Source organism: Coenobita brevimanus, chromosome 43, assembly GCF_032717465.1.
Source record: "Coenobita brevimanus isolate Jiangsu-jjx chromosome 43, ASM3271746v2, whole genome shotgun sequence".
In the NCBI taxonomy this organism is placed as follows: Eukaryota; Metazoa; Arthropoda; class Malacostraca; order Decapoda; family Coenobitidae; genus Coenobita; species Coenobita brevimanus.
The window spans coordinates 11,481,340-11,625,518 of NC_136996.1; the positions used below are offsets into that span (position 1 = coordinate 11,481,340).

At 44.7% G+C, this 144,179-nt stretch overlaps 1 pseudogene; it reads left to right on the plus strand.

Moving 5' to 3' along the window:
• The first annotated feature begins 49,436 nt into the window (after positions 1-49,436).
• Positions 49,437-53,007, plus strand: LOC145397804 (uncharacterized; annotated as a pseudogene).
• The last annotated feature ends 91,172 nt before the right edge of the window (positions 53,008-144,179 follow it).

Below are 144,179 nucleotides of genomic sequence, written 5' to 3' on the forward strand. Positions count from 1 at the left end.
AGTACCTAGCGGGTACTACCTGGGGTGCCGACAGAAAATCTTTATTAATGGTGTATAAGTCCCTTATTCGATCGAAGCTAGACTATGGCGCACAGGTGTATGGCTCGGCATCCGATGCCACTCTGAAAGGATTGGATGTGTTACAGAATAAATGTTTGCGAATGTGTCTTGGAGCCGTCCGGTGTACCCGTGTGACTCGTATGGAAGTGGAGGCGAATGTGCCTCCCCTCCGTATTCGCCGTGACCACCTGGCCTTGTCCTATGGCATAAGGACGTTAAGGAAAAGTAATATCGGCAATGTGGCCTGTACCCCCCTGCGTCAATACCACCACCTTCTGCGGGGGGTGCGTCGGCCACTTGCCGCTCACCTCCACTTACTGACTCAGGAGCTTGATGTGGACCCCAGTGACTGTGACAAGTTGGTGTTAAAAAAATAGCGCCTTGGGAGCCACCCGGCTTTACAGTCGATGTCACATGACTCCCAGCACCAAAGGCCAAGGCGCCGGAGGCGGAGGTCCACCACTTGTTTCGTAACATCATTGTTCGTCACTTGGGGTCCCATCAATTGTACACCGACGGCTCCAAGTCGAGTCAATGTGTGGGTGCAAGTGTGTGGTCGACTGAATGTGCCCTCAGGTATCGGTTGCCGACTCATACATCTGTGTTTACCTCAGAACTTTTTGCTATTGACAAAGCCATAGACTATGCTCTCAATTCTAGGCATGACTCATTTGTCATATTTTCAGATTCAAAATCAGCCCTTCAGGCAATTGCATCTTGCACTACGGACTCTCATGAGATCCAGGGCCGCATCGTTAATAAGTTGCATTCATGCAACAAGTCATTCACGCTGATCTGGGTGCCTGGTCATTGTCGTATCTACGGCATTGAGCAGGCTGACTTACTTGCAAAGTCGGCTGTGGAGCTCGAGGAGACTTGGGACGTTCCTCGTGATCTACGGTCGAGTCTATCTCTCGGAAAGAAATCAATAAATCTTCTGTGGCAAGGTCAGTGGACCAGACTAAATATTCCAACTTGTAAGCCGTACCTGGGCGACTGGGACACTGCCAACCGTCCCAGTCGCCTAGAAGAAAAAGTGTTGGCACGGCTGCGGCTTAATGCCACCATTTTAACCCACATAAAACCATATATGGAAAGACGCTTCCCACCGCACTGTGACATCTGTAATGCGGTGTTATCTATCAGTCATATCATCCTGCGCTGTCGGCGATTTATTCGTGAACGCGCTTCACTTATAAATTACTGCAGCGCAGCAGACGTCCCCTTCACCCTTTCCACTATCCTGGGTGATGGGGACATTGTTATGACTGATAAATTGATGGCTTTCTTGAGAGAGACCGGACTGATCAGAGTGATGTGACTTTTTTACTGTGTGGTTATGGTTTTTATGAACAGTAAATATGTATATATTGTAATATTAATTAGGGTTGACAGTTGACATATTTTAAATAGTTCCTCCTCCCACCGATCTATTTCTAATATAGATGTCCCCTACATTAAGCCAAGTTCCTCGCCTGACAGTCACCAGCTGATGAGTGCAAGTGTGCAATATAGGAAGGTATTGGGCACTTGCAGTCGATGGTAGTCTGCTGGGCGAGGTTCTTCAATTTTTGTACAAATTATGTAAATACATTATATTATCTGGCTTAAGTTATTCTAATTAGGGCCGACAGCTGATGTATATGGAAATGTTCCTGACTCGTCTGGTTCCCTTTCATATATTGATGTCCCCTATATTAGGTTGTGCCTCGACTGACAGTCATCAGGTGATGAGTGCAGGTATGTAATGTAGAAAGGCATTACATATCTGCAGTCGATGGTGTTCTCTTGGTCGAGGCTTTTTGAATATTAGTGTAGGCCTAGTTATTTGTCTCTTAGGATTTAGTATAGGTTAGCGATTTGTCTGTTAGGTGGTTAGTTTTAGGGTCTTTAAATTAGGTATTTTTGTTTATAAGTAATATAAGGTAAAAATATAAAAAATAAATAAAAATAATAAAAATAAAACTACAAAAAAATAATAAAATAAAAATTATTATATATATATATATATATGTACGTGTGCATGAAAGTGTGTATGTTCATATGCATGGATGTGTGTATGTATGTATGTATGTATATATATATGTTTGTATATATGTGTCAATATATATACATAAATATATTTGCCTTAATGACCAGAGGCTCCGGCCTCAATGGTCGATAGGCAAAAAAAAAAAAAAAAAAAAAAATCCTGAGTTAGTTAACGGCTTGAGCTAGACCGGTGTGTTGGACTGCTCTGTTCTGGGGATATTATTATAATATAGTAGTTTATCTGCCACACGTAAGTTAGTTTATTGTCAGCACATGATAGATTTAATAGGTTCTTTTGATATTGCTATTATTTATAAGAATTATTGATTTAGAATCACTGTTATTGCCCTAGCTAATGTCACATGTTATATTAGTGTTAAGTCTTTATTTTGATGCCAGGTCTGTATTGCAAGTCCCCAGAGGTTTTACAACCCAAGGGCTAGTTTATGTTCTGGTTTATCTTTATTATTAACATTCGGAACTTTAGGATAATTTCTGCAAGAGCTAGTTTGGCAATCCTGTTTGAACCTGTTTGTTTTTGTTCTTGTAGCTTTAAGTTAGTGTTAAGTAAACTAATTTAAGTATTTTTAATTGCCTATTTCATTCCTCCTTTTGGTCATTGGTATGTTTTACACTTTATCACCATTTTCCCCTATTTAAGCTTACGACTTGGTGTGGCTAACTGCCACTTGGTATTCTAAAATTTCCGTTGCGCACTTTACAGGCTATCAGATAGTCCTTTAGCCCCTCCATGTCGTAACAGTGTCAAATCGTGAAGAGGCTTGGCAATCTGCGCGAATCCCTTCACGAAGCAATGGTAATAGGACATGAGTCCCAGGAAGGCGCGGACGCCGTGGACATCCTGCGGCGGCGGTATGTCCGCTATGGCACGGAGCTTGTCGGGATCTGGGGAAATTCCTGCTTGGGAAATAGTATGTCCCAGGAACGAGACGATTTTAGCGGCTAGGACACATTTAGAAGGATGTAGCTTGAGGCCTGCCTGGCGAATTCTGGTGAAAACTCGACGGAGGCACTGCAAGTGGTCGGCCCAGTTATGGCTAAAAACAATGACGTCGTCAAGATAAGCTAAACATATTTCCCAAGTGAGGCCGCTGAAGACAGATTCCATGAGTCTGGAGAAAGTGGCAGGGGCGTTGCAGAGGCCGAATGGCAGAACATTAAATTCGTAATGTTTGCCATTACTGGTGGAAAAGGCTGTCTTGCCTCGATGGTCCGGATGGACGGAGACCTGCCAGTATCCAGACTGGAGGTCGAGTGTAGAAAACCAAGACGCCCGGTAGAGGGAGTCTAGGGAATCATCAATGTGGGGGAGGGGGATGGCATCTTTAATGGTGACGTCGTTCACACGGCGGTAGTCGATGCAAAATCGCATCGTGCCGTCTTTCTTTTTTACTAGAATGACGGGGGAGGATCATGGGCTGGTGAAGGGGGAAATAACACCTGCCTCTACCATAACACGCACCTGGCGGTCCTCCTCTTCTCTCTGTCGGGGGTTCTTACGTCGGGATGGTTGTCGTATAGGTGGACCTGTCGTATGAATTTCGTGCGACAGGTACGTAGTATGCTCTATATCTGCTGGTCCTGTCGCAAACAAAGCCTGGAAATCCAGGAGGAGGCGGCGTAGGGTGTCTGACTGCTGGTTGGAGAGATGGTCGGGGATGGGGGGTAGAGGGGTGGGGAGGTGGGAGGAGGATGGGGCACAGGGCTCGGCTTCCTCCATCTCTCCGATGATAAGCCCCTTGCGGAGGGTGAGAGGGGACGGGGTGAGATTGGCGATGCGGATGGCAGCGTGGTGGGGTGGGAGGAAGGTGAGGGACACAAGGCAGGCAGAAAGGGGTCCGGAGGGGAGGAGGGGGGAGAACAAAACAGATGGACCTGAGGGCCTGTTAAGGGGCACCCAAGCCTCATGGTAGAAGGGGATGGTAACAGCGGCGGAGACGGTGGCGGGGAAAGAGGGAGCAGGAATGGGGTGGAAAGGCATGGGAGGGGGAGGAGAGGGGGGCAGGGAAAGGGGGGGAAGGGGGGCGCTGGGGGGAGGAAGGGGGCGAATCCTCTGGCCGGGGCCGCGGCGTGCATGTGCAAATGGCTGGGGTGGAACGGGGTGGGGGGCGGAACTGAAGTTGTCAGTGGCGACAGTCGATCATGGCTCCGAGTTTTTGGAGCAAGTCCAGCCCTAAATACCCGTCATAACTCTGGCAGGAGGAATAAAAAATGATGAATGGGTGTTGGGTGGACACCAGCTGGTGGGTGTCGACCCGTAGGGCCCGAGTTTCCCCATGGATGGGCAGGGGGCCATCCCCCACGTCCACAAGGTGAGTGGTAGTAGGGCGGAGTGGGCCAAACCGTGATTTGTAGCGGGAGAAATAGTGGCTGTAAAGGCAGGACCTGGCCGCTCCCGTATCGACTAGCAGTCTGGCCTTCACGCCGTTTATTTTCATCTTGTGGTATACTGGGGGGCGATACTTAGGGGTAATGGCCCCTGCCACCATGGGTTGGTGCGGGGGCGGACCTAAAAATCCAGCTGGCTAGGGCTTTCATTCTCCTGTTCCTGCTCCAGTTCTCCTGAATGGGGCTCGTCCACGGGCGTCAGCTCGTCCCCTGGGGCCTCGCCTTCTAAGGCGGACACTTTACGCGAACCTGGGGCTGTGATTCTGCGGCAAGCAGCTTTAAGCTGGTCCCGTATGTCATGAAGGGGGCAGCGAGAGTTGCAGGCTGTGAATTCCCATGGGTTGATAAGAATTAGGTTTGGGTTTTCTCGCGGGGCGGGGCGCCGACGGGAGGGGTGTGCCCTGGGTGGGCTAGGAGCCGGGGTTGGGCTGGTGTGAGGCAGAGGTGGACGTGGTGTGGCTGGGGGAGCCGGGGGTCGGGTGGGGAATTTCTTAACAACATTGATTTGCTGTGGAGAAGGGCAGGCGGTCAGGAGGCGCCGTATCAGCTGTATATCTCTATCCATGTCTCCTGTTGGGTCAAGGATAGTGAAGTGTTGCTTAACAACACTTGGGAGCACTCTGAGCAGAGTGTTAAATGTATGCTGATCCCGGGTTTCTTCATCTGCCTCCGGGTAGGCAGCAGTAACCAGGCGTCTTGCCTGTATCAGGGTATTATCTAAATCCCCGTCGAATGAAAAACTATCCAATTGGGATAGAGCCACTACTTTCCCTAATGATGGGGTGATGGCTTGTACAGTGAACTTTGTAAAGTTCTGCCAGGTGAGTTCTGGGACGATTTTCAGTGCTATGTTCACCGCCGCTTTACCCAACAGTGGTAGTGTGACTGCAATTTTCTGTTGGTCATTTTCAAAGCCAATATCCAGTAAGGGTTTAATTATTGCCAGATATGTGTGTATATCATACTGGTCGGGGTCAAATTTGGGTAACTGAACGTGCGGTTTAGTTGCCATTTTGCCAAATATTCCTGATTACCTCTCTTTTACGCCTGGGTCTAGAACCACCGCTGACCACCAGTGTAATGCTAGGTGAAAATAGGCTCGACTTCTCATTCCTACTACACCTAACGTGGAGTGGGGTCCTCTTTCGAGACCGGAGCTTAGTGCAATAAAGAGAGGCAAGACACAAAAACTCTAGGCAATAACCTTTACACGTATATTACCACAATCAGACACAGGACAAATCAGCAGATATTACAACATAATACATAGCAATATAAAACCTTATCTAGGACATGGGTATCTCGCAGGATACTTGCTTATCTGACATTAATGCCAACACAATCAATCCTAGTGTATTCAGGGTACAGTGAATATAGGCGCGCGCGGGAGGCGCGGGGGGGGGGGGTGAGTCTCACAAGGGGGAAAAAGGGGGGAGAGGGGTGCGAGGAGTGACTCGTGATGGCTAGGAGGGAGTTATGGTAATTCTGGAGAGAGGCAAATATTAACAATGAGGACTACACGTTTTCCACTAGCAAAGGGATTTTGGTAATTGATTTTATTCTTGGTTTACACTTACTTTAGATACTGGGACGAGAGAGTGTCATACAAGATTTACGGGCAGTGTGAGTGGGAGAATATCACTAATACTCTCTCGTAATATTTCTTTAGGGCTCACAGTAGTAGGGGTATGTCACTACGGAGGAATCTCCAGGCGGCACAGGCTTACAAATTGGATATAAGGGACGTCACTCATAAAAATAGTTCATCAGATCTTGTTCCACACACTCGTCATTTATTCTTTCACTGTGATCTTACTTGCCTCAATACTCACTATATTAAGTCACTGCACAATTCTATACTAGGGGAAATCACACTTAACCTAAATCACTTGCACTGTAACATCACACATTCATCGTGGGGATAGGTGGGAACATGCCGTCGGCAATCCTGCCGGGCTAAGGGCACCGCCAAAGGGAGGCATACCAAGAGGGCACGGGACAACTCGTAAGGGCGTCCTCTCGCGTCCTGGGCTACCCTTGGCTCCCGGACTGGGCTCAGGAGTATGGCCCTCGGGACTTGGCCCGAATAGCTACAGGAACCTCTGTTGTAAGTCTCGGCCGAAAGTGGGAGCCTTACGTCGTCGTAGGGGCGTATGGAGATCGCACCCAGGTGTCCTGGGGAGAATCGGGAGAGACTGCAGACTGTGGTCTCCAGCGTCTAGGGGCGCCAACAGGGGAGGGCTGCTGCATCGACTTACACTGGGGCCCGTCAGGTGCATCTGCTCTAGAGCCAGACATAGGAAGCGGAGGCCAGAGGAGGCTGTGAGGCCTGTCTGGGCCACTCTGGGATGGGAGGCCTGGGCTCTTGTCTCCTGCCGGGGTGACGTCTCGCTCCTTGCCTCCTTCTGTGCACCTTCGGAGCGACAGTGGGTCATCTCTCGAGGGCGGGAGCGACAATAGGCCATCTCTACCAGGGCACCCTCGGAGCGACAATAGGCCCGTCTCACAAGGGGGGGGAGCGACAATAGGCCGTCTCTACCAGGGCACCTTCGGAGCGACAATAGGTCGTCTCACGAGGAGGGGAGTGACAATAGGCCGTCCCTACCAGCACACTTTCGGAGCGACAATAGGCCGTCTCACAAGGAGGGGAGCGACAATAGGCCGTCTCTACCAGAACACTTTCGGAGCGACAATAGGCCGTCTCACGAGAGCAGAAGTGACAATAGGTCGTCTCTACCGGGACACTTTCAGAGCGACAATAGGCCGTCTCACGAGGAGGGGAGCGACAATAGGCCGTCTCTACCAAAACACTTTCGGAGCGACAATAGGCCGTCTCACGAGGGCGGGAGCGACAATAGGCCGTCTCACGAGGGCGGGAGCGACAATAGGCTGTCTCACGAGGAGGGGAGCGACAATAGGCCGTCTCACGAGGAGGGGAGCGACAATAGGCCGTCTCACGGGGGCGGGAGCGAAAATAGGCCGTCTCTACCGGAGCACTTTCGGAGCGACAATAGGCCGACTCACGAGCAGGGGCGCCGTCTGGAGTGTCTATAACAACTCCACCCCTAGCTGGCTCAACAATCCCACTCCGTGAATGTAGTGTCCTTCTCCTACGACGGCGATGGCGTGGTGGCTGCGAGACATAGGGGCGCACGGCCCGGGCTGACATATGTCGCTGTTGCCAGGAGTTGTTCCGACTGGTGGCGGCTACCCCGTGGGGTCCGTGTGGGGTTGTCGGCACATTCCCGGGCATACTGGGCTGTATCTTGCTTGCCCCGTTGTCGGGGGCACTATGGTATATTTCGGGGGCACTGTTCTGTAAGTCACGCATTTTAGTCTTGTTATTGTATGTCACATAGTTTTGATCACAGATTGTGTGTGTAGTTGTCTATTGTTAATATATGTGTGCCTTTGACTAGTTGTGTTTGGACTTTCCTTCCTTGCCTGTGACTGTGTGACTGACCCGGTCGAGAACAAAGAACCCAAGGTCGCACAGTACCTGAGCTCAAGAAGTCGGGACTCAGAATACGCTGCATAACAGAAATATCCTGTATTCTGATATTAGTTGGTTGGATTCGTGTCCGAAGGGTTACGAAATCAAGGCTCTTGCTGGTCACCAGGATTTGTTGGATGGACTCCGCTTTTATTCCTAGTCCGTATCCTTTCCCTCGCCCCAGTCTGACGACTCTCGCTGGCGTTAGCGCAGCCAGGTTGGGCTTTGACTTTCCGAGGAAGCTGTTCAGCCTTAGTCAGTTGTTAAAAAATAATAATAATATTTAATAAATCAACAAATGACCTCTTCTCCCCCTCCCTAACACTTCTTCTCCAAGTGTTTTCAAAGGGCGTCGCCACTCGGACGAAAGCCTCGCTATGTAGCCAACCTATGGTCCGTGGCCCGCATGCAATCCTACCTTCCTAGTAGGCTGGCGGAACAGTGTTCTCATAATATTGTGTATAATCCCTGATTCAGCTAGAGAGTGATAAAGGGAGAAAATAATCCCCCCTCACAATAATAGTTATACATATTAGACTTCCTGTATCAAAACTTTGACTTGACTTATCCCTGTAGGCGACAAGGTATTAATTATTGCAGTATCAGCGAAACTTAATGAATATAGTGTTAGACACTGGCATGGTATGTTTGGTATAAGTGTCGTTTTTTATTAGGCATATGATCGTTACGTTACAATGTTTTGGGTAGTCTAACATACGATTCTACCGTCGCCGGGTGATGTGTTGTTAAAGTTAATTTTACTCTTCTTGCGTAACGAAGTCAGGAACCGTACCCAGCATTTCATTACATTTATAATTTATAATTTATAATAATTAATGTGGCCAATACTAAAGTTAGTGTTAAGAACAACACTTACGTTTTAATCATATAAACAGTATATATATATATATATATATATATATATATATATATATATATATATATATATATGAAAAAAATAACAAGTCAACATGAATCACTAATCTGTTTGCCTGTCTGTATACCTTACTTACAAGACGGATGTAATCGTCTGTCTTTAGCACGCATAAAAAAATAGCACACATCCTGAATCTCAAATGGCGTGTGTCTGTCTGTGTGATTCCTTTTCCTTGTGGAAATAGTTTATACTCGTATTCATCTTGGCTTACTAAGTGAGTCTGTTGACATTGAGAATCAATTAACAACAATGCTGATTCTCTCCAAGGCATATGCCTGTCTTTCCTTCAGTTTTTCTGCCTCCCTGTCTATTTCTCTGAAGATGACATTTGTCCAGCAACATAGTTCTCTGCCAGACAGAATTCCAAGCGGACCTGAATGTTAAGAAAAATATTAAAATAACTTACATTTGAAGCCAGTATAACGCACCAATGAGGAGTAGACTGTAGCACCAGTCAAGCAGGGCAGTACTCCCAACATGGATGGAAAGTTGATGACAGGGAAAGCTGGAGCTCCCGTTTCATCAGCCCTCGGGACTAGTTCCTGACCATCCTTTGCTGAACTTTTTCAGTGTTTCAGTAACACAGAGAGTAGGCCAGCATGCTCTCCAAGACAAGTTTCTCTGTCAACATGAATCTAAATGCACAGTACACACTACACTACCTTTTCAAAAAAAAAAAAAAAATGGCGCACTATAACCATGTCTCGGAGTCCCCAGGGGGGGGGACCATAAATGCCCCCACCATCCGCCCCTCTCCCGGTGACGACTCGAGATGCCTGGAACCATTGTCTGACTCACATCTTCATTTCTGCAACATCTGCAGCCTTAACTCTAACTTTTTTGCTCAACACCTTTTCTCCTCTAAACCTCACCTTCTTTTCTTAACCAAGACTCAGCTGTCTGAGGCAACTGACAGCAAACCTTTTTCTGTATCCTCCACTTTCTCTATACTCATTTCAAAGCCAAAGGCAACTGTTGTGTATATGTACGCAACGGCCTATTTTGTTCTCGTGTTCCTGAACTCGATTCTTCTGAATTCTCTACTCTCTGGCTTCAGCTCTCCTGTCAGTCTCTGACTAAATATATCTGCGCTGTTTACTTATCCACTAATTCTTCTGACCATCACAAATTCTTCGACTATTTTACTTCTGCAATGGAACACATTCTATCCATTTCTCCTTTCTCTGAAATCACCATCCTAGGAGATTTCAATGATCACAACCACCTTTGGCTCTCCTCTCCTTTCACAGATCCACCTGGTGAACATGCCTACATCTTTTCTATCCTTTATGACCTAGAGCAGCTTGTACATCACCCTACCCGTATCCCTGACCGCCTTGGAGAGAGCTCCAACATACTTGACCTCTTCCTTACAACTAATCCTTCTGCTTACACTGGTAATCTTTTGTCTCCGTTGAGCTCCTCCGATCATAACTTTATTACGATAACCTATCCTATCGCTCCGGTATGGCCTGTGGATCCTCCAAAGAAACGTTGTATGGCACTTTGGAGCTACGGATTGAAAGGCCCTCAGGCAGTACTTATTTGATTTTTCCCTGGAATGATCATTGTTTCCATGGCCAGGAGCCATCTAAGTGTGCCTTGCACATTACAGAGGTTATTCTCTCGGGCATGGAACCATACATTCCTTTCTCATATCCTTTGACTAATGCAAGAAAGCCTTTGTTTAATCATACTTGTTCTAATGCTGTCCGCAACAAGAAGAGGACCTATAAAAGGTACTGGAGCTAACCCACCCCTGAATCACATTTTTGTTACGTTTCTGCCCAGAATCATGTTAAGTCTGTTCTTCGCTCTGCTAAACATAATTTCAGCTGTACTAAATGTTTTGAACTCTCCAACTCGAATTCTTCCCGCTCCTTCTGGCACCTTGCCAAAAACCTTTCTAACAACTTTACCTCATCATCCTTCCCTCTTCTTTTCTATGATGGTTCTGTTGCTATTTCTTCCACTGATAAAGCAGATCTCTTTGCCCAGACTTTCTCCTCCATTTCCAGTGCTGTTCCTCCATCACTTCCCCCTTTTAACTTCTCATGGCTGACATTAACATTTCTTCAGCTGATGCATTTTCTGCCATCACTGGCCTCAGTACTAGCAAGGCATAATGGGCCTGATGGAGTCCGTCCTGTTGTCCTCAAGAACTGTGCTACTGTGCTTAGACCCTGCCTAGGTAAACTCTTTCGCCTTTGTCTTTCAACTTGTACCTTTCCTTCTTGTTGGAAGGTTGCTCTCATTCAGCCAGTCCCAAAGAAGGGTGACCATTCCCAACCCTCTATCGCCAAATTGCTTTAACACCCTGTGTTTCAAAAGTTTTCGAGTTTATTCTTAACAGAAAAATTTTGAAGTATTTTTCCTATCACCACCTTCTCTCAGATCGTTAGTATGGGTTCCGTCAGGGACGCTCCACTGGCGATCTTCTCACTTACCTTTCAGACCCTGGTCATTCTCCTTTCGGGACTTTGGCGAAAGCTTTGCCATTGCACCTCACATCTCAAAGGCTTTCGATCGAGTCTTGCATAAATCTTTAATTTCCAAACTGCCCTCTTACGGTTTCTATCATTCTATCTGTGCCTTCATGTATAGCTTCCTTTCTGGTCGTTCTATAGCTGCTGTTGTAGACGGCCATCGTTCTTCTCCTAGGTCTATCAACAGTGGTGTTTCACTGGGCCCTGTCCTATCATCAACTCTCTTCCTTTTATTCTTCAATGATCTAAGCTGTACATCTAACCGTATCCACTCATATGCTGATGATTCCACCCCTCACCTTTCCATTCGGTTTCCGCAACATCCATTTTAGCAGTTACTTCAACAAACAAGGGATGAGGCTATGGCACACCTAATGTGTGACTTTGCTCGTACTTCTGACTGGGGTAAAAATAATCTTGTTGTTTTTAGTGCATCAAAGACTCAGTTTTTACGCCTATCAACTCATCAAAATCTTCCACAGGAGTACCGAGTAATGTTTAATGATAACCAGCTCAATCCTGCATCATCCTTGAACATGCTTGGGGTTTCATTCACTAGGGACTTATCTTGGAAAGATCATATTGCACCTCTTGTAAAGAGATTAGGTGTGCTAAGCCGACTCCATGCCTTCTTTACCCCTGCACAGTTGTTGACTTTATGCACGGGTTTTATTCGCCCCTGTTTAGAGTACAACTCTGATGTGTGGAGAGGCTCCCCACATACAGCTCTTCTCAATAGGGTGGAGTCAAAGGCTTTTCATCTCATCAATTCTCCTCTTACTGGTTCCCGTCAACCTCTGTCTCTTCGCCGTACTGTTGCCTCTTATCTCTTTTCTATCGCAACTTCAATAGTCACAGCTCCTCTGAACTGTCTGCTTGCATCCCTCCACCTGTACGAAGGGTACGTAGCACCCGTCGTACAGGTGGAGTTCTGTCCAACTCTCTAATGCAAGAGTTAACTGTTTCTCCCAGTCCTTCATTTATGCAACAAGTCAGCTCTGGAACTGTTTCCATCTCTCTGTATTTCCTGCTTCATATGATCTCCAGTCTTTGAAACGCAAGGTGTCCAGGCATCTCGAAATGAACGGATCTTGAATTTGGCTCTCTTTTGTATTGTTTTTGTTTTTTCTTGGAAGGAACTGTTTTGCAGGCTCTGCCTTCGGTTCCCTTTTCCTCACATTAAAAAAAAAAAAAATCAGTTTTGCATTACGGTCGTTTATTATTTTATTGTGATGCCGGAAGTTTTTCACACGTATTGTACTCACGAGCACTAATTTCTGTTCAGGGGTGCCCTCTCTCTACCCCTGCAAACAGAAGGAAGAGGAGAGGGAGGGACGAAACGAGCTCCACCCGCCTCTTCCCCCAGCTCCAACCCTCCGCCATACCCGTACCCAACGCAACCCCGACCCGTCATTCGTAACTGGCAGTTACATCTCAAGCTGATATCATATTTAACACTCATGGTCACACTACTGATACACAAAAACAAAGCATTAGGGTATGTATAAGTATATAATACTTATCTATTAACACTCTGCAGCTAGAAATCAGCCTCATAACGTTTACAGTATACCAAAAACCTTAGCAACGGCCAACCCAGGCCTCGTGCGTTGAGAGCATTGCTTTGAAACACACACACACACACACACCGCGAGAGGTAGAGAACGTCTGTCACCTCGCTCTGCGCTGGCCACCCTTGGCCACAATTAAATAGTAACTTTATATGAGTCAAGGTCTGTACTAGGTTAAATTATGTGAAGTTCAAAAATATTAGAGCAAGTATAAACAAAAGTGTTGTCCAAACATCAGAATACATCCAATTAGTGCAAAAATCCGCTGATACAATGCATCATCGTATGTAGGGGGACTGCTGGGCCTTGATAGCAGGCTGTGAAGCCTATGCCCAGAGTCCGACACATTAAAAAAAAAAAAAAAAAAAAAAAAAAATCATCGAATCATCAGCCGGGTGTCGTTTGTCACCAGGCAGGTAGCTGGTAGATGCAAACTTGTAAGTAGAAGTGATCTTTCTAAGTGAGAATTATCGCAAGACGAGCACCATCTTTAGTTAAGTGAATATGGGAGGAGTTAAGAAAAGCAATAAAGGTAGAAAACAGGATGATGATTTCTACCCAGAACTGGTTGAAGTGGAAACAAGTAATAATTTCGTAGAGAAAGTGAATAATCTGGAAGAAACTTTTCAAAGTGAAGTAGATGAAATTAAGAAGAAATTACGCATGCAGAAGGAAGAAAATGAAAAATTAGTAAAGGAATTAAGCATAAAAGACACAACAATTGATGAGCTGTCAGTGGAGGTAGCTTCACTTAGAAGGATGATTAGTGAAATGGCAAGTACAATTGTCAACCATGAGAGTATTATAAAGGAGTTCAGAAATGATACAGAGACAGTTAGGCAAGCAAGCAGTCTGACAGACCAAAGCAGTGATGCTGAAGAAAAGATAACCCAGGTGAGCGAAATGATGAGAAACTGAAAAGATGATGTAGAAACTACGTGTGCTGAAATGGTAAATGTAAGGAAAGACTCAGAAACAAAAGTCAAAGAAAAAAGCATTAGAATGAAAGTGAAAGAAATCATTAATAACAACCCAAAACTTGTCAAAGATTCAGCAGATATCAAAAATCTAAAGTAATCACTGATATTGATGAAGAAGAAATAAGAAACAAAATCTCAAGAGACAAAAAGGAGATAGTAAATATAATGAACATATTGAAGGAAATATCAGAGGAAATCTGTGATAAAGACATAAAGGAACACAAAGGCTAAGGAAAGATGAGAGAAATAAGTCAAGGCCTTTGTAAGTAACTTTCCGGAGTGTGAACACTGTGGAGGAAATACTAAAAAAATTCAAATAAACTCATGGAAAAAGAGGAAAATATTAAAGTATGGATAAAAAATGCCCAACTAAAGAGGACTTGTGAATACTAAAGGCGAAGAGAGAGGAAGCAAAAACAAAGAACGAGGAAAGATGAGAGGAAGAGTAAATTTTATTACAAAGTAACTGGATTGCAGGTACGAAAGTGGTACATAACAACAGGGAATAAAAAGAAGGAAGGTAGTAGACTCAAGTTATGGCAAATGTGTAAACAAGATCATTAAGCTGTAGATGGAATGGTGTCTAAATTATTAGAGATGAACGACTATACCAAAGAAAAGGAACCACATATTTTTTGCCTAACTGAAAGATAAGTAACCCCAAAGATATCAAACGATACCCTAAACTTAGAGGAATACAATATTATGTAGAAGAGACATAAATTTAAGAAAACGAGGAGGAATTATAATCTTCACAGAAAAATCTACAAGTCAAAGTAATAAAAATGGATATTCCCTCACATGCAGAACTGATTGCAGTAGATATTAACATACCCAAAGGGAAAGTATCTGTGGCAAATTTATACACTCCACCCAAAACAAACACTTGGGAAAGAGGCAAATATGAAGACCTGGCAGAAAGTACTATTCAGAGTTTAATAACATTACTACATACAGTAGAATGGAAGAGGAATCTAAGAGAATTATATTAACTGGAGATTTCAATACAAATATAAATTGGAATACTCTAGATATAAAAAGCCATGAAAGCTGTTGGGACCAAAAGCTCCTGGATCTTGTGCAGGAGTTTTTCCTAACACAATATGTAAAGGAAAACACCAGAAAAAGAGGACTTGATGATCCATCAGTACTAGATCTTATATTTACTTAGCAAGAAAATGATACTGAATGTATAATGTATCATCCTCCATTTGGCAAAAGCGACCATGAAGTATTAAATTGCAAATTCAGGATTTTATGTGACATAGTTAACATTAATGTAAGTTACAAAAAGAGCCTAAACTACAAAGTTGGGCAACTACCATAACCTGAAGAAGTACTTCTCAGAAATAGATTGGGAAAAGGAGCATAAGGACAAGATGTAAATGTTATACATAGAAAATTCTGTGAATTTTATGAAATAGGAGTCCAAAATTACATCCCTCAGCACAAAGAAGCGGAAATGAAAAAAAAGAAATGGTTTTATACAGAATGTATAAAATCGAAAGAAAAAAAGAAATTTGCTGTGGAACAGATACAGTAGACACAATAGTGAGAGGGTATAGAAAAACTATAAACAGGCGGGAAATTATTATACAAAGATACAGAGAGAAGCTCAAAGACAGTTTGAGGAAGACATTATACAAAAAAAGGAATGATCAACCGAAGCTATTTTACAGCTACATCCTAAGCAAAACCAAAGTTAAAGATAAAATTAATACAGTCCATCTTGGATGAGGGGGTGATCTATACAAGAGATGAAGATATTAGTGAAGAACTAAAGAAATAAAATCAGTTTTTCAGAAAATAATTTTGAAAGATATAATATGGAACATGCATGCCAACACTTATTACCAGATATACAAATATCAGAAAAAGAGTACAGGAAAAGTTAAGTAAATTAGACAACGGAAAAGCACATGGTCCTGACGAAATTTCAGGTTTAGTGCTACATGAATGTGCAGAAGAGTTTTGCAGACCATAATATTTAATATTCAAGGAATCCTTAGGTCCAGGTAAACTACCTGATATTTGGAAGAAAGCAAACATTGTTCCCCTATTCAAGAAAGGGAATAGACAGAATCCACTCAACTACTGACCAGTATCACTGACCAGTGTTGGAAGATACTAGAAAAGCTGATTAGAAAAGTCTGGGTAAACATTTAGAAGAACACAGTATGATAACGGAAAGGCACTTCAGTTTTAGAAAAGGAAAATCATGTGTTACTAATCTATTAAGCCACTAAGATAGAGTTACAGAAACATTACCAAAAGAGAAGGATGGGTGGACAGTATCTATTTAGATATTAAGAAAGCATTTGGCAGAGTACTGCACCAAAGACTTTTATGGAAACTGTACCATCAACAAGGAATCCAAGGCAACCTGTACTGTTGGATGCAGGATTTTCTCAGAAAAAGGGAAATGAGAACAGTACTATGGGGAAGTTACTCATCACGACTAGCAGACTTCCACAGGGCTCAGTGTTGGCACCAATTATATATTTAGTATATATAAACGAGATAGACAGTAACGCTGGAAATTGGAACTATCTAAATGTGTTTGCTGATGATGCAAAAATACAAAGGAGAATTACTAACACAGATTCTTGCAGAGTGGTACAAGAAGAATTAAATAAACTTCATGAATGGAGCAAAAATAGTGAATGAAATTAATTGTGGAGAAGTGTCATGTAATTAAGTTTGGTAAAAGTGAAAAAAGACCAGACTGGGATTACAAGTTAGGAAGTTCAACCCTACACATATCAGAAAGGGAGAAGGACCTACTATGGGTTTCAGAGGCCGTGTCCCACTGTTTTTCGGGAATAACTTATCAACAAACAGTTGAATCAGAATGAAATTCTGGCAGAGCTTGTTGCACACCATGCCCTAATTTTTGGTGATATAGTGCGTTACCAAATGTGGAGAAATAAGGCACTTGTCCCTGACAAGTGATGCTAAAGTCCCACCTTCAAGACGAGGAAACGGACGAGTGTTCCGTGACGTTGGTCAGTAGGCTCCAGCCCACCCTTCCATTTTCTCTCTCTCTCTCTCTCTCTCTCTCTCTCTCTCTCTCTCTCTCAAATCGACACTACGGCCAATATCATTTGCCTTATATATTGAGGCATGCATTATGCATTATTATATTTGTAAATCTTTAAGAGTGACAATTGACCTGACGTAAAGGCAAGAGTAGGGTAGGGTGGTGGGTGATAACGATCAAGATTGATGGGTTTGCAATGGTGTGAAGGTTTTCAGGTGCTGTGTGTGTGTGTGTGTGTGTGTGTGTTCTTACCTAATTGTTACCTAATTGTATCTTTACAGGAATGAGTCAAGCTTGTACTGTCCCGTGTCTTAAACCATATTTATCGTACATATCCTTAAATTTGTGATTGTTTTGACATACACTATTTCATTCGGTAATTCCAATGATCAATTGCTCTGTTTGGGAAGCTGAATTTCCTTACGTCTTTATCACCTCTCTTCTTATGCAGTTTTTTGCAGAGTCCTCTTGCTGATGCTTCCCCATATGTTAAGTAATCATTTATGTCTATTTTCTCCTTCCCTGATATGCACTTATATAGCATTATCATGTCACCTCTTTTCCTTCTCTCCTGTAGTGTTGGTAGATTCAGTTTATTAGTCTTTCTTCGTAGCTTAGATCCCTTAAGCTTGGTATCCATCTTGTAGCGGCCCTTTGAACTTTTTCAATCTTGTCTACGTGTTTTTTGACATGAGGACTCCAGACTACTGATGCATACTCCAGGGTTGGCCTGATGAATGATGTTATTATCCTTCTTAGCATGTCTTCATTTATGTATGTGAATGCTATTCTCATATTTGCAAGCAGTGTATACATGTTCCGTACCTTCTCACTGATGTGGTCAGCCGGAGATAGTCTGTTATTGATAATCACACCTAGGTCCTTCTCTCTTTCTGATGTGTGTAGGGTTTTATTTCCTAACGTATAATCCCAATCAGGTCTTTTTCCACTTTTACCAAACTTGATTACATGACACTTGTCCACATTGAATTCCATTTGCCATGTATTACTTCATTCATGAAGTTTATTTTATTCTTCTTGTAGCTCTTTACAAGCGTCTGTTAGTAATTCTCCTTTGTATTTTTGCATCATCTGCAAACATATTTAGGTAGCTTTCATTTCCAGTGTTACTCTCTGCATCATTTATATACACTAAAAACATGATTGGTGCCAGCACTGAACCCTGTGGTACTCCACTAGTCACTTCTTTCCATGATGAGTAGTCTCCCCTTAGTACTGTTCTCATTTCCCTTTTTATGAGAAAATCTTGCATCCAACAAAACAGGATGCCTCGAATTCCTCCTTGATGGTACAGTTTCCATAAAAGTCATTGGTGTGGTACTGTGTCAAATGCTTTCTTGAAATCTAAATAGATACTGTCCACCCATCCTTCTCTTTCCTGTATTGTGTTTGTTACTCTGTCGTAGTAGCTCAACAGATTAGTAACACATGATTTTCCTTTTCTGAAACCAAACTGTCTTTCTGTTATCATATTGTGTTCTTCTAGATGATTTACCCAAGCTTTTCTTATAAGCTTATCTAATACCTTGCTTACAACACTGGTCAGTGATACTGGTCGGTAGTTGAGTGGATTTTGTCTATTCCCTTTCTTGAATAAGGGGACAATATTTGCTTTCTTCAAAATATCAGGTAGTTTACCTTGACTCAAGGATTTCTTGAAAATTAAAAATAATGGTTTACTTAACTCCTTTGCACATTCTCGTAGTACCCAACATGAAATTTCATCAGGACCACTTGCTTTTCCTCGGTCTGATTTACTTAACTCCTCCTGTATTACTTTTTCTGATATTTGTATAACCGGTAGTATGTGTGGGCATGCATGTTCCACATAGTCCCTCTCAATTTTTTTTCTTCTGTAAAAACTGATTGGAAATTCTTATTTAGTGCTTCACAAATATCTTTCTCTTGTGTAGAGGTGATTCCCTCGTCCGTAATGGATTGAATTTTATCTTTTTCTTTGGTTTTGCTTCTAATGTAGCTGTAAAATAGCTTCGGTCGATCACTACTTTTATTTATGATAGCCTCCTCAGACTGTTTTTGGGCTTCCCTCCTTATTCTTGTATAACCGTTTCTTGCCTGTTTGTAATTATTATATGCCCTTTCACTATTGTGTCTTCTGTATCTATTCCACAACAAATCTCTTCTTTCTTTTGATTTTTTACATTCTGTATTGAACCATTTCTGTATTTTCTTATCTGCTTCTTTGTGCTGTGGGATGTATTTCTGGAATCCTATTTCATAAAATTCACAGAATTTTTTATATAAAGCATTTAAATCTTGTCCTCTAAGCTCATTTTCCCAATCAACTTCTAAGAAATAATTCTTTAGGTCATGATAATTTCCCTTTTTATAGTTTACTCTTTTTGTAACTTTCATTGCTGTTAACTATGTCATAAGCTATCCTGAAGTTGCAATTTAGTACTGCATGGTCGCTTTTGCCGAATGGTGGGTGATATATTGTCAATATCATTTTCTTGCCTATGTGTGTGTGTGTGTGTGTGTGTGTGTGTGTTTCCCTTGTGAAGAGGGCTTACGGCAGTACACCTCACCACAGGTTCGAACCAACCAGAGTAAGGCCTATGGCAGTGAATCTGTAATATATAATGCAAACGCATGTCTGGTAACTGTGTGTGAGAAAGAGGGGTGATGTGGGAGCGGGACTGGTTGGGTAGGGGGATGGGAAGGGGGGTGCAGGGTTAAGGGGCCATACACTGTATGCCTTAGGACGATTAGAATAATCCGTGTGTTTGCGATATGACTGCTACTCGGATGCATGGTGATTGGCTATTGATGTAGCATTGGTAAATATCTTGACCATCCTTCCCTCCCTCCGTCCCTCCCTTCCTCCCTCCCTCAGATTCACAATTACCGGACAAGCATGTGCTTTAATACAGATTCACTAACACAGGTCTCATTCACCGAGGTTCAAACATGTGGCGTGGTGTAGTGTTCAGAACTTTCCCCAGTTTACATGACTTTGGCTCTAGCGGTGCCAATAATGGCGTGTATGTTGCGGTATTGTCCACGAGGCTGTAGGAATGCATTTGTCTTCCAACTTTACTCCTTATACAGCAAGGAGAAAGCCGCCAATCGGCTTAGGATCAGCTTGAATAGGTAAGTTGGTTATTTTGCTCATCTTACGTAGTAACACATAATAAAGGTGTTTTCCTGCAACCCATTCATTGGCTGCACTGGAGTGGTGAGCCCGATAGCAACAACTAAAATAATTATAGCCATCCATACAACGAGAAAGGTATTTATACCAAGATCCCATGCTTACACTGCCATAAAGAGCATTTATTTAGTTTTTCATGTGCCACATCAGACATACATATTGGCCTTTCCCCACACAGGCCTTATGATCGGGTTGCAGAAGCCATGGGCATGACGGTGGGGGCAGTCCGGAAGATGGTCCAGTGCTCAACCAGGTCTCGGCCTGGGACACCAACAGCACCCACAACACCGCCTGTCTTTGGCAGTTTCACCATTGGAGCCATTCACCGTAACGTCCATGCCAAGTTTGCTCCCAAGCAGAGCTTCACGGTTGGTTCCCTGACAGAGGACCCGAAGATGGCGAGCATCATCCCGGAAGCAACCTCAGAAACATCAGTGTGGCTACTCATCCATGACCTGGAATTCTGCTACAAGACCTCACAGCGGAAGATGTATGTGAGGAAGGAGTCCCTGGACATCGTTTGCCATCGGATTTGAGCTCTCCGGGCACTCCAACGACACCAGGAGGAGGGCAGGCAGGTGGTTTACCTGTACGAGACGTGGTTCACCACCAGGATGAACCACAGCATGGAGTGAGTGGACAGCACTCAGCCTGCCACTAGCATCATGTACAGTCATCAGGTGCCGCCCAGAGAAGGGGAACGCTTTCGTGGTGGTGGCGGCTGGCACAGCAAACGGTTTCATTGAAAATACATTCCTCTGCTTCTTCACCAAGAACACCAGCGGCGAGATTAGCGGCGAGATTAACGGCGAGCTGTTCCTGCACTGGCTGACGTCGCAGCTCCTGCCATCCCTGGCTGAGCTGTCGGTACTGGTGATGGATAATGTGCCGTATCACAGCCAGCTGACGGAGGAGAGTCGTCCCACCACTGCTACCAAGAAAGCGGATCTCATAAAATGGCTGGAGAACTGCAGGCTACCCTTCCCACCACACACCCCACGACCTGAGCTGCTGGTCATCTGCAAGCAAAACCGACCAGAGCCACAGTACACAGCTGATAACATCATTTGCACGTGGGGCCACGAGGTCATCTGAATGCCACCTGCTCATCCTGAGCTCAGCGCCATCGAGCAGGTGTGGGGGTGCATGAAACTGCACATGTGCTCCTCGCTACACCGATTCACCTAAGTGGACCTGCAAACCAGGCTGGAGGAAGCCAGGCTTTGAGCCACTGGAGAGATGTGGGTAGGTGCTGTCCGATGATCCAGAGCCTTTGTGGACGAGTACTGGTCCATGGACAACATCCATGAAGGCGTGGATCCGGTTATCATCAGCTTCGACAGTGATGAAGAGGACTACTTATTTCTTGATAGTAACAAGGATTAAATAAAATATGTGCAGAGTATTTTGTTTGCATCACTTTATCCTCCCAACATGTCTCCTCGTCCTTCCATCTTCTACAATGACGTGTTAACAGAACCTGCCCACAACCACCCCTCTGCATTCCTATGCACACTGTATAAATGTCCCATTGTCCCCCAGGCTCCTCCGTTTTTTTTTTTTATTGTGTGTTTTATTTTCGCCAACATCTCCTTCAACGTACTTAACCTACACTACCCATCCTCCCCGGCCATATTTCCACCCTTTTCCGTTTCCCGACCCATACCCAACCTGTAACAAATGACCAGGCCTCAATTGTCCCATTCCACTTGACTGCAAACACAGACTGACGAGACAAGAACCATCCTGCAATAGATGCTGTATTGGAACAAAAAAATCCACTACAAAATCACACAAAACCTGACGACCCTCACACCATTGCACTCCTATCAATCATGGTCGTTATCACCCACCACCCTACCCTACTCTTGCCTTACATCAGGTCATCTGTCACTCTTAAATATTTACAAATATAATAATACATAATGCATGCCTCATTACTATATGTATAAGGCAAATGCTAATGGCTGTAGTGTCGATTTTAGAGAGATAAATAGATAGACAGAGAGAGAGAGAGAGAATGGGGGGGTGGGGGCGGGAGAGAGCTGGAAGGGTGGGTGGAGCCTACTGACCAACGTCACGGAACCCTTGTCCGTTTCATCGTCATGAAGGTGGGACTTTAGCATCACTTGTCAGGGACAAGTGCCTTATTTCTCCACATTTGGTAATGCACTGTATCACCGAAAGTTAGGGCATGGTGTGCAACAAGCTCTGCCAGAAATTCATACTGATCCAACTGTTTGTCGATAAGTTATTCCCGAAAAACAGTGGGACACGGCCTCTGAAACCCATAGTAGGAGTCATTATCAAAAACATACTATCTCCGGTTGACCACATCAGTGAGAAGGTGCGTGACATGTATACACTGCTTGCTAATATGAAAACAGCATTCACATATATAAATGAAAACATGCTGAGAAGGATAATAACATCATTCATCAGACCAACCCTGCAGTATGCATAAGTAGTCTGGAATTCTCATCTAAAAAACATAGATAAGACTGAAAAAGTAGAAATTGCAGCAACAAGATTGGTACCAAGCTTAAGGGATCTAAGCTACGAAGAAAAACTAGAAAAACTGAATCTACCAACATTACAGGAAAGAAGGAAAAGAGGAGACATGATTATGTTATGTAAATGCATCTCAGGGAAAGAGACAATGGACATAAATGAACATATAACCTATGGGGAAGCATCAGCAAGAGGACACTGCAAAAAACTACATACAAAGAGGGGCGATAAAGACGTAAGGAAATTCAGTTTCCCAAATAGGGCAATGGATCAGTGGAATGCTCTACCTAATGAAATAGTATGTCAAAACTATTCATAAATTTAAGGATATGTATAATAAAAATGGTTTAATACATGGGACAGTACAAGCTTCACTCACTCCTCTAAAGATACAGTTAGGTCTGAACAATTAGGTAAGGTAAGAACAGACACACACACACACACACACACACACACACACACGAGTGCATGTGCACGGATGTGTGCATGAGTGTATGCTTGTCCGCGTGTGCGTGTGCATGCATGCGTGTGTGCATGTGTCTGTGTGTTTGGATGTGTGTGCGTGTGTGTGTGTCGGCCTGAGATGGCCGTAATAAGTGTTTTTGTTTTACTGTCAACGTTATAAGCCTTCATTTCTTGTTGGAGCATGTTAATAATTTATTATTATATACGTTTTACATACCCTAGTGTATTATGTTTCTGTGTTTGTAGTGTGACCATGAGTGTTAAATGTTGTAATGATAGGTGTTTTAGGGTCGGCTACCCTTCCCTCTAACGCCTAATGTGTAGCTGGGTTCCCTTTCTAGACCGGAGCTTAGTCAAATAAGAGAGGGGCAGGACACAAAAACTCAAGGCAACAACCTTACACGTGTATTGTCAAATTCTACAAGTGGAATGGGCAGATGTCACAAGAGTAATTATTCTAGGTAATTATAAACCTTATGTCTAGATTGTGGGTAGTAGTATCACGCAGGATACTATTCGGGACAAGATCGGGCACAAAGTGAATAGCACGTTAGCTAATCCCAGGAGTCTCAGGGCAGAGAAGTCAATCACTGTCACTCGTGGGAAGTCTAGACTTTATCCGTTTAGGTGGAGTTCACTTTAACTAGGGCCGAGGCACTGTTATCACTGTTGGGTTGTCTGCCTTAGTTCACTGTTACACCGTTAATTATTACCTCGGCTCTGGGAGCTCCGATTGATCTAAGCGCGAGACTACATTACTGTGATGGAATTATGTTCACTCGGACAGATACTCTATTCACTGCTCGGCTGTGTTCACTGTCTTACTGTTACTTTACTTTTTGCACCTTTATTTTACAATAACACTGACAGGTTTTATTTCTAACTTCCCGTGATTCATTTAACTCACTGCTCAGCCCTCGCATCACTGTATCACTGTTACTGTACTTCCACTGTCACTTACTATCGGGACTGGGCGTGGTAGCGGCCAGGGAAAGGGCGGCGGGGAACGGCTCAGCCCGGCTACTGACGGGTCTGAGTTCCGCCAGGGGCCTCCGTATTCAGGGACCACGGAATAACTCGTAGGGTCGTCCTCTCTCATCCGGGGCTGTGTGGCGAAGGGCCCCGTGCTGTCGGGGCTCGGGGCTGAAGTCTGACCCTCTGGACTGGGGATGAAGAGCAGCCTAAATCGTTCACTCAGGCACCTTCGGTGGACAAGGGTCTCCAGCACCGGGGTGTGGGGATATCCCGCCCAGGGGTCCTTGGGGGGTCTCAAGGTCACACAGGCTGCGGTCTCAGGTGGTCGGTGACACTGTCAGGAGCTGGGTGCAGCATCGGCCTCCACTGGGGTCTGTCAGGTGAGGCCCCTCAGGGACCAGCTATAGGGAGAAAAGCCCGGTGGGGGCCACAGGGCCTTTCCAGCAGTCCTCAAGGCTGGGACCTCCCTCTGGGTAGTAGTCTCGTGGTGTGGCAGCAACAGACGAAGGAGCAGCTACCGGCCATCTCCTCTTGTAGGGCCCGGTTACTGGCCGTGGCCTTCTGAGGGCGTGGCTACCAACCATCGCAAGGGCTTGGCTACTGGCCGTGGCCTGTGTGGGGAAGCGGCTGCAGGCCGACTTGAGGGCACCTTCAGAGTGGCTGCCGGCCATCTCCTGACGAAGGCAGGAGCAGCTACCGGCCGTCTCCTGATTATCTCCAGAGCAGCTACCGGCCATCTCCTGATTATCTCCAGAGCAGCTACCGGCCATCTCCTGTAGGAGGGTCGAGTGGCTACCGGCCGACTCTAGGGCACCTTCAAAGCAACTAACAGCCATCTCCTGATTACCTCCAGAGCAGCTACCGGCCGTCTTCTGCAGGAGGGTCGAGTGGCTACTGGCCGTCTCTAGGGCACCTTCGGAACAACTACCGGCCATCTCCTGATGATGGCGGGAGCAGCTACCGGCCGTCTCCTATTTACCTCCGGAGCGGCTACCGGCTCTCTCCTGTAGGAGGGTTGAGCGGGTACTGGCTAGACTCTCTAGGGCACCTTCAGAGCGGCTTCTGGCCGTCTCCTGATAAAGGCAGGAGCGGCTACTGGCCGTCTCCTGTAGAAGGGTTGAGTGGCTACTGGCCGTCTCTGGGGTGCTGCCTGGAGCTAGAATAATAGCCCCACCCCGATCCTGTTGGGGGTCAGCTCGCCCGGAGGGCAGTCTCTTTTTCCTGCTATAGTGGCGGCGGGCGAGTTCCGGGTCATAGGGGCGCGCGGCCAGGGCGGACTTATGTCCCTGTCGCCCGGAGTCAGGTCGCGCTCCGTTTGCCCCTCCATAGGCTCCTTCTGAGGGTGTTGAGAGGCCCTCAGCGAAAATATTCGACATTTTAAGTATGATGTCAGCCTAAGATGTAACTGCCAGTTAAGAATGACAAATGATGGAGGTTTGGGAGTGTAAGTAGACGTAGCCGAGGGGTGTAATTATACAGAGAAGGTTATCTGGCCACCAGTCTCGATAGCGTAGTTTTAGGTATTTGTAGTGAGATAGGACACTTGATTATGGATCGTTAAGCTCAGCCAGAATTAAGTAGTGAGGGATAAGAAGGTGGCATCACTGAGAAGAAATTAGTGTTCGTTACTGCAATACGCATGAAAAAATTCCAACTGCACGGTAACATAATAAAAGACCGTAATACAAAACGGAATGAGCGTTATGTTGACGTCAAATGTAAATTATTGTAATATTTTCCTTAACATTCAGGTCCGCTTGGAATTCTTTCTGGCAGAGAACCATGTTGCTGGACAGAAGTCATCTTCAGAGAGACAGACAGGGAGAGAGAAAAACTAACGGAAAGACAGGCATATGCCTTGGAAAGAATCGACATGGTTGTCATTTTATTCTCAATATCAACACTTTCATTTAATATGCCAAGATGATTACCAGTGTAAACTGTTCCCGCAAAGAAAGGGAATCACACAGACAGACACACGCCATTTGAGATTCAGAATGTGGGCTATTTTATTCTTGCTAAAGACTGACGATTTTGTCCATCTCCGAAAGGAAATTGTCTCTTAAGATAAACAGACAGATAAAACAGACAGAGACAGACTCTGGATTACTGATTTATGTTGACTTATTTTATTATTAACCTCACCAGATGACATGATTCAGATTAAGTGCTAACAGACCCTTCTCGTAGTGGAAGATGTGATAGACACTAGGATAGACAGAGGGAAAGACAGACAGTTTCTCCGTCATCATTTCACATTGATTGCACTTTCACTTCTGCTAAAGGCAGACGACTTTATTCAGCATAAGTAAGAATAAACTCTTTCTGTAGATGAAGACGTGAAAGACAGAGAAGACTCCGCAATATTATTTTCACATTACCTGGAATTATTAGTTCATATTAACTGGTAATGCATTATTGTAACTGCCACATGAGCTTATTTAGCTTAATGAAAATACGATTCTCCCAATTAGGATGACGTAAAACATATGCAGACATACTGAATATTACAGTCCCCAAACACCGTAGTTCATTCGTGAAGTAAACCTCTAATTTATTCCTGCTACTGGCTGACAGTTCTAGTTAGCTTAGAGCAGCACACGCCTCACCCGTGACACATATTTACCGTATACAAACTGAATTACATTTAGTCCATTGATGCACTAGAAGACAAAGCGGGTGTTATTTTTATTTAATTTTTTTTTTAGCAGAATGAGTCAAGCTGGTAATTATCAGTCTTCTTTCCCGATTTTATCATACATTTCTCCCCCCCCCCTCTCTCTCTCTCTCTCTCCATGTGCGCGTGCGTACATGTGTGTGTGTTATTACCTAATTGTATCTTTACAGGAATGAGTCAAGCTCGTACTGGCCCGTGTCTTACACCATATTTATCGTACATATCCTTAAATTTGTGAATTGTTTTGGCACACACTATTTCATTCGGTAGTGCATTCCATTGATCAATTGCTCTGTTTGGGAAACTGAATTTCCTTACGTCTTTATCACCTCTCTTCTTATGCAGTTTTTTGCAGTGTCCTCTTGCTGATGCTTCTCCATATGTTAAGTAATCATTTATGTCTACTTTCTCCTTTCCTGATATGCACTTATATAGCATTATCATGTCACCTCTTTTCCTTCTCTCCTGTAGTGTTGGTAGATTCAGTTTACTTAGTCTTTCTTCGTAGCTTAGGTCCCTTAAGCTTGGTATCCATCTTGTAGCGGCCCTTTGAACTTTTTCAATCTTGTCTATATGCTTTTTGAGATGAGGGCTCCAGACTATTGATGCATATTCCAGGGTTGGTCTAATGAATGATGTTATTATCTTTCTTAGCATGTCTTCATTTATGTATGTGAATGCTATTCTCATATTTGCAAGCAGTGTATACATGTTCCGTACCTTCTCGCTGATGTGGTCAGCCGGAGATAGTCTGTTATTGATAATCACACCTAGGTCTTTCTCTCTTTCTGATGTGTATAGGGTTTTATTTCCTAACTTATAATCCCAATCAGGTCTTTTTCCACTTTTACCAAACTTGATTACATGACACTTGTCCACATTGAATTCCATTTCCCATGTACTACTCCATTCATGAAGTTTATTTAATTCTTCTTGTAGCTCCCTACAAGAGTCTGTGCTAGTAAATCTCCTTTGTATTTTTGCATCATCTGCAAACATATTCAGATAGCTCTCATTTCCAGTGTTACTGTTTATATCATTTATGTACACTAAAAACATGATTGGTGCCAGCACCGAACCCTGTGGTACTCCACTAGTCACTTCTTTCCATGATGAGTAGTTTCCTCTTAGTACTGTCCTCATTTCTCTTTTTATGAGAAAGTCTTGCATCCAACAAAACAGTTTGCCTCGAATTCCTCCTTGATGGTACAGCTTCCATAAAAGTCTTTGGTGTGGTACTGTGTCAAAAGCTTTCTTGAAATCTAAATAGATACTGTCCACCCATCCTTCCCTTTCCTGTATTGTGTTTGTTACTCTGTTATAGTAGCTCAACAGATTAGTAACACATGATTTTCCTTTTCTGAAACCAAACTGTCTTTCTGTTATCATACTGTGTTCTTCTAGATGATTTACCCAAGCTTTTCTTATAAGTTTTTCTAATACCTTGCTTACAACACTGGTCAGTGATACTGGTCGGTAGTTGAGAGGATTTTGTCTATTTCCTTTCTTGAATAAGGGGACTATATTTGCTTTTTTCCAAATATCAGGTAGTTTCCCTTGACTCAAGGATTTCTTGAAAATTAAAAATAATAGTTTACTTAACTCCTTTGCACATTCTCGTAATACCCAACATGAAATTTCATCAGGACCACTTGCTTTTCCTCTGTCTAATCTGCTTAACTCCTCCTGTCTTACTTTTTCTGCTATTTGTATATCTGGTAGTATGTGTGGACATGCGTGTTCCACATAGTCCCTCTCAAAATTTTTTTCTTCTGTAAAAACTGATTGGAAATTCTTATTTAGTGCTTCACAAATATCTTTCTCTTGTGTACAGTATAAGTGATTCCCTCGTCCGTAATGGATTGTATTATATCTTTTACTTTGGTTTTGCTTCTGATATAGCTGTAAAACAGCTTTGGTTGATCACTACTTTTATTTATTATATCCTCCTCAAACTGTTTTTGGGTTTCCCTCCTTATTCTTGTGTAGTCGTTTCTTGCCTGTTTGTAATTATTATACGCCCTTTCACTATTGTGTCTTCTGTATCTATTCCACAACAAATCTCTTCTTTCTTTTGATTTTTTACATTCTGTATTAAACCATTTCTGTATTTTCTTATCTGCTTCTTTGTGCTGTGGGATGTACTTCTGGACTCCTATTTCATAAAATTCACAAAAATTTTTATATACAGCATTTAAATCTTGTCCTCTAAGCTCATTTTCCGAATCAACTTCTAAGAAATACTTCTTTAGGTCTTGATAATTTCCCTTTTTATAGTTTAGTCTCTTTTTGTAACTGTTTACTATGTCATATGCTATCCTGAAGTTATAATTTTGTACTGCATGATCGCTTTTGCCGAGTGGAGGGTGATATATTAAACTGTCAATGTCATTTTCTTGCCTAGTAAATATTAGATCTAGCACTGAAGGTACATCAAGTCCTCTTTTACTAGTGGTTTCCCTCACATGTTGGGTTAAGAAAAACTCTTGTACGAGATCCAGGAGCTTTTGGTCCCAACAGCTTTCTTGGCTATTTACTGTATATCTAGAGTATTCCAATTTATATTTGTATTGAAGTCCCCAGTTAGTATAATTCTTTCCGATTTCTCTTCCATTTTATGTAGCAAGGATCTTATACTTTGAATTGTACTCTCTGCCAGGTCCTCATATTCGTCTCTTTCCCATGTGTTTGATCTGGGTGGCATATACAAATTGGCTACAATTACTTTACCTTCAGATGTGTCGTTCTCTACTGCAATCAGTTCTACTTGTGATGGTATATCTAGGTTTATTTCCTTGACTTTTAGATTTTTCTTAGTTAATATAATTCCTCCTCCTTTTTTTAAATTTCTGTCTCTTCTCCCTATATTGTATTCTTCTAAGTTTAGTATGTCATTGGATATCCTTGGTGTTAATTTTGTCTCAGTTAGGCATATTATTTGTGGTTCATTTTCTCTGACATAATCATTCATCTCTAGTAATTTAGATACCATTCCATCCACATTTGAGTACATCAACTTTATCATCTTGTTTATATACTTGTCATGACATGGTTCTACTAACTTCCTCCTTTTTCTTCCATCCTGTTTGTGTACCACTTTCGTACCTGCAATCCTATTACTTTGTAAAAAAATTACTTCTTGTCCTCTTCTGATCTTCCCTCATTATTTGTTTTTGCTTCCTCCCTTTTCTCTTTCAGTAATTCCAGTTCCTCTTGTGTTAGGCATCTTTTTATCCATACATTTTTGAACTCCTCTTTTTCCTTAAGATTCTTTGCATTTTTTAGCATCTCTTCCACAGTGTTTACACTCTGGAAAGTCACCTTTAGAGGTCTTGTCTTGCTTTTCTCGTATTTCCCTAACCTTTTGTGTTCCTCTATGTCTTTACTACAGATTTCCTCTGATACTTCTTTCAGTAAGCTCATTACATTTGCCATCTCCTTTTTGTCTCTAGTGATCTTGTTTTTAATTTCTTCCTCTTCTATACCAGTGATTACTATTGATTTATTTATTTCTACTGAATCTCTGACTAACTTTGGATTGTTTTAGATTATTCTTTTCACTTCCTTTTTAATGCTTTTTTCCTCCACCCTTGTTTCTAAGTCTTTCTTTACTTTCACCATTTCAGCATACGTGGTTTCTACATCATTTTTGTAGCTTTGCACAGCTTCATTCACCTGTGTTATCTTCTCCTCAATATCACTGCTCTGGTCCATAAGACTGCTTGCTTGTCTAATTGTCTCTGTGTCATTTTTTAACTCTTCCATAACACTCTCGTGATTAACTACTGTACTTCCCATTTCACTCACTTTCTTCCTAAGCGTATTCAATTCCACTGTTAGTTCACTGATGGTTGTGTCTTTCTTATTGGCCTCCCTTCCTAGTTTTTCTATCTCTTCCTTTTGCAAGTGCATTTGCTTCTTTATTTCATCAATTTCATTTTTGAAAGCCATTTCTAGTTTGTGTACACGTTCAACCAGTCTATTGTGAGTCTCCACTTCAACCAGTTCTTGGTAGAAATCATCATTTTGCTTTTTACTTTTATCTCTTTTCTTTTCCAAATTTGTTTTACTGAAGTATGTATCCATTTTGTAATACTACGGTAAATGAACAGAGTATGTACTTACAGAGTGTCCACGCTTTCCCCGTGTTGCTGTAGTATAAACAAACCCAGCTGACTCAACGCATCGTGGTTCTTTGTTGTTTGAACCAGTCCTTTTTAAACTTATTATTTCTTTACCTTTTAATAATGAAAAATCATTTAGTCTAACCTGGTACAGAGCTTGACTCATTCAAAGATACTAATTTAGGTAATTGCCACTGTTTTGGTACGGAGCGCCGATGTCCGACGTCTGCATCTGATGACTCCCTGACTGTGTGTGTGTGTGTGTGTGTTCTTACCTTACCTAATTCTTACCTAATTCTTTACAGGAATGAGTCAAGCTCGTACTGTCCCGTGTCTTAAACCATATTTATCGTACATATCCTTAAATTTGTGAATTGTTTTGGCACACACTATTTCATTCGGTAGTGCATTCCATTGATCAATTGCTCTGTTTGGGAAACTGAATTTCCTTACGTCTTTATCACCTCTCTTCTTATGCAGTTTTTTGCAGTGTCCTCTTGCTGATGCTTCCCCATATGTTAAGTAATCATTTATGTCTATTTTCTCCTTTCCTGATATGCATTTATATAGCATTATCATGTCACCTCTTTTCCTTCTCTCCTGTAGTATTGGTAGATTCAGTTTATTTAGTCTTTCTTCGTAGCTTAGGTCCCTTAAGCTTGGTATCCATCTTGTAGCGGCCCTTTGAACTTTTTCAATCTTGTCTATGTGCTTTTTGAGATGAGGACTCCAGACTACTGATGCATATTCCAGGGTTGGTCTAATGAATGATGTTATTATCCTTCTTAGCATGTCTTCATTTATGTATGTGAATGCTATTCTCATATTTGCAAGCAGTGTATACAGTACATGTTCCGTACCTTCTCGCTGATGTGGTCAGCCGGAAATAGTCTGTTATTGATAATCACACCTAGGTCTTTCTCTCTTTCTGATGTGTATAGGGTTTTATTTCCTAACTTATAATCCCAATCAGGTCTTTTTCCACTTTTACCAAACTTGATTACATGACACTTGTCCACATTGAATTCCATTTGCCATGTACTACTCCATTCATGAAGTTTATTTAATTCTTCTTGTAGCTCTTTACAAGAGTCTGTGTTAGTAATTCTCCTTTGTATTTTTGCATCCTCTGCAAACATATTCAGATAGCTCTCATTTCCAGTATTACTGTTTATATCATTTATATACACTAAAAACATGATTGGTGCCAGCACTGAACCCTGTGGTACTCCACTAGTCACTTCTTTCCATGATGAGTAGTTTCCTCTTAGTACTGTCCTCATTTCTCTTTTTATGAGAAAGTCTTGCATCCAACAAAACAGTTTGCCTCGAATTCCTCCTTGATGGTACAGTTTCCATAAAAGTCTTTGGTGTGGTACTGTGTCAAAAGCTTTCTTGAAATCTAAATAGATACTGTCCACCCATCCTTCCCTTTCCTGTATTGTGTTTGTTACTCTGTCATAGTAGCTCAACAGATTAGTAACACATGATTTTCCTTTTCTGAAACCAAACTGTCTTTCTGTTATCATACTGTGTTATTCTAGATGATTTACCCAAGCTTTTCTTATAAGTTTTTCTAATACCTTGCTTACAACACTGGTCAGTGATACTGGTCGGTAGTTGAGTGGATTTTGTCTATTTCCTTTCTTGAATAAGGGGGCAATATTTGCTTTTTTCCAAATATCAGGTAGTTTACCTTGACTCAAGGATTTCTTGAAAATTACAAATAATGTTTACATAACTCCTTTGCACATTCTCGTAATACCCAACATGAAATTTCATCAGGACCACTTGCTTTTCTTCTGTCTAATCTACTTAACTCCTCCTGTATTACTTTTTCTGCTATTTGTATATCTGGTAGTATGTGTGGACATGCGTGTTCCACATAGTCCCTCTCAAAATTTTTTTCTTCTGTAAAAATTAATTGGAAATTCTTATTTAGTGCTTCACAAATATCTTTCTCATGTGTATAAGTGATTCCCTTGTCCGTAATGGATTGTATTATATCTTTTACTTTGGTTTTCCTTCTGATATAGCTGTAAAACAGCTTTGGTTGATCACTACTTTTATTTATTATATCCTCCTCAAAATGTTTTTGGGCTTCCCTCCTTATTCTTGTATAGTCGTTTCTTGCCTGTTTGTAATTATTATACGCCCTTTCACTATTGTGTCTTCTGTATCTATTCCACAACAAATCTCTTCTTTCTTTTGATTTTTTACATTCTGTATTAAACCATTTCTGTATTTTCTTATCTGCTTCTTTGTGCTGCGGGATGTACTTCTTGACTCCTATTTCATAAAATTCATATTTTTTTATATACAGCATTTAAATCTTGTCCTCTAAGCTCATTTTCCCAATCAACTTCTAAGAAATACTTCTTTAGGTCGTGATAATTTCCCTTTTTATAGTTTAGGCTCTTTTTGTAACTATCATTGCTGTTTACTATGTCATATGCTATCCTGAAATTATAATTTAGTATTGCATGATCGCTTTTGTCGAGTGGAGGGTGATATATTAAACTGTCAATATCATTTTCTTGCCTTGTAAATATTAGATCTAGCACTGAAGGTACATCAAGTACTCTTTTTCTGGTGGTTTCCCTCACATGTTGCATTAAGAAAAACTCTTGTACGAGATCCAGGAGCTTTTGATCCCAACAGCTTTCTTGGCTATTTATATCTAGAGTATTCCAATTTATATTTGTATTAAAGGCCCCAGTTAGTATAATTCTTTCCGATTTCTCTTCCATTTTATGTAGCAATGATCTTACACTCTGAATTGTACTCTCTGCCAGGTCCTCATATTGGTCTCTTTCCCATGTGTTTGATCTGGGTGGCATGTACAAATTGGCTACAATTACTTTACCTTCAGATGTGTCGATCTCTACTGCAATCAGTTCTACTTGTGATGGTATATCTAGTTTTATTTCCTTGACTTTTAGATTTTTCATAGTTAATATTATAATTCCTCCTCCTTTTTTTAAATATCTGTCTCTTCTCCATATGTTGTATTCCTCTAAGTTTCGTATGTCATTTGATATCCTTGGTATTAATTTTGTTTCAGTTAGGCATATTATTTGTGGTTCATTTTCTCTGACATAATCATTCATCTCTAGTAATTTAGATACCATTCCATCCACATTTTTGTACATCAACTTTATCATCTTGTTTATATACTTGTCATGACATGGTTCTACTACCTTCCTCCTTTTTCTTCCATCCTGTTTGTGTACCACTTTCGTACCTGCAATCCTATTACTTTGTAAAAAAATTTTCTTCTTCTCTTCTGATCTTCCCTCATTTTTTGTTTTTGCTTCCTCCCTTTTCTCTTTCAGTAATTCCAGTTCCTCTTGTGTTAGGCATCTTTTTATCCATACATTTTTGAACTCCTCTTTTTCCTTAAGATTCTTTGCATTTTTTAGTATCTCTTCCACAGTGTTTACACTCTGGAAAGTCACCTTTAGAGGTCTTGTCTTGCTTTTCTCGTATTTCCCTAACCTTTTGTGTTCCTCCATGTCTTTACTACAGATTTCCTCTGATACTTCTTTCAGTAAGCTCATTACATTTGCCATCTCCTTTTTGTCTCTTGTGATCTTGTTTTTAACTTCATCCTCTTCTATACCAGTGATTACTATTGATTTGTTTATCTCTACTGAATCTCTGACTAACTTTGGATTGTTTTGGATTATTCTTTTCACTTCCTTTTTAATGCTTTTTTCCTCCACCCTTGTTTCTAAGTCTTTCTTTACTTTCACCATTTCAGCATACGTGGTTTCTACATCATTTTTGTAGCTTTGTACAGCTTCATTTACCTGTGTTATCTTCTCCTCAATATCACTGCTCTGGTCAATAAGACTGCTAACTTGCCTAATTGTCTCTGTGTCATTTTTGAACTCTTCCATAACACTTTCGTGATTGACTACTGTACTTGCCATTTCACTTATTTTCTTCCTAAGTGTACTCAATTCCACGGTTAGTTCACTGATGGTTGTGTCTTTCTTATTGGCCACCCTTCCTAGTTTTTCTATTTCTTCCTTTTGCAAGTGCATCTGCTTCTTTATTTCATCAATTTCATTTTTGAAAGCCATTTCTAGTTTGTTTACACGTTCAACCAGTCTATTGTGGGTCTCTACTTCAACCAGTTCTTGGTAGAAATCATCATTTTGCTTTTTACCTTTATCCCTTTTCTTTTCCAAATTTGTTTTACTGAAGTATGTATCCATTTTGCAATACTTAAAGTGCAAAGCATATACTTACAATCTCCGTCTTGTTGTAGTCTAAACAAACCTCATAGATGACTCAGCGTATTCTTTCGTCTTGGTTCTATTTCCTGTTTTTACAAGTCTTGTTGAAACTTATTATTTTTTTCCTTTTTATAATGAACAATCATTTAGTCTAACCTGGTACTGAGCTTGACTCATACAAAGATACTATTTAGGTAAGGCCACTGGCCGTGATGATTTGGTACGGAGCACCGGTGTCACACGTCCGCCTAGATTGAACCCCTCTGAACCCCTCTGTGTGTAATTCACCGGGTCGGGTCGGTCAGGATCACTTGATGGTCGTGATCGTCAGCTTTTACCCTCCCGGAAGGGAGCCGAGAGCTCATATAGTCCGATCTAAGGGCAAGGCTGCGACCTTCACACACGCACACACCCGTCCCCTTGCTCAAGGGGGACAGTAACCACCCACTTCGTCAGTGAAACTCTTCGCAACCTGAGCGAGGCGCGAACTCCCGTCCACCAGTTGGCAAGCGAGAACGTTACCACTGCACCAGCGAGCGGTGTGTGTGTGTGTGTGTGTGTGTGTGTGTGTGTGTGTGTGCTTCAAACCGCGAAGCAAAGAAGTGAGCTACCTCTCGATCAAGAGAAGTAGTGGTAGTTGATAATGAAAGGAGGGAGGAGGAGAGGATGGTGTTTGAAACTGTCTGAACACTAGACGATTCCTGGTTTCCTGGCCACGGCATCGAGAAGTCCAGGACACTTTATTTTGATCGCACCTGTACCTTATCGCTTGTAAGAGTCTGGCTCCTGTTATGGACAGGTGACAGTCGCTGGGCTGAGTCAAGGATCTCATATTCAGCACATCTCTGTGTCATCTCAAGAGGTGGTGATTGGGCCCTTTTTTTTTCTTTTTCTTTTTTTTTTCAATCTGACGAGACATTATTAGGAAAACAAGTGCCGGTAAGTGAACTGTACATGTATGTTTTACGTGTGATTGCAGAAGCATTTTACACATGTTTAGGTATTACATATGCACTGTACATAGTTCTATGTGCTTACCATTCTTATTTTTCATCTTTATGCTTTAATGTCCGACATTCTTTTGTGGAAGTGGGTCACTTTTGTCATTTTGTGCATTATTGCTGGGTCAGTGATAGACAACTAAATTATGACTGTATGTAGAATTTGAAATAAAGTGTAAAGAGAAAATAATTAGCTAACAAAATGTTTTATTTTATGTATACAATGCATTACGGATTAACTTAATTATTTCAATGTCTGTGTCATTAACGTTAATAATAAACATTATTGATAAGCAATATTACTGTTATGCTGGGTGTTTTTAGTCCGACCTCTCGTCCTAAAAACACCAGCGACTGAGTGGGGTCCTCTTTCTAGACCGGAAGTAGAACACTCACAAAGGAACAGGGCATAAAAACTCGGCAGTATACCTTAACACATCTGTTGTCTTAATCTAAACTCCTTGCAATACATAAACAAAGATACACTGAATATGGAAGGGACAAAGTGACAGAGATGTTACTATTGGTACAATGTGTCCATAAGCACATAATTGATGTCGGGGTCAGTATACAACCTTCTTCAATACACATAGATATGACAGGTCACTAGGGCACAATATAGGTTTTAGAGGTAATGCACAATTGCTGTTTAATACACTCGTCAGGGTACGCTACATATGGATGAAGTGAAGCGCCAGGTTAATCAATACTACCATACATATCACATAGGCGCAATGTCTGTATCAGAGTCACGGTGCGCGGGAATGTCACTTAGCTGCGGCGACACTGTTTGCACGTTCTGTCTTTACGGACTGTTCTTAGTTAGTCTCGGGCCGCCACTGATACATTCCCCTGGTTTCGTAGGGCTTAGGTATAGACACAGTACCTTGGGTCAGTTAGGGTAGGAATCTTGGCATATTACTTTTGTCTCACTGTTCACATTCACTGACCATTACCTTCTGGTGTATAGTTTCTGTCTCACTTCATATTCACTGTCTTATTGTTCACATTCACCAACTGTCACGTTCACTTAGTCTTTGATACGACTCGAGAGGTGGAAGGTGTCGTCACTGGACTGCTTGTGCCTGGGGTTAGTGGAGGTGGCGCCCGGGAGTGGGAGGGGGGCCCTCGGGAGAGCTTTCCTGTAGGAGGCATGGCACAGCTCACGGGGGCATCACCGCCCGGGCGCATGTCCGGGCTGGAGTGCAGGGAGGCCCATCAGTCTGGGGGCCTCGACCTGGTAAGTGGCCCTCAGGACTGGGGCCAAACAGCATCAGGAGTTGAGCCTGCCGCTTCTTACTGCGGGTGGAGGGCTGACGTAGAGTAAGGCCTGGTCCCGCCCTGGGGTCCGCAGGCTGGCCCTGGGAGGCCTGGTGCTGCGGTCGCCGTCAGGGGCTGCCTACAGCACCTCTCCTGCAGGGCGTCCGTCAAGGGCCGGCATCGTCCAGGGACAGGCTGTAAAGCAGGGACAGGACCTCGCCACCACTCCTGGAATGGTAGCACTTCCGGGGAACCACACCTGGAGGGAGAGAGAGAACGGCATCCCACGCAGCTGAGAGGTAGTGAGCTGGCTGCACAAGGGGCCTTCCCCTCCGGGAGAACCTTTGAGACTGCAGACAAAGGGCGTACAGTGGCCGTCCCTTCCCAAACACGTACGGTGGCCGTTGTTGCGGTTCCACAGTCTCTAAGGGCAGCAGCAGAAGGACGTACAGTGGCCGTTCCTCTCCCGGTATGTACGGTGGCCGTTACCGCGGAACTACTCCCGAAGGAGGAGGAGGCAGATGAGGAACGTACAGTGGCCGTTCCCTCCCCGGCAGGTACGGTGGCTGTTGCCATGGGTCTGCCTGCCCAACGGGAAGTAGCTGAGGGACGTACAGTGGCCGTTCCCTACTCGGTACATACGGCGGCCGTTACTGCAGGGCTACTCCCGTAGGAGGAGGAGGAGGAGGTGGATGAGGGACGTACAGTGGCCATTCCCTCCCCGACGCATATGGTGGCCATCGTCGTGGTTCCTCTTCTCCTGCCTTTGCCTGTCAGTGTGTGCTAAATAGCTAGCACACCGAGGCAGTCTCCAGATGTGGCTTTAGCTGAGGGACATACAGTGGCCGTTCCCTCCCCGGTATATACGGTGGCCGTTACTGCGGGGCTACAGGGGGAAGCAACTGAGGGACGTACAGTGGCTGTTTCCTCCCTGGTATGAACGTTGACCGTTGCCGCGGTGTTGCCTGGGACTGTATCTGGAGCAGTCCCACCCCAATCCTGGTGAGGGCTGCTCCATCCGTGAAGTAGTGTCGCATTCCAGCGACGTTGCAGTTGGGTAGGTTGAGGGGAAGTGGGACTTAAGGTAGGGGCCCTGGCGCCCGTCTTGCTCTAGGCCAGTCCTGCACTCACCTGGCCCACCGTGGTGTCCTCCTGGGGTGGGGGTAGGGTTGTGACTCCATAGCGGGGTGGGGGGTCCGGCGGTGGAGGCGTGTATTTTACCATCATCCATGGTAAAGAAGTCACGGTCCCGTGACTGGAGGTGGTAGGTGCTGGTAGTGGATGTCTGGTGGGCAGGTGTGATGTGTTGGAGGAAGGTGGTCCAGTGGTGTGTTACGTGGTTGAGTTCTTGGTGTGGGTTGAGTGTGAGGTGGAGTGTGGAAGAGTGTGCGGTGTGGCGGAGGTTGTGGAGGAGCTGGTGGGTCCCTCATGCTCTCAGGCTGGGACCGTGTGGGGGATGTCAAACTATCCTCTGGATCCTCATCTCTGGTGGGGGTGCTCAGTTCAGGGTCAATGACTGTATGCTGGCTAGAGGTGAGGTCCTGGGCTTTTTTGGAGGGAGGTTAGGGTAGGAGCGTCGCCTCCCCCTAGGGAATTGGGCAGGGGGAAATTTCCACCGTGCCTGGTGTATGGTGAGCATGATGGGGGTGGTGTTGGGGGTATGTGTGGTGTGTGGGGGGTGATGGTGGGGAAGTAGGGGAGGCAGGAGTGGGTGTAGGAGTGTATCTGGTCAGTAGGCGTGAGAGGCGTCTGGATCTGGTGGTAGTGGTAATAAGGGTAGGTGTGAGGGGTGAAGCTATGGAGGCACATGGTGGTGTGGGCATCCTGTTGTGGCTGTGGGCGGTTGTGGGTGGCGGTATGAGTGGCGTGTGTAGTGGGCATGGTCAGTAGGTAAAGGCCGGGCTGGGGTGGAGGAATGAGTGGCGTGGGTGCTAGGTGGAGTTCATGCACGTGGTGAGTTAGCTAGTGAGGTGGTGCGTGGGGAGGTGATGGGGGGGTGCGGGTGGGGTATGGGGGGTGTCGTGGTGGTACGGTGTGTGTGGTTGTTTCCATGGTGGTCAAGGCGGGAGTTGTCGCGGAGTGGCTTGGTGTGGGTTTGGTGGTGGGGGTAGAGGGTGGTGATTGAAAGTGGTGAGTTGGAGGAGGGGAGGGGAGTGTTTGAGAAGTGGGTGGAGGTGGGGTTGGTGAGGGATCAGAATCAGAGGAAGGTGATGATGGGTCAGGTGAGAATGTCGTAGGAGGGGGTGGGATGGTGGGGGAGTTGGAAGGGGGGGGTGAGAAGGAGTAGGCGTATGAATCAGTGGGGTGATTCTCGGAAGGAGTTGAGATGGGTGGTGCGTGGTGGGATGTGTGTGGCACACGGTTGGGTGGAGGGTTATTGTTGGTGGGTTGGAAGGGGCGCACGTGTCAGTTGCGGTACATGCATGTGTGTCCATGCTGTTGGATAATGACTTGGTAAGGGTTGGGGACTTTGATGATGGTGAAGGGGCCTTTGAACCGGGGAGAGGTTTTGCTGGGGGTGGGTAGGCATGCCATGATGACAGAATCTCCCGGTTTGTAGGGGTTGGGGGTCATTGTGTCAGGCTGTAGGTCTTGTTGCGATTGAAGGTGGTGTAGGCGCCTTTTGAGGTGGTGTAGGGGGTTGGTGGTGGAGGGTGCAGGAGGGGGTTGGAGGTGTTGGTGGAGGGGCAGCAGGAGTGGGGCTTCCCCAATGACTCGCTTGTGGGAGATTATTCCATCATCCCTGGGGCAGGTGTTGAGGCCCCACTGCACAGTTTTGACATGAGCTGCCCAGTCGTCATTGCCTGTTTGAACAATTCGGGTTCGTTCCTGGTTAAAGAATGATCAATGACTTCTCTTGCAGACACTATTTCCCTGCGGCCAGTATGGGGAGGAGTGTGAGATATGGTAACCGAATAGTGTTGCGAGTTCTTCCCAGACCTTGCCCGTGAATTCAGGGATGTTATCAGAATGCAGGGCCTGGGGGATCCCAAAGTAGGGGAAGATGTGACAGACCAATGCATCTGCGACTGTCACGGCGTTACGGTCTTTGGCGGGGCAGGTGATGATGAATTTGGAATATACATCAACGAAGGTGATGATGTATTTATAACCTGCTTTGAGTGCAAGGGGTCCAACCACATCAACCGAAAGTAGTTACCACGGTTTTTGTGCAGAGATCTTCCCAGCCGGTCCAGGTGTGCACGTGATGTCTTTACCGGAGGAACAGGCTCGGCACGTTTGGATGACGTTTTTGGCAATGGTGGATGGGTTTGGCATCCATTATATGTCATTGAAGACTTGTAGTAACTTCTTTGTGCCGAGGTGAATGCCACTGACAGTGTGGAGGTGGAGCATGGCATCATGTGCAGTGTTGGGATCAAGGACAATGTGGCCATCATGGTTAAATAAATGGTTGCCATGTTGTTGTAGTTTGGCAAAGGTGCGTGGCAGGATCCAGGTGGGGCATTGTTTGTCGTGCCACATTCGGAGGAGGTCTGGTTTGGTGCGAATCGAGTTGATGGGGAGACGGAAAAGGGCATCGGCGATTGTGTGTAATTTCCCGGGTTGATAAGATATTTCGAAATCGAATTCTTCCAGTGCCTCTCGTCATCGAATCAGTTGGGCACTGGTGGCGTTGGACTATCGTAGCCACTGGACCGATTGATGGTCCGTAATGATGACTACATGGGTGCCTGAAATGTAGGAGTTGAAGTAATCCAATGCCCAGATAATTCCCAGGCACTCGCACTTGGTTGCAGCGTAATTCATTTCTGCTTGATTGAGGGTGCGGCTGTCGCAGGCGATAATATGTTCCCGTCCGTCCTGCATCTGGGCCAGCACAGCCCCTATAGCAATGAGGGAAACGTCGGTGTATAGACGAAAAGGAAGGTTGTAGTCCGGGAAAGCTACAATGGGGGCTGAGATGAGTTTGTTTTTGAGAGTGTTGAATGCCGTGATTCTGGTATCTGTCCACACAAAAGGTTCGCCTTTCTTTGTCAGATCGTGTAATGGTTTGGCAATGTCGGCGAAGCCTTTGACAAAGTGCCGGTAGTAAGAGGTAAGTCCAAGGAAGGCGCGCGTTTCGTGGATGTCCTTAGGTAGGGGGAGGTCGGCGATGGTGCGCAATTTGTTGGGATCGGGGGAGATGCTCTCGGCTCTGATCACATGTCCTAGGAAGGAGACGGATCTTTTTGCTAGGACACACTTTAAGGGTTTTAGTTTAAGTCCGGCCTGGCATATTCATATGAAGATTTGTTTGAGGCGGTGGAGATGGTCAGCCCAGGTGCAGCTGAATACGATGACATCATCTTGATACGCCAGGCAGATCTCCCAGGTTAGGGTGCTCAGAACCGACTCCATGAGGCAGGAGAATGTGGCTGGGGCATTGCATAGTCCGAAGGGGAGGACGTTAAATTCATAATGCTTGCCATTGCTGGTGGAGAAGGCTGTTTTTTGTTTGTCCTCTGGATGGACAGGGACTTGCCAGTAGCCCAATTGCAGGTCAAGGGTGGAAAACCATGACGAGCAGTGTAGTGAGTCGAGGGAATCGTCAATTCTGGGTAGGGGTGTGGCATCCTTGGTGGTGACATCATTTAGTTTACGGTAGTCAACACAGAACCGCATGGTGCCATCCTTTTTTCTAACAAGTACGATGGGGGAGGACCAGGGGCTGGTGGAGTTGGAAATAACACTGGCATTGAGCATGTCCTGGACCTGCCGGTCTTCCTCTGCCCGTTGTTTAGGGTTCTTGCGTCGTGAGGGTTGGCGGATGGGTGGTCCTGTGGTGTGAATTTCGTGGTTGAGGTAGGTGGTGTGCCCCATGTCTGCTGGGCCAGATGAGAAGAGGTCTTGGAAGTCCAGAAGCAGTTGTTGGAGGCAGTTAGTTTGGGCGGTGGAGAGGTGAGAAAGTAGAGTAGGCAGAGTGGGGTGGGAGGGTGGTGGCATTTCACAAGGCTCGGCCTCCTCCATGTCGCCTATTATAAACCCTCACGGAAGAGTAAGTGGTGTGGCGGCGAGGTTGGCGATTTGCACCGCTCGGACATGGGGAGGAAGAAACGTGAGAGAAACTAAACATGACAAAAAGGGGCCCAGGTGGTAGGGTGGGAGAGAAGAGTACGGAGGTACCGGAGGGTCTGTTTAGTTGAAACCAAACCTCATGGTGAGGTGGAATGGTAATAGCGGAAGCGATGGTGGTGGGAAAAGTTGGAGAGGGAGGTGAAATAGGGGAGGCAGAGGAGAAGGAGTGGGGATGAGAAGGTGAAGTGTTGGGTGATGGGAGGGGTGTGGTTGGCGGTGTGATGCATGTGCAGAGAGGTTGGGGGTGGTGAGGGGCAGGTGGTGTATGAGGTGAAGGTGTGCACGCGCTGCGTGAATGGTTAGGCGGGGTTGGGGGGGGGTGCTGGACGGAAGTGAAGGTGGCACTTGTAGCAGTCGATGTTTGCGTGCAGCTTTTGCAGGAGGTCCAGCCCCAGGTAGCCGTCATATGCACAGCAGGTGGAATCGAAGATGATGAAGGGATGTCTTGTGGTGACTTGCTGGTGGGTTTCAGTCCGCAGGTCCCGGGTTTCTCCACGGATAGGCAGGGGGCCATCCCCCGCGTCTACGAGGTTGTCTGAGGTGGAGAGGAGGGGGCTGAAGGTGGAGCTGTGGCAGGAGTAAAAATGCGAGTAGAGGCAGGATCTGGCAGCTCCAGTGTCCACCAGTAGCCTTGCCTTGACCCCGTTCAGCCTTATTTTATCATAGACTGGGGTCTGTACTTATGTTAAGTGGCCCCCGCCACCGTGGGAAGGTGCGGGGGCAGACCTAAAAATCCATTTGCTGTACGGTGCTCTCCTCGTCGAGTTCTTCCTCCCCTTGGTCAGAGTACATTATGGGTAGAGCATCATCTTGTGGAGCGTCGTCTTCCAGAGATGACACCTTGCAATGCCCTTGTGTGGCTGTCCTGCATTGATTGGCTTTCAGCTGCTCGCAGATGTCATGTAGCGGGCAGCTGCAACTGCAGGTGGTAAATTCCCAGGGGTTAATGGAAATTAAATTGGAGTTTTCCCTGGGGTTAGGGCGTTTCTTCTGGGGGCGAGCCCTGGGTACGGCAGGTGACGGCTCCGTAGTGGGTTGTGAGGGGGACGCTTGTTGCTTGGGTGGCGCTACCTTGGTTGTGGGGAATTTACTGACAGTGTGGATAGGCTGGGTTGTGGGGCAGGCGGCGAGGAGGCGTCGCACTAGTTGCAGGTCATGGTCCATGTCTCCTGATGGATCATAATAAGATGTTCCCTGACTGTGCTCGGGAGGATTCTCAGCAGGCTGTTGAAGGTATGTTGGTCCCGAATGGCTGTGGTTGCTTCAGGATAGGCGGCGGTGATGAGTCGCCGTGCCTGGACGAAAGTGTAGTCCAGGCTGCCGTCATATGTTAGGGCGTCGAGTTGTGAAAGGGCGACAACTCTGCCCAACGAGAGCGTAACAGCTTGTTTCACAATACGTGTGAACTGGTCCCCTGTCAAATTGGGGATGATTTTTGAGGGTATAGTGGCCACAATTTTGCCCAGGTTAGGTAGTGTGATGGCGATTTTCTCTGTTGCTATCAAACACTATGTCTAATAAGGGTTTAACCGTATCCAAGTCGACATCAATGTCGTATTGTTCAGGGTTGAACTTTGGCAGTTGGATGTGAGGTTTGGCTGCCATTGTGCAATATTACCCTTTTTGTTCCTCAGTGTTCTAATCGGATCCAGACCCACCACTTGCCACCAGTGTTATGCTGGGTGTTTTTAGTCCGACCTCTCGTCCTAAAAACACCAGTGACTGAGCGGGATCCTCTGTCTAGACCGAAAGTAGAACACTCACAAAGGAACAGGGCATAAAAACTCGGCAGTATACCATAACACATCTATTGTCTTAATCCAAACTCCTTACAATACATAAACAAAGATACACTGAATATGGAAGGGACAAAGTGACAGAGATGTTACTATTGGTACAATGTGTCCATAAGCACAGTATTGATGTTGGGGTCAGTATACAACCTTCTTCAATACACATAGGTATGACAGGTCACTAGGGCAAAATATAGGTGTTAGAGGTAATGCACAATTGCTGTTTAATACACTCGTCAGGGTACGCTGCATATGGATGAAGTGAAGTGCTAGATTAATCAATACTACCATACATATCACATAGGCGCAATGTCTGTACCTGAGTTACGGTGCGCGGGAATGTCACTTAGCTGCGGCGACATTGTTTGCACGTTCTGTCTTTATGGACTGTTCTTAGTTAGTCTTGGGCCGCCACTGATACATTCTCCTGATTCTGTAGGGTTTAGGTATAGACACAGTACCTTGGGTCAGTTAGGATAGGAATCTTGGTATATTACTTTTGTCTCACTGTTCACATTCACTGACCATTACCTTCTGGTGTACAGTTTCTGTCTCACTGTTCATATTCACTGACCATCACTTTCTAGTATATTGTTTCTGTCTTATTGTTCACATTCACCAACTGTCACGTTCACTAAGTCTTTGACACGACCCGGGAGGTGGAAGGTGTCGTCACTGGACTGCTTGTGCTTGGGGTTAATGGAGGTGGCGCCCGGGAGTGGGAGGGGGGCCCTCGGGAGAGCTTTCCTGTAGGAGGCACAGCACAGCTCTCTGGGACGTCACCGCCCGGGTGCGTGTCCAGCCTGGGGTGCAGAGAGGCCCTTCTGTCCGGGGGCCTCGACCTCGTAAGTGGCCCTCGGGACTGGGGCCGAACAGTGTCAGGAGTCGGGCTTGCCGCTTCTCACTCCAGGCAGAGGGCCGACGGAGAGTGGGGCCTGAGCGGTCCCACCTTGGGGTCCGCAGGCTGGCCCTGGGAGGCCTGGTGCTGCGGTCGCCTACAGGGTGGGGCGCCATCAGGGGCTGGCTGCGGCACCTCTCCTGCAGGGCGTCCATCAGGGGCCAGCATTGTCCAGGGACAGGCCGTAGGGCAGGAACTCGGCCTTCTGGGACAGGACCTCGCCACCACTCCTGGAACAGCAGCACCTCCGGGGAACCACACCTGGAGGGAGAGAGAACTGCTCCTGAAGGAGGAAGAGGCATATGAGGGACGTACAGTGGCCATTCCCTCCCCAGCACATATGCTGGCTGTTGCCGCGGGTCTGCCTGCCCAAAAGGAAGTAGTGAGGGACGTACAGTGACCGCTCCTTCCCCGGTACGTACGGTGGCCGTTAACGTGGGGCTACTTCCGTAGGAGGAGGAGGAGGTGGATGAGGGACGTACAGTGGCCGTTCCCTCCCCGACACGTACGGTGGCCATTGTTGCGGTTCCACTCCTGCCTTTGCCTGTCAGTGTGTGCTCAATAGCTAGCACAGCGAGGCAGTCTCCAGATGTGGCTATAGCTGAGGGATGTACAGTGGCTGTTCCCTCCCTGGTACATACGGTGGCTGTTACCGCGGTGTTGCCTGGGACTGTATCTGAAGCAGTCCCACCCCGATTCTGGTGAGGGCTGCTCCGTCCATGAAGTAGTGTCGCATTCCTGTGACGTCACAGTTGGGTGGGTTGAGGGGAAGAGGGACTTAAGGTAGGGGCGCCCCAGCGCCCGTCTTGCTCTGGGCCAGTCCCGCACTCACCTGGCCCGCCGTGGTGTCCTCCTGGGGTGGGGGTAAGGCTTCGGCTCCGTAGCAGGGTGGGGGGTCCGGCGGCAGAGACGCATATTTTAATTACAGTAAAATTATCTCGTTGGGTCAGTAAAATTGTCATGGCAGGTCGCATGAGTGCATACTACTGGTATCCTAATAATTTTATGCCTTTATCATTTATCTAAGTCTGTTTGTTTGACATTTATTTTTTATTTCCTAAGGTCTGTGTTGGCTGTCTATGTACCTAGGAAGCAGAAAGACAGTGATGAATACATTAACTTAGGATTTACATCAATCCTCGTTTATTACATCGAAAGACCTTAGTCAGGGTCACGGGGAACAATTTTATGAGGCCTAGCAAGCTAAATCACCATCTGACCATCCACCTCCACTATGCGCACAGTCCCTGACTTCAAGCGTTTGAGAAAGCGCCTCAGTGTTTGAGAAACAGAAACTCGAGAGTGACACTTTTCAGCAACAGAACTTTAGTATAGTAGAAGCTTCATATGACGTTTCTCTTGAAACAGTATGAAAAAATATTCCACATGACTGGTGAAATGTAAACCATGTGCTTTAAAAATGGTCATACGGGTTCTTCTAGAGACAAGTGAATGTAAGATTCATTAGATTTCTTTGTCAGACAACACTGTGAAACGAATTAGTGAAAAGTCGGATGACATCATGGAATTAGTGATACAAGAGGTTAATCATGTCAACTGGTATGTTCGCAGATCAGAGTGAGGAATCAACAAATGTGAATTCTTGTGCATAGCTATTCAGGTGTGTTAGGTAATGTACCTTATGTATACCTGCCAGATATCAAGGATGAATACCTGTTTTGTATTCAGCTTAATACTACAGTAATCCCTAGATTATCCAGTGTAACAAAGCCAAAGGTATGTCCGGGTAATGGCTCCATCTGGATAATGGAGTTCTCCCCTGACCCCCATTTTTACATAATCGAACCTTGAAAGCCAGCGTAAAAGGCCACTGCAGTACATCGTACAACACTTGCTCCAGTTGTTTAACACTACTCTGTCTGGTCAAGCAGACCTATAAACCACAGCCAAGCAATTACAGTACCATGGTCAAACAGACCCATCAACCACAGATAATCAATCATCATTGCAGTGCCATACCCTGCAGTGACATTAAAAAAAAAAAAAATGAGAAAACCAGCTACACAAGAAGAATGCAATGGACACACAAACATAATGGTAAAATAGAATAAAATCATGGTTTAACAGAATAAAATCATGGTACAGTAAAGTAAGTTAGAATAAAATCAACGTCAACTCTCATGATTCCTCACTGGGTGGTGTGCTGAATAACCTGCTAGCTCCTTGATTCTGTTGTACTGTAGCTGGCGAAGCTGTTGCACTGCACAGTACATCCCATGTAGTCTAGTGGTGTACACTGAAGGGCTAAGTTAGAGTCAGAGTCAAGAAGGATCTCCGGCAGTGGGCCCATGGATGCAGCTATGGGACGTGGTGATGGATTGCCTACTTCAGGTGACTCTGAAGATAGTCATAAACTCATGTCCAGAGGAGATACAATGGCTGACGACATGCTGGATTGAGGTTCCGTCGTTGAAGGCGTGGTTTGACACTTTGATGGTGGCAGAGAAGAGGTGGACTGTGCGGGAGTCAGTGGCCTGAAAAAGGTGTCGATCTTGGACTGGTGATAGGAGCAACAATTCAAGCATCGGATGACACTCTGCTGCACAGAATGCAGATCCTCCACAAGGTGAAGAGGCACCATCTCTGTCACAATCTGGGTGCTCGGGATACTCAAACACCTGGTTGAGGTGTGCGCAGAATGTGCTCAGGAGGGGGATGGCTGGAGTAAAGCAGTCCTCAGGGTCATCCTCGTTGTCTTCGTCACTCTCTTCTGGCCGGGCAGCAGGAACAGAAGTGGCAATCTCGATGTCAGACATAACCTGAAAACTGAGATCACCCCTATCATCATCTAACCACTCCTGGACATCATCGACATCCACATCCTTGCCTGCATTACAAAGGCGAATGTGGAAGCCATGTCAAAGTCCAGAAAGTCGTGTCTGCTCTCGTGTCCCTGAAGGAGACGAGACCAACCACTTTCAAGAGTTTTCACGGAGACCTCCTTTAATACACTCCCCCAGTTGTACACAGCAGATATGAGGTTGCAGCACAGAAGGTTTTTCAGTGTCATCTGCCCTCACATGTGCAGCCCCTGACTCTGCTCGTCCTCATCCTCAAGAACAACCATCACCTCGTCGAGGAACATACAGCCTCTTCGCGGCCACGATCACACCCTGGTCCACTGTTTGAATCAGAGCAGTGGTATTAGGTGGCAAAAACGTGCACCTAAAGCATCCATCATCTGCAGTCATTTCCTTCTTGAAGAGATGCCCAGGGACACTGTCCAGGAGAAGAAGAGCCTTTACCTGGTCACGAGGGATTCCAGGTTCATCCTAACGGATGACTCCCTTGATGAAATCCCTGGAAAACCAAACTGTGAAGATCTTGGAGGTAAACCAAGCCTTCACAGAATGGTACCACACAATAGGATGGACATCGGACATCCATTAGCCCACAAAGGCAACTTGGCACCTGGCAGAGCATCCAATGTGTCATCAGTCCTTGGCAAGGGATATGAATTCCTCACTGTCACTTCATTCAGAGCTAGATAATCCACGCAGCACCTTACCGAGTCATCCTTCTTCCATACCAGAACCACTGCTGATGCCCAAGGACTGCTGGACTTTTCTTTCACTTCTTGACTTTGAAGATTCTCCATCACCTTCTCCATTTCTTGCCACTGAGCTGGCGCCATCCTCCTAGCTGGCTGTTTAATCGGACAGTGATCCCTGGTGTCGATACACTGCTCCACCAAATCAGTGCACACAAGGGCTAGGTTTCCAGTAGAAAAGACATCAGCAAACTTCGTCAGTACCTACCTCAAAACTTCAGCACTTGTGAGCCATCCAGGCACTGGCAACTCCTTGAAAATAGGTGTTTGTAATGTGTAATGTACAATGTATAATTTATGATGTATGAGTAATGTATAATACTTATTATTTAAGAGTCTCACGAGTCAGTATTTTGGCTTTAGCACTGCCTGTTAGGGAGTTAAACAGGTGGGGGCGGGGCCATGGTTTTGGGAAACAGAACAGCAGGTGGCGGTAGTAGAGGCAGACGAAGGTTAGCTGGCATGAGGGTGGTGAGAGAGTGAGTCAGTGGTGAGAAGGCCACCAAGCTAGTTAGACTGCAGGGACTCTGAGCCTACACTATATTTTGTGTTACCCCAGTTTGTTTTCTCTGCCGTCAATTAAAGGAAAAAGAGCAACGCTTCGTTTTATTACTTCCACAAGCTATCTAGGCAGTATGGAAGCAAAGGTTCCTGAGGGTTACTTCGACCTGAAGTTGATTCCGGAGTATGACGGCAGTGGTACACAGTCTGTGGTGGAGTGGCTGGAAAAACTGGAACTCGTGTCTAAACTACGAGGTGTCACGGATGTGGCAAGCGTGATCCCTCTCCGCCTTTGCAATGTACTTGCAGCTGTCAGAGACAGACAAGAGGACAACCGAGAAGGTGAAGAAGGCGTTAGTGGCTGCATTTGCCATGGATCCATACGAGGCTTGTGAACAGTTCATCAGCAGGAAGTTACGGGGTGGTGAGTCGCCAGATGTGTTCTTGGCAGAATTGCGGCGCCTGGCATCCCAGTTTGGCATATGGAAAATCTCAACCTGGAACAAATTCTTGCGAGGGCAAGGGCAGTCATCAGGGATGACAGCCCCCTTGAAACATCAGAAATGTGCCTCAGCACATCAGCAAGGACTGGTGATGAGTCTTGTGCGGCTGCTACCACTAGAAGGTGTTATGTGTGCAGCAGTACAAATCATCTTGCTAGGGACTGTTTAGCTTGCCACCAAGGTAACACAGGGAGTGGAGGGGCAACGAGGGGTGTTGGAGGTCGCTCTCGGCAGCATGTGCGATGCTACCAATGTGATGGTTTCGGCCACATCGCTTCCAAGTGTCCGGGAAACGACCGTGGAGAGGGGGCGTCAGCGCCAGCCTCCTCTCAAAAAGGCCAGTGAGTGAGGTGCTGCCAAGTGCTGTATTAAGAGTGGACGAAGTTCAGCATTGGGTGCTGGTGGACACTGGTTGTTCACGGAGCATTGCCCACGTCTCGTGTTGCAAGGCATGGAGGAAGGGGGCTGTCAATTTGGTCACTGTGAGTGGGGAGGAGTGGTGGTGTAAAGGAACAGGCATCGCTCATCTCCAGCTTGGCAATGGAACTTCAACCGACATCGGTGTGAATGTGACTACTGTAATGCCCCTTGGTTTCATGTTTATTCTTGGAATGGATGGCATCAGAGCGCTTGGAGGGGTTACAGTTGATGCAGAGGGTGGTGTGAGCTTTGGGTTGGAAGAGTTGTCAGTATGTGCAGCTGCCAACATTGTGGTGGGAGTCAACGAGCATGATTTCAGCACAACTTACGACCCTGAGACTAACTCTGGGACAGCAGTTTGGAAGTGGACGGGGGGCAAGGAGCCAGGTGCTCTGTGGAATCATAGTCCCACGTGAAGTGAGAGGTTTGTGTGAAGACGAGTTAACACAATGGATCAGAGATGGCTGGCTGCTTCCATATGATGAAGAATAATATGGACCTCCCAAGGGACTGATTCCATTGATGGCAGTGGTGCAGCAGAATAAAAGGAAAGTACGGCCCGTTATGGACTTTAGAGAGCTAAACTCGCACATCGATGCATTCAGAGCAAACTCAGACGTATGTGCGGACAGACTGCAGGAGTGGCGCAGACAAGGGATAAATGTGTCGGTGATAGACTTGACAAAGGTATACTTGCAAGTCAGGCTCCACGAATCTCTGTGGCCGTACCAGACTGTGATTATTGAGGGTCGGAGTTATTGCTTGACTCGTTTAGGTTTTGGCTTAAACATTGCACCATTGGTAATTAAAGCAATTTTGAACTGTGTACTTTCGCAAGATCCAAACATGAAAAGGGGGACGTCAGCTTACACTGACGATATCTTTGTGAATGAGGATGTTATCAAGGCCAGTCACGTGGAAGAACATCTAAGGAACTTCAGGCTGTTGAGTAAGCCACACGAACGAGTTGCTGATGGAGCACGGGTGCTGGGCCTGAGAGTCTGTGGGGAACGGGAACATCTTGTTTGGACAAGGGATAATGAGGTGGGCGGTGTGCCGAGTGTGCTGATGCGGCGGTCAGTATTCTCTTACTGTGGCAAGCTGGTGGGCCACTACCCTGTGTGCAGATGGCTGCGAGTAGCAACGTCCTTCATTAAGAGGAGAACGAATCACGCTACAGAGAGCTGGGATGAAGATATCACTGGTGGAGAGATAAGAGGTTTACTGGAAGAAACTGTGGAGGAAGTCAGAAGGAATGACCCCGTGCGAGGACGATGGGACGTCAAAGGTGATGAGGCCAGGGTTTGGGTAGACACAAGCTCTTTGGCACTCGGTGTTGCAGTTGAGATTGATGGATGCCTTATTGAGGACGCCAGCTGGCTGTGCAAGGATGTTGCATGTCACATCAACATGGCTGAACTGGATGCCGTCATAAAAGATCTGAACCTTGTCTTGGCTTGGAGTATCAGGAAAATGGAACTATTGACTGATTCCTCAACAGTTCATAGCTGGATTTCAGATGGTCTGTCGGGAAGAAACAGGCTCAAGACCAAGGCAGCCAGTGAGATGCTAATCCAGAGGAGAGTAGGGATAGTGCTGTCGTTGATAAAAGAGTGCAGTCTCCAGCTGACAGTCACTCTTGTTCCTTCCACTAGCAATAAAGCTGATAGCCTGACACATGTGCCGCAGCATTGGCTGAAGGTTTCCACTGCCTGTCCTGCAGCTGTATGACCTGTGTGTGCAGCTGGCATTGGCCTAACTGGTGATGAGATTGCAAAGATACATCATTCTGCAGGTCACCCAGGAGTGAGACGAACACTTTATTTTGTAAAGCGAGCAAACCCAGCAGTCACCAGGCAGCAGGTGCCAACTGTTGTCACCAACTGTGAAGTATGCCAGTCCATTGACCCAGCACCTGTGAAGTGGGAAAATGGAAGCCTGGGCGTTGAGAGAGTTTGGCAGAGAGTCTGCATGGATATTACTCACTACGGTGGCCGGTCGTACCTGACTCTTATTGACTGTGGACCGTCATGGTTTGCTATTTGGCGTCGGCTGAGGCTTCAGACCAGTGCAAGCATTATTGAGCAGTTGGAGGCAGTGTTCTGTGAGCGTGGGGTGCCAGAAGAACTGTTAACAGACAATGATACAGCCTTTCAAAGCAGGTTGTTTGCAGACTTCGCAGTGCGGTGGTGTGTGTGCCTCCACTTTAGATGTGCATATGTTCCTTCTGGAAATGGTATAGTCGAAAGGTGCTATCGTACTATAAAGGTCATTGCTGCAAGGAAGAGCTGTTCCACAGCAGAAGCAGTGTAATTGTACAATCTGATGCCTCAGGATGACTGCAAATCATCAACTGCTCCGGCCAACATGCTGTACAGGTACTCAGTCAGAGTTCGCGAAGTGGACCTCCACGGGGAGGATGAACCAGAAGTGGACGGCCTCTACCAGGTTGGGGAAGAAGTCTGGGTAAAGCCGCCTATTGCTCGGTGTGAGGAGAGACACAAAAGGGGTACAGTTACGAGAGTAGTGTCTGACCAAGCTGTCGAAGTAGATGGGGGTACCTTGCCACTTCAGAGATCTCCATTGCTGCAGCTCACAGGGGACTCGAGCCGACTCTTCTGCCGAGGACACTGACGACGAGGCACTTCTTAGTCAGTTTCCTGCCAGAGTTGATGAGGTGGTGGAAGCTGATAAAGGTGAAACTGTTAATGAGCCTGAACGTGAGCTGCCGAGGCGTTCTTCGAGGATTAGAAGACCTCGATTATGTGACCTGTGTGGTTAGGAGGCTTTAGGGAAATGTAATATATAATGTGTAATGTATGTGATTAGTTTATCAGGTAATGTATATACCATAATGTATTATGTATAATATTCAGTGTGTGATTTGAAAATCAGGGGGGAATGTAATGTGTAATGTACAATGTATAATTTATGATGTATGAGTAATGTATAATACGTATTATTTATAAGTCTCACGAGTCAGTAGTTTTGGCTTTAGCACTGCCTGTTAGGGAGTTAAACAGGTGAGGGCGGGGTCATGGTTTTGGGAAGCAGAACGGCAGATGGCGATAGTAGAGGCAGACAAAGGTTAGCTGGCATGAGGGTGGTGAGAGAGTGAGTCAGTGGAGAGAAGGCCACCCAGCTAGTTAAACTGCAGGGACTCTGAGCCTACACAATATTTTGTGTTACTCCAGTTTGTTTTCTCTGCCGTCAATTAAAGGAAAAAGAGCAACGCTTCGTTTTATTACTGCCACAGTCTTGTAAGTGGTCTGACGGATACCTATCTTCTTTGACTACACTCTTTTTACAGGCCTTCCTCTGATGCCACTCAGGGTCCACCGCCTGTCTCAATCCCACAATTTCTCCCTCACTGATCTGTGGCTCACAGGAGAAACTGGCTACCACAATCGGCACTTCACCTGCACCTGTTTCCACCAAAGTTCTCCCCACCATCACTCCGGCCTTCGTCTTGCACCGTACATCAGGTTCTACTACATCTAGACGGCTGTTAAAAGAGCCACTCACCTTGCACTGAAGCAATAGTTCTAAATTTGGGAGTATCACTGTAGTGCGGAGCGCCGTCACCTCGCCACCGGAACTGGTATGTCTCACTGTCATGACAGGAACCGACTTTCCTTGAAACTTCGCCTTCATGGAGCAGAAGTCCAGCTCAAATCCTGTGGACATCAGATAGTCCAAACCAAGTAGGCAAGGATGCTCTATCTCAGCTACATAGACTGGAAGTGTGGCTTCTTGCCCTGTCACTTCAGTCCGGACATGTAAGGGTCCCCTCAGTCCTTCACGGTGCCCAGTTAAACCACACAGTTGTTCTGATGACTTAGGCAGATATCGATCATATAACATAATAACACATCAAGCCTCACAAAAGTCTGCTTTGAGGCTGAATCAATCGTCATGGAACACGTCTTGCCGAATATTCTTCCGTTTACTCGCACCCTGTCAATCACAGTACTCTTGCATTTTCTTGGTGGTGTGGCTTTTTGGGAAAGGCTGGCTGGTGACTGCCCCTTAACACCAGCCTCCACCAGTTTTCTACTTCTTTCTGGTCTTCTGCAGCCTTCTTATCCCCCTTTTTTCTTCTTTGGACACTCAGAGCTGAAGTGTCCCACCTCACTACGTGTCCAACACCTTTTTGTTACAACTGTAGATTTCCTTGCACTGCTCTTTTCTTGCCCCTTCTTCCATTTGTAACAACCTCATTTTTGTGTCCTGGCTTCCCGTAGAACCAGCAACATCCTCCGGTCTTCTGTTCACTCTTCCACTTGTATCACTCCTCTTTCCTATGCCCTGGCTTTTCACAGTACCATCAACATCCTTCCATTTTTTCTGCTTCACGTACCTGTCCCTTTCTTGCCTTGAATTCCGCACTACGACCTGCCTGAGTTGTGAGTGTACTGGACCTGACATAGGACTCAAATTCTAGAGCCCTGGCTAGTGCTTCTTCCATGCTTCTGGGCTGTGCCTGCTTCACTTGCACTTTCAAGAGCATCAGTGAACTGCTCAGAAGAATAGCCAACAGGTTAGATGCTGCTCCACGGTACGCCTTGTATGCCATACTCTCCAAGTCACGAGCAAGCTGCTGGAGGGATTCGCTTCGAGCCGTACACGGGTCCAGAATTTTGCCTTGTAAACCTTAGTCTGGTACACGGTCCCATATCTGCACTCCAGCACTTCTACTAGGGACTGATAACTATTCCTCTCCTCCACTGGCATCTGCCCAAGACACTCCATTACGGCACCCTTGAGGCTAGTAGCAAACTACACTGCCCTCTGCATATCATCCCAACGATTCTGATCAGCAAGTAGCTCAAACCGCACATAGTAAGCTTCCCAAGATACTGCACTATCAAATTCCTGAGGTTTCTTTTTAATTGGGCCCCATTATAGCCATGCATTTCATTGGTTTGGTGCCTAAAAACTAAGGTATCATAATTAAGTCCAGGACTTAAAACTTCTGCATTCTGATTATTCAGTCCTGTAATGCTACCTTTAGATACTAGGAATGTGTCAAGATTCACCATTTTTTTTTTTTTTCATATGCTCCCTCTACACTAACCTGAGGCTCAGTAGTGCAATTTTTCTCTAGAGTCAATTCCCTCACTAATTATTTTCAAATGGCTGTCTCCATGTTTCAGCTGGTCATCTACATGCTGTCTACACTCCATCACATTATTGCTTACCTCATATTTTTGCTGCTCTAGCTTGGCATCTACTTCCTACTTAAACTGTTGCTGTTCTTCCTTCATTTCCCCCCATGAAAGCATGTAGCTGTCTTTGCATCCTCAGTTGTAATTCACTCTGTTGCTCCTGTAATGCCTCTTGAAGCTGTTCATATTGTCCTTTCTGTTATTCATTTTGTGCCTATAATTGTTCTTTGAGTTCTTGCTGTCCTTCATTCTGTGTGTGTAGTTGTACAGTTTGTGCCTGCAATTGTTCTTTGAGTTCTTTGTGTCCTTCATTGTGCTTGTAATTCTTCTTTGAGTTCTTTCAGTCCTTAATTCTGTGCTTGAAATTGTTCTGAGTTCTTTCTGGCCTTCATTCTGTGCTTGTTGTTGTACACTTTGTGCTTGTAACAGTTTCATAATTGCTGCCAGACATGCCTCCTCCTGCCTAGCTTGGCCTCTTGTCTGTACATCTTCTGCCTCCATCTCGAAGGTTGACTCACTGCAGTATTTGTCTAATGATCCCACTCCTGACACCAGTGTAACGTCCCCGTTCCACAATGCCACAGGCTCCAACAGCAGTAGTTCAGTATTGGAAGGATGTTGCCCAGTGAGTTGTTCTTCTCATGGTCAGTCTTTCAGTATACAACAAGAAGATCAGATCAGGCGTGGTAAATAAACACTAGTTTCTTATGTTCGCTGTCTTTATTTTCCAAATAACTGCATTTAATGCTTTCCAACTTCACTTCACTGTTTCCACAAGTACCGGAGCTATACAATTTTCACTAACTACACTGATACTGAACTAAAACTGAACTGAAACGAAACTGACTCCCCTAAGCTCTTCCACCTCCTTTTATAGCCTTGCATTACCGGCTTCTAGTTTACTCTAGAACCTACAGTTACTAAATCAGATACATCCAAAACATGCCAGTGTTTTCTTACACTACATAACACTAAATTATTTAACATACAACTGAGGTAAAAGTACATAATTCAGCAAACAGTCACATAAATAAATCATTACAGAGAAAAAGAGCATAAATTTAATGCATAGCTTTACAAAATACCTCTGCCCACAAATAGCGGGCTAACGAGCAACTCTGACACACAACCGAAAAATACAAGAAATACTGAGCCCCTTCCAGTACTTCATATATATATATATATATATATATATATATATATATATATATATATCTATATATATATATATATATATATAACAAGAAGTGATGCCAGCGGCAGTCATTTTAGTGATGATGTATAAACACAACAGGATATCTAGTCAAAGATGTCACATATCAAATTTGGGGTGAACACTGATGATTTTATGCTTATTTGAAATTTTAGGTCCGATCCTTCAACCACTACCTGGGGCGTGACCCCCCGGATGTAACGAGGCATGTTATAGCATGCAGAGGGAGAGGGAGGCCAGGGATGAGATGGAGGGATGGAGTGGGGAGGTATATGAGAGAAGGGGGTGTGAGCTGGGAGCAGGGCAGAGAAATGGCAGGGGATAGGGTGACATGGAGGCATTTTGTTTGTGGCCACCTATTACGGGATTAAGGCAGCTGGCAATACATAGATAGATAGACATTTAGCCTTGGTTGCATGTCGATATGACGAAATTGGAAGGAGTTATGGCAAAAAAAAAAAAAAAAAAATCTTTACATTTTGGGGGCCCACTGCGTGGGCCTTGACCCAATTTGGTCCAAAATTTAAACAGGTAATCAGAAGATCAAAGCTCATGATTCCTGTAATTTTAGTCCAAATTGCACTAGTAGTTTTCGCATAAAGTTGTTAACAGACAAACAAACAAAAAGATAGTCAAACAGAGAGAAAACAATACCCGTTCCCAAGCCCCCCGCCGGGGAGACGGTTGTGTGTGTGTGTATATATATGTGTATATATGTACAGTGGCAGATAGGGATGCCTATCATCCACTCACTAAATGTAGGGATGCCTAATGGTCTCTACACTGAGTGACAAGCCAAATGGTTTCCTGTAACCGGGTGGTAACCATAAACCGGGTTTTTGGCCGGGTTTAAGTGACGCCCAGATTCTCCTGTCTAAAATCACTTAATCACGGCAAATGTTTCCGAGAGATTCGGAGGGACCAATACCTGCCCAGGGCCCCAACCGAATGGGCAGATTCTAATGGCCATGTGGAATGTGAGAGGTATGAATGAGGAGAGCAAGAGGGTGGAAGTGGTGAATGTGTAAGAGTGCAAGATATGCCTTGATGGCATTGTGTGAAACAGAGATGAAAGAGTGTGAAGTTGAGGGGTGGGAGGGTGTAAAGTGTGTGAGGTCGAACATGAATGGGCGAGAGAGGAGTGGAAGGGTGTAAAGTGCATGAGGTCGGGCATGAATAGGCGAGGAAGATGTAAGGAAGGAGTTGCTTTGTTGATGAATGAAGTGTGGCAGAGTGGAATGAGAGATTACAAATGTTTCAGTTCGAGTTGTATGTATGTCATGTAAGTTTGAGAAGGTGAAAGAGACTGTGAGTGTAGCGTATGCACCGTGTGATGACAGGCGTGAGAAAGACAGGTTTTGGGATGAGCTGGAGGAAGCAGTGGGAGAAATGCCCAGGAGTTATAATGTTTTCATAATGGGAGATATGAATGGAAGAGTAGGCACTGGTCCTGCGGATGACATAAAGGGTTTTAATGGAATGTCAGGAGAAAATGATAATGGGAAGTGACTGAAGGATATGTCAGGAAAGAAGGTTATGAATTTGTAACTCGTATTTCAAACACAAGGATGCACGTAAATATACATGAGATAGAGGGAACGGGGACTGTGTTGAAAGGAGCCTGATTAATTTTGTGCTCGCAGAGAGGTCGATGTTGGGAATGGCTGCTGATACGAGAGCCGTGAGAGGACAGTGTGGAGGTCTGTCAGATCATATGATTGTCGTATGCAAGATCAAGCTGAGAGGAGTGAGGTGAACCAGGAAAGAGAGGAACAGTCAGGGAGAAAGACTGAAAGTCGAGACTGAGGATCAAAGAAATGGCAGATGAATACAGGACCAAAGTAGGGGAGGAGTTAGAATCAATGAATTGGAATGAAACGGACCTTGACAGCCTGTGGAATGCCCATAGGGATTGCTTAGTTAGGAATGCTAAACCGGTGTGTGGTGTGGCAAGAGAAACAACAAAAAAGAAAGGTACGGCATGGTGGGATGAAGAGGTTAAGAGAGCAGTGGAGGAAAAGAGGAAGAAGTGGCCAAAGTGGTTACAGGACAGGTGTTCAACAAAAATAAGAACTGAATATAAAGAGAGCAAGAAGCACATAAAGAGACTAGTGAACAGTGTTGTCAAGAGCAGGCACCTCAAGACCAAGACCAAGACCAGATCCTCCGAGACCAAGACCAAGACCAAGAATGTATGTGTCTGCTGAATGAATGAAAAGTAGCTGCAGCCTGCAGATGCTGCACTGCTGGTCAGTATTCACGGGCATATCGGCCCCTGGAGTGAGTGCACTATAGTCGCGGCGCACGACTCCGAGGTTGTCATTATCGTACCCTGGCAATTTACCATTCAAAAGTGCGTCCGATTTCGTCTCATATTATACACGAATCATATTATTATGCACGAATATATTATACATGAACATTATTATACACAAACATATTATACACGAATCACATGCGTCTCATATTATACACGAAATCAGACGCCCTTTTGAGTGATTGGTTGCCAGGGCACGATAATAACAACCTCAGAGTCGCGCGCCGCGACTATAGTACCCGTATCACTCAGTTGCAAATTATGTATCGATGCGGTACTCAACAACACCTTTTAAACGAATTAAAGTTGATTATCGCACATGAGTTGAATGAGGTCGAGGATTTTCTGGTATGACAATTACTAAGAAGAATGAAAGAGAGAAGAGGGCAATAGGGATAATTCTCGGGGCCAAAACTCAAGAGTATGGAGGGACTACGGCTCACACCAGGACCGTGACAATTTTGCTTCTATTTCTGGCCCGTGTCAAACGTTTTTCAGGCACCCTAGCACGCGGTCATAGCTCTCTACGGCCTTGCGCGCCGATGCTACAACTTTTGAAAGTTTTTAAATTTTTTAAACTTTTGAAAGTACGGTTTTGATGTTACAATGTATGTGTTGCACTTTGTCAGTGCCATCGTACTCATGGATAGCCGTATCTTCCTCATGCGAAAGCTGGTTTTCGGAAGACTAATTTTCGCACTTCTCTCCGGGCTTTACCCGTGCCCAAACGTTCCATACACAACATATTCATCTTTCATTTCTCGTGAACAGTCGAGGGGGACTACCTATTTTTCAGGATAATTACACAAGAGACGAAAGGGGTTTCAGGATACAGAGGTGGGGAACAAAAAATTTTCATAAATATAAAATGTATATTTTACTTCCATAAGTGCTCCAAATACAGTACTTCTTACGGTTGTACCCACTATTTGTTTAAGAGAACAGTTATCACTAACTTTCCCTCTTGAAAGGGGTCCTCATTCGAGTCTGCTCACTGCCCTTCTTGATACTCCAGGTGGCCCCCTCTACTTTAGTGAGGCTAGAAACGCCACTGGGCCACATGGCCATGGCCCCCCGCTCATAGGTGAATAAGATGTATGAAATATGAGGGTGTCTGTGAAACATTAGAAAATATTCCGATTTCTTCTAAAAAGGTAAGAGAAATCACTGCAGGCCTCCCTGATAGCCATTTGGAAGCTCTGAAGGGTCATAACTAGGAAGGTTGGAAGCCACTGATGTCTGACTTGGCCCCCATCGCACCAAAATCCTGGCTATGCCCCTGTAAGGGAGGAAATATATTTACAAAATTTAATTTTATGTAAATGGTAGGTGGGGACGCTCACCATCCACTCATTTGATGTAGTGCTGCTCTCGGGTGTCTGCTCTTTCCTCTCCTCCCTCCTTTGCTTCCTTCTTCTTCTTTCTTTACTTCATTCTTTCCTCGTCCTTCTGCCTACGGGTGACTTTACACTCCCTCTTTTGTCTTTCTTTTCTTCATTCTTCCCTCTTCCTTCTGCCTGTGGGTGACTCTACGCTGAGTGCCAAGCTAAATGGTTTCCAGTACACCAGGAAACCATTTACCAGCTGGGTGGTAACCATATAACCAACTTATGGCGCCTGGTGGTTTAATGGGTAATTGTGGTGCTCCAATCGGATTGAGCCAGTGAAGGTTTATATCCAAGGGTTGGTTGAGGTTTATTGTTCACGTAATGCCACTCAGGGGTGAGTGAGGCTAGTCACTCTCATCTTAAATGTCAGGACCAACTTGCCTAACTCCGGGCTTCTATGCTCCTCATGGGGCAACGTAGGATTGGATGATGGATGGATGGATGGATAATTTATGTGAACAACTGACCATCTAGGTAAAATATTTCTGCTTTCATCGCTTCACTGGCATGAAGAAACAAACATAAGAAAATAGAAATTTTTGTGGTTACGTTTTCCGAGCGAACTAGCTAAACCTGTGGTGTAGTACGTGTACGAAGGGTGCGGGGACTGCATACACCATACACGTATATGAAGGAGGTGAACAGAGCTGCAAACATGTGTGCGTGCAAACGGAGATTAACTCTACGAGGATGGTCACGTCATGCATGCTCTCTCGTTTCCCACGCACTCCATCGGCGCTCGCAGGCTCAGCTCATGCATCATCACCGCAGCGCTAGCCAGACAGTATCTATAGACAATACAACGCTGTATGGCGCGCCGTGAGTCGAATCAGCCATGATTTTTCTCCGTGTATGATCATAAATTCCGACTTTCCCCGCGCCGCGATGCACTTTGCAATGCTGGTCTCGACCTGGTCTCGAGCCAAAACTCCGAGTCCAGAAGCTTCGAGACCAAGATCAAGACCAAGACCACGTCAAGTGAGACCAAAATCAAGACCAAGACCACGTCAAGTGAGACCAAGATCAAGACCAAGACCACGTCAAGTGAGACCAAGATCAAGACCAATACCACATCAAACTGGTCTCGAGACATACAACACTGCTAGTGAAGAGGAAAAAGAAGGCGGTAAATGATGATCTAGGCAGAAAAGTGAATGCATACTACTCTGAAAATAGGAAGTTATTCTGGAAAGACATGTGGAAATGTGGAAGTGACAAAGGAAAGAAATGTGAAAGTGTGAACGATGTAAGTGGTAGATTATTAACCCATAGGGATAAAGTTAGGACAAGATGGAAAGAGCATTTTGAAAGCCTGAAGAATGGGAATAGAGAGAGCAGAGCCGCTGTAAACATGATTGATTTTGGGAATGTGCAGAGAAGGAATGCAGTGACAGGAAATGTTACACTCGAACAGGTGAAGAACGCTGTGAAACGGATGAAAAATGGAAAAGCAGCTGGGGTTGGTGAGGTGTATCCAGGGATGATTAAGTGTAGTGGAGAGAGCGAAATGAAGTGCTTGTTGGAGATCTGTAAGAAAGCATGGATGAGTAAAACTGCCAGCAGGAAAAGGCCGTGACTGTACTCTTGTACAAAAAACAAAGATGAGTGAAGTGAGTGCAAGAATTATTGTGGCATAAGTTTATTGAGTGTGGTAGAGAATTTATACGGGAGAATTATTATAAAGTAAGAGAGAGAGACCAAAAATCCTGGTGAGTGATGAACAGGGTGGCTTTAGGAGTGGCAGAGGTTGTGTGGATCAAATATATGCAGTGAGACAGAGAGTGAAGAAGGCTTGTGAGAAGGACTATAAGGTGTTTATGCCATTCATTGATCTGGAAAAAGCATACTACGAAATAGATAGAGAAGGACTGTGGAAGATTTTACGCATGTACAATGTAGCTGGTAAGCTGCTAGATGCAGTAAGGAGATTTTGTGATGATAGTGAGGCATATGTAAGGGTAAATGGGCATCTAAGTGAATGGTTGACATCAGTGTGGGCGTGCGACAAGGTTGTGTGATGTCCCCGTAGTTGTTCTGTCTTTATATGGATGGGGTGATGAGAGAAGTAAAAACACAAGTAATGGAGAGGGGGATTGCGTTGGTAATGAATGGTGATGGATGGAATATCTCAAATCTGTTATATGCTGATGATGCAGTACTACTTGCAATTACCGGACAAGAGACTGACAGACTAGTGCAGAGTTTCGCTGAAGTCTATGAACATTGTGCCTGTCACGGGGAGATGTAAATTTAAAAATTAAAAATACTAAATATTACTTGAAAATAGAGACAAGGAACTGACTTGTGGAAATCAAGTAGTAAGTTTTACTTTATTCCGGCTTACTTCGCCGGTTCTCTAAGGACGAGAATTTATAAACTTTCTCAACAGTACACAGCAGAGCCTAATTACTCACGAGTGCTGTTTGTTAGTACTGTTAGCCTCTTGAGAAAGTGACTCCACTCCTGACAATAATTAATGCTAATAATAATAGACAGGTTCTTCCCGGTGCTTAACTCCTGACTGGCACAACGGATTTAAGTTTGATACAGAAGAACTAGCCTAAGTAACAATTATGAATAATGTAAAGAGTTTGTGCAAACTAGGAGCGGCAACTAAAGTAAGCTTAATATGGAGAAATAAAACACGATTCTAATTACATTAGGCTCAAGGAAAAGAACTGTAAATTTATTGATTACAATAAAATAAGTTTACGTTATATGAATCTCAAATTCAAAAGGAGATTTCACGGTCACTAGGGGACTCATGAATTCAAATAACAATGAGAGTACACTTACTCGCTCATTCAAAAGCTAATAACTTAAGCCTAGAAAAACGAATAGAAATACTGGTCAGTGGAGGGGAGCCAAACGAAAGTCTGGGCGCTTGCGTGATGAATACCAAACGCTGCTGTTTGCTAAGCCCGCTTCGCCAATTCACCATCTAGGTGGAGATTCAGGAATTTGCTGTACAACAGAGGTGCTGCTCTATGCTGGGCACAAACGGTCCTATCCTCGAGGCAACTCAAGGCTGACTGAGTTCAAACTGGGAAAGGGGGCAAGAGATGGCCGTGTTCACCGGAAGTAGGCATGGCCTAACTTCAACGGTCAATGGAAAGAGGGCGAACGATATAAAAATGTAATAAATCACTTAGTGAAAGCACTAATGTCGTGGATAAGAATGGTCACTTGTGAAACAGTGACAAATGTTCTGAAAACCATCCCGATTGAAGTGAATGCGAGGATGGTTGAACTGAGTGATGCCCAGTGGGAATTCCACTAGAGTTCGTGGTTTTCTCACCGAAGTACAATGTCACGAATTTATATAAATACACTCGCGCGAATTTGTGACATTACGCCCCATCAAAATCAAATTTTTCTTCAAAATTTTTTTTACGATATACATGCATATAAATCCTAACTCAGTCACACAAGATTCACACTGTGGTGTGTGTACTATCCTGCTACAGGAGAAAATCACAGTCGCCCATGAGCGTAAAAGCCTCGTATTTACGTTATTAAAAGCAAGCTTGAGGAAAAAACTCCGTGACAATGGTGAAAAATCCTGTACTCGGGTCAAACTGAGCGAAAAGTTTGCTACATTTACACTAACAACTAATTGTTATGTAGCGTGATGTATGTGCTACACGGTGTAGGTGTGACAGTTGTGGTGTAACTGTGCCTATGTGTAAAATGATATAATACAAATCAATAGTAAATAGAGACGACGAGGCAGAAGAAAAGAGGTGGCAGCATGCAGCAGAGACGATCAGCTTAACTGCACAACAAAACTGCTACACATGCCAGCTGTACCTGCGAAATCAATCAAGGTGGAGCATCAAAAGTGTCAATGAAACAAACTATTTTTATTAAATTACAGTTTCTCTCTATGCCTAGCACTCAGTACATGTGCTAGAAAAAGTACGCCCTAGCCTAAAATTTTAAGTGACAGCCAAACTTTGTACATTTGAGTCACCATTATTTTCTTATTGGATACATAATTAACCAGGAAACAAAGTCCCAGGACAGAATCTCAAAGGACTCTTGTAGTTTACTGGTTAAACTTACATTATTATTAACCAGGAAACATGTCTCAGGACAGAATCTCAAAGGACCCTTATAGTTTACTGGTTAAACCTAACTCTGCACTTACGATTAGCATTGGGAAGCTGAGAATCCCTACACAATCTCGGCCAGGTCACATTTTAACACCCACCATGGGTGTGAACACTCATGTGGATAATGTGCATTCCCGGGAATCCTCAGAGAGGCCCACAGCTCAAGACACCACAAGGTAATTCAAACACAGCCTCGGATTGTCCTTAAGGGGGTCTCAAACTTCCCTCTTAACCTATGGTACACATGTATAAACAGGTCCTGGATGTAATGTGCCCTGTGGGACCAACGGGTGAGACATCATGTCTGCACCCACATTACCACTGCCCTCTCTTTCAACTGACTTAGAGATTATGGGTGTGGGTTCAAACGGCGTAGGAAGGACATGTCCCTGATTGGTGGTACATTGACACACATTGCAGGAATGCACAAAACTATCTATTTCGTGTCCCATTCCTGGCCAGAAAGTCAGCACGGATACGGCCCCTGGGTTTTCCTTTTGTCCAGGTGACCTCCTGATGCTGAACAATGACCCCATTCTAACACTGCTCAGCAATACTTAGCGGGAGTGACAAACTTCGGTCGAACCTCGCCCTGGAGTGTTCGTGACTCATGGTAGAGCCGTCCTTGTTTACGAAGGAACCTGGCTTGACCTCCCCATGAATACTTTATCACTGTACCCTTTTATTTCTTCCACATGGCAGCAAGTGTCGGGTCAGACTGTCGTTCTTGGACAACGTCATGGCTACATATCAGATCTTGCGGCGATGCAATGGTCACCGGGGTGACTCAGTTTGGAGCCTTTGCCATGGCTCGTGTTACTGCAGACGAAGTCTGAGTAGCGTCATCTACGATGCAACTATACTTGGCACCTGATATGTTGCCTATGATAATGTCAAACAAAGGTTCTGGCACGACAACTGCAAGTGTCATACCAGTGTAAAATGGAGATGCCACCTGAGAACAATCTCACTGATCCATCAATAAGCTGAGCTTGGATCTGTCGACCTGTGTACTCCTCAGGCTGAACTAGACTCTGCCTGACTGAGCAACCTGAGGAACCATTGTCTCTCAGGACCTTTACAGGAACACCTCCCACAAACCTTGGCTGAACAAGGAAGGCACTGTTCCTGTAGGAGGGCCTGTGGTGGAAGCAGCCAGCCACTGATGAGGCTGCTGAATGAATGATGCGGCAAACATGGTGCCCTGAGAATTAGATACCTGAGGGGTCGTACTCACTGCTGGGGAGATGGAGTGTTGACCACCTGTGGAGGAGGGTTCATTGTCGCTGGAGGACTAGTGAACTGTGGCGAAGTACTGTGCTGCTAGGGACGACACTACCATACTGCTGTTGAGAAATGAAGGCTGCGTTTTCCTCCAGCCTCCGATACACTGTGGCTGGTGCTGAAAAGGATTGTCCTAATTGTTCATTGCGTGGCTGGTACTGCTGCTGATCAGGGTATTTGTTGTACCTCTTTCAGTCAGGTTTCTGGGTATTTTGCCCCTGGTCCTTCTTCTGCTGTTTGTCCAGACCTTGGCCATTATTTTGAGAACGGCCTTGATGCTGGGGTTCAGTCTGAGACAGTTTCCCAGATTTGTCAGCTCTCCCGTTCCAGGTGTGTTGCTTACGAGTTTGATACCCGTACACAGTGAAGAATGAATCAGCCTTCTCCACCATTTGGCTGGCATTCCTTACCTCGCAGATCTTAAGCTGAGCCATAAGCTCAGCAGTCCACAACTTTTCTAGCTGCATGCGCAGCATAAGGTCAATTATCCCCTCTCGCGTGGGAGGGGTTTCATCTTTCTCCATCCACTCATCTAAGTAAGCAGTAAGCCAATCAAGAAACTGAACAGCAGTCTCCTTTTCTTGTAGACGCGCCCTCATAAACTGACTCCTGGCGTCGTCAACTGTGAGACCATACACTTTGATGATTGCGGCCTTCATCATCTCATACGTGAGATTGTCTCCACGAATTCTGTGGAGAATATTGAGGGCAGGGCCCTCAAACAAGTTAAGAAACCGGAGGCGCTTAGCTGCCTCATCCAGCTGGTACAGCTGCGCCATGTCTTCAAAAGGAGCTATGAATGGCTCGATTCGCTCACCTTCCTTTTACGAAGGAAGGGGTTGCCAGAACATGTGCAGGGAGAGCGCTCATGGAGGTTGGGTTAGCTGCACCAGATGTGTCTGAAGCCAAGGAGTCATGCTTGAGTTTAAGCATCTAAGTTCATGTTTCTCACGTGCCTCGCGCTCGGCACGTTCGTCTTCTCATTCTCTCTCTCGTTGTTCTCGCTCATATTCACGTTCTCTCTCGCGTTGTTCTCGCTCGTGTTCATGTTGTTCTCGCTCGTGTTCACGTTCCCTCTCTCGTTGTTCTCGCTCGTACTCACGTTCTCTCTCGCGTTGTTTGCATTGTTTTTGTTCGTGTTCACGTTGTTCTCGCTTGTATTCACGTTCTCTCTCGCGTTCCTCGCACTGATTTCTACGCTCTTCACGGGCATCATTCTCACGCTGCTGCTCGTAACTAAACCGTGAGAGCACATATTTTTCAATTTGTTGGGGATCAGAGATCGGTAAGCCCCATATCTTTGGCTTCCTGTACATATATATTAGTAGTCATGATGCTAATTCAATTAAGGCTGAGCAGACTAAGGACTGAGTACTGACTGCTATTTTGGAGAGAAATACTAATAATCAAAATTAAAGAATATAGGAAAAGGCTGGTGGTGACCAGTTTTATCTAGTTAAACTGATAAAGAAAATAAGAAGGGAAAAAAATGCAACTGACTGAGAAAACTATTATGTAAAATTAATAGAGATGAATCAATAACTACCAGTAAGATAGTGCCTATGCTCTTTAATGATAACAAATACCTAGGTGTGAGTGAGTATTATTTCGTTAATAACTTTAGAGCTAGGAGTTAATATCCTGGAATGAGGTCACCAGATATCACGGGGGGATGTAAATTTAAGAATTAAAAATACTAAATGTTACTTGAAAATAGAGACAAGGAACTGACTTGTGAAAATCAAGTAGTAAGTTTTACTTTATGCGACTTACTTCGCCGATTCTCTAAGGACAAGAATTTATAAACTTTCTCAACAGTACGCAGCAGAGCCTAATTACTCACGAATGCTGTTCGTTAGTACTGTTAGCCTCTTGAGAAAGTGACTCCACCCCTGACAATCAATAACTAATGCTAATAATAATAGACAGGTTCTTGCCGGTGCTTAACTTCTGGCCGGCACAACAGATTTAAATTTGATACAAAAGAACTGGCCTAAGTACCAGTTATGAATAATGTAAAGAGTTTATGCAAACTAGGAGCGGCAACTAAAGTAAGCTTAGTATGGAGAAATAAAACACGATTCTAATTACATTAAGCTCAAGGAAAAAAATGTAAATTTATTGATTACAATAAAATAAATATAAGTTATATGAATCTCAAAATAAATTCAAAAGGGGAATTCACGGTCACTAGGGGACTCATGAATTCAAAAAACAAAGAGAATACACTCACTCGCCCATTCAAAAGCTAATCAAACCTAAGCCTAGAAAAACGAATAGAAGTACTGGTCAGTGGAGGGGAGCCGAATGAAAGTCTGGGCGCCTGCATGATGAACACCAAACACTGCTATTTGCTAAGCCCGCTTCGCCAATTCACCGTCTAGGTGGAGATTCAGGAATTTGCTGTTCAACGGAGGTGCTGCTCTACGCTGGGCACAAACGTTCCTATGCTTGAGGCGACTCAAAGCTGACTGAGTTCAAACTGGGAAAGGGGGCAAGAGATGGCCGTGTTCGCCGGAAGTAGGCATGGCCTAACTTCAACGGTCAACGGAAAGAGGGCGAACGATATAAAAATGCAATAAATCACTCAGTGAAAGCACTAATATCATGGATAAGAATGGTCACTTGTGAAACAGTGACAAATGTTCTGAAAACCATCCTGATTGAAGTGAATACGAGGACGGTTGAACTGAATGATGCCCAGTAGGAATTCCACTAGAGTTCGTGGTTTTCTCACCAAAGTACAATGTCACGAATTTATATAAATACACTCCCCCGAATTCGTGACAGTGCCTTGTGAGTAAATGTAGAAAAGAGTAAAGTGATGGAAATCAAGAGTGAAGGTGACTCCCAGTGTAATGTTACAGTGAAAGGAGAGAGACTGGAACTGGTGAAAGAGTTCATTTATCTGGGTACAGTGATAAAAAGGAGAGGAAAATGTGCAAAAGAAGTGGAAAGTAGAATAACAAAAAGAAGGAAAGTACTTGTAACTGGTGCAAAGGCCTTGATGTGAAACAGAGGCCTGAGTGTTGCAGCTGCACGTGGCTTACGTGAAAGAGTGTTTGTGCCACCTCTAACATATGGATGCGAGACTCTGATTTGGCATGAAAATGAAAAGTCAAGAGTGAGAATAGTGGGGATGGGACTACTGAGGAATGTTTGTGGAGTACAGAGAGTGGGTAGGATAAGAAATAATGTGATTCGTGAAAGATGTGGAGTTAGACAGTCTGTGGACATCAGAAACGAAGAGAGTGTACTGAGATGATATGGGCATATGGAGAGAATGGATAACAACTGAGTGATGAAAAAGGTATATCTGAGCGAATCTGAAAGAGGGAAAATGAGAGGTAGGCCAAGGAGAAGGTAAAGGGGTATGATGGATGAGTGTCTGAGGCAGAGAGATTTGAAAGGCAGTAAGGCTAGGGGACTGACAAGAGATCGAGCTGCGTGGATGAATATTGTGAGAAGAAGAGCATGATCTGGGATTTGACACCCCATTCTATAGTGACACATCCGGCTTGACTCTATCGATACGTTTATGTGAAGCTATTGTACATGGTGAATGTTTTTGGCATATCAGAGAAAGCAAGGATTCCGTGGGCTTGAATGGTGTGTGAATGGAACCGTGGCTCATTGGACTTGGCAAATTTGGACATCTAGACGTTGCATCTCCTCACTCTGCCCTCGGGTGGGAAGGAAGTACAGATGATATATATATATATATATATATATATATATATATATATATATATATAGATAGATAGATATATATATATATATATATATATATATATATATATATATACTCATAATTTCTGTGTACTCATTTCAAAGCCAACGGTGGCTGTTGAATAAATGCACGCAGCGACTTATCTTGCTTTCATGTTCCTGAACTTGATTATTCTAAATTCTCTACTCTCTGGCTTCAGCTTTCCTGTCATCCTTTGACTAAATATATCTGTACTGTTTACTTATCCCCTAATTCTACTGAATATGAAAATTCTTTGACTATCTTACTTCTACGATGGAACACATCCTATCCATTTCTTCTTTCTCTGAAATCTTCATTCTCGGAGATTTAAACATTCACCACCACGTTTGGCTCTCCTCTCCTTTCACTGATCCACCTGGTGAACAAGCCTACATCTTTTCAATCCATAATGACCTAGTGCAGCTTGTACAGCACCCTACCCATGTCTCTGACTGCGTTGGACGGAGTTCCAACATCCTTGACCTCTTCCTTACAACTAATCCTTCTGCTTAAACTGTAAATCTTTCCTCTCTGATGGACTCCTTAGATCACAACCTTATTACCTTAACCTGTTCTGCCTTATTACCTTAACCAGTAAGGCCTGTGGACCTTCCAAAGAAATATCAGTTGTGGCACTTTGGAGCTGCTGATTGGGAGGTCCTCAGGCAGTATTTCTTTGATTTTCTGTGAAATGATTATTGCTTCCATGGCCGAGAGAGCCATCTGAGTGTGCTATGTACAAAATGGAGGCTATTCTCTTGGGCATGGAAGCATACATTCCTTTCTCATATCCTTTGACTAATGGAAAAAAAAAAATGGTTTAATCACGCTTGTTCTAATGCTGTCCAAAATAAAGAGAAGCTCTACAAAAGGTACCGGGGCCAACCCACCCCAGAATCTCATCTTTTTTATGTTTCTGGCCGGAATTGTGCTGTCTGTTGTTCGCTCTGCAAAAAATAATTTCATCCTTACTAAATGTTTTGAACCCTCCAACTCGATTTCTTCCCAACCCTTCTGGCACATTGCCAAAAATTTTCCTAACAATTTTATTCATCATCCTTCCCTCCACTTTTCCACTCCGATGGCTTTGTAGCCATTTCTTCTACTGATAAAGCAGTACTCTTTGCTCAGACTTTCTCCTCCAGTTCCACCTTAGACGACTCTGGTGCTGTCCATCCATCTCTTCTCCCCTCAGACTTCCTCATGGCTGACATTAAAATTTCTTCAATTAAAGTGTTTTCTGCCATCATTGGCCTCAATACTAACAAGGTATGTGGGCCTGATGGGGTCCCTCCTGTTGTCCTCAAGAACTGTGCTTCTGTGCTTACACCCTGCCTAAGTAATGTATTTTGTCTTTGTCTAGCAACTTCCACCTTTCCTTCTTGCTGGAAGTTTGCTGTCACTCAGCCTGTCCCAAAGAAGGATGACCCTTTGCCGGCCTTTAACTCTCGTCCAATTGCTTTAACATCCTGTATTTCAAAAGTCTTCGAGTTTGTTCTTAACAGAAAATTTTTAAAACATTTTTCCTCTCACAACCTTCTTTCTTATCGTTAGTAAGGGTTCCGCCAGGGATGCTCCACTGGTAATCTTATCACCTACCTTTCAGACTCCTGGTCATCCTCTTTTCGGGACCTTGGCAAAAGCGTTGCCATTGCACTTGACATCTCAAAGGCTTTCGATCGAGTCTGACATAAATCTTTAATTTCCAAACTGCCCTCTTACGGTTTCTATCCTTCTACCCGTGCCTTCATCTCTAGCTTCGTTTCTGGTTGTTCTATAGCTGTTGTTGTAGACGGCCACTATTCTTCTAGAGCTATCAATAGTGGTGTTCCTCAGGGTTCTGTCCTATCACCAACTCTCTTCCTTTTATTCGTCAGTGACCTAAGCTGTACCACTAACCCTATCCACTCATACGCTTATGACTCCACCCTTCGCTTTTCCATTCGCTTCCTGCATTGGCAATCTCAGCAGCTGCTTCAACAAACAAGAGATGAGGCTATGACACACCTAATGTCTGACTTGGCTCATATCTCTGATTGGGGTAAAAACATCTTTGTTGTTTTTAATGCATCAAAATCTCATTTCTTTCATTTATCAACCCGACAAAATCTCTCATAGAAGTACCCTTTAATTTTTAACAATATCCAGCTCAATCCTTCATCATCTTTAACCTGTACCGTGCTAGCAGCGTAGATCTACGTCTCCCTCAAAAATGCTGGTGATGTAGATCTACGTCCTGCAGCAGTGAGAGGTCATTGCAAGCAACCGAGGCAAAATGGAGGGTAATAATATATCTCGCTAACTTCAGACATTTCTCCATTACACTTACAAGACTGATTTAATTGCTCGGGAGGCGATTGAGTCTTCACAGGCTCAGAGCCGCTCTGCTCTGTCAATAACCTTGAAGATTTCACAGGTTGAGTGGCACCAACCTTACTCGATTTCAACCTATTTTCTGGCTTTGGTGATTACTAGTGCCAGGGATCCTATATTGATGCATTAAACCCATTTAGCCAGAAAAAAAAAATCCAAAATCGGTTCACAAGCTCACAGCCGCTTTTCTCTCTCAGTAACCCTGAAGATTTTAGAGGTAGAGTGGCAAACCTGACTCGATTCATCTATCTGGCTTTAATGATTACTTTTATTAGTGCCAGGGATCTTATATTGATGTATTAGGCCCATTTAGCCAGAAAAAAAAAAAATCCAAAATTGGCCAGCATACAGTGGTATCAGTTTATTTTTCGCCCAGCACAGTACGAGTTAAACACACTTGTGATTTCACTCTCGGGATTTATCTTGGAAAGAACATATTACCTCCCTTGTAAAATCTGCTTCTAAGACATCGGTTGTGCCAAGCCGACTCCATACCTTCTTTACCCCTACACAGTTGTTGACTTTATACAAAGGTTTTATTATTATCGTAGGTGGGGGCGCCCCTTATCCACCCACTTAGTGTAGGGGTACTTCGTTTTTAGGGTAGCTCTACATCAAGTGGCAAGCAAAATAGTTTTCTGTAAACTAGGAAAGCATTTACAATGCTCAATGGCAACCTTATAACCAACCAACACGTGTTCCTTACGTGACAAGAGAATTGGCGAAGGGTTAGTGCCTTCTCTGGAAAACAGCTAACTAAAAATACGAACAAGAAGCCTTGGACCAGGACTGACCAAAAAGTGACGACTAAGGACTGAACAAAGGACAAGGCACGGATAGCTACATGGAATGTAAGGGGTGCGAATGATGCGGTAAAAGAAAGAGAAATTGTCCAGGTGCTTCAGGGTGCGAAAGTGGATGAATGTGGATTAAATGAAACTAAATGAAGAGGTGAGAGTGTGAGAGAATGGGAGTATGGACGGGGTATAGGCGCGGGAGTAGGTGAGAATGAGAGGGCAAAAGAAGGAGTGTGTATTGTTGTGAGTAACAGGTGGAAGGAGAATATAAGAGACTATGGATCAGTTGGCCCAAGGATTGAGTGGGTAAGATTGAAAGTTGGACTACAAATGTGGGCGATTGTGTGCGTGTATGCGCCAATGCAAGATCGTGCAAGGAGTGAGAAAAGAGTTCTGGACAAATGTGGAAGCATGCATAGAAAAGTTTGAAAGGAATGTGAGAGTGTTTTTGATTGGAGATATGAATGGAAAAATAGGGAATGTGAAGGTGGATGGAGGAGTCGGTGAGTGGGGTGTGCCTGCAGGGATGGATGAGAATGGCAGTGTTTTAATGGACTTTTGTGCCAGGAGGGGGTCGGTGATAGCCAATACCCTCTTCAGGAACAAAATGATCCATAGGGATACACGCCAAGTGATGAGAAAGGTAGGTTGTGAAGTGAATGAATGGAAAGGTAATCATTGATTATGTGTGCGTGGATGAAAGGATGAGCAGGTGTGTAATGGATGCAAGAATATATAGAGGTTGGGGGAGTGGACTCTGACCACCACTTGGTGGTGGTCAGAATCAGTGACCAAACGAAATGGAGAAATAGAAGGAGGGAAGGACAGGAGGAAGAAGTGCATACGAGGAGCGTGGAAAGGTTACAAGAGGATAAGAAGAAGGCAGAATATTAGAGAGAAATAGTGGAGCGATTGGGTAAATATGGATAGGAGGAGATGGGGGACGTGAAAGGGGTGTGCAAGATATTCACAGAAGAAATCTGTGCAGCATGTAAGGTGGTGTGTGGCGTGAAGAGAAGACGAAAGGGAGTGCAGGGAACAGCATGATGGAATGAAGAGGTGAGAGAGGCTGTGGCACAAAAGAAGAAAGCATATAGAGAATGGATGAGAAAAAGGAGAGTAGAAGAAGTTGATAGACGGAAGAGAGAGTTCTATGTAGAGAGGAGGACAGAGGTGAAAAAGTTAGTGAGAGAGAGTTAGAAAAGAGTGGGTGAGGAATTTGGAAGGAACTTGGGTGTGAAGTGGAGGGAATGTAAGAAAATATTTTGGAAAGAGGTAAGGAAGGTTAGACAGGGTGCCAAAGAAGTTAGTTGAGGAGTGAAAGATAAAAATGGTAGATTACTAGTGGAGAAGGTAGAAAAAGTGAGCAGATGGAGAGAACACTTTAAGTTGTTGAACATGGAGAATGAAAGTAATGCAAGTATAAGTGGCTGGGGAATGGCTGGAATAAGGACGGATGTGAGAAGAGAGGAAGAAATCAGTAGGATGAAAGTTGTGGAAACAAGAAGAAAGTTAAAATAGGGAAAGCCCCGGCAATTGAAGGAGTGTGTGGTGAAATGCTGAAGCATGGGGGAGAGATAGTAATAGACTGGATGTGGAAGATGTGCAGATTGGCCTGGGAGGAAGGTAGAGTCCCGGATGATTGGAAGTCAGGTATAATTATTCCCCTGTACAAAGGAAAAGGGGAAAAAGGAAGTGTGTGGTAACTATAGGGGGCATTTGTCTTCTTAGTGTAACAGGAAAAGTATATGGTAGGATACTGATTGACAGAGTTAGGGAAATAACAGAAGAATTAGTTGGAGAAGAACAGGGAGGTTTTAGGAAGGGAAGAGGTTGTGTAGCTCAGTTATTCATTCTTAGATCTTTAGTGGAAAAGTTTCTAGAGAAGGGAAAGAAGTTGTAAGCGGTCTTCATGGATTTGGAGAAAGCATATGACAGGGTGGATAGACAAGGATTGTGAAAAGTATTAAGAGTAAATGGAGTAGATTGGAAGTTGTTGAAGGCAATGAAGAGTAAGTATGAGGGTCCTAAGGCTGCAGTGCATGTGGATAGCGAACTGCGTGAATTTTTCTATTTGAAGGTTGGATTGAAATAGGGATGTGTTATGTCTCCATGGCTGTTCAATCTGTATATGGATGGAGTAATAAAAGAGATGCAAAGTAGGGCAGTGGATGTTGGAGCTGCCTTAGTGAGACAGGACAGTGTTTGGAAACTCCCTGTACTGTTGTTTGCAGATGATACTGTGTTGTTAAGTGAAGACGAAGGGGAGCTGCAAGGATCGGTGGATGAGTTTAGGGCAGTGTATAAGAAACGGAATCTAAAGATGAATGTAGGAAAGAGTAAAGTTATGGTCTTCGAGAGAAGTGAAGTCAGTGACTGTACAGCAAGGTTGGATGAGAAGGAAATGGAAAATGTGAGTGCATTTAAGTACTTGGGTAGTGTGATGAGTAAGGATGGAAGTTTAGAGGGTGAAGTGCTTGAAAGGGTATAACAAGGAAGAAAAGTTGCTGGTTCCTTGAAAGCAGTGATAAGAAACAGGGAAGTGAGCATGAAAGTGAAAAAGCTACTACATGACAGTATTGTGATACCTACTCTAACGTATGGAAGTGAAGCTTGGACCTTGTTGGAGGGACAGAAGTCAAGAGTGAGAGCAGTGGAAATGAGATGTTTGAGAGGAGCATGTGGAGTCACATGAAGAGACAGACTTACAAATGAGGAAGTGAAGTATCGTTGTGGTGTGGATGTGGATGTGATAAGAAGCGTTAGGAGGAATACACTGAGGTGGTTTGGCCATGTGGAGAGGATGGAGAGTGAGAGACTGACGAGGAGAGTGTATGTGAGTGAGGTGGAGGGAGGGAGAGGGAGGGGAAGGCCAAGGGTGAGATGGAAGGATGGAGTAGAGAGGTATATGAGAGAGTGGGTGTGAGCTGGGAGCAGAGCAATGAAATGGCGGGGGACAAGGTGACATGGAGACGATTTGTTTGTGGCCTCCCATTACGAGATTAAGGCGTCTGGCAATAAATAGACACACAGACAGATTTATTCGCCCCTATGTAGAGTACAACTCTCATGTGTGGGGAGGCTCCCCACACACAGCTCTTCTAAGTTGGGTGGAGTCAAAGGCTTTTTGTGTCATTAACTCTCTTCCTCTTACTAGCTCCCTTCAGCTTCTGTCTCTTTGCAGTACTGTTGCATCTTTATCTCTTTCTATCGCTACATCAATGACCATTGCTTCTCTGAACTCTCTGCTTGCATCCCTCCGACACTACGGCGGGCACGAGGCACAAGTCTAGCAACAAGCTGTCAACCCTTTTCTGCCCAGCTTCCTATTGCAAGACTTAAACGTCACTCCCAGTCTTTCATGTATGCAACAATTCATCTCTGGAACTGTCTCCCTCTGTCTGATTTTCCTACTGCCTACTATCTCCAGTCTTTCAAATGCAGTGTGTCCAGGCATCTCGAAATGAATGGATCTTCAATTTGGCTCTCTATTTTTTTTTTTTTTCCTTGGGTGGAGCAATTTACAGGCCCATGGCCTTTGGATTCTTCTTCTCTCTATGTATCTAATGCCAGACGCCTTAATCCCGTAAGGTGTGGCCACAAACATATCGTCTCCATGTCACCCTGGCCCCCGCCATTTCACTGCCCTGCTCCCAGCTCACACCCCCCTCTCTCATATACCTCTCCACTCCATCTTTCCATCTCATCCTTGGCCTCCCCCTCCCTCTCCCTCCCTCCACCTCACTTACATACACTCTCTTCGTCAGTCTCTCACTCTCCATCCTCTCCACATGGCCAAACCACCTCAGTGTGTTCCTCATAACGCTTCCAATCACATCCACATCCACACCACAACGATCCTTCACTTCCCCATTTGTCAGTTTGTCTCTCCATGTGACTCCACATGCACCTCTCAAATAACTCATTTCCACAGCTCTCACTCTTGACTTCAGTCCCTCCAACACAGTCCAAGCTTCACTTCCATACGTTATTGCTGGTATCACAATACTGTCATGTAGTAGCTTTTTCACTTCCATGCTCACTTCCCTGTTTCTTATCACTGCTTTCAAGGAACGAGCAACCTTTCTTCCTTGTTGTGCCCTTTCAAGCACTTCACCCTCTAAACTTCCATCCTTACTCATCACACAACCCAAGTACTTAAACAAACTCACATTTTCCATCTCCTCATCCAACCTCACTGTACATTCACTGACTTCACCTCTCGAAGACCATAACTTTACTCTTCCCTACATTCAGCTTTAGATTCCGTTTCTTACATACTCTCCCAAACTCATCCATCAAGCCTTGCAGCTTCCCTTCGTACTTAACAACAAAGTATCATCTGCAAACGACAGTACAGGGAGTTTCCAAACATTGCCCTTTCTCATTAGCGCAGCTCCAACATCCACTGTCATACCTTGTATCTCTTTTATAACCCCATCCATATACAGATTGAACAACCACGGAGACATGACACATCCCTGTTTCAAACCAACCTTCAAATAGAAAAATTAACTCAATTCACTGTTCACATGCACTGCAGCCTTAGCACAGTCATACATACTCTTCACGGCATTCAACAACTTCCCATCTTCTCCATATATTCTTAATACTTTCCACAATCCTTGTCTATCCACCCTGTCATATATTTTCTCCAATTCCATGAAGGCCGCATGCAACTTCTTTCCCTTCTCTAGAAACTTTTCCACTAAAGATCTAAGATTGAATATCTGATCTACACAACTTCTTCCCTTCCTAAAACTTCCCTGTTCTTCTCCAACTAATTCCTCTGTTATTTCCCTAACTCTGTCAATAAGTATCCTACAATATACTTTACTTATTACACTAAGACAAATGCTCCTATGATTACCACATACTTCTTTTTCCCCTCTTTCTTTGTACAGGGAAATAATTATACCTGACTTCCAATCATCTGGAACTCTACCTTCCTCCCAGGTCAATCTGCACATCTTCCACCTCCATTCTACTATTATCTCTCCCCCATGCTTCAGCATTTCACCATACACTCCATCCATTCCTTGGGCTTTCCCAATTTTAACTTTCTTCATTGCTTCCACAACTTCATCCTACTGATTTCTTCCTATCTTCTCTCATCCCTCTGTCTCCCAGCCATTTCCCAGCCACGTACACTCACATTACTTTCATGCTCTATGTTCAACAATTCATTAAAGTGTTGTCTCCATCTGCTCACTTTGTCTCCCTTCTCCACTAGTAATCTACCATTTTTATCTTTCACTCCCCAACTAACTTCTTTGGCACCCTGTCTAACTCTACCTCTTTCCAGAACATTTTCTTACATTCCCTCCACTTTACACTCAAATACCTTCCAAATTCCTCATCCACTCTCTTCTTAGTCTCTGTTACTAATCTTTTCACCTCTCTTTTCCTCTCTACATACAACTCTTTCTTCTGTCTCTCAACTTCTTCCACGCCCCTGTTTCTCATCCTCTCACTATATGCTTTCTTCTTTTGTGCCACAGCCTCTCTCACCTCTTCATTCCACCATGCTGTTCCCTGCACCCCCTTTCATGTCCTCTTCACCCCACACCACCTCACATGCTGCACAGATTTCTTCTGTGAATATCTTGCACACCAATTCCACGTCCCCCATCTGCTCCTGTCCATATTTACCCAGTCGCTCCTCGACTTCCCTCGTATATTCTGCCTTTTTTCCATCCTCTTGTAACCTTTCCACCCTCCTTGTATGCACTGCTTCCTCCTGTCCTTCCCTTCTTCTATTTCTCCATTTCGTTTGCACACTGATTCTGACCATCATCAAGTGGTGGTCAGAGAGTCCACTCCCCCAACCACTATATTCTCTTGCATCCATTACACACTTTCTCATCCTGTCATCCACACACACATAATCAATCATTGCCTTCCATTCATTCAGTTCACCATGCACCCTTCTCATCACTCACCGTGTATACCTGTGGATCATTTTGTGCCTGAAGTGGGTATTGGCTATCACCAACCCCCTCCCGGCACAAATGTCCACTAAAGCACTGCCATTCTCATCCATCCCTGCAGGCACACCCCACTCACCAACTACTCCATCCACCTTCACATTCCCTACTTTTCCATTCGTATCTCCAATCAAAAACACTCTCTCATTCATTTAAAACTTTTCCATGCACGCTTCCACATTTGTCCAGAACTCTTTTCTCACTCTGCTTGCACGATCTTGCGTTGGCGCATACATGCACACAACCGCCAACCTTTGTAGTCCAACTTTTAATCTTACCCACACAATCCTTGAGCCAACTGATCCATAGTCTCTTACATTCTCCTTCCATCTGTTACTCACAACAATACACACTCCTTCTTTTGCCCTCTCATTCTTATCTACTCCAGCGCCTATACCCCATCCATACTTCAGTTCTCTCACACTCTCACCTCTTCATTTAGTTTCAGTTAATCCACATGCATCCACTTTCGCACCCTCAAGCACATGGACAATCTCTCTTTCTTTCACCGGATCATTCGCACCCTTTACATTCCATGTAGCTATCCTTACCAGGTCCTTTGTTTGGTCCTTAGTAGTCACCTTTTGGTCAGTCCTGGTCCAAGGCTCCTTGTTTGTTGTTTAACTTAGTTGTTTTTCGGGGAGGGGCACTAACCCTCAGCGAACCTACTTGTTGTCACGTAGTGAACACGTGTTGGTTGGTTATAACGTTACCACCGAGCTTTGCCTTTCTGGTTTACAGGAAATCATTTGGCTTGCCACTCGATGTAGTTACCCTAAAAAAAGAGTAACACTACACTAAGTGGGTGGACGATGGGCACCCCCACATACCACACATTAATATATATATATATATATATATATATATATATATATATATATATATATATATATATATATATATATATATATATATATATATATATATATATATATATATATATATATATATATATATATTGTTACATAGCCTATGATTTCATCATCCTTTGTGTAATTCTAACGTACAGTATGCTGCATGTTTGATCACGAGCGTGTTCTACCTCACTCCCCCCCTCCTCCCTTATAGTAGAGTAAGTCGTTCTTTCTGTTGTTCAGAGCAGGAGTGTCAACTCTTTGTCCCCTCTGGCTTTATTTGCGCGTCCTTCTTACAAGTTGTATCAAGCTCTGCCGGCCCCTATATAATGAGCTCAGTCTCTGCATTATTGCCACTTAGATCTACTCCTCATTTTGTTCACATCTCTGTCCTCCCCTGTACAGTTATTATTATTGTGAGTGCTCAGGAAGTCTCCAACCATCTAGCAGCTGTGTAATTTGAGTATAACTGTTATTGCATTTTTTATTCTACTGTGTAGCGTAAGGTGTTAATTCTTAGGCCTAGTAAGGTTTTTGTGATTCATGTGCTTTGGGTGTCAGCCCTTATTAATAATATTTTGAATCTGTAATAATATATCTTGCATTCACTGAGTATTATCTGGTATTCTCATTTTATCAGGGCTGACATAGATAAATTTACTCTTGCTAATTTCGTGTTAATAGAGGCTATTGCAGTTAACCATATATTTAACCTGTTTTTGCCATTACATTATCCTTATGAGTCCTGAATGTTTAGTTGTTAGTTTGAGCATTAAACTTTAACTTGTAATTTTACCTAACTCTTTTGTTTTGAACCTGGAACTTTACGGGACAGTAGTGATTTTTAGTATTCTCACTTAAAGTATACAATATCTTTCTCTGTTCCGTAACATAAATTTGGCGACCTCTTATCAGGATATTCAGGATATTATCATAAGGATATTGCTTGATATTTTGCGACTGTGATTTATTCATGATGTCTACTATTACTACACTTGATGAAGCCAAAGATTTTTTGACAAATGTGCAAACAGTGTGTGATGTAGAAAACAGAACAAAGAATGAACTTAAGCTTGTTGCTCAACAATTGGGAATTGCAGTTCACTCTCATCATTCTAAAGATCAAATTGTTGGCATGATTAATAAAAGCTTGTTTAATGTAACTCCTCCAAATGAGCAAACACAGATTGAAATAGCTAAGCTACAGCTAGCTCTGCAGGAGGCTCGTGTTAAGGAAGCTGAGTTTCAGGTTCGTGCTAAGGAGGCTGAGTCTCAGGCTAAGGAGGCGGAGTCTCAGGTTCGTATTCAGGAGGCTGAATTTCAGGCAAATGCTTGTATTCAGGAGGCACAGGCACAGGCTCAGGCACAAATTGAAGAAGCTAGGATTCAGGCAGACCATGAGTATCGCATGAAACAAGGTGGAACTGGATCATCTAGCTCTGATGATTTTGATGTGGCTAAAAATGTTAAACTTGTCCCTCCTTTTAATGAATCTGATTTAACAAAGTATTTTCAGTTGTTTGAGAGGGTAGCTACAGGTTTTAATTGGCCCAAAAAGTATTGGCCAGTACTCCTTCAAACTGTTCTCACCGGTAAAGCTCAAGTAACTTATGCATCTTTGCCGCAGGATGAATCTGATAATTATGATGTAGTTAAGAGCTTGATTCTTAAGGCATATGAGATTGTTCCTGAAGCCTATAGAGTAAAATTTAGAACAACTTATAAGCATGATAAGCAATCCCATGTTGGGTATGCAAAAATCAAAGAAGATCTGTTAGAGCACTGGTTAAATTCTAAGAATGTGGATTCTGATTTTGACAAATTTAAGCAGATGATTTTGCTGGAGGACTTCAAAAGGTGTATTAATAAAGATGTAAGCCTATATCTTGATGAGAAAAGAATAGATAATTTGTCTGATGCTGCAGTTTTAGCTGATGAATATGTTCTCACTCACAAGAGATATTCTAAAGAAAAAGGGACAGCTGAGAGTAAGTATGTTGCCTGTACTCAGAGTACAGTTAAAAGGAAAGAGAATAAAGATGATGTTTCGCAGGAAGTAAATGCCAGCTTCACCTCTAGATTTCAGAAAAGTAAATGTACTTATTGTAGTAAGCTTGGTCATACTACAGAGAAATGTTTCAGGAGACAGCGTGATGTGAACAAAAAGGAGTCTTTAAATATTCAGTCAATTGGTCTAGTGTCCACCCTTGAGAGTTCCCAGAATTCTTTAACTGAGTTAACTGAACCTGCTTTGAGGGGTAAATTAAATTCTCATGATGAAGCTCCTCTTTTGAGCAGTAACGTGGGTGACACTCTCAAGAGTTCATGTGCTAATTTCCTGTCTGATGGTTTTGTCAGTCCTCTGGACAGTAATGACAGGAAATCAGTTAAAATATATCGTGATACAGGTGCTTGCCAATCCCTTATGCTGACCAGTGTTCTAGGCTCTAATGTTAATTCCTCTGATGAAACTGTAATCTTACAAGGTGTAGGGAATAATTACTTCTCTGTCCCTCTGTGCAGAGTGAATTTAGAGTCTGGTTTTGTTAATGGTTCCGTTATGGTTGGGTTGGTTGAGACACTCCCAATGTCAGGTGTAACTTTCTTACTTGGAAATGATATTGGTGGAAGTCAAGTGTGTCCAGCTCCTCAGTTGTCTAGTGAGCCAGTGGCTGCGGCCCAGGATTGTGATGTCCCTGATGTGTTCCCTGCATGTGCTGTCACTAGGGCTAAGTCTAAAGTTATTGGTGACTTAGAGGATAATGATGATGATGATGTTATCCTAGCTGACACTTTTCTTGCTAATTTGGACCACTCACCAGATGAGGCAGTACCCCGTAGTGTTGATAATTTGTCTCGTCAAGAGTTGGTTGAGTTGCAGGTTGCTGACCCTGAGTTGAAAGGTCTAGCTAACTCTGCTTGCAGTGAGGAAGTCAGCTGATGCTTCTACTTGTTATTATATAAAGTCAGGAGTACTTATGAGGAAGTGGAGACCCCCAACAGCAGCAGCCGACTGTGAGTGGGAGGTTGTACATCAAGTTGTCATCCCTCGTGTTTGTAGGCAGGATATCATTAGAGTGGCTCATGATTCCAGTTTGGCAGGACACCTTGGAGTGAGGAAGACTGTGGCACGCATTTTGAAACACTTCTACTGGCCAGGTATCTTCGGGGATGTTTCCTGGTATTGTAAGTCTTGTCACACCTGTCAAGTTGTGGGGAAGTGTAATCAGACCGAAAAGGTTGCACGTCTAGTTCCCATTCCTCCTTTTGAGGCGCCTTTCACCCGTATGTTGGTGGATATTGTGGGCCCTCTTCCTAAGACTTCTTCAGGATTTTATGTGTTGACCCTGATTGATATGGCTACTCGTTATCCTGAAGCCATTCCACTTAGAAATATCTCAGCAAAGAACGTGGTTAAGGAAATGCTAGGGTTCTTCACAAAGTTTGGTCTGCCCAAGGAGGTACAGTCAGACCGGGGAAGTAATTTCATGTCAAATGTTTTCAAGCAGTCTCTGAAAGAGTTGGGCATCACCCAGATCACGTCTTCAGCTTACCATCCCCAGACCCAAGGAGCGTTGGAGAGATATCATCAAACACTCAAATCGATGCTCAAGAAATACTGTTTGGAACATCAGAAAGACTGGCATAAAGGTCTTCCATTCGTTGTATTTGCTGCAAGAGAATCTCCAAATCAATCACTGGGCTTCTCACCTTTTGAACTACTGTTTGGCCATGAAGTAAGAGGACCCCTTAAGCTACTCAAGGAATGCTGGCTGTTGGAGGAAGATGACGTCAACCTGCTGGAGTATGTGATGAACTTCAAAGAACGGCTGCCCACTGCTTTACAGCTGGCGAGAGAGAATTTAGGAGCTGCTCAGGAGAAGATGAAGACTTGGTATGATAAGAAGTCCAGGTTACGCCACTTTTAGCCAGGAGATCAGGTTTTGATTCTGCTACCAGTGCATGGGCAACCTCTTCAAGCCAAGTTTAGTGGTCCTTATTTCGTGGAGAAGAAACTCAGTGATGTCAACTATGTCATCGCCACACCAGATCGTAGAAAGAACAAGCAACTTTGTCACATCAACATGCTAAAGTTATATCACAGGCGGGACGAAAATAACCCAGTCTGCACTGTAGCTGTTCCACCCGAGTCTGCAAGTGAAGCTCTCCCATGCAGCATGAGCCTGAGTGATAGTTTGGGGAAGAATCCTGATATCATGAATGATCTCCAGACTAAGCTTTCTCATCTACCTCCCGAGGAAAGGCAGGAGTTTTCGGCATTACTGCAGGAGTACCTGCAAGTGTTCCGTGCTACTCCAGGAAGAACCACTGTGTTGATGCATGATGTCGATGTTGGAGACGCAAAGCCAATTAAATTGCCTCCTTACCGTGTGAACCCAGTGAAAGTTCCTCTCATCCAGAAGGAGCTTGGCTACCTGTTGGACCACAAGATGATTGAGCCCTGTCAGAGCGAGTGGAGTTCTCCTGTCACTCTAGTCCCTAAGCCAGGTGGGTCACAGCGGCTTTGCATTGACTACAGACGTGTTAATCAGATAACCAAAACAGACACTTACCCTCTCCCTCGCGTGGAAGATTGCATAGACAAGATCAGAAAGGCTAGGTACATAAGTAAGTTTGATTTGTTAAAGGGATACTGGCAAGTACCTATGACTGAACGTGCTAGGGAGATCTCATGTTTTGTAACACTAGGAAAGACTTTTGCATGTTCTGTAATGCCATATGGTATGAAGAATGCACCAGCCACATTTCAGAAGCTCATGAATGTTGTAACAGAGGGTTTGGCAGGGTGTGTTGTTTATACTGATGATGTATTAATCTTCAGTGACAACTGGAAAGAGCACCTATGCCATGTCAGTAAATTTCTTGAGCGTTTGGTTCAGGCTACTCTTGTAGCTAATTTATCAAAGTGTGAGTTCGGTCAAGCTAAAGTTCAGTACCTTGGGTATGTAATTGGTGATGGACATGTTGCACCACCAGCAGCTAAGGTTCAGGATATAAGTGGTCTTCCCAGACCTAAAAGTAGGAAAGAGCTACAAAGATTTTTGGGAATGGTAGGTTATTACCGGAGATTTGTTCTTAACTTTTCTATTCTCGTATCACCACTTACAGACCTACTGAAAAAGGGAGTTAAATTTGTCTGGACCGATAACTGTGAATCCTCTTTCAGCAAACTTAAAGCTATCCTATTAAGTCAGACAGTGCTCGCTACTCCAAATTTTGCTAAGCCTTTTAAGATGGCTGTTGATGCAAGTGATACAGGAGCTGGGGCTGTTTTGCTGCAAGAGGATGATCAGGGTATTGAACACCCTGTATCTTATTACAGTAAGAAGTTCACTCCACCTCAAAAGAACTACTCAACTATTGAGAAAGAGCTTTTGGCCTTGATTTTGGGTTTACAGCATTTTTCATTTTATTTGTGTTCTGGTTTTGACCCCATAGTCATTTATACCGATCATAACCCACTGAAATTCCTTAGTAAGTTTAAAGATAAAAATCAGAGATTGACAAGATGGAGTCTACTTCTTCAGGAGTATTCATTAGACATACAACGTGTCAAGGGGAAAGAAAATGTTATTGCAGATTGCTTATCTAGACTTTAGACATTGTTTTAGAGTAATAAGAAATTTCCTTTGTAAATTTCTTTTACTTTGTGGGGAGGTGTTACATAGCCTATGATTTCATCATCCTTTGTGTAATTCTAACGTACAGTATGCTGCATGTTTGATCACGAGCGTGTTCTACCTCACTCCCCCCCTCCTCCCTTATAGTAGAGTAAGTCGTTCTTTCTGTTGTTCAGAGCAGGATTGTCAACTCTTTGTCCCCATGGCTTCATTTGCGCGTCCTTCTTACAAGTTGTATCAAGCTCTGCCGGCCCCTATATAATGAGCTCAGTCTCTGCATTATTGCCACTTAGATCTACTCCTCATTGTGTTCACATCTCTGTCCTCCCCTGTACAGTTGTTATTATTGTGAGTGCTCAGGAAGTCTCCAACCATCTAGCAGCTGTGTAATTTGAGTATAACTGTTATTGCATTTTTTCTTGTACTGTGTAGCGTAAGGTGTTAATTCTTAGGCCTAGTAAGGTTTTTGTGATTCATGTGCTTTGGGTGTCAGCCCTTATTAATAATATTTTGTATCTGTAATAATGTATCTTGCATTCACTGAGTATTATCTGGTATTCTCATTTTATCAGGGCTGACATAGATAAATTTACTCTTGCTAATTTCGTGTTAATAGAGGCTATTGCAGTTAACCATATACTTAACCTGTTTTTGCCATTACATTATCCTTATGAGTCCTGAATGTTTAGTTGTTAGTTTGAGCATTAAACTTTAACTTGTAATTTTACCTAACTCTTTTGTTTTGAACCTGGAACTTTACGGGACAGTAGTGATTTTTAGTATTCTCACTTAAAGTATACATTATCTTTCTCTGTTCCGTAACAATATATATATATATATATATATATATATATATATATATATATATATATATATATATATATATATATATATATATATATAAAACTGAAGACCAGGACTAGAAGACGATGGACTGGGGTCATGTTAACGATTTATTTCAGTAATGACGTTTCAAGGTAATCCAACCCCATCATCAGCCAAAACTGAAATATACACAAAAAGAATTAAATAATGAAATTGCAACAAATAATACCTCATTCACAAAATAATGAAACCAATAAAATATGTACAAAGTAAATTAAAAAATGAAGTAGCAAAAAAATTAAGTAGCATTTGAAAAACTTACTTATACTATATCGAAGTTGCCTCTTACAGTCCCTCAAATAAACCGGTTAACTTAAAAGGAATTGCTGATAAGGTACACAAAATTGCCCATGATTCATTTAAGAATGTCAATAACTTTTCAAAGTCTCTATACAATTGACAAATGTTCAATGGATTAAAAACCCTGAAACAGGACAGTAGCATTATTATTACTAAGCCTGTTAAGGGAAGAGGGGTAGTAATTCTGGATAAGAGTGCCTATGTTGAAAAGGTTCAGGGCATTTTATCTGATACTTCTAAATTTCTTAAGTTAGATATTGATCCATTTCCACACATTCTGAAATTGGAAGACAAACTTAACAGGTTCTTAAGAGTCTTAAAAGATAAGGTTATAGATTCAGATACATATGACTATTTGTTTGCATCTGGATCAGTGCCTGGTATTTTGTATGGACTGCCTAAAATACATAAACCTTCTTGTCCTATTAGACCGATTCCTTCAGCTATTGGTACATTTAATGTTCTTTGTACCTCTACTTAACCCTCTCACTAGTAAGGAGTAGACTGTAGCACGAGTCGAGCAGGGCAGTACTCCCAAGGTGGATGGAAAGCTGATGACAGGGAGAGTTGGAGCTCCCGTTTCATCAGCCCTCGGGACTAGGTCCCGACCATCCCCCTTTGCTGAACTTTTTCAGTGTCTCAGTAACACAGAGAGTAGGCCAGCATGCTCTCCAATACAGGTTTCTCTAACTACCAACACCAAACTACATGCACAGTTCACACCACACTTCCTCTTCAAAGTTTTGAAAAATGGCGTCGAATAACGTAGCCTCGGAGTCCCCGGGGGGGGGGGGGACTATAAATGCCCCCACCTTCTGCCTCCCGGTGACGACTCAAGATGCCTGGAACCGCTTTCTGATTCTCTTCTTCATTTCTGAAACATTCGTGGCCTTTCCTCTAACTTTCTCTCTGTTGAGCACCACCTTTCCATCTCTAAACCTCACCTTTTTCTGAGACTCAGCTGTCTGAGGCAACTGATAGCAGACCCTTTTTTGTATCCTCCTATTTTCTCTATACTCATTTCAAAGCCAAAGGTGGCTGTTGTGTATATATACACAACAACTTATCTTGCTCTCATGTTCCTGAACTTGATTCTTCTGAATTCTCTACACTCTGGCTTCGGCCTTCCTGTCATTCTCTGACTAAATATATCTGTGCTGTTTACTTATCTCCTAATTCTACTATCAAAAATTCTTTGACTATCTTACTTCTACGATGGAACACATTCTATCCATTTCTCCTTTCTCTGAAATCTCCATTCTTGGAGATTTCAATGTTCACCACCACCTTTGGCTCTCCCCTCCTTTCATTGATCCACCTGGTGAACAAGCCTACACCTTTTCTATCCTTAATTACCTAAAGCAGCTTGTAAAGCACCCTACCAGTATTCCTGACCGCCTTGGAGAGAGCTTCAACATACTTGACCTCTTCTTTACAACTAATCCATCTGCTTACACTGTTAATCTTTTCTCTCCGTTGGGCTCCTCGGATCACAACCTTATCACCTGAACCTGTCCTATCGCTCCGGTACGGCCTGTGGACCCTCCAAAGAAACATCATCTGTGGCACTTTGGAGCAGCAGATTGGGAGGCCCTCAGGCAGTACTTCTTTGGTTTTCCCTGGAATGATTATTGCTTCCATGGCCGGGAGCCATCTGGGTGTGCCTTGCGCATTACGGAGGTTATTCTCTCGGGCATGGAAGCAAACATTCCTTTCTCATACCCTTTAACTAATGCACGAAAGCCTTGGTTTAATCACGCTTGTTCTAATGCTGTCCGCAACAAGGAGAGGGCCTATAAAAGGTACTGGAGCCAACCCACCCCTGAATCACATCTTTTATACATTTCTGCCCGGAATCGTGCTAAGTCTGTTTTTCGCTCTGCTAAAAATAATATCATCCGTATAAAATGCTCTCAACTCTCTTAACTCGAATTCTTCCCGCTCCTTCTGACACCTTGCCAAAAACCTTTCTAACAATTTTACCTCATCATCCTTCCTTCCTCTTTTCTACTCTGATGGCTCTGAAGCTATTTCTTCTACTGATAAAGCAGATCTCTTCGCTCAGACTTTCTCCTCCAATTGCACATTAGCGTCTTAGACAATTCCAGTGCTGTTCCTCCATCACTTCCCCCCTCTGACTTTCTCATGGCTAACATTAAAATTTCTTCAGCTGATGTATTTTCTGCCATCACAGGCCTCAATACTAATAAGGCATATGGGCCTGTTGGAGTCCCTCCTGTTGTTCTCAAGAACTGTGCTTCTGTGCTTACACCCTGCCTAGGCAAACTCTGTTGCCTTTGTCTATCAACCTGTACCTTTCCTTCTTGCTGGAAGTTTGCTCTCATTCAGCCAGTTCCAAAGAAGGGTGACCATTCCCAACCATCTAACCATCGTTCAATTGCTTTAACATCCTGTATCTCAAAAGTTTTCGAGTCTATTCTTAATAGAAAAATTTAAAAGCATCTTTCCCATCACACCCTTCTTTCTGATCGTCAGTATGGGTTCCACCAGGGACGCTCCACAGGCGATCTTCTCACATACCTTTCAAACTCCTGGTCATCCTCCTTTCGGGACTTTGGCGAAAGCTTTGCCATTCCACTTGACATCTCAAAGGCTTTCGATCGAGTTTGGCATAAATCTTTAATTTCCATACTGCCCTCTTACGGTTTCTATCCTTCTGTCTGTGACTTCATCTCTAGCTTTCTTTCTGGTCGTTCTATAGCCACTGTTGTAGACGGCCATCGTTCTTCCCCTAGATCTATTAACAGTGGTGTTCCTCAGGGTTCTGTCCTGTCACCAACTCTCTTCCTTTTATTCATCAATGACCTTCTAAGCTGTACATCTAACCCTATCCACTCATACGCTGATGACTCCACCCTTCACCTTTCCATTCGATTCCCACAACGTCCATCTCAGCAGTTACTTCAACAAACAAAGAATGAGGCTATGGCACACCTAATGTCTGACTTGGCTCGTATCTCTGACTGGGGTAAAAATAATCTGGTTGTTTTTAATGCATCAAAGACTCAGTTTTTGCACCTATCAACCTGACAAAATCTTCCACAGGTATACCCACTAATGTTTAATAATATTCAGCTTAATCCTGCATCATCGCTGAACATGCTTGGGGTTTCGTTTACTCGGGACTTATCTTGGAAAGATCACATTACATCTCTTGTAAAATCCGCTTCCAAGAGATTGGGTGTGCTATGCCGACTCCGTTCCTTCTTTACTGCTGCACAATTGTTGACTCTATACAGGGGTATTATCCGCCCCCTCCGTGGAGTACAACTCTCATGTGTGGGGAGGCTCCCCACATACAGCTCTTCTCAATAGGGTGGAGTCAAATGCTTTTCGTCTCATTAACTCTCCCCCTCTTACTGACTCCCTTCAACCTCTATCTCTTCGCCGCACTGTTGCATCTTTATCTCTTTCCTATTGCTACTTCAATGGTCACTGTTCCTCTGAACTGTCTGCATGCATTCCTCCACCTCTACGACGGGCGCGTAGCACCCGTCTAGCAGCAAACTCTCACCCAGTTTCTGTCCAACTCTCTAATGCAAGAGTTAACCCTTACTCCCAGTCCTTCATTTATGCAACAGGTCAGTTCTGGAACTGTCTCCCTCTGTCTCTATTTCCTGCTTCCTATGATCTCCAGTCTTTCAAACGCTGTGTCCAGGCATCTCGAAATTAAGGGATCTTGAATTTGGCTATCTTTTGTATTTTGTTTTTCTCTTGGAAGGAACAGTTTTGCGGGCTCGTTGCCTTTGGTTCCTTCTTCCTCACATAAAAAAAAAAAAAAATGAATATACAGTTCGTAATTCGACAGCCTTTGGACAAGAAATTAGGAAGCTATCAACTCCCATCCGGTTTATATGGCCAGTTTTCATGTAAAAAGTTTGTTTACCAATATTTCCCTCAGTGAGACACTACAGATATGTACAGATAACTCTTTCGTAAGCCGTGACGAGTTCCTCAATTTTACCAAGAAAATTTAAATCTCTTCTTGAAACTGCAGTCAAAGATTGCATTTTTTTTTGTTTAACAATAACTATTATAATCAAGGGTTGTAGTGGGTTCTCCTTTGGGTCCTACCTTGGCTAATGTATTTCTTTGTCACCATGAGGTGTCATGGCTCAAAGATTGCCCTGTTCATTTTAAACCATTGCTGTACAGTAGATATGTTGACGACTGTTTTTTGTTATTTAGGCAGTCTGATCATGCAAATGATTTTTTGAAATACATTAATCATAAGCACCCTAATATTGAATTCACTGTAGAAACATAGGAAAATAGCAGGCTTCCTTTCCTTGATGTTTTTAATCTATAAACATGAATCTAGTTTCAGCACCTCTGTTTTTATAGGAAGAGTGCCTTTACAGGACTTGGTCTTAATTTTTTGTCTTTTGTACCCAGGGTCTTTATATTCAACTCCATTAAGACTTTGTTATTCAGGTGTTATAGCCTAATCTTTCCTCGAATTGGAATTTGTTCCATTTAGAAATTACTAGGCTTAGAACATATTTCTCGAATAATGGATACCTTTTGCATCTTTTTGAAAGTATCTTGCATAAGTTCCTGGATAAATTATTCATCCATCCATCCATCATCCAATCCTACGTTGCCCCATGAGGAGCATAGGAGCGCGGGGCTAGGCAGTTGGTCCTGACATTTAAGATGAGAGTGACCAACCTCACTCATCCCTGAGTGGCATTATATGAACAATAAACCCCAACCACCCCTTGGATATAAACCTTCACCGGCTCAATCCGATTGGAGCATAATAGTTTACCCACTAAACCACCAGGCGCCAAAATTTGGTTATATGGTTACCACCCAGAGTAGTAAATACTTTCCTGTACAGGAAACCATTTGGCTTGTCACTCAGTCACCCATAGGCAGAAGGATGAGGAAAGAATGAAGGAACAAATCCTGTGTCGTTAGTTCCCAAACAAGTACTTCATATTAGACTCCCTTGTTATGGGCACAGCAGTTTCCTCATCGGAAAGAAATTAAATAAACTGCTTAATGCAGTTTATCCACAGGTTGCATTTAGGTTCATCTTTACAAATTCATATATTACTGGATCCATTTTTAGGTATAAGAATAGAATCCCAAAAGCATTATGCTCTAACACTGTGTACAAGTTTAGTTGTTCCTACTGTAATGCAGGATATATTAGGAGTTCTATTCGAAACCTGAAAATTAGGATGTTCGAACACAAAGGCCTGTCATATAGAACCACTTTACCACTATCAAACCCTCCCTTCTCGGAAATTAGGGAACATTCGTTTGTTTCGGGTAAATACTTTTGATCTGGATGATTTTGAGATTTTAATGATAAATAATAATAAAACTAGTCTTAGAACAGAGGAATCTTTGTTTATACATGACTTAAAGCCTTCACTGAATATCTATGATTCTTCCATTAAATTATTTACCTACTGACTCATTGTGATTCGATTCAGCCGTCTCGTACAGCTCAACCATGTTTGCTTTTCCATAGACTTTTGTCTACTGATCAGTGGCTTTGTGCAGATGTCTCAGCGGAGACGTGTGTAGGTTAGATCTTCAGTATTTTTGTGATTTTTTTTTTTTTTGCTACTTTATTTCTTAACTTACTTTGTATATATTTTACTAGTTTTATTATTTTGTGAATGAGGTGTTATTTGTTGCAACATCATTTTTTAATTCATTTTGTGTATATTTTAGTTTTGTCTGGTGATGGGGTGAATTACCTCAAAACGACACTACTGAAATATATCATGAACATGGCCCCAGTTCATCGTCTCCTTGTCCTGGTCTTCAGTTTTATATATGCCATCAGGTTCCCTACTGGATTCTCAGTTGTTTTATATATATATATATATATATATATATATATATATATATATATATATATATATATATATATATATATATATATATATATATAATATGTGTGTGTGTGTGTGTGTGTGTGTGTGTAGTAAAATCCTGGAGTCCGAATGGCAGAGGACCCAGGGTCTTTCGGACTACTTTTTTTTAGGGACAACTGGGAGGGACCTCTGAAAACATTAGACATATGTACACTAACGATCACTAATTTCTGCCCAGGGGTGCCCCCTTTCTATCCCTGTATACCCAAGGAAGAGAGGAGGTGGGGACGAAACGAGCTCCGCCCGCCTGTGCCCCAGCTCCCGACCCTCCCTCATTCCCCTACCCAACCCCCCACCCCACCCGTCATTCTTACCCGGCAGTTACATCTCAAGCTGATTTCATGTTTAACACTCTTGGTCCCACTACTAATACAAACATAGAACACTAGGATATGCTAAAAGTATATAATATAACTATGAACACGCTGCAGCAAGATACTAATACCTTATGACGTTGACATTAAAACAAAAATATTAACAACGGCCACCTTATGCCTCATGTGTTGGGTGCACTGCTTTGCACACACACACACACACACACACACACACACACACACACACACACACACACACACACACACACACACACACACACACGCACGCACTGAGGCAAGCAACGCATGAGGCCGAGGATGGCCGTTGTTAACGTTTTTGTTTTACTGTCAATGTTATAATGCATTAATTTCTTGCTGCAGCTTGTTCACAGTTATATTATATACCTTTTACATATCCTAGTGTTTTGTTTGTGTATTAGTAATGTGACTATGAGTGTAAAGTATGATGTTAGCTTGAGATGTAAATGCCAGTTAATAATGACGAGTGGGAGGTTGGGAGGGGTAGGGGTATAGGGGAGTGTTGGGAGCCGGGATAAAGGCGGGCGCAGCTCGTTTCGTCCTCCTCTCCCGTCTTCCCTGGGTATATATGGGTACGAAGGGGGTACCCCTGAGCAGAAATTAGTGATGGTGAGTGTTCATGATCATTAAATAAACACTTAAAATGTTATGGGTTATTGTTTTACTCACCGGACATGCATAGAAGTGTAGATGAATACTTCCAGGCAGGTACACTCACGATCATTAATTTCTGCTCGGGGGTGCCCCCTTCGTACTCCTATATACCCAGGGAAGATGGGAGGGGGGGGGGCAGGAAACGAGCTCCACTCACCTCTACCCCAGCTCCCAACCCTCCCCAATACCCCTACCCCTCCCAACCCCCCACTCGTTATTCTTAACAGCCAGGGCAGAACTCTCAAGGTCGATGGAAAGCTGATGACAGCGAGAGCAGTAGTAGTAGTAGTTGTTCCCTAGGCAGTCTGGCCCCGAGTCCCTTAGGAAGGCCATGGCCGAGACCGGGCTTTCCCACAGAGCTCTCAAAGAATGTATGTTGTGTTGTTGGCCTAGGTGATTGTGTGCAATGCAGTCTTCCATAATGTGCTTAATAGTATGAGGTGCTGTGTTGCATCCTGGACAGGCATCAGCGACAAAGTCATCCAGCCTCTTCTGCTAGCTTAAGAGGGCTGGACGGTGCCCACACCTCAGCCTGGCCTGGTGGACCCTGTCCTCACGAGGAAGATAGGATTCAGAAGGGTGGATGTCAGGAGGCCGTGCATGCAGCTGTGTTGTCTTTAAGTGACTGAATGGAGCGGCGAGCGATCTGAGTGTGGATATGCTTCTGGAAGCTGGTCTGAGGTGGGCGAGGGGGGAGAGATGACAGTATTTGTGTATGCCTATCGTGTGCTGGGTGTTGTTTTGATGTTCCTTGGTGTGGGTGGATGTGCTGCCATGTACTGTGGTGGATGTTGTGGGTTTGTGGAGGCTGCAGCAAGAAACTGGGTGCCTCTCATGTCTAGGTGATCCTTGACTTTGAGGACTTTGGTTTCTTGATATAGGTGGTCTGTGGGTGTAGTAGCTGTCGCCCTCGATTCTAGTTCCCGACCATCTCCCTTTGCTGAACTTTTTCAAATGTCTCGGTAACACAGAGTAGACCAGCATGCTCTCCAATACATGTTTCTCTATCAACAACAAACTACATAAACAGTACACACTACACTTCCTTTTCCAAATTTAAAAAAAGTAATCATGGCTTCGAAACGCAAAGCCTCGGAGTCCCCAGGGAGGGGGGGACCATAAATGCCCCCACCTTCCGCCCCTTTTCCGGTAACGACTCGAGCAGCCTGGAACCACTGTCTGACTCACTTCTTCTTCATTTCTGCAGCATTCATGGCCTTTCCTCCAACTTTCGCTCTATTGAGCACCACCTCTCCTCCTTTAAACCTTATCTTCTTTTCCTAACTGAGACTCAGCTGTCTGAGGCAACTGACAGCAAACCCTTTTCTGTATCCTCCTACTTTCTCTATACTCATTTCAAAGCCAAAGGTGGCTGTTGTGTATATATATGCAACGACTTATCTTGTTCTCGTGTTCCTGAACTTGATTCTTCTGAATTGTCTACTCTGTGGCTTCGGCTCTCCTGTCATTCTCTGACTAAATATATCTGTGCTGTTTACTTATCCCTTAATTTTACTATAAAAAATTCTTCGACTATCTTACTTCTACGATGGAACACATTCTATCCATTTCTCCTTTCTCTTAAATCTCCATTCTTGGAGATTTCAATGTTCACAACCACCTTTGGCTCTCCTCTCCTTTCACTGATCCACCTGGTGAACAAGCCTACACCTTTTCTATCCTTAATTACCTAGAGCAGCTTGTGCAGCACCCTATCCATATTTCTGACCACCTTGGAGAGAGCTCCAACATACTTGACCTCTTCCTTACAACAAATCCTTCTGCCTACACTGTTAATCTTTTCTCCCCATTGGGCTTCTCTGTTAATCTTTTCTCCCCATTGGGCTTCTCTGATCACAACCTTATCACCTTAACCTGTCCTATCACTCCGGTACGGCCTGTGGACCCTCCAAAGAAACGTCGTCTGTGGCACCTTGGAGCTGCGAATTGGGAGGCCCTCAGGCAGTTCTTCTTTGATTTTCCTTGGAATGATTATTGCTTCCATGGCTGGGAGCCATCTGAGTGTGCCTTGCACATTACAGAGGTTATTCTCTCGGGCATGGAAGCATATATTCCTTTCTCATATCCATTGACTATTGCAAGAAAGCCTTGGTTTAATCACGCTTGTTCTAATGCTGTCCGCAACAAGAACAGGGCCTATAAAAGGTATCGGAGCCAACCCACCCCTGAATCACATCTTTTATACGTTTCTGCCCAGAATCATGCTAAGTCTGTTCTTCGCTTTGCTAAGAATAATTTCATCCATACTAAATGCTCCCAACTCTCCAACTCGAATTCTTCCCGCTCCTTCTGGTACCTTGCCAAAAACCTTTCTAACAACTTTACCTCATCATCCTTCCCTCCTCTTTTCTACTCTGATGGCTCTGTAGCTATTTCTTCTACTGATAAAGCAGATCTCTTTGCTCAGACTTTCTCCTCCAATTCCACCTTAGACGATTCTGGTGCTGTTCCTCCATCACTTCCCCTCTCTGACTTCCTCATGGCTGACATTAAAATTTCTTCAGCTGATGTATTTTCTGCCATCACAGGCCTCAATACTAACATGGCATATGGGCCTGATGGAGTCCCTCCTGTTGTTCTCAAGAACTGTGCTTCTGTGCTTACACCCTGCCTAGGCAAACTCTGTTGCCTTTGTCTATCAACCTGTACCTTTCCTTCTTGCTGGAAGTTTGCTCTCATCCAGCCAGTCCCAAAGAAGGGTGACCATTCCCAACCCTCTAACTATCGTCCAATTGCTTTAACATCCTGTATCTCAAAAGTTTTCGAGTCAATTCTTAATAGAAAAATTTAAAAGCATCTTTCCTATCACACCCTTCTTTCTGATCGTCAGTATGGGTTCCGTCAGGGATGCTCCACTGGCGATCTTCTCACCTAGCTTTCAGACTCCTGGTCATCCTCCCTTCAGGACTTTGGCGAAAGGTTTGCCATCGCACTTGACATCTCAAAGGCTTTCGATCGAGTCTGGCATACATCTTTAATTTCCATACTGCCCTCTTATGGTTTCTATCCTTCTATCTGTGCCTACATCGCTAGCTTCCTTTCTGTTCGTTCTATAGCCGCTGTTGTATATGGCCATCATTCTTCTCCTAGATCTATCAACAGTGGTGTTCCTCAGGGCTCTGTCCTATCACCAACTCTCTTCCTTTTATTCATCAATGATATTCTAAGCTGTATATCTAACCCTATCCACTCATACACTGATGACTCCACCCTTCACCTTTCCATTTGGTTACCGAAACGTCCATCTCAGCAGTTACCTCAACAAACAAGGGATGAGGCTATGGCACACCTAATGTCTGACTTGGCTCGTATCTCTAACTGGGGTAAAAATAAGTTTGTTGTTTTTAATGCATCAAAGACTCAGTTCTTACACCTATCGACCTGATAAAATCTTCCACAGGTATACCCACTAATGTTTAATAATATTCAGTTTAATTCTGCATCATCCTTGAACATGCTTGGGGTTTCATTTACTCGGGACTTGTTTTGGAAAGATCACATTACATCTCTTGTAAAATCTGCTTCCAAGAGATTAGGTGTGTTTAGCCGACTCCGTTCCTTCTTTACCTCTGCACAGTTGTTGACTCTATACAGGGGTTTTATCTGCCCCTGTGCGGAATACAACTCTCATGTCTGGGAAGGTTCCCCACATACAGCTCTTCTCAATAGGGTGGAGTCAAAGGCTTTTTGTCTCATTAACTCTCCTCCGCTTACTGACTCCCTTCAACCTTTGTCTCTTTGCTGTACTATTGCCTCTTTATCTCTTTTCTGTCACTACTTCAATTGTCACTGCTCCTATGAACTGTCTGCTTGCATTCCTCCACCTCTACAGTGGGCGCGCAGCACCCGTCTAGGAGCAAACTCTCATCTCTTTTCTGTCCAACTCTCTAATGCAAGTGTTAACCGTTACTCCCAGTCCTTCATTTATGCAACAGGTCAGCTCTGGTACTGTCTCCCTCTGTCTGTATTCCCTGCTTCCTATGATCTCCAGTCTTTCAAACGCAGTGTGCCCAGGCATCTCGAATTGATCGGATCTTGAATTTGGCTCTCTCTTGTATTTTGTTTTTCTTTTGGAGGGAACAGTTATTGCTGGCTCGTGGCCTTTGGTTCCTTCTTCCTTACAAAAAAATACAACTAATTTATACTTTACACCAGCTCCCAACCTTCCTCCACATCCCTACCCCACCCAGCCTCCTACTCGTCATTTTTAAATGGCAGTTATATCTCAAGCGAACCTCATACTTTACACTCAGTCACATTACTAATACACAAACAAAACACTATGATATGTAAAAAGTATATAAGATTAAAATGCAGTATAGTGCCCCCGAGAAAGCCCGGACACCCCCCAAGGAGCCCACAGAGGAGCAACGACAGCGCGCCGGGACTCAGAGCAACAACAGCATAAGTCAGCCCGGGCCACAAGCCCCTATGACCCGGAGCTCACCTGCCGCCGCCATAGCAGGAATACCAGACTACCTTCCAGGAGAGCCTTCACCATCTAGCTAAGGGGTGGAGCTGCCTATCCAGCTCCTGCCAGCACCACAGAGACAGCCTGTAGCTACTCACCCCTCGCTAAGGAGACGGCTTGTAGCCACTCTGAGGGTTTCAAGGAGATGGCCTGTAGCCGCTCCTGCCTTCATCAGGAGACGGCCTGTAGCTGCTCTGAAGGTGTCATCCTTGAGACGGCCTGTAGCCACTTGCCCCTCACTAAGGAGACGGCCTGTAGCTGCTCTGAAGGTAATCAGGAGACGGCCTGTAGCCACTCCGAAGGTGTTCTTCCTGAGATGGCCTGTAGTCGCTCGAACCCCCTCCTGAAGGAAATGGCCTGTAGCCGGTCCGAAGATTTTCTCCCTGAGACGGCCTGTAGCCACTCACCTCTCCCGAAGGAGACTGCCTGTAGCTGCTCTGAGGGTAACGAGGAGATGGCCTGTAGCCGCTCCCACCTTCGTCAGGAGACAGCCTGTAGCCGCTCCGAAGGTGTTCCCCCTGAGACGGCCTGTAGCCGCTCAACACCCCTCCTGAAGGAGACAGCATGTAGCCACTCAACACCCCTCCTGAAGGAGATGGCCTGTAGCCGCTCCGAAGGTGCCTTTGGGTCTAATGGCAGCCACCCACTCTCCCAGGCCACGGCCAGTAGCCGGGCCTTGGCGACGGCCTGTAGCCATACCCCCAGGAAGCCATGGCCAGTAGCCGGACCCTATGGCAGGAGATGGTTTGTAGCCGCTCTGCAGCCTAGAACTGACGCCTGTTCCCCGAACCCTAACACAGAGGGAGTCTCGGGCCTAGAGGAGTATTGGAGAGGCCCCGTAGTCTCCCCCGACCTCTGCTCCCTACAACTGGCTCTGGAGGAGACCCACCTGATGGACCCCATCGCAGGCCGGTGCCGAAGCCCCTTCCTGTCAGTGCCACCCAGCCCCAGGGACCACAGCCCTCGGGAACCCCAGACCGCCCCCAGAACCCCCGGGCGGGAACTCCCCACACCTCAACGGGGGAGGTCCGCATCCTCTGTCAGGAGCCTGAACAACTGATTCAGGCAATTGTTCGGCCCCAGCCCTAAGGACCGCACTCCTGTCCCCAGTCCTGAGAGCGCGGGACCCTTCGCCACCCACAGCCCTGGACGAGAACGGACTCCCCTGCGCGTGATCCTGTGGCCTCTAGATACAGAGGCCCCCGGTGGTGCCCAGCCCCATCAGTAGCGGAGCTGTGCCGCCCCTCCGTCATGCACCTGACCGCCGTGGCACCAGATTCAACTGGAGTGACAATAATAGTGTAGCGTCAATGATCAAATGGTGCAAAGACAGAATAGTGAACTAATCCTCTAATGGAAGTCAGTAATAATACCAAAGTGGTGGAGTGCTTAATAACTACAGTGAACAGTGTATGTGACCAAGGAGTATAAGAGATGGAGCAGTGAGCTACCCTTCTGATAAGAGTAAAGAACGATGCCAAAGTGGTGGAGTGAGTGACAGTAACAGTTTAAACACAAAATACGAGTCGAGGGTAATGAGGTAAATACGCTACCATCAGAAAATATCTCATAGTACTAAGACCATAATCAGACCCTAGTGCCTTAAGCAACCCGCCCCATCCCGACGTTTTTGGACCTTTTTTTTTTGGCTCAAACATCCGCTTTTGGTGAGAAACATCGAAAATTCTTAGAGAAATCGCTCACCCGAGGTTTAAAATACCCGATTTAGGTACGAGTACTTCCTTACCTGACTGGGTTTTCTAACAGGCTGCCACCAAAGAAAACGAGTTCTATGGGAGGGTAACTATTTTATCCACTCATATACAGTATTTATTTATTTACTTGGTACGAATTTATATGTAGTACAAGAGTATATTGGTTTTCAAACAGTAATATAGGCATTATAAGCATTGTTTCACTCACTAACTCATCACCATTCTTGACATTTTTTTTCCCACATTACCTGATCATCATTTCTGACTGTTTCTTCCTCTAATGCTTTGTAAACTTTGTCCTCCACATTGTCATCGATTGGGGAATCACTCTGGCCCTGAATGTCTTTATTGGCCAGGTCACTGGTAACAGGTGAATTGCGGAGACAATGGCGTGCAGGAGGGGAGGAGAGGTTATGCGGTGTAAGACATTGTTCCTGCTTGGCATCTTGTAGAGGAATAGAGGAAGGTGTATACGTGCCAAAAATCACTCGCGAAAGTACTCGCGAAAATTGAAAATTGTGCAAATTAGGGACCTTGCAATGTTGCCGCGTTAATTCACGTCGCCGGGACGGCGTGGGTTAAGCAACACTCCCCAGTGAGGAATAACCTTAACAACTCCACATGCATAGAAAGCCTGGACTTTCCTAATTAAGGACACTCTGCCTCAAATGCTATTCACTGTGACCCCAAAACAGTATCCTGCGAGATACTGCTAACCATATTTAGATACAAGAGTTTGTAATCTCCAAGTGTACTTGTGCCTGTAATATTACTCGTTCCTCTGTCCAACTAAGTAATACATGTGTAAGGTTGTTGCCTGGAGTTTTGGTGTCCTGCCTCTCTCTTATTTGTCTAAGCCCCGGTCTCGAAAGAGAGCCCCGCTATAGGCTAGGCGTTTATGGGACGGGAAGCTTAACCTAAAACACCTAGCATTACACTGGTGGACAGCAGTGGTTCTTGACCCGGGCATATGAGAGAGGTAACAGGAAATACCAGAAAAATGGCAACCAAACCACACGTGTAATTGCCCATGTTCTACCCCGAAAAGTATGATGTTTACACATACATGGCGATTATTAAACCTTTGCTAGATATCGGTTTTGAAAACAACCAACAGAAAATTGCAGTTACACTCCCACTGCTGGGCAAAGCGGCAGCTGATATAGCACCCAAAATTGTTCCGGAGCTCACCTGGCAGATTTTCATGAGACTCGTGATCCAAGCCATCACCCCATCACTAGGGAAAGTGGTGGCACTATCCCAACTGGATAGTTTAACCTTCGATGGGAACTTAGACGATACCTTAATCCGGGCAAGACGCCTGGTCACTGCTGTCTACCCGGAGGCAGATGATGAAACCCGGGAACAACAAACCTTTAATACTCTCCTGAGAGTCCTCCCCAGTGTAGTCAAAGAGCACTTTATGATCCATGACCCGACTGGAGACATGGATAAGGATGTCCAACTGATATGGCGCCTCCTGACCTCTCACCCTGCACTCCAGCAGATCAACGTGGTAATTAAGTTTCCCACCAATATTCCGGCTCCCCCAGTCAAGCCACATCCGCCTATGCCCCATACCAGCCCCACCCCAGCACCTAGCCCGCCTAAGGCACACTCCACACACCAGCACCCTGCCCACAGGGAGAACCCCAACCTCATCTTAGTGAATCCCTGGGAATTCTCGGCGTGAAGCTCCAGGTGCCCACTGCAATCAATATCAGAGATCAGATAAAGGCTGCACGACGGAAAGCTACCACCCCAGGCCAATGCAAAGTTTCCTCTCTAGAGGATGAGGTAACAGAGGACGAACCTGCACCTGCGGAGGACCGACCCCGGGAAGCAGGAACTGGAGCAAGAAGAAGGAGGCCCCAGACAGCTGGATTTTTAGGTCTGCCCCCGCACCCTCCCATGGTGGCGGGGGCCATTTCCCCCAAATATCGCCCCCCAGTTTACCACAAGATGAAGCTAAACGGGGTGAAAGCCAGATTTCTGGTCGATACGGGAGCAGCCAGATCTTGCCTTTATAGCCATTACTTCTCCCGTCACAAATCGACCTTTGGTTCACTCTGCCCCACAGCTACTCACCTTGTGGATGGGGGGGATGGTCCCCTGCCCATCCGTGGGGAGACATGGGCCCTAAGAGTCGACACCCACCAACTGGTGTCAACCCAACATCAGTTCATAATATTCGACTCTTCCTGCCGAAACTACGGCAGATACCTGGGGTTGGACCTGTTGCAGAAGTTTGGAGCCACCATAGATTGCCGCAACAGACAGCTCCAGTTCCGTACACTACCCGACCCTCCCCCCCAGGCCGTCTGCACCTGCAAGCCATGACCACGGCCAGAAGACTCTGCCCTCCCCTTTCTCCCCTCCTCTTCCCCCCCCACTGCCCACCCCCTCCCTCTTTTCCTGCCACCATTTCCTACACCAACACCATTCCCCCCACCATGAAGCTTGGGTGCCCCTTAACAGGCCCTCCAGCCCCTCCGTCCTATTCTCCCCACTCCTGCCGCCTGGAACCTTCTCGGTCTGCCTTCTGCCCACAACTTTTCTTCCCCCACATCACACAGCAGTCTGGGTTGCCAACCTCGCCCCCTCGCCCCTCACTCAAAAGGGCTCATAATCGGAGAAATGGAGGAGATCAAGCCCTGCACCCCTTCCCCCTCTCACTCCTCCGCCCCCCTGCCTCCTATCCCCGACCATCTCTCCGCCCAGTCAGACACCCTCCGCCGCCTACTCCTGGATTTCCAGGATCTGTTCGCAGCAGGACCAGTTGATATCGGACACACCACCTACCTGGCTCACGAAATTCATACGACAGGCCCACCGATTCGACAGCCATCCTGATGGAAGAACCTCAAACAGCGGGAAGAGGAAGACCGCCAGGTACAGGTCTTACAAAAACTTTGTAGCTTCTTGTAGTGTTTCGTAGATCAGTTATACATATATTAGATTCGTGGACGACTATACGTGAGTAGTTTTGTATTTTGTAGATAATCTTAATTCCGACTGTCATGCAATGACAGGAGAGGTAAAGATGAGTATGGGACTATTTTTATTTGTCTTGGAAATATTAACAAAGTCTCTCACACACGAGTGAAGTATAAAGGAAAGTCCCGTGAGCCACCTCCCTGTGTCGCTCTCTCTCTCTCTCTCTCTCTCTCTCTCATCCACCCTCTCGCCCATGTTGCTAGCCTCCTTCTCCCTACTACCTGTCGGTTCTATGTCCAGTCTCCTGAACTCAGAATCCTACATTCTCGTGTCACAGGGGTCGTGTCACGTGTGCTCTACTGTCGTGGAAGCTTCTAGAATACTGTATGTCTGTGTGTATGTATTGCTTCCAGTGCAGTATGAACATTCCTTCACTTAAAGAGTTGCAAGCTAATATCCCGTTCCCACACCTTGTCTGGTGCTCGTGCTCTGTCTATCTGTCTACCTATCTATCCATCATGCTTTCTGTTATGATTTGTAGTTATAATATGGAGTCCTGACATCACTCGGTCACGCAGCTGGCGGTCCTCCGACAGCAATCATCATTGACATATGCTAATCTATTAATACATAATATTCTTCTTCACTCTTAATACATAATATTGATTATAATGTTGTATTGACATAATATTCATGATAATAATGTACTGATCCAGTATTATTACATTTTAAACAAATTGTATATATACATAATTGAACAAATGCAATATTGTTAAATTGCTTGTTGTATGACATTTTGTAAGATGTGTATGTATAACAGACATACGCAATAAATTGTGCAATGATAATATTGCTGGGTCATTACATTACATATGGAGTTATCCCTTTAGTAATGTCTAATATTTCACCTAACTTGTGTGACGATTCTGGTAATACAGAAATGTAGTAACATTGTATGAACTGTTACATAATATTGTAGTAACATTGTGGTAATGCATAACTGTAACATTGTATGAACTGTTACATAATTGTATTGTAATTGTTACATTGTAGTAACATTGTAGTAATACATAATTGTAACATTGTATGAACTGTCACATAATACTGTAGAAACATTGTAGTAATACATAATTGTAACATTGTATGAATTATTACAGAATATTGTGGTAACTGTGGTAATGCATAACTGTAACATTGTATGAACTGTTACATAATACAGTAATGTGTTAATGCATAACTCTAACATTGTATGAATTGTTATATAATATTGTGGTAACATTGTGGTAATACATAACTGTAACATTGTATGAATTGTTACATAATACAGTATTGTGGTAATGCATAACTGTAACAGTGTATGAATTGTTACATAATATTGTGGTAACATTGTGGTAATGCATAACTGTAACATTGTATGAATTGTTACATAATATTGTGGTAATGCATAATTGTAACATTGCAGGAATTGTTACATATCGTTTGTAGTTACATAATTGTACAAGTGTAACATAATGCAATCGTTTGTCGTTACATAATTGTTACATATCGTTTGTAGTTACATAATTGTAGCAAGTGTAACATAATGCAACCGTTTGTCGTTACCTAATTGTTACATATCGTTTGTAGTTACATTATTGTAGCAAGTGTAACATAATGAAATCGTTTGTCGTTACATAATTGTTACATATCGTTTGTAGTTATATAATTGTAGCAAATGTAACATAATGCAATCGTTTGTCGTTACATAATTGTTACATATCGTTTGTAGTTACATAATTGTGGCAAGTGTAACATAATGCAGTCGTTTGACATTACATAATTGTAATAATTGCACTCCTGACATCACTAATCCGGTCATGCTGCGGTCGATGATAGTGATGATGTGCCATGCCACTGGCTCGTGGAGGATACTAATTTGCTTTTTGTTTCACTTATAGAAGGAGTATATGCGGTATGTTGGCATTTGTAGTAACACCTATTTTCGTGTGTTTGTTATGTGATCTTAATGTATTTCGTTCTTTCTTTTTCTTTTTTTTATATATTGATTTTCTATAGTTTGTTTCTCTTCGTTTGTCTACGCTTTTTCTGGTGTTGTTTGAGGTTGCATAATTGCTGGTTGATTCCCTTGGGACCCTTTTGAAACGTTTAGTTTGTATTGCACAGATATTACTGAAAATTATATTATATAGCCCAATATTTTGTTATTTTATATAAAAAATATATATACACTATACACAGTATTAACTATATACACTGACTTGTTGTTCACTTGTACCTATCGTGGGCAATATATGTGTCAGCACTGTGTGGAAATCTTTGTCTTCACGATTGTGTGGACGATGTTTTTCATTCTTGCTAACGTCATTTGTGTTGGCCATTTTTTTTTTTTTCTTGGTTTTCCCTGTAACTTAATTTGTCTGTTTCCACTAGGTAGCTTTAATTAATAAATGTTTAATATAGTTCTTTTAATCGCTCACTGAGTATAACTGTGATGATATATTTTCTTTATTACTTTGTAGATGTTATAATGTATAGTTGTATGTATGAAGTACGTATTTTATGTAGGTAAAAATGGTAACACTCGTTGGTAGTAAATAAATGCTATAATAAATGAATGGATATATACAGTGTAGAATATTTATTGTTGGTTCAAGTATTTAATGATTGAATTATGAAGATAATTGAGGTAGGTATATGTATTTAAGTTGTAACTATACAGCACGTTTTATATGTTTGTGCAGAAGTTTTTTGTCTATCACTGTGTATTGTATAAAGGAAGTAACTATGTAACTCACTAATTTTTACCGTGGTGGGAATGGTGTGAGTGGTGGTGAGTAGTGGTGTCACACACGAGTTGATTGACGTGGCGTCGTCTCAGCAAACACGTATGGTGACGTCGATTTCCCACACTGGTAGCTGTGGTGAGTAAATGAGTAGCGACGAGTAACTTGAGTGAAGATGAGTAAGATGAGCTGTGAATATGGGCTTGGTATTTGCTTCGTCATCTTGACCTTCTCGCACTCTTGCGTCAGCGGTGGAGGTTGGGTGGAGGTAGCAGAGAGAGGAGGGTGAGGTCAGCTGGTTGTGAGTCGTGTCTCGCTCTTCGTTTGTTTGTTTTGGTGTTCTTTCTCGATGTATTCTCGGTCCTTTTTTTGTGTGTGTGTGATTTACTCGTGGGATGAAGACTGTCGCTACTTGTAGGTGCGGGTAGAAGCTTATGGAGATGTAGACTTGTTACTTGTAGTTGATCGTAAATGGTTGTAGTTTGTTGCTTCGTCGTAGAAATTGGAAGATTGTTTGTATCAATATTTTGTTAAACTACTGGCAAGGCGCCGTGTGACCTCTTCATTTCTACATCAGCGTGATGATCGGTCAGATGGAGAAAGGGTTGAAGAGAATACTGTCAGGAGCTGGTTGTGCATTGTTGGTTGTAAGAGGTATTGTTTGTTTTCAATCTTGATAATGTAGAATCAACTGTACACTCGTAGGCTCGTAGGCTTGTAGACTCGTAAGCTCGTAGGCTCGTAGGCGTGTAGGCTTGTAGACTCATAGGCTTGTAGGCTCGTAGCTTGTATTTTGTAGGAATTCACTGTAGAACTGAAGCTAATCTTGGTTAGAGTCTCGCCTGATTTTGTAGAAATTCACTGTATATTCGTAGACGAGGTTCGTACGTTCACTGCCGCCATATCTTACAAAAACTTTGTAGCTTCTTGTAGAGTGTTTTGTAGATCAGTTATACATATATTAGACTCGTGGACGAGCGGTTGTTATACGTGAGTAGTTTTGTATTTCGTACATAATCTTAATTCCCATTGTCATACAATGACAGGAGAGGTAAAGATGAGTATTGGACTATTTTTATTTGTCTTGGAAATATTAACAAAGTCTCTCACACACGAGTGAAGTATAAAGTCCCGCGAGCTACCTCCCTGTCTCTCTCTCTCTCTCTCTCTCTCTCTTTTCCACCCTCTCGCCCATGTTGCTAGCCTCCTTCTCCCTACTACCTGTCGGTTCTATGGCCAGTCTCCTTCTGAACTCAGAATCCTACATTCTCATGTAACAGGGATCGTGTCACGTGTACTCTACTGTTGTAGAAGCTTCTAGAATACTGTATGTCTGTGTGTATGTACTGCTTCCGGTGCACAATGAACATTCCTTCACTTAAAGAGTTGCAAGCTAATATCCCATTCCCACACCTTGTCTGGTGCTCTGTCTATCTATCTACCTATCTATCCATCATGCTTTCTGTTATGATTTGTATTTATAATATGGAGTCCTGACATAGGAGTTGATTGAAGCTGGAGTCGTCTCCCCCTCCACCAGCCCCTGGTTCTCCCCCGTTGTCCTCGTAAAAAAAAAAAAAAGGATGGCACGATGCAGTTCTGCGTCGACTACTGCCGGCTTAACGATGTAACTACCAAAGACGCCACTCCACTCCCACGTATAGATGATTCCGTGGATTCTCTGTATGGATGCTTCTGGTTCTCTACCCTTGACCTCCAGTTGGGGTATTGGCAGGTCCCCGTGGGCCAGGAGGATAGAGCCAAAACTGTTTTCTCGATCAACAATGGGAAACATTACGAGTTTAATGTCCTGCCATTCAGCCTCTGCAACGCCCCCACCACCTTCTCCAGGTTAATGGAATCCATCCTCAGCGGTCTCACATGGGAGAGCTGTCTCGCGTACTTGGACGACATCATCGTTTTCAGCCAGACCTGGGCCGACCACCTGCAGCGCCTCTGCTGGGTTTTCACCAGGATCTGACAGGCAGGCCTCAAACTCCAGCCAACCAAGTGCGTCTTGGCTGCCAGAACCGTCTCGTTCCCAGGGCACGTCATCTCCCAGGCAGGTATATCTCCCAACCCTGACAAACTCTGCGCCATCACAGACATACCCCCCACACAGGACGTTCACGGGATCAGGGCCTTCCTCAGCTTGATGTCCTATTACCGCCACTTTGTGAAGGGGTTTGCCCACATCGCCAAACCACTCCACGACCTTACCCATAAGGGGGAACCGTTCCTCTGGACGGACGAGAGACGAGCTGCCTTCCAACAGCTTAAAGAAAAGCTCGTTTCTGCCCCCATCGTGGCCTTTCCCGTCTATGCCCTCTCGTTCCACCTCTGTACCGACGTCTCCCTCCTTGCCATCGGCGCTGTGCTAGCACTAGTCCAAGAGGGCCACGAACACATCATCACCTGTGCCAGTCGTACCCTAAATCAGGTGGAGAAAAACTATGCCACCACCAAGCAAGAGTGCTTGGGCATCATCTGGGTGCTTGAGCACTTCCGGGCATACCTCTCCAGGACCCAAGTCACCATCATTACAGACCACCAGTCCCTCCAGTGGTTACAACAGTCTGACACCCACAACACCCCACTCATCCAATGGTGCGAAACCCTGAAGGAATTCAATTACGAAATTTCATACCGCCCCGGCAAACTCCATACCAACATGGACACCCTCTCTCGGCTCCCCATCCACGCCGCCCAGCCAGTGCCAGACCTCCTCCAACAGTGGCATTGCAAGGAACAGCCCCCTTGGATCCCCCAGCACCTTTTCAAAAAACTGTATTGCCAGGGTGACCACCTCCTGACCCCATCAGGTCATATCCTCCTAGCCCTGACACCGCCCTCAATGCCCTGCAACACCTGCACACCCACAATGGCATTCACCTAGGTACAAGAAAACTGCTGTAGATTTTCAATGACACCTACTGGGCGCCCAATCCTTCCTCCCTTGCCAAGGAAATTATCCAAACCTGCCGCGCCTTTGCCCTTGGTAAAGACATCACCCATACTGCAGGTCCATCGGCCCATATCACTGCCCACAAACCCTGGCTGCTGTTAGCAATTGACGTGGTGGGACTTTTACCTCCAAAATAGACAATGCACCCAAATTCACCGGTAAGATCTGGGAAGAGCTGGCCCATATCATCGGGTACAACATCTCCCACTCCTCCCCCTACTGGCCACAAGGAAATACAGTATGCGAGTGCAGCCATCGTACACTGATGAATCAGCTCCGCACCTGAATAGAACAATGACTGGCCCACCCATATAAAAATCGTACAATGGGGCATCAACTCCTGCCCCCAAGAGGACAGAATTTCTCCATATGAGTGAGTGTTTGGGGAAACATCCCTCCTTCTGCCCCTTCGGCAGCATGTGCAGCCCCCCACCTCTGCCCCCACAGCAGACCCATTACACCATCTCAAACGCCACTTGACCCACCTCCAACACAACCTGGACCTCAGCCCTGACGCTGCCTCCAACCCCTATAACCCGGGTGACACAGTCATGATAGCCCAGCTCCCTACCCCCTACAAGCTTGCGCCATGCTTCATGGGACCCCACACCATCACCCGCGTCCCTAACTCTTATCAGATCACCCTCACCTACCACGGTACTCCTCGCACCCTCCGAAACCGGCACGTGCGCCCCTTCCGCACTCCTGCCCCTACCGCCCCAGACCCTCGCCCCGTCCCACCCTCTACTCCCGCGCCGCCCCCTCCTGCCACCTATGACTGCTACATTTCCTCCTCCCCATCCCCCTCTCCCACCCCCTCCCCTGCCGCTTCCACCTCGCTGGCCATCATGTCACATCACACCTCACCTGACAACCCACCAACACCACCGACACCTCTTCGCTACCCCACCTCTTCCCTACCCGTCACCCCTGCACCCAGCACCATGTGTCCCGCCCTCCACCCCCACACCCCTGCCCCAGCCATCACCCACTGCTGCCCCCACACCCTTCAGCCCACCGCCCACACACACCCCAACCCCCGCCTACACCATCCCTGGCTCCACGACACCACTGCCCACTCACCCCACCCCCAGCTCCCCATGCTGTGCCACCAACACTCCAACCACCCCACGCCTGCCCTTACGTGCCCCAAGCACCACACGCCCACCCCAACCCCGCACACCTACATCACCACCCACACCCACCCTCAAAACAACTATCACATGCTCTGGGCGCCTCTCCCGCCCACCCACCCGATACACCCACTCTCCCACCCCACCCGCCTCACCGCAAAATCACACTCCTACCCCTGCCCTAAATCCTTTCACACTCATGATACATCAAGCACAAATCCCAGCCACCTACACTTCCCAGAGATGCTACGCTGCATTACCCCGGCATAAAACCCCACTCACCGTCCATCTCCAGCATTCAACACCACACCACATCACGGGCAACAACTACCACCATGAAAATACGGTGAGCTGTATGGGCACCATCCCTTGGACATAACCAATTAGTCCAAGGACCACACCACCTCCTGCAACTCCTCTGCTCCTCCACCGCCACATCCACCCTCTTCCTCACCTGTGATGAGGAACAAAATGCGAACACAGCCACCACAGCCTGGCATGCCCTCCTCCAACACCTGCAGCCAGTCTACATCACCTACGACACCAAAGTCTACCACCTCCAGTCACGGGGATGTGACTTTTTCCCAGCAGACGGTGGTAAAATGCAGTATTGTGCCCCCGAGAAAGCCCAGACACCCCCACAAGGAGCCCACAGAGGAGTAACAACAGCGTGCCAAGACTCGGAGTGACAACAGCATAAGTCAGTCCAGGCCGCGCGCCCCTATTACCTGGAGTTCGCCCACCACCACCATAGCAGGAATACGAGACTACCTTCCGGGCAAGCCTTCACCAACCAGCTAAGGGGTGGAGCTGCCTATCCAGCTCCTGCCAGCACCCCAGAGACGGCCTGTGGCCACTCATCCCTGCTAAGGAGACGGCCTGTAGCCGCTCCCACCTTTGTCAGGGGACGGCCTGTGGCCGCTCTGAAGATGTCTTCCTTGAAACGGCCTGTAGCTGCTCGCCCCTCTCTAAGGAGACAGCCTGTAGCCACTCCCGCATTCATCAGCAGACGGTCTGTAGCAGCTCTGAAGGTGTTCTTCCTGAGACAGCCTGTAGCTGCTCCGAAGGTGTTCTTCCTGAGACAGCCTGTAGCTGCTCAAACCCCCTCCTGAAGAAGACGGCCAGTAGCTGCTCTGAGGGTAACAAGGAGACGGCCTGTAGCCGCTCCCGCCTTCGTCAGGAGACAGCTTGTAGCCGCTCTGGAGGTGTCCCCCCTGAGATGGTCTGTAGCCACTCAACACCCCTCCTGAAGGAGACAGCTTGTAGCCGCTCCCACCTTCATCAGGAGATGGCCTGTAGCTGCTCCGAAGGAACCTTTGGGTCTGCTGGCAGCCACCCACTCTCCCAGGCCACGGGCAGTAGCCAGGCCCCAAGGAAGCCACGGCCTGTAGCCGCGCCCCCAGGAAGCCACGGCCAGTAGCCGGGCCCTACAGCAGGAGACGGCCTGTAGCCACTCCGCCGCCTGGAACTGACGCCAGTTCCCCGACCCCTGACACAGAGGGAGTCTCGGGCCTAGAGGAGTATTGGAGAGGCCCCGTAGTCTCCCCCGGCCTCTGCTCCCTACAACTGGCTCTAGAGGAGACCCACCTGACGGACCCCAATGCAGACCGATGCCGCAGCCCCTTCCTGTTGGCGCCACCCAGCCCTGGGGACCGCAGACCTCGGGAACCCCAGACCGCCCCCAGAACTCCTGGGCGGGAACTTCCCACACCTTGACGGCAGAGGTCCTCATCCTCCGTCAGGAGCCTGAACAACCGATTCAGGCAATTGTTCGGCCCCAGCCCTGAGGGCTGCACTCCTGTCCCCAGCCCTGAGAGTGCGGGACCCTTCACCATCCACAGCCCTGGACGAGAATGGACTCCTCTGCGCTTGATCCTGTGGCCTCTAGGTACAGAGGCCTCTGGTGGCGCCCAGGCCCGTCAGTAGCGGAGCTGTTCCGCCCCTCCACCCGTGCACCTGACCACTGTGGCGCTAGATTCAACCAGAGTGACAATAATAGTGTAGTGTCAATGATTAAATGGTGCAAAGGCAGAATAGTGAACTAACCCTTTAATGGAAGTCAGTAATAATACCAAAGTGGTGGAGTGCATAATAACTGCAGTGAACAGTGTATGTGACCAAGGAGTATAAGAGACGAAGCAGTGAGCTACCCCTCTGATAAGAGTAAAGAACGATACCAAAGTGGTGGAGTGAGTGACAGTAACAGTTTAAACACAAAATACGAGTTGAGGGTATCGAGGTAAATACGCTACCATCAGAAAATAGCTCATAGTACTAAGACCATAATCAGACCCTAGTGCCTTAAGCAACACTCCCCAGTGAGGAATAACCTTAACAACTCCACACGCATAGAAAACCTGGACTTCCCTAATAAAGGTCATTCTGCCTCAAGTGCTATTCACTGTGACCCAAAAACAGTATCCTCCGAGATCCTGCTAACCATATTCAGCCATAAGAGTTTGTAATCACCCAGTGTACTTGTGCCTGTAACATCTACTCGTTCCCCTGTCCAGCTAAGTAGTACACGTGTAAAATTGTAGCCTAGAGTTTTTGTGTCCTGCCTCTCTCTTATTTGTCTAGGCCCCGGTCTCGAAAGAGAGCCCCGCTATACGCTAGGCGTTTACGGGACGGGAAGCCGAACCTAAAACACCTAGCATTACAAAGATAACTATGAACAAGCTGCAACAAGAAATTAATACATTATAACGTTGACAGTAAAACAAAAATGTTACTAACGACCATCCCAAGCTTCATGCATTGGGTGTTTGCGTGCATGCGTGTCTGTGTCTGCGTGTTAGAGTGTGTCTATGTCTGTGTTTTTCGATGTGTGTTGTTACCTAATTGTTCTTACCTAATTGTATCTTTACAGGAATGAGTCAAGCTCGTACTGTCCCGTGTCTTAAACCATATTTATCATACATATTCTTAAATTTGTGAATTGTTTTGGCACACACTATTTCATTCGGTAGTGCATTCCATTGATCAATTGCTCTGTTTGGGAAACTGAATTTCCTTACGTCTTTATCACCTCTCTTCTTATGCAGTTTTTTGCAGTGTCCTCTTGCTGATGCTTCTCCATATGTTAAGTAATCATTTATGTCTATTTTCTCCTTTCCTGATATGCATTTATATAGCATTATCATGTCACTTCTTTCCTTCTCTCCTGTAGTGTTGGTAGATTCAGTTTATTTAGTCTTTCTTCGTAGCTTAGGTCCCTTAAGCTTGGTATCCATCTTGTAGCGGCCCTTTGAACTTTTTCAATCTTGTCTATATGCTTTTTGAGATGAGGACTCCAGACTACTGATGCATATTCCAGGGTTGGTCTAATGAATGATGTTATTATCCTTCTTAGCATGTCTTCATTTATGTATGTGAATGCTATTCTCATATTTGCAAGCAGTGTATACATGTTCCGCACCTTCTCGCTGATGTGGTCAGCCGGAGATAGTCTGTTATTGATAATCACACCTAGGTCTTTCTCTCTTTCTGATGCGTATAGGGTTTTATTTCCTAACTTATAATCCCAATCAGGTCTTTTTCCACTTTTACCAAATTTGATTACATGACACTTATCCACATTGAATTCCATTTGCCATGTACTACTCCATTCATGAAGTTTATTTAATTCTTCTTGTAGCTCTTTACAAGAGTCTGTGTTAGTAATTCTCCTTTGTATTTTTGCATCATCTGCAAACATATTCAGATAGCTCTCATTTCCAGTATTACTGTTTATATCATTTATATACACTAAAAACATGATTGGTGCCAGCACTGAACCCTGTGGTACTCCACTAGTCACTTCTTTCCATGATGAGTAGTTTCCTCTTAGTACTGTCCTCATTTCTCTTTTTATGAGAAAGTCTTGCATCCAACAAAACAGTTTGCCTCGAATTCCTCCTTGATGGTACAGTTTCCATAAAAGTCTTTGGTGTGGTACTGTGTCAAATGCTTTCTTGAAATCTAAATAGATACTGTCCACCCATCCTTCCCTTTCCTGTATTGTGTTTGTTACTCTGTCATAGTAGCTCAACAGATTAGTAACACATGATTTTCCTTTTCTGAAACCAAACTGTCTTTCTGTTATCATACTGTGTTCTTCTAAATGATTTACCCAAGCTTTTCTTATAAGTTTTTTCTATTACCTTGCTTACAACACTGGTCAGTGAGACTGGTCGGTAGTTGAGTGGATTTTGTCTATTTCCTTTCTTGAATAAGGGGGCAATATTTGCTTTTATCCAAATATCAGGTAGTTTACCTTGACTCAAGGATTTCTTGAAAATTAAAAATAATGGTTTACTTAACTCCTTTGCACATTCTCGTAATACCCAACATGAAATTTCATCAGGACCACTTGCTTTTCCTCTGTCTAATCTACTTAACTCCTCCTGTATTACTTTTTCTGATATTTGTATATCTGGTAGTATGTGTGGACATGCGTGTTCCACATAGTCCCTCTCAAAATTTTTTTCTTCTGTAAAAACTAATTGGAAATTCTTATTTAGTGCTTCACAAATATCTTTCTCTTGTGTATATATCTTTACTTTAGTTTTGCTTCTGATATAGCTGTAAAACAGCTTTGGTTGATCACTACTTTTATTTATTATATCCTCCTCAAACTGTTTTTGGGCTTCCCTCCTTATTCTTTTATAGTCGTTTCTTGCCTGTTTGTAATTATTATACACCCTTTCACTATTATGTCTTCTGTATCTATTCCACAACAAATCTCTTCTTTCTTTTGATTTTTTACATTCTGTATTGAACCATTTCTGTATTTTCTTATCTGCTTCTTTGTGCTGTGGGATGTGCTTCTGGACTATTATTTCATAAAATTCACAAATTTTTTTATATACAGCATTTAAATCTTGTCCTCTAAGCTCATTTTCCCAATCAACTTCTAAGAAATACTTCTTTAGGTCTTGATAATTTCCCTTTTTATAGTTTAGGCTCTTTTTGTAACTATCATTGCTGTTTACTATGTCATATGCTATCCTGAAGTTATAATCTAGTACTGCATGATCGCTTTTGCCGAGTGGAGGGTGATATATTATACTGTCAGTGTCATTTTCTTGCCTTATAAATATTAGATCTAGCACTGAAGGTACATCAAGTCCCCTTTTTCTGGTGGTTTCCCTCACATGTTGCGTTGTGTGTGTGTGTGTGTGTGTGTGTGTGTATGTTTGCAAAGCAGTGCACCCAACACACGAGGCCTAAGGTGGACTTTGTTAACTCTTTTATTTTACTGTCAACGTCATAATGCATTAATTTCTTGCTGCAGCGTGTTGATAATTATATTATATACTTTTAACATATCCTAGTGTTCTATGTTTGTTTTAGTACTGGGACCAAGAGTGTTATGCATGAAATCAGCCTCAGATGTAACTGCCAGTTAACCCACGGCATCCCATCAACGTGAATTAACGTCCACACGTTTTGTCACTGCCAATCCCGTTGACGTACATAAATGCGAATCAATTCCAAGGTCCCTAATTTGCACAATTTTCAATTTTCGCGAGTGATTTTTGGTACGTATACACGGGACACCTTACTCTACAAGATGCCAGGCAGGGACAATGCCTTACCCCGCATGACCTCCCCCCCCCTGCATGCCATTGTCTCAGCAATTCACCTGTTACCAGTGACCTGGCCAGTAAAGCCATGTCATGCCACGGTACGAAATTCAGGGCCAGAGTGATTCCCCAATCGATGACAATGTGGATGACAAACTTTTCATAACATTAGAGGAAGAAACAGTCAGAAATGATGATCAGGTAATGTCGCCAAAAAAGGTCAGGTATGTTGATGTGTTTTATGAGTGAAACAATGCTTATATTGCCTATATTACTGTGTGAAAACCAATATTCTCTCTTACTACATATAAATTCGTACCAAATAAATAAATACCGTTTATGAGTGATGTGGAATGGTTACACTCCCATTTAAATCATCTTCTTTGGAGCCAGCCTGATACAAAAACACAGTAAGGTGAGGAGGTACTGCTACCTGTATCGAGTATTTTAAACAGCAGGTGAGCGATTTCTCTATGATTTTACGATGTTTCTCACCAAAAGCGGTGGTTTGAGCCAATAAAAATTTTTTCCAAAAATGGTCGGGATTGGGGGGAGTCAGTGGTGGAAAAGTGGTTGGGATGGGGCGGGTTAAGAATGACGGATGGGGTGGGGGGTTGGGTAGGGGTATGGGGAAGGGTTGGGAGCTGGGGTAGAAGTGGGTGGAGCTAGTTTCGTCCCCCCCACCCCTCTTCCCTGGGTATAAAGGGGTAGGAAGGGTGCACCCCTGGGCAGAAAATTAAATTAGTGATCGTGAGTGTACAGTACATACATTCAAGGCCAAGAGCAAGGCCAGGCCAGATAATCCTAAGATAAAGCCCAGAAACATTCGAAAAAAGACAATTAAAAAAAAAAAAAAAATTCGCCTGGACAAATTCAGAGTATTGGGATTTTCGTATTACTGGTGGCCGGATTAGAGGATTTTTACTTTATATATGGAGAGAGAGAGAGACAGAGACAGAGACAGAGGCAGAGAGAGAAAGCCTCTGTGGTACAGTGGTAAAGTGTGCGTTTTTGTACACTGAAGAACGAGGGTTCGAGCTCCGCCAGGGTAATAAGCTTTGGGTGTGTTCTTCTGGCCTCATACTGCATTGGCTGACATCAGGGGTGCTGTGGTTGAACCAGTGTCGCATACAATGAAATATGCTTGAACCCAGTCGGCTTGCGCAGGCAGATTACATTTGGTTCACAGACTACACACACATCCAAAGCCACTCCAACACTACAATTTCACTCACAAGCACTTCTCACCCTACATACAATCTCTACCAGACAGCCTAAGCCACTTGGTAGAGATACATTGGCTGAATAGTCCCTGCTTCGGTTGGGATAGGCCGGTCCTGCAGTGGACACTCAAACGGCTGATGATATAAATATATATATATATATATATATATATATATATATATATATATATATATTATATATATATATATATATGTATATATATATATATATATATATATGTATATATATATATATGTATATATATATATATATATATATATATATATATATATATATATATGTACAGTATATTGGAGTCTCTTTTATCCGAAATTCTTTTAACCGTAATATGCCATTAACCGTAAGTTTTACTAAAACTTTCTCATTTCGATTAACCGCAAAAATCCGAAATCTATCCGAAAATTCAAACACGGCGGGCTTGTTTCATGCCACTAGCGTTAGTTTACGGTTGCTCCGCTTGTCACTAGAGCGAGCGTTGGTTGCGCCAGCCCCCATACCACCTTGGAAGATTTGGATGGGAAATGATATGGATGATGTGGAAATGACTGAATAAGGAAACATATGAAAAAAAAAAAATAGGTTTAAGACTTTATTGTTCGAATTGCTTACAGTGAATTACGTAATTGTTTTGGTGAATGACTGAAAATTTATTTAAGTCGACAGTTACTATTACAGTTACAAAAGTGCAGTTACATACGTAGTTGCTACAGTGTGCTAAGTGTTTTGGTGATGATTGAGTGGTCTTTGGGGTGCTGGTGGTGGTGGTGGACTAGACGTCGCCAGAAATGGGTGATTGGTGAGTACAATACTGTTCCCTTGTATCCTACATATTATTAGTATCTTTTATCCGAAAAAATCGATTAAACGAGACTTTGAAAGTCCAGAGATTTTCGGATAAAACAGACTCCACTGTATATATATATATATATATATATATATATATATATATATATATGTTATGCAGGGTGTTTTTAGTCCGACCTCTCGTCCTAAAAACGCCTGCGACTGAGCGGGGTCCTCTTTACGGACCGGAAGTGAAGCATCAACAAAGGAATAGGGCATAAAAGCTCGGCAGTATACCTTAACACATCTATTGTCTTAATTCAACACACCTTACAATACAAAAACAAAGAGACACTGGATACAGAATGGACAGGGTGACAGAGTGGTTTTCAGATACAAAGTGTACACAAACACAACAGTGATGTCGAGGGCAGAATATTATGATAGTCACATATACAGATATTGACAGTCACTAGAGCACGGCATAGGTGTCAGCTTTTAGGCATAACTGTCATTTAATATACTCATCTGGATGCACTACATGTGAATGGAATAAAGGGTCAGGTTGGTCGATATTACTATACACTTGATATGGTGCAAGCTGCGGCAAAACAATTTCATTGGTTTTGTCTCTGCTGGCTGGTCTCAGTCTTTTTCAGGGCACCACTAGTATAGACACGGCATTTCTATATATGACAATTGTCTTACGATTCGTGCTCACTGACCCTTGATTTCTGCCCTTATATTGATATACACTGTTCGTCACTTTATATTATGTTCTCATGGTTCCACTGTCACTTTTACTTTCGTCTCTTCTGCTTAGACTTAGGTGCGACTCAGGAGCTGCATTGAAGTCGCCACTATGCCCCTGGTTCCTGGGCTAACAGAGGTGGTGCCCAGGCATGGGAGGGGGCCCTTCTGGAGAGCCCTCCTGCAGGAGGCAGTGTACGACCCGCAGGGGCATCACTGCCTGGGCCTGCTAGTCACTGCGGTGCAGTTAAGCCCTCCCGTCTGAGGGCCTTGACCTGATAGGTGGCCCTCGTGCTGGGCCCTCATCGGTGGGGTGCAGGGAGGTCCTCCTGTCTGGGGCCTAGACCTGATAGGTGGCCCTTGGGGCTGGGGCCAAACAGCTTCAGGAGGCGGGCCTGTCGCCTCTTACTCTGGGCAGAGGGGTGGCGGAGAGTGGGGCCCGAGCATCTCTGCTCTGGGGCCTGCTGACTGGCCCTGGGAGACCGGGTGCTGCTGTCGCCTACAGAGCGGGGCGCCATCAGAAGTAGACTGCAGTACCTCTTCTGTCGAGCGTCCGTCAGGGGCCGGTGTCATCCAGGGGTCAGCTGCAGGACTGGGACAGGACCTCGCCACCACTCTTTGAGTGGCAGCACCTCCTGGGAACCACACCTGGAGGGAGAGAGGGAAGGGAGTCCCACGCAACTGAGAGGTAGTGAGCCGGCCACACAAGGGACCTTCTCCCCTGGGAGAACCCTAGAGACTACAGATGAAGGGCGTACTGTGGACGGTCCTTCCCCCACACGTACTGTGGCCACTGTGGCGGTTCCACAGTCCCTAAGGGTAGCAGCTGAAGGGCGTACTGTGGCCGCTCCTTCCCTGGTACATACCGTGGCCTTGACCGCTGTGCTGCTCCCGAAGGAGGAAGAGGCAGATGAGGGGCGTACTGTGGCCGGTCCCTCCCCGACACGTACTGTGGCCGTTGTCGCAGCTCTGCCTGCCCAACGGGAAGTAACTAAGGGGCGTACTGTGGCTGCTCCCTCCCCGACACGTATTGTGGCCATTGTCGCGGCTCCACTCCTCCAGCCTTTGCCAGTCAGTGCACGATCAATAGCTAACGCTCCAAGGTTGTCCCCAGATGTGGCTGTAGCTGAAGGGCGTACTGTGGCCGCTCCTTCCCCCACACGTACTGTGGCCGTTGTGGCAGTGCTACAAGGGGGAACAACTGAGGGGTGTACTGTGGCCACTCCCTCCCCGGCACGTACTGTGGCCGTGACCACTGTTGTTTGGGGCTGTATCTGGAGCAGTCCCACCCCGAACCTGGTGAAGGCTGCTCCGTTTGTAAGGTCGTCTCTCATTCCTGTGTTGTTGTTGTTGGGTCGGTTGAGAGGAAGAGGGACTCAATGTAGGGGTGCCCTGGTGCCCTTCTCGCTCTGGGTCAGTCTCACACTGACCTGGCCAGCCGTGGTGTCCTCCTGGGGTGGTGGTGGGGCTGCGGCTCGGCAGCGGGGTGGGGGATGGCAGGGTGGGTGGTCCGGCAGCGGTGGAGGTGTGTATTTTCCACCGTCCGTGGTAAAAAAGTCACGGCCCCGTGACTGGAGGTGGTATGTGCTGGTGGGCCAGATTGTGGGAGAGGGTTCCTGATCTTGTGATAGTGGTAGTCAGAGTTGGTGTTAGTGGTGAAGGTGGGGAGGCATGTGGTGGCGTGGGCGTCCCGTCATGGTTGTGGGTGGTTGTTGGTGGTGGTGTGGGGTGTCGTGTGTAGTGGGCATGGTCGGTGGGTAATGGGTGGCCAGGAGTGGACAAATGGGTGGAGTGGGTGGCAGGTGGGGTTGGTGCACGTGTGGGGTCAGTGGGTGATGTGTTGCATGGGGCGATGCGTGGTGGGGTGTGGGTGGGGTGTGGGGGAGTTGTGGCGGTACGGTGGTTGTGGTTGTTTCCGCGCCGGTGAAGGTAGGAGTTGGTGCTGGGTGGTGTGGTGAGGTGTTGGTGGTGGGCATAGCGGGCAGTGATTGAGGGTGGTGGGTTGGAGGAGGTTGGGTGGGCATAGGAGATGCAGGCGGAGGTGAGGTTGGTGAAGGATCAGAATCGGAGGAAGGTGGTGGTGGGTCAAGTGAAGGTGAAGTGGGGGAGGGGGTCCGTGGGTATGGTGAGGTTGAGGGTGGGGTGGGGGAGGTGAGTGAGGAAAGAGAGGTGGGTGAGGGTGAGGAGGAGGGTGTGACAGGGAAGGCGAATGAGTTGGCCGTGTTGGCAGGGAAGATAAGTGGTGGGGAAGTGATGGTGGTGGGTGGTGCAGGGTGGTGGGTGGTGCGGGGTGGTAGGTGGAAGGCAGTAGACAGGAGGAGGTGGTTTTAGGAAGTAGGTTAGGGGAAGATGAGGTAAGGGTTCTAGGAGGCCTGTGAAGGGGAAGGCAGGCTTTGTGTTGGGGGGGGATAGGAAGGGGGAGGCAATAGTAGTGGCAAAAGTGGCATGTGAGGTGGGAAGGTTAGGAATAGGGGGTAGGAATAGGGGAAGGTAAAACGGAAGAGATAGTGAGAGAAGAGGAAAACGAAACATGACGTTTCCCCCTGTTGTAGACTGGGGGAGATGTGAGGTGGCCCCCATCATTAAGGTGGGATGCGGGGGCAGTGGGGGTCACCTTCTGTGCTTTCTTCGTCGTATTTTCCTTCCTCGAGGCTCGGGGCAATTGGCGTATGGTGGGGAGGCTTGTAGGCGCTCTTATGTTGTGTTGCTGCGCCGGGCAGCTTTCAGCTGCTCACGGATGTCGTGGATTGGGCATTCGTGGCAGCAAGGAGAAAATTCCCACAGGTTTATGGCAGTGAGATTCGTGGGGAATTGATTGATTTCGCCGATGCATTGAGGGGTGGAGTAGATGGCTAGAAGGCACCTCATTAAATTGATTTCTTTATCCAGGTCTCCTGTCGGTTCATGTTTTATAAAATGTTCTTTAATGAAACTGGGGAGGATCCTGAGGAGTTTGTGGAATATAAGTTGTTCCCGGGTTTTTGCGTCTATGTCCAGGTACGCAGCGGTGACGAGCCGTCTAGCCTGGATGAATGTGTCATCGAGGCTTCCGTCGTATGTGAGGTCGTCTAGTTGCGATAAGGCTACAATTGTTCCCAGAGATGGCGTAACTGCCTGTCTCACAATTTGTGTGAATTGATCCCATTTTAGTCTCAGGACGATTTTCGGAGCTATGCTTGCCACTACTTTGCCCAGCTGTGGCAGTGTGACGTCAATTTTCTCCCTGTCATTTGCAAACCCTATGTCTAATAAGGGTTTAACCATATCCAAGTATACATCGATGTTGCATTGTTCAGGGTTGAACTCTGGCAATTGGATGTGAGATTTGGCTGCCATTGTGCAAAGTTTCCCAATTTGTTCCTCCGTGCTTTAATCGGATCCAGAACCAGCTCTTGCCACCAGTGTTATGCGGGGTGTTTTTAGTCCAACCTCTCGTCCTAAAAACACCCGCGACTGAGCGGGGTCCTCTTTCCAGCCCGGAAGTAAAGCACCAACAAAGGAACAGGGCATAAAAACTCGGCAGTATACCTTAACACATCTATTGTCTTAATTCAACACACCTTACAGTACAAAAACAAAGGGACACTGGATACAGAATGGACAGGGTGACAGAATTGGTTTTCAGATACAAAGTGTACACAAACACAACAGTGATGTCGAGGGCAGAATATAATGATAGTCACATATGCAGATATTGTCAGTCACCAGAGCACGGCATAGGTGTCAGCTTTCAGGCATAGCTGTCATTTAATATACTCAACTGGATGCAATATATGTGAATGGAATAAAGGGTCAGGTTGGTCGATATTACTAAACACTTGATATGGCGCAAGCCGTGGCACACGAAATTGTCACTTAGCCACGGCGACACTATTTCACTGGTTTTGTCTCTGCTGGCTGGTCTCAGTCTTTTTTGGGGTGCCACTAGTATAGACACGGCATTTCTATATATCACAATTGTCTTACGATTCATGCTCACTGACCCTTGATTTCTGCCCTTGTATTGGTATACACTGTTAGTCACTTTATACTATGTTCTCACGGTTCCACTGTCACTTTTACTTTCATCTCTTCTGCTTAGATTTAGGCGCAACTCAGGAGGTGCATTTAAGTTGCCACTATGCCCCTGGTTCCTGGGATAACAGAGGTGGCGTCCAGACGTGGGAGGGGGCCTTTCTGGAGAGCCCTTCTGCAGGAGGCAATGTATAACCAACAGGGGCGTCACTGCCCGGGCCTGCTTCATCAGTGGGGTGCAGGGAGTCCCTCTCATCTGGAGGCCTCGACCTGATAGGTGGCCCTCGTGCTGGGGCCTCGTCGGTGGGGTGCAGGGAGGCCCTCCTGTCTGGGGGCCTCGACCTAATAGGTGGCCCTCGGGGCTGGGGCCAAACAGCTTCAGGAGGCAGGCCTGTTGCCTCTTACTCTGGGCAGAGGGCTGGCGGAGAGTGGGGTCCGAGCAGCTCTGCTCTGGGGCCTGCTGACTGGCCCTGGGAGACCAGATACTACGGTCGCCTACAGAGTGGGGTGCTGTCAGGAGTAGATTGCGCCTCCTCTTCTGTCGGGCGTCTGTCAGGGGCTGGTGTCATCCAGGGGTTGGCTGCAGGACCGGAACAGGACCTCGCCACCACTCTTGGAATGGCAGCACCTCCGGGGAGCCACACCTGGAAGGAGAGAGGGAAGGGCGTCCCAAGCAGCCGAGAGGTAGTGAGCCAGCTGCGCAAGGGACCTTCTCCTCCGGGAGAACCCTAGAGACTATGGATGAAGGGCGTACTATGGACGCTCCTTCCCCCACACGTACTGTGGCCATTGTGGTGGTTCCGCAGTCCCTAAGGGTAGCAGCTGAAGGGCGTACCGTGGCAGCTTCTTCCCCGATATGTACCGTGACCGCGACCGCGGTGCTGCTCCCGAAGGAGGAAGAGGCAGATGAGGGGCATACTGTGGCCGCTCCCTCCCCGACACGTACTGTGGCCATTGTCGCAGCTCTGCCTGCCCAACGGGAAGTAACTGAGGGGCGTACTGTGGCTGCTCCCTCCCCGACACGTACTGTGGCCATTGTCGCAGCTCTGCCTGCCCAACGGAAAGTAACTGAGGGGCGTACTGTGGCTGCTCCCTCCCCGACACATATTGTGGCCATTGTCGCAGCTCTGCCTGCCCAACGGGAAGTAACTGAGGGGTGTACCATGGCCGCTCCCTCCCCGGTATGTACTGTTGCCGTGACTGCAGTGTTACTCCCGTAAGAGGAGGAGGTGGATGAGGGACGTACTGTGGCTGCTCCCTCCCCGACACGTACTGTGGCCATTGTCGCGGCTGCACTCCCCCTTCCTTTGCCAGTCAGTGCATGCTCAATAGCTAACGCTCCGAGGCTGTCCCCAGATGTGGCTGTAGCTGAAGGGTGTACTGTGGCTGCTCCTTCCCCCACACGTACTATGGCCATTGTGGCAGCGCTACAAGGGGGAACAACTGAGAGGCGTACTGTGGCCGCTCCCTCCCAGTATGTACTGTGGCTGTGACTGCGGTGTTGTTTGGGATTGTATCTGGAGCAGTCCCACCCCGAACCTGGTGAAAGCTGCTCTGTTCATAAGGTCGTCTCTCATTCCTGCGTTGTTGTCGTTGGGTCGATTGAGAAGAATAGGGACTCAATGTAGGGGTGCCCTGGCGCCCTTCTCGCTCTGGGTCAGTCTCACACTGACCTGGCCCGCCGTGGTGTCCTCCTGGGGTGGTGGTGGGGCTGCGGCTCAGCAGCGGGGTGGCAGGGTGGGTGGTCCGGCGGCGGCGGAGGTGTGTATTTTAATATATATATATATATATATATATATATATATATATATATATAATGTTACGAAGGGAGATTTGCCAGTTACTTGTCATTTCCTGATATTTACGGTAGCTAGTTCCAATACGAGTCTCAACAATGTGGCTTCCGTAAATACAGAAGTTCACTAGATCATGTAATGAATTTGGATCATTGTATTGCAGAGACGTTTGCCAATAAAGAATTCATGATAGGGGTGTTCTTGGACATCCCTAAAACCTATGACATGACATGGTGACACGGTATACTGATGAAGCTCTATGCTTATGGTTTAAGAGGAAATTTGCCTATTTTTATTTCAAATTTCTTAAGAGACAGGAATTTCTTTGTCAAATTGCCCCGTAACGTAACATCAGATATATTTATCCAGGAAAACGGGGTGCTGCAGGGAAGTGTGCTTAGTCCCACTTTGTTTAGTATTATGATCAATGATATTCTGTCATCAGCTCCCATCCCCAGGAATCTTAAATACTCGCTCTATGCTGACGATTGTGCAATATGGCACTCCTCCCATAATGCACAATTTTCGGCTGGGCGGATTCAAAAAGCCCATGACTCCGTACACCAATGGCCCTTGCAGTGGGGATTTAAGTTTTCCGTCCCTAAGTGTGCCGCTGTAGTTTTTATTAATCATGACGTACCTAATTTGTGCTTAACTTTAGATTATCAGGCGTTACCTTTTCAAAATTCTGTAAAGTTTCTGGGAATACATTTTGATCGCCGATTGAACTTCAAAATTCATGTTAATAATTTGCTTGCTCATTGTGATAAACCGTTAAATGTCCTCAAGTACCTTGTGGTTACTACATGGGATGCCAACAGAAAATCTTTATTAATGGTGTATAAGTCCCTTGTTCGATCGAAGCTAGACTATGGTGCACAGGTGTATGGCTCGGCATCTGATGCCACGCTGAAAGGATTGGATGTATTGCAGAATAAATGCTTGCAAATGTGTACCCATGTAGCTTGTATGGAAGTGGAGGTGAATGCGCCTCCCCTCCATATTCGCCGAGACCATCTGGCTCTCTCATATGGAATACAAACATCAAGGAAAAGTAATACCGGCAATGTGACCTGTACCCCCTTGTGCCAATACCACCATCTCCTGTGGGGGGTGCATCAGCCACTTGCCATTCGCCTCCACTTACTAACCCAGGAGCTTGGTGTGGACCTCAGCGACTGTGACAAGTTGGTGACTAATAATATAGTGCCTTGGGAGCCACCTGGTTTCACTGTTGATGTGTCGTGGCTCCCAGCACCAAAGACCAAGGTACCGGAGGCGGAAGTCCACCACTTGTTTCGTAACATCATCGTGCATCACTTGGGGTCCCACCAATTGTACACCGACGGCTCCAAGTCGAGTGAACGTGTGGGTGCTAGTGTGTGGTCAACTGAATGTGCACTCAGGTATCGGTTGCCGAATCATACATCTGTGTTTACCTCCGAACTTTTTGCTATTAATAAAGCCATAGACTATGCTCTCAATTCTAGGCATGACTCATTTGTCATATTTTCGGATTCAAAATCAGCCCTTCAGGCAATTGCATCTTGCACTACGGACTCTCACGAGATCCAGGGCTGCATCGCTAATAAGCTGCATTCATGCAACAAGTCCTTCACGCTGATCTGGGTGCCTGGTCATTGTCGTATCTACGGCAATGAGCAGGCTGACTTACTTGCAAAGTCGGCTGTAGAGCTCGAGGAGACTTGGGACGTTCCTCGTGATCAACGGTCGAGTCTCTCTCCCGGAAAGAAATCAGTAAATCTTCTGTGGCAAGGTCAGTGGACCAAACTAAAAATTCCATCTTGTAAGCCGCATCTGGGCGACTGGGACGCTGCCAACCGTCCCGGTCACCTTGAGGAAAAAGTGTTGGCCGGATTGCGGCTCATTGCCACTGTTTTAACTCATATGAAACCATGTGTGAAACGACGATTCCCACTGCACTGTGACATCAGTCATATCATCCTGCACTGTCGGCGATTTATTCGTGAACGTGCTTCACTTATAAATTACTGCGGCGCAGCAGACGTCCCCTTCACCTTCCCGCCATCCTGGGTGATGGGGACATTGTTATGTCTGATAAGTTGATGGCTTTCTTGAGAGAGACTGGACTGATCAAAGTGATGTGACTTTTTTACTGCATGGTTATTGTTTTTATCAACTGTAAATATGTATATACTGTACTATTAATTAGGGTTGACAGTTAACATATTTGAAATAGTTCCTTCTCCCACTGATCTACTGTATTTCTGATATAGATCTCCCCTACATTAAGCCCCGTTCCTCGCCTGACAGTCACCAGCTGATGAGTGCAAGTGTGCAATATAGAAAGGTATTGGGCACTTGCAGTCGATGGTGGTCTCTTGGGCGGGGTACTTCAGTTTTTGTACATATTATGAAAATACATTATACCATCTTGATTAAGTTGTCCTAATTAGGGCCGACAGCTGACGTATATGGAAATGTTCCTGACTCGTCTGGTTCCCTTTCATATATTGATATCCCCTATATTAGGTTGTGCCTCGACTGACAGTCACCAGGTGACGAGTGCAGGTATGTAATGTAGAAAGGCATTGCATATCTGCAGTCGATGGTGTTCTCTTGGTCGAGGCTTTTTTACCATTAGTGTGGGTCTAGTTATTTGTCTCTTAGGATTTAGTATAGGTTAGCGATTTGTCTGTTAGGTGATTAGTTTTAGGGTCTTTAGATTAGGTTTCTCTTTATAAGTATTATAAGGCTTAAAAACATAAAACCAATAAAAAAATAATAAAAATACAAAAAATACAAAAAATAAAAATTATTATATATGTACGTACGTGTGCATTGTGTCTGTATATATGCATGGAAGTGTATATATATATATATATATATATATATATATATATATATATATATATATATATATATATATATCTGGCCTTAATGACCAGGGGCTTTGACCCCAATGGTCGATAGGCCTTTAAAATTATATATATATATATATATATATATATATATATATATATATATATATATATATATATATATATAATATAAAGTGCGAATCAGAGTTGTCAGTTTGCCTGCTGTTTGTGAGCGTAGTTATTTCGTAAGTTGTGCATTAATTTTTGTGCTCTTTTTCTCTATAATGTTTTATTTCAGTGATTGCTTGTTAAATTATGTAGTTTAAGTTCGTAAGGTAAATGATTTAGAGTGTTATGTAATGGGAGACAACTGCATGTTTTGATGGGTCTGAGTTGGCAACTGTTGCCCGTCGAGAGTAATCACGAAGTTTCGAGAGTAATGCAAGCTTATATAATATGGGGTAGAGATTATTACAAGGCTAGTCGGGTGTCAAGTCAGTTTGAGTGAAGTCCAGTCGGGTTTTGGTTCAGTTTAAGTGTAGTGCTGTTAGTGAAGTTTGTGATGAGTTGCTGGAAGGCATTAAGTGTAATTGGTACTTGTGAAAACAGTGAAGTGTTTATTGAAGTTTGTATATCATCAGAACTTGTAATAACAATGAAGTGTTTATTGAAGTTTGTATATCATTGGAAGTTGAGAAAACAGTGAAGTGTCAAGCATTAAGTGTAATAACTTTGATGTGTTGTTAAGCATTAAGTGTAATAGCAGTTAGTAAAGTTTGTATAGCTCCAGTGCTTGTGAGAACAGTGAAGAGCTGAAAAGCATTAAGTGGAATTATTTGGAAAATAATGACAGTCAACTCTATGGAGCCAGTGTTTATATTCACCTCAGCTGATCTTGTGTACTGCACACCTAAAGGCTGACCATTGGAAGAACAACTCACTGGGCAACGTCCTTCCTATACTGTACTACTTCTGTTGGAGCCTGTGGCAGTGTGGGGACTGGGACGTAACACTGGTGTCAGGAGTGTGGGATTATTATTTATGGATGCAGTGAGTCTAATCTTCGACATGGAGCAAGGTGTCCAGACAAGAGGCCAAGCTAGGCGGGAAGAGGCATCACTGGGTGGAATTATGAAACTATTACAAGCACATATGCAGACAGAGTGAAGAATAGAAATAACTCCAAGCACAGTTATAGGCCCCAACGAAAAGAGCTAAGGAACGAAATCAAAGTACAGTTACAGGCACAAACTAAAGAACTCGAAGAACAAACTAAAGAACTCAAAGAACTAGTGCAGGCACGAGGTGTACTACTGAAGACAAATAGGGAACAACCAGAGGCATAACGTGAGGAACAAAAAGAACGATATGAGCAACTTCAAGAGGCATCAGAGGAGCAACAGAGGGAATTACAACCGAGGATGCAAGGACAGCTAGATGCATTCTCAGGGGAAATCAAGGAAGAACAGCAACAGTTTAAGGAGGAAGTAGATGCCAAGCTAGAGCAGCAGAAGTGTGAGGCAAGCAATAATGTGACTGAGTGCAAACAGCATGTAGACGACCAGTTGAAGTCAATTAGTGAGGAAATAGCGACAGGGTGCAAACAGCATGTGGACAACCAGATGAAGATTAGTGAGGAAATTGTACTAGAGTGCAGACAGCATTCGTAGATAACCAGTTGAAGCATGTAGTCGATCATGGGAAGATAATTAGTGAGAATATGGAGGCTGTAGAGAAATATTGGACTGCTAAGCCTCAGGTTAGTGTACAGAGACCATATGAAAGGAGTGGACAGTGTATGGTGAATCTTGGTGGATCCCGGGCATCTGAAGATGGCATTGCAGAGCTGACTAATCAGAATGTTGGAGGTTCAAGTCCTGGACATAATTATGATGCCTCAGTTTTTAGGCCCCAAACAAGTAAAGTGCATGGCTATAATGGGGATCCAATTAATTTATTAAGCCCACAGGCGACAAACCTATTACAGGGCCATGCGACCATATGTGAGGTGCGTACAGGGGAACTCGTGCCACGCAGGACACGCTGTCTAGCTATAACAAATTAACACCCAGCAAAGTGTGGATGACGCATGAGAATAACATCTAGGTTATCATCTTCTAACAAATGTTTACAAGTGTCCACTAATGTGAGTCCGTGTGGTATTAAACCAGAGACAAGTGGACACTGCAGGCAATAATGGTCAAGGGTGTTGGCATTGGGTGCGTCACACAGCTTACAGGAGGAGAAATGAGGTGCGTTGCCTGCCCCAGTCACCTGCCACACAGGTCGGTAACTCAGTCTGAGGAGGGCACACACCACGTTATGTCGACGAACCATAAGACCACTGTGACGATATCTATGGGAACGAGAGAGAAAGTGGTCTTAATGTTGGATGGATGCACTGTGAGCCCTCTCAGCATTTCTACGGTGGAGAATAGGGGAGTGGGCTGCTCTGCATATTATCTGCTTGTAGGAAATAGGGGAGGCATTAGTAGCATCCACAGCAGGCAGATCCAGTCCACAGGCAGTCCTTGCAAGGTCAGCGGTGTTGTTGGCTGTGAGACCAGTGTGAGGGAATCCACAGAAATTGCACCACCAGCGAACGATCGCGGGCAGTCGCCAAGTGACGGAGTATCTGCATAACGAGGTGTTGATATGCAGGCCTGGCAGAGGAGAGGGCATGGAGGGCCGACTGTGAGTCACAGATGATCAAGCCGCTGTTGTTCGTCCGTATTGATAAAGTAGCTGCATCCAGGAGTCCATGTAGTTCACAATACGTAGAGCTCGATGAGGTTGGCAGTTGACGGCCCAACCAGCCCCCTTGAGGTGGGTCCAGACTTGGGGAAAATGCAGCACAGCCAGCACTGCCATCCTCCTGCAGGGAGCCACCAGTGTAGATATGGTGCTCCGAAAGGAGGGACGATGACAGCCTGGCAATGGTCTCCAAAGCAAGCTCTTTCTGAAGCTGAGGCAGGTCAGCCTTGGAGGCCGGAGTGTATGAGATAGCAGGCACAGGGGTTTGCCAAGGTGGAATGACATAGTCCACCTCCTCAGCAAGCACCGGTATGTTCATGTTTAGCTGTCAGACATTTGAACAAACAGCATTAACTAGTGTGCAGCCACCACTGCAAAGAGGCCTTGGTCCAGTGGGATCAAGGGAAGTCCGAATTATGTGAAAGTAGTGGGGAGAAAGGTGTGGATAATGCAGGCACTTAAAATACAGACAAGATATGTAAAATCCATCCTGGACAATTTACCTACCAACAAAGCTCCAGGCCCAGAGGGAATTCCGCCAATTGTTTTGAAAAAGTGTTCCCCGGAATTTTCCTCAGTTCTACTCAAATTATTCTGGCTATGCATACGTACTTCTTCATTCCCAAATTCATGGAAAGAAGCCAATATCAACCCAATTCCGAAGAAAGGAAGTTCCTTTGACCCCTCTGATTACAGACTAATAGCTGTCACATCCTCTTTTGGTAAGGTATTTGAAATTTTAATTAATAAGCACATTGTTAAACATCTTGAATCCAACAATTTAATTAGTGATAGACAATATGGTTTTATGAAAGATCCGCCATTGACATACTCAGTCTCCTAACTCATACCATCCATCAATCAATTGACCTACATGGGGAAACTCATGCAGTAGCCCTTGATATTTCTAAAGCTTTCGACAGAGTGCGACACCATTCCCTGCTGTCCAAACTCCCTTGCTATGGACTAACGTATTTTGTTCCTTTGATTTCCTCATATCTCAGTGACAGGAAAATAAAAGTAAAAGTGGATGATGTATACTGTATTTCAATTTCCACTCAAATAATGCCGGCGTGCCACAGGGATCAGTTCTGGCACCAATCCTGTTCCTGGTTCATACTAATGATCTCTTATCTATAATCCTACAATCCCATCCACTCATATGCAGATGACTCAACACCACATAGTTCATTCACACTCAGACACCCATTTACAAAGTCTAATATCTCTACCTCTCAACTCAGTACAGCCATCTCCATAAATCAAGACCTATCTATGATCAGTGAATGGGGACAAAACATCCTTGTCTCATTTAATGCTAGTACAACCAAATATATATACAATTTACTGACATACAGATATTGCCAGATTCGTATATTACCTTCAGTGCTACTAATATTCCCATCTCCAAAAGTATTGAAATTCTCGGCGTCTCACTTAACAATGCCCTCAGCTGGACCTCTCATGTCAGATCACTTGCTAAAACCACCTCAAAGAAACTTCAATTATTGTACAGAGCCCGTAACTTCCTCACTGACGAACAGTTAGCTATAATTTATAAGAGCCATGTGCACCCTCAGCTTGAGTATTGCTCACCATTGTGGAATGGATGGGGAGAGGTTGCATTAAAACTAAATTTAGAACAAAGCTGTTGGAATTCTTAACAACCCTGCCATTACAAATAAGCTACCTCCCCTACAGGTAAGAAGGAATGTTGCCTCCCTTGCATTATTTTACAGAAATTTTTATGGCAAATGCTCAGACGAAGTTGCGTCCATGGTGCCACCTCTCCATGCCTTCCCTTGAGCTATATGGGCACCTGGTTGCTCTCATGACTGGGATGTCACTCAGCCATATTGCAGAACTTCTGTCCATCAGAATTCTTTCATTCCCCGAACTGCATCTCTCTGGAACTCGCTTCCCCAGAGTTGTTTCCCTCCAAACTTCAACCTACAGCTGTGCAAGTCTAACTGTTACAGATATTTTATGAACAGAGGACACCAGTAATCTGGTGTATGGATTATTATTATTTTTTTAAATTCATTTGTTTTTCCTTCTTCTGTTCTGTTCTTTAAAAAAAAAAAAATAATAGCGCTAAAGTATGTAACCACGGAATGTGGAAGGCTGAGTTCAAGTTGCATGTTGACAATTCTGATTGAGCCAAGGCAGCCCAGGATGTCTCATTACTGTGTTTTGGAACTTCTCAAGAGGTTGTAAGGCTGTTCTGGAAAGTTGACAAAGTGCAGGGGAGAGATAATCAGCAACTGATTGAATGAACGCCATGTATATGGTTTGTGCTACAGGAACAGACACCCTGGCAGCATAATTAGTGAGCCACTTGAGAGGTTTTAAGCGCTGCCGTAGCCGGGTCAACAGATCCTGAACAATTGGATGCACGCGTTGTCTTGCAAGAATGGAGGGAGAAATCAAAACAGGCGCCCCCAGATAAAGGTACTGCGTGCACAGAGGAATAAAACAATCCTTGACAGAGAATACAGGCAGTGTTCTTGCTGGACGGGAAGTGAAGATTCTACTCTTTTCTGGAGAGATAATGAGCCCACATTTGGAAGCCGACTCGTGAAACAAGTGAAGGAAACGTTGCAGATCTGCTGGGGAATTTGAGTGAAAGCAGATGTCATCAGCATAGCAAAAAATCGTGGTTCCAGGGATGTCAGGAAGGAGGGTGAGTAGATGATGTATGAGGATATTAAACAAAAAAGGACTAAGGACACCACCTTGTGGAGTACCAAGCTCGAAATCCTTAGCAGTGCTGTAAGCGCCCTTAAAAAGAACACGAGAGGACCTATTAGTCAGTTAACCACATATCCATCGCAGCAGGTTTCCCTTAACTCCAAAATCCACTGGCTGGTCGAGGATGATGTCTCTGTTGGCGACATCAAATGCACTCTTTAAATCAATGAAGGCCACAACACTGATGGGGGAAGGAGGGTGTATAGCTCCATGAGGCAGTGATATGTCTCTCGTTGTAGTAAAAAGCAGTCGGGGCGAGAACTTGTCCTGCAGCCTAAACAAGTCTTGTGAGGAGGATGCATTCTAGTACTTTACTGAACCAGGAGGTGAGGGAAACAGGTCAGAATTTATCAGTTCCAGGTTTAGGAATAGGCACAATTGTACTGCAGGTCCAGGCTTGTGGCACGTGTCCCAGACAGATGCAAAGGCTGAGCAGTTGGAGAAGTGGACTACCAGGAACTTTCAGGAGGACACGGAGGACAGAAAAATTGATGCCATTATCACCTGGAGCTGTTACCCTACCCCTGGCAAGGGCCAGTCACAATTCATCGTCAGTTATAGCCACACCATCCTCATCATCTGTCCTCAGTAAAGCAGCGGTGAGACGGAGTGCACGAAAGTTTTTGTGGGTGGAGAGCACCTCCTGTATGTGTGCGGGAAGGGCGCAAGCCCGTGACTTTGCAGACCAGCCATCTACAAGATCCTGTGCATACTGTGCTGGACTTTTGTGGAGGACACTAGGGGGCTTCTTCTTAACAACCTTGTTGATAAGATACCACATGGAACCAACAGTCGTTTAATGGTTGATGCTATCGGTAAGTTTATGCCACGAATCGGTATAAATGCAGTGCTGGAGAGCAACTAGATCATCCCTCGACAATCGATACCGATGGAGACTCTCGGGGGAAGGTCGTCTTTGAGAGACAAACCGTCTTCCACTCCCTTCCTCTTGCCTGAGAGATGCGATTATCCAGTGTCCAGTTGTGGGCATCATGATGGTGCATAATGTGTGGCCTGCTGACATAATGGGTGTAGAAGTCATGCGTGGAGCTGACAAGTGATGAATACGACTTCTTGGGACAATGAAGGTCGAATGTGGGAAGAAGTTGTTCATATAAGAGATGTATGTAGGGCAGTACTTGTGTGGGATTGCAATGCAAATGCATCTGTATACAGGAGGTGTAGCAGGGAGGGAATAATGAAGGCTGAGAGCAATGTGATCAGAGCAGAGCACAGGGACAGATGAACACCTGACCCGGGATACCACGAGGCCGGACGTGTGCTTCCTCGAGAGTGTGTGGCCTCACCGGTGTCCCAGTGGGTGAGCTGATTACGATGAATATACTCAAGAAGTTTAGTCCCGTTATGGTTAACAGTGGCAGAAAGGTCCCTCTAAGCAGAGTGTCAGGCATTATAATCCCCCATGTATATCATGCCACAGATGGTAGGAGCTAGGAGAGCAGCTGTATTCAACCTGCCTGGTGCAGAGTACATGTTGCACAACCGAATTGTGCCGCTTCCAATGGTGACCTCAAGAAGCTGGAAGGTTGCCTCATCATCTGCAGAGCTTTGGAGGAAGCGGTGCTGGATGGAGGAGTGGACATACGTGACAAGTCCATTCCTAACTTGATGGACATAAGAAACATAACCACTAACAGTGGGTGCCTCTACCCTAAGTAGCTCACAACCAACAAAGGATTCCTGAATGAATATGATATCCGGGTGGTGACTGCATACATATCCTTTGAGTGCAGTAAGTTTAGACCAGAGGCGTTCCAAGAGATGACATGCAGTTGTGCCATGTTACCGAACTTTGCCATGATGTTGGCGGGGGCCAGATGGGGAAGTGGTGGTGGCATGAGAGGTGCTACACAGCGCGCCATGAGGGGAAGACTCCCTGGGGGGAGCATTCAGTTGTCTGATGGGAATGACAGTGAAGTCCAGCTACTCCGTAAGGGTGGTGACAGTCGTAATGATGACTTGCTGTGATTCAACCAGTGAATTTAATGTTGTTTTCAAGTGTGGCTTGCTTGCTAACCAAGCTATAAATGCGGGCTTCTGTTACTTCGAAACGTGCTGTAAGTGAGCTAATCCGAGTCCTGAGAGTGGCAACAGCATTGCGAAGTTCAGTGCCTGCAGATGAGTCCAAATTGACAATGGAGGCAGGGGGAGCAGCAGCACGGAGTGGTGGTGGTGGTGACACTAGTGGAGCCCCAACCTTGGCAACAGGGGCATGGTTAGTCCGGCATATAGTGCAGCCATGCCAAACGTTAACCCCTTCTTGATGACATCAGGAACATTTCCAGTCCAAGGTATCTGGAGGTGGTGGGTTGGGTTGCATCGAGGCTGTATCAGAAGCAGGTGGCGGGGGTCGGTGAGGACACGTCCGAGAGTTGTGTGGGGCAGAGCACCATGCACACCGTTCTGGCGCAAAGCAATACCGGGAGATGTGACCAACACCCCAGCATCGAAAGCACCCCGGTTGCTAGTACTTCATCTTACGAAACTCACAAGATGGGAGGCAGGGAAGGAAGCTGAAGATGACAATTGGTGGAGGCAGGTGAGGAAGGCTCCAGGTGACTACCAGCCGGTTGATAGGAGTGCCATTCTGGTGGAAACATCGGGCTGAGTAGATACCTGGCAGCTCCTTGGCCAAGTTGGAATCAGTGCAGACAGGATAATGTGTAAGGAGGTAAGTAGAAAATTTGCGGGGCCTCTCAGGTAAGTCTTGAATTTCCAAAGAAAGGGATAGGAACTCTCCTTTAGTTACGTTATCTACGATGTCCCTGCGACGTCTGGAGATGTTGACAAAACGGGAAGTTATTGCAGACATCTTGACCTCCACTTGGATGTGGTCAAGGTGAAAAGCATGTTGACCTCAGACAACCATCGAAGTTTGATGTCCACAGTTTTCTTTGAATAAAAGGTTGATGCAGTCAGCCCTGGGTGCGAAAGCCGGAGGCGTAGTGGCAGGAAGCAATGACAAAACTTGCGGGATTGGACATGCTGCAGGAGGTGAGGAGTGTTGGCTCCAAGGGCGGTTGCCCTCTGCAGAGGACCAGAAGTCTCCTGCCGCTTGGAGGATTTGGCAGCAGGGGATGAAGGCTCACTGTTGCTGTCCGAGGTGTTATGCACGGGACGCTTGGCAGAGGAAGATTCCTGGCCAACGAGGTGAGATGCGGCAGGTACAGATAGTGCTGGTTCTGTAGCTACCTCCCAAGTTAGCGAGACATTGCTACTACTTTGTGGTAGCTGTGGCCAGTCACTCTAAGCCATCTCATCCTCGTCGCTCAGCGCCAGGTCACCTTCAAGGTCCTCGAGGATGGCAGGGGCCAAGTACTCCATGCTGCACACCTAGGCAGGTAGCAGGGTGAGCAAGGCATTAGCTTCACCAGCACAATAGACAGACCAATGACAGCAGGGGAAGTGGAGTGATGCGTCCATGACGTCACACAGGTCGTACTGCTCATGCACAGAAACGAGAAAACCCAACCAGGGGGGCCCCGTCTGCCGTACTGAATTTTCCCCTCAAACTACAGGCTAAGTCCAAACACCGGAAAAACACAACCAACGGTGAAGTAAGCACCAGACCTTGATGTTGCTCCCTACAATGACAGAAGGGTGTTGGAAGGCAAGGACCAGCGGAAAAAACAAGAATATAAGCCACACACAGCAATGATTTGTTTATATCCGGCCCTCTGGTGGCGAACAAACCTTTACACAGAATGCAAGCTAGGACTGAGTACTTGGAATCAATTTTCAAAGGTTATGCATTACAAGTGAGGCCAACTGTATAAATGCTCTCTATATATTTTATATAAAATAACGAAATTATGGGGTTACATTTACTATATTATTGATTTGAATATAAACTTGCAACATAATTAAGCCAATATACATGAATCCATTTTATAATTATTATGTAACTGCAGTGCTGGGCAGGTGTGCAAACACTTGCACAAAGCACAATTGTGCTCAGGTGAATATCATTTGCGCATTGCGCACCACATGAGACCATGTGCAATAATGCGCTTACGCACATGAACAGGCAGGTGCTCAAGTGCGAATTTAGTTGCGCTTGCACAACTAAAAATGTGCTTGCGCACCTGCCTTGCATACCTGTCCTGTGGATTGCGCACTGCGCAACCCAAGGGACACGTGGTCTTGGGAGCTTCCCGTATATCTGGACAAGGGATGGGGGAGGCTCGGGCGGGTCACGAAGCCTCTGCTTTAAAATGCTTCGACAGAGATAATGTATTTTAATATTTATTAAAAGTATTATTAGTAGTAAATAATGATAAATTAAAAATACATTATTTATTACGAGTAGCTTATGCAAAACGTTACAAAAATCATTAAAACATATTATTTATATCAAATATCCACAGCCTAATAATTTATTAGGCTGTGAATGGTTTAAATAAAATGTTTTAATGATTTTTGTAAGGAATTACACATGCAAACAAAAGTAAAACTGGCAACATCACAGCCTTTGTTTCCCTGCCCCTCCACTTTGCAGTCCGCTCACTCCTCTGAACTTCCACGAGTGAAAAAGTTACTACGTGGCAGTATTGTGATATCATCTCTAACGTATGGGAGTGAAGCTTTGACCTTGTTGGAGGGACAGAAGTCAAGAGTGACAGCAGTGTAAATGAGTTATTTGAGAGGAGCCTTTGGAGTTACATGGAGAGACAGACTGACAAATGAGGAAGTTAAGGAGCATTGTGGTGTGGATGTGGATGTGATAGGAAGCGTTAGGAGAAACACACTGAGGTGGTTTGGTCATATGGAGAGGATGGAGAGTGAGAGACTAACAAGGAGAGTGTGAGTGAGTGAGGTGGAGAGGGGGAGAGGGAGGGGGAGGCCAAGGATGAGATGGAGGGATAGAGTGGAGAAGTATATGAGAGAGGGGGGTGTGAGCTGGGAGCAGGGCAGTGAAATTGCGGGGGACAGGTCGATATGGAGGCGATTTGTTGCTTGTTTGTGGCCAGTGGCCACCCCTTACGTGATTTAGGCGTCTAGCAATAAATAGATAGAATAATAATAAATAAAAGTAAGTATGCTAATTTGTTTAGATATCTCAATATTTGACAGTAATTCCCACAAGTATATGTAAATGGTTTGCGCTAGCGCTTAGCGACATTGCACAAGCTAAATATTAGATTGCGCACTTGTGCAAATTACAAATAATAGAAAATAATCAATAAAAGTAAGTAAGTATGCTATTTTATGTATATATCTCAATATTTTACAGTAATTCCCACAAATATACCCAAATGGTTTGCGCTTGAGCTTTGCGACATTGCACAAGCTAAATATTTGTCAGACTGCGCACTTGCGCTTGTGCAAGGTTGTGAACTGTGGATTGCGCTTGCGCAAGTCCTTCTTCGTTTGCGCTGCCCACCACTGTGTAACTGTGCACAACAAGGAACAAAGGTTGCTGGTTCTTTGCAGGCAGTGGTAGGAAACAGGGAAGTGAGCATGGAGGTGAAAAAGTTACTGCTTGACAGTATTGTGATACCAACTCTAACGTATGGAAGTGAAGCTTGGACTTTGTTGGAGGGTCACAAGTCAAGAGTGAGAGCAATGGAAATGAGTTATTTGAGAGAAGCATGTGGAGTCACATGGAGAGACAGACTGACAAATGAGGAAGTGAAGTATCGTTGTGGTGTGGCTGTGGATGCGATGGGAAACATTAGGAGAAACACACTGGAGAGCGAGAGACTGACGAGGAGAGTGTGTGAGTGAAGTGGAGGGCAGGAGAGGGAGGGGGAGGTCAAGGATCAGATGGAGGGATGGAGTGGAGAAGTATATGAGAGAGGGGCTGTGAGCTGGGAGCAGGGCAGTAAAATGGTGAGGGACAGGGCGACATGGAGACGATTTGTTTGTGGCCACCCCTTACGGGATTAAGGCGTCCGGCAATAGATATGTAGAACTATGTCTCATATAAATGGATAGCAAGTACAACACACATGGCCGATTCTGGATATGACTGACTACTGTAGACCTGCCATTGTATTTCTATTGTACTGTTATTGCATATATATATATATATATATATATATATATATTGTTACGGAACAAATAAAGATAATGTACACGTTAAGTGAGAATACTAAGAGTCACTACTGTCCCGTAAAGTTCCAGGTTCAAAACAAAAGAGTTAGGTAAAATTACAAGTTAAAGTTTAATGCTCAAACTAACAACAAAACATTCAGGACTCATAAGGATAATGTAATGGCAAAAAACAGGTTAAATATATGGTTAACTGCAATAGCCTCTATTAACACGAAATTAGCAAGAGTAAATTTATCTAAGTCAGCCCTGATAAAATAAAAATACACAAGGTAATGCTCAGTTAATGCAAGATAAATTATTACAGATACAAAATATTAATGATGACTGACAAAGAACCCTTACACAAATTACAGAAATTTCACTAGGGCTACAAATCAAACTCATGCTACACAGCACAAGAACAAAATGCAACAACACTCATACTCAAATTACACAGCTGCTAGATGGTTGGAGACTTCCTGAGAAACTCACAATAGTAATAACTGTACAGGGGAGGACAGAGATGTGAGCAAAATGAGGAGTAGATCTAAGTGGCAATGATGCAGAGACTGAGCTCATTATATAGGGGCCGGCAGAGCTTGATACAACTTGTAAGAAGGACGCGCAAATGAAGCCATGGGGACAAAGAGCTGAAAATCCCACACTGAACAACAGAAAGGACGACTTACTCTACTATAACGGTAGAAGGGGGGGACTGAGGCAGAACACGCTCGTGATCAAACATGCAGCATACTGTGCGTTAAAATTACACAAAGGATGATGAAATCATAGGCTATGTAACACCTCCCCACAAAGAAAAATGAAATTTACAAAGGAAATTTCTTATTACTCTAAAACAATCTGTATATGGCATTACAGAACATGCAAAAGTCTTTCCTAATGTTACAAAACATGAGATCTCCCTAGCACGTTCAGTCATAGGTACTTGCCAGTATCCCTTTAACAAATCAAACTTCCTTATGTACCTAGCCTTTCCGATCTTGTCTATGCAATCTTCCACACGAGGGAGAGGGTAAGTGTCTGTTTTGGTTATCTGATAAACACGTCTGTAGTCGATGCAAAGCCGCTGTGACCCACCTGGCTTAGGGACTAGAGTGACAGGAGAACTCCACTCGCTCTGACAGGGCTCAATCATCTTGTGGTCCAACAGGTAGCCAAGCTCCTTCTGGATGAGAGGAACTTTCACTGGGTTCACACGGTAAGGAGGCAGTTTAATTGGCTTTGCGTCTCCAACATCGACATCATGCATCAACACAGTGGTTCTTCCTGGAGTGGCACGGAACACTTGCGGGTACTCCTGCAGTAATGCCGAAAACTCCTGCCTTTCCTCGGGAGGTAGATGAGAAAGCTTAGTCTGGAGATCATTCATGATATCAGGATTCTTCCCCAAACTATCACTCAGGCTCACACTGCATGGGAGAGCTTCACTTGCAGACTCGGGTGGAACAGCTACAGTGCAGACTGGATTATTTTCGTCCCGCCTGTGATATAACTTTAGCATGTTGATGTGAAAAAGTTGCTTGTTCTTTCTACGATCTGGTGTGGCGATGACATAGTTGACATCACTGAGTTTCTTCTCCACGAAATAAGGACCACTAAACTTGGCTTGAAGAGGTTGCCCATGAACTGGTAGCAGAATCAAAACCTGATCTCCTGGCTGAAAGTGGCGTAACCTGGACTTCTTATCATACCAAGTCTTCATCTTCTCCTGAGCAGCTCCTAAATTCTCTCTCGCCGGCTGTAAAGCAGTGGACAGCCGTTCTTTGAACTTCATCACATACTCCAGCAGGTTGACGTAATCTTCCTCCGACAGCCAGCATTCCTTGAGTAGCTTAAAGGGTCCTCTTACTTCATGGCCAAACAGTAGTTCAAAAGGTGAGAAGCCCAGTGATTCATTTGGAGATTCTCTTGCAGCAAATACAACGAATGGAAGACCTTTATCCCAGTCATTCTGATGTTCCAAACAGTATTTCTTGAGCATCGATTTGAGTGTTTGATGATATCTCTCCAACGCTCCTTGGGTCTGGGGATGGTAAGCTGAAAACGTGATCTGGGTGATGCCCAACTCTTTCAGAGACTGCTTGAAAACATTCGACATGAAATTACTTCCCCGGTCTGACTGTACCTCCTTGGGCAAACCAAACTTTGTGAAGAACCCTAGCATTTCCTTAACCACGTTCTTTGCTGAGATATTTCTAAGTGGAATGGCTTCAGGATAACGAGTAGCCATATCAATCAGGGTGAACACATAAGAAAATCCTGAAGAAGTCTTAGGAAGAGGGCCCACAATATCCACCAACACATGGGTGAAAGGCGCCTCAAAAGGAGGAATGGGAACTAGAGGTGCAACCTTTTCGGTCTGATTACACTTCCCCACAACTTGACAGGTGTGACAAGACTTACAATACCAGGAAACATCCCTGAAGATACCTGGCCAGTAGAAGTGTTTCAAAATGCGTGCCACAGTCTTCCTCACTCCAAGGTGTCCTGCCAAACTGGAATCATGAGCCACTCTAATGATATCCTGCCTACAAACACGAGGGATAACAACTTGATGTACAATCTCCCATTCACAGTCGGCTGATGCTGTTGGGGGTCTCCACTTCCTCATAAGTACTCCTGACTTTATATAATAACAAGTAGAAGCACCAGTTGACTCTTCCTCACTGCAAGCAGAGTTAGCAAGACCTTTCAACTCAGGGTCAGCAACCTGCAACTCAACCAACTCTTGACAAGACAAATTATCAACACTACGGGGTACTGCCTCATCTGGTGAGTGGTCCAAATTAGCAAGAAAAGTGTCAGCTAGGATAACATCATCATCATCATTATCCTCTAAATCACCAGTAACTTTAGACTTAGCCCTAGTGACAGCACATGCAGGGAACACATCAGGGACATCACAATCCTGGGACGCAGCCACTGGCTCACTAGACAACTGAGGAGCTGGACACACTTGACTTCCACCAATATCATTTCCAAGTAAGAAAGTGACACCTGACATTGGGAGTGTCTCAACCAACCCAACCATAACGGAACCATTAACAAAACCAGACTCTAAATTCACTTTGCACAGAGGGACAGAGAAGTAATTATTCCCTACACCTTGTAAGATTACAGTTTCATCAGAGGAATTAACATTAGAGCCTAGAACACTGGTCAGCATAAGGGATTGGCAAGCACCTGTATCACGATATATTTTAACTGATTTCCTGTCATTACTGTCCAGAGGACTGACAAAACCATCAGACAGGAAATTAGCACATGAACTCTTGAGAGTGTCACCCACGTTACTGCTCAAAAGAGGAGCTCCATCATGAGAATTTAAGTTACCCCTCAAAGCAGGTTCAGTTAACTCAGTTAAAGAATTCTGGGAACTCTCAAGAGTGGACACTAGACCAATTGACTGAATATTTAAAGACTCCTTTTTGTTCACATCACGCTGTCTCCTGAAACATCTCTCCGTAGTATGACCAAGCTTACTACAATAAGTACATTTACTTTTCTGAAATCTAGAGGTGAAGCTGGTATTTACTTCCTGAGAAACATCATCTTTATTCTCTTTCCTGTTACCTGTACTCTGAGTAGAGGGAACGTACTTACTCTCAGCTTTCCCTTTTTCTTTAGAATATCTCTTGTGAGTGAGAACATATTCATCAGCTAAAACTGCAGCATCAGACAAATTATCTATCCTTTTCTCATCAAGATATAGGCTTACATCTTTATAAATACACCTTTTGAAATCCTCCAGCAAAATCATCTGCTTAAATTTACCAAAATCAGAATCCACATTCTTAGAATTTAACCACTGCTCTAACAGATCTTCTTTGATTTTTGCATACTCAACATGGGATTGCTTATCTTGCTTGTAAGTTGTCCTAAATTTTACTCTATAGGCTTCAGGAACAAGCTCATAGGCCTTAAGAATCAAGCTCTTAACTACATCATAATTATCAGATTGATCCTGAGGCAAAGATGCATAAGTTACTTGAGCTTTACCGGTGAGAACAGTTTGAAGGAGTACTGGCCAATACTCCTTGGGCCAATTAAAACCTGTAGCTACCCTCTCAAACAACTGAAAATACTTTGTTAAATCAGATTCATTAAAAGAAGGGACAAGTTTAACATTTTTAGCCACATCAAAATCATCAGAGCAAGATGATCCAGTTCCACCTTGTTTCATGCGATACTCATGGTCTGCCTGAATCCTGGCAAGTTCAATTTGTGCCTGAGCCTGTACCTGTGCCTCTTGAATACGAGCATTTGCCTGAAATTCAGCCTCCTTAACACAAGCCTCCTTAGCCTGAGACTCAGCCTCCTTAGCACGTGCTTGAAATTCAGCTTCTCTCACACGAGCCTCCTGCAGGGCTAGCTGTAACTTAGCTAATTCAATCTGCGTTTGCTCATTTGGAGGAGTTACATTAAACAAGCTTTCATTAATCATGTCAACAATCTGATCTTTAGAATGATGAGAGCGAACAGCAATTCCCAATTGTTGAGCAACAAGCTTAAGTTCATTCTTTGTTCTGTTTTCTATATCACACACTGTTTGCACATTTGACAAAAAATCTTTGGCTTCATCAAGTGTAGTAATAGTAGACATCATGAATAAGTAACAGTCACAAAATATCAAGCAATATCCTTATGATAATATCCTGAATATCCTGATAAGAGGTCGCCAAATTTATGTTACGGAACAAAGAAGGATAATGTACACGTTAAGTGAAAATACTAAGAGTCACTACTGTCCCGTAAAGTTCCAGGTTCAAAACAAAAGAGTTAGGTAAAATTACAAGTTAAAGTTTAATGCTCAAACTAACAACAAAACATTCAGGACTCATAAGGATAATGTAATGGCAAAAAACAGGTTAAATATATGGTTAACTGCGATAGCCTCTATTAACACGAAATTAGCAAGAGTAAATTTATCTAAGTCAGCCCTGATAAAATAAAAATACACAAGGTAATGCTCAGTTAATGCAAGATAAATTATTACAGATACAAAATATTATTAATGATGACTGACAAAGAACCCTTACACAAATTACAGAAATTTCACTAGGGCTACAAATCAAACTCATGCTACACAGCACAAGAACAAAATGCAACAACACTCATACTCAAATTACACAGCTGCTAGATGGTTGGAGACTTCCTGAGAAACTCACAATAGTAATAACTGTACAGGGGAGGACAGAGATGCGAGCAAAATGAGGAGTAGATCTAAGTGGCAATGATGCAGAGACTGAGCTCATTATAGAGGGGCCGGCAGAGCTTGATACAACTTGTAAGAAGGACGCGCAAATGAAGCCATGGGGACAAAGAGCTGAAAATCCCACACTGAACAACAGAAAGGACGACTTACTCTACTATAACGGTAGAAGGGGGGGGACTGAGGCAGAACACGCTCGTGATCAAACATGCAGCATACTGTGCGTTAAAATTACACAAAGGATGATGAAATCATAGGCTATGTAACAATATATATATATATATATATATATATATATATATATATATATATATATATATATATATATATATATATATATATATATACTACAATTATGTTACATTCATGTTACAGTTATGTAACCACAATGATGGTACTACATTCAGTTGTACTAGACTATAACAAACACCATGCATTTTCATTAGTCTCGGACCATCACGTAGTGATGGCCTAGGTAAAGCTGCAAAGAAAATGGTTGAGGAGACAAAGGGGAAGATAGGAGGAAACAGCTCCTGTGAGCAGAGTGGAGAATTTGCAAGATAGTGAGAAAATGGCAGAGTATAAGAGCATAGTGGAAGAAAGATTGGGAAGGTATGAGCTAGAGCAGAGGAAAGGGGTGGAAGACGTATGTAAGATATTTACGGAAGAGATAGGCGCAGCGTGTGAGGTGGTTTGTGGAGTGAAGACGAGATGCAAGGGTGTGCAAGATACAGCATGGTGGAATGATGAGGTGAAACGAGCTGTGGAACAAAAGAAGTACAAAGGAAAGCAAACAGCAACAGACCTTATGGTCCTTTCGAGCCTGTTTTGTACAGAGTAGACTATGACTACAAGATCTAACTCTACATGCTGAAGGATAAGTATAGTAAAGCAAGAAGGTTCCCCCTGCCTCCAAACCCTCCAGCCAAAGCTGACAAGAAAAGGTGAGAAAAACCACCACGCAGCATGGAAAAACTGACATGGAAATTTCATAGGAAAGACTGAAAAGGAAAAGCTACATTCTATAATACATTATCTATAAGCTACCAGTATGAATAACCTGAAAGAGAAAGTAGTAAAGTACAATGAATAATCGAATAAATAAATAACTAATGCATGTCGCTATGTACGGGTACG